This window comes from Pezoporus wallicus, unplaced genomic scaffold (assembly GCF_028554395.1).
Source record: "Pezoporus wallicus isolate ANWC-B61680 ecotype Strahan unplaced genomic scaffold, APGP_CSIRO_Pwel_v1 scaffold_6446, whole genome shotgun sequence".
Taxonomy (NCBI): domain Eukaryota; kingdom Metazoa; phylum Chordata; class Aves; order Psittaciformes; family Psittacidae; genus Pezoporus; species Pezoporus wallicus.
In genome coordinates, this window is record NW_026636264.1 from 3,852,376 (window position 1) to 3,996,554 (window position 144,179).

General features: G+C 43.6%; 2 protein-coding genes across 2 annotated transcripts; both read right to left on the reverse strand.

Annotated features, from left to right (window-relative positions):
* Positions 1-5,493: 5,493 nt before the first annotated feature.
* LOC130594048 (E3 ubiquitin-protein ligase rnf213-alpha-like) lies at positions 5,494-51,767 on the reverse strand. Its single transcript, XM_057399695.1, has 50 exons — positions 51,652-51,767; positions 50,648-50,828; positions 48,958-49,089; positions 47,516-48,090; positions 46,450-46,615; positions 46,066-46,283; positions 45,342-45,479; positions 44,650-44,826; positions 42,255-43,722; positions 41,249-41,442; positions 40,445-40,600; positions 35,921-39,478; positions 34,798-34,931; positions 34,586-34,681; positions 32,951-33,066; positions 29,520-29,648; positions 28,757-28,821; positions 28,185-28,326; positions 26,805-26,946; positions 26,401-26,574; positions 25,609-25,742; positions 25,245-25,402; positions 24,844-25,047; positions 23,719-23,909; positions 22,697-22,817; positions 22,182-22,282; positions 21,386-21,559; positions 20,688-20,863; positions 20,514-20,610; positions 20,307-20,421; positions 19,558-19,741; positions 18,272-18,483; positions 17,563-17,664; positions 17,133-17,354; positions 16,200-16,278; positions 15,820-15,854; positions 15,628-15,722; positions 15,133-15,283; positions 14,799-14,970; positions 14,547-14,638; positions 14,051-14,305; positions 13,702-13,837; positions 12,688-12,771; positions 12,255-12,423; positions 11,936-12,131; positions 9,144-9,221; positions 8,400-8,600; positions 8,106-8,195; positions 7,547-7,707; positions 5,494-6,620 (listed from the first exon to the last, which is right to left on the reverse strand). The coding sequence occupies exons 1-50, from the start codon at positions 51,670-51,672 to the stop codon at positions 6,446-6,448; spliced, it is 12,342 nt and encodes a 4,113-aa protein (XP_057255678.1). The 5' UTR covers positions 51,673-51,767; the 3' UTR covers positions 5,494-6,445.
* Positions 51,768-51,940: 173 nt separating this feature from the next.
* Positions 51,941-62,308, reverse strand: LOC130594130 (uncharacterized). The gene is made up of 11 exons (XM_057399857.1): positions 62,252-62,308; positions 61,647-61,686; positions 61,248-61,316; positions 60,958-61,134; positions 60,129-60,337; positions 59,168-59,451; positions 56,641-56,846; positions 55,611-55,784; positions 54,787-54,985; positions 52,439-52,537; positions 51,941-52,213 (listed from the first exon to the last, which is right to left on the reverse strand). Exons 4-11 carry the CDS (start codon positions 61,056-61,058, stop codon positions 51,941-51,943), a joined length of 1,545 nt encoding a protein of 514 aa, XP_057255840.1. The 5' UTR covers positions 61,059-61,134; positions 61,248-61,316; positions 61,647-61,686; positions 62,252-62,308.
* Positions 62,309-144,179: the final 81,871 nt, after the last annotated feature.

Here is a 144,179-nt window from a genome sequence, read left to right on the forward strand (position 1 = left end):
CCTGTGCAATATCAATTGCAAATGGAGAAGAGAGGAGTAAGAGTATATGAGAGAAATAACTCTGGAGACACCCAGGTCTGTGCAGAAGGAGGGGAGGAGGTGCTCTGGGCACTGGAGCAGAGATTCCTCTGCAGCCTGTGGTACAGACTATGGTGAGGCAGGCTGTGCCCCTGCAGCACATGGAGGTCCATGGTGGAGGACCTGGCAGGACTTGTGCCCCAGTGGAGAGAGGAGCCCACACTGGAACAAGTTTGCTGCAGGACTTCTGACCCCATGGCGGACCCATGATGGAGCAGCCTGAAGGACTGCACCCTGTGGAAGGGACCAAGTTGAGTTTGTTTTGCCAGTGATGATAACTGCTGAGTGATCTCTCCCTGTCCTTACCTTGACCCACAAGCCTTTGGCTGTATTTTCTCTCTCCTGTCCAGCTAAGGACGGCAGTGACAGAGCTGATTTGGTGGACACCTGGTGTCCAGCCAGGGTCAACCCACCACAGTGTCCTTCCCTGGCTCTGCTCTGCAGATGTCTTGCAGCTTCTATGATGCTGTGCAACAACAAAGGCTGTATCAGAGCTGGGCTTTGGGGCCATGGGTACAGGCAGTTTGCCCTGGCCACAGATGTGGAGGTGAAAGCTGGGGTTGTGAACAGAGGTTGGAGCTCCTGGCATCCATAGCCTGATACTATTTGATTGTGGATGCCATCCCCACACGTTGTATTAGGGCTTGGTACTGGGCTGAGCCTCCCCTGGCAGTTCTGCCTAATGGGCTGCAGCCACCAGCCAGGATAAGGGTCTCCACAAGTCCTGAGGAGTCAGCCTTGCTCCACTCTGTCATCCATGTGGGACATGATGCTGCTCTTCTCCCAGGCCTGGAGTTGCCCTGTTATGTCATGCTCTACACAGCAAGAGGGTGAGGAGCAGTCAGAGGGGAGGGGAGCAACCTGGTGGGTCCACATGAGCTGGCCTGGGATCAGCCCTGTCCCTGGCCCAGGGGTCAATATCTCCCCCAGGAATCCCTTTGGCAGGGCTGCAGCCACAGCCTGCTGCTGCATGGCTCTTCCAAAGACTCAGTCCTCTGGCAAACCAAAGCATCAGATCCAGGATGCTGAGTCTGTCTTGCAATTGTGCTCACAGGTGCTTGTTGCTGATCTGGATCCTTATTTCAGGTTTCTGCTGTATCAGCTCTTCTAAGCTGTCTGTTACATCCTGCCTGGGCTCACTCCCAGACTGATGCGGGTGGTAGGATCTCTGCTTCAGCAGCACACGTTTCTGCCTCAGTTCCTTCATCAACCTTTTATTTTAAATCTGTCTTTCCCTTTTCTCTCCAACCCCTCCCTCTACCACTTTTAGTATACTTGTTAATGTAGCTGCAACTTTCCACAAAGCCCAAAGCAACCTTGATAAATCGTCTTGACTTTAGTGCTGTCCTGGCAGACTGTAAATGCTTTCCCTGTGTCCTCCGGAGCACTTTTGCTCATGAGTTCACCAGCTGCCATGGCTGGGCTCATACCGCAAGACCCAAATCCTAAACCTTGCTGTGGAGTCTATCTTTCCCCCTGTGAGCAGTCTTGTTTGCATCTGGGTTGTGGTGCAGTGAGATCTGAGCCTCCCACTGGGGTCACAGTGTTTGGGCACCCTTCAGCCCATGCAAGGATGTGTCTCAAGCAGGACTCACACAGCTCCAAAGGCCAAAGCTAGTTTTTGCTAGCTAACACACGCAGTGTAGCTGGGGCTTAAGGAGCACAGGGACCTCATCAGCCCTATACACAACCCCAGTGCCTTGCTGGCTGCACAGGCACCACCTCACAGAGTGAAGAGTTGGTCTCTGCGGCCCCAGCACATCCTCAATGGTGTTTCCTTATTTCACCTCCCTGTTTGCTTCTTGATGGTTCCTTCCCACAGTGGGGTTTTTCTCATGAACCGTTGAGCTATGGTAGCAATGCCATCTCAACCACCCTACCTGTTCCTGTAGTGTCATCTTGTGTCCTTTGCTTCTGCTCTACAGATGCCCTGTGGTTCCTTCTGATGACTGTGCAATGCCTGCAGCAGCCTAAGCCATGGCCATGCAGCCATGAGATGGGCTTTGGGTCCTTGGGCACAGGCTGTTGGCCTCAAGAGAATTAAGGGGGTAATGGCTGGGATTGCAGACAGAGGTTTACATTCCCAGCTGCTGCTGGAAATGGTGGAACAGCCATTTGAAAGAGGGAAGGGGACTCAGGTGGTTCTCTGCACTGCTCATGTGAAGAAATGGGTGCTGCTGGTACCAGGTCTCCAGGACCATGACATGTCTCTCCTGATTTGAGTAAGGTCAGTCTGAGTCCACCATGCAGGCTGTAGCACACCAAGCAGAGACCTACATTGGTGGGCACTAGGAACTTCATTGAGATTTTCCACTCCTGAGCAGAACAAAAGGTTTCTTCTAAGCAAAAGAACTGGCAGTAATTGGAGTGTATCAGCAGGATGTTTGAACAGCATGGTAATAATAGTGCTGAGTTGCAGTGGTCTGGAGAGAACTGTAAGTTGTATGTTTTGTCTGTGTACATAGGCTGGCACATCACATTTTTAACCACAAATCAAGCCTATCTGTATGATTTACTTTCTCCTCCTACCATGTCCCTTTATTAAGTTAAATCAGTCATCCCACTGCTCTGTGATTTATGGCTTTATGTTTTGCTGGGAATGTGTCACAAAGCAAAAAGCAGAAGTTTTGATGTATTTTGATGTATTAGTAAAATCAAACTCGTATGCCTAGGGTGAGATTGGAAGAATTTAGTTTCCTCTTGGGTGAACTCTGACAGATGATACAAGTTTCCATCCTTCCCTCTTTACATCCTGGCTGTAAAGAAAAGCCTTGAAATAGGTGGTGGCCAAGGCTCAAGCATTTCCCAATCTCTGGACCTGTTCTGGTAAACCTTGACTTGCTCCTGTGGCACTTGAGGGCTCTATGGCACCTCTGCATGAAGCCGTGGATGGATGGATGGATGGATGGATGGATGGATGGATGGATGGATGGATGGGTGAAGCTGAAGAACTCAAGAAGCCCAGCCCAGGTTGCCCTGATGGCCTCCAACAGCTGCGTGTGGCTGACATCAGCCATGGCCAAGTGAGTGTTCAATGACTCCAAGGATGAAGATGCCACCAGCTGACTGCCTGGGCAACAATATGTGGTATGGTCAGTCTTTGTCTTCACCAAGGTTCAAACAAGGAATATCTGACCAATGTGGGAGACCTTGTGCTGGGAGGGAATGAAAAAGAAGTTTCTCATTCAAGTGGAGAGGGAAATGCCTGGTCAAATTCCAAGGCCACTGTCTGGGGAGTGCTGTAGTCCAAACATGTTGGCTTACCCACCACTCCATGTGCTTTTCACTCTAAACCTGGACATAGTTGTACTTTTGTGTTGGAGGAAAATGCAGAGAGGCAATCATGGCCTACCATGGCACTGTTCCCTCTTTCAAAAATGGAGTCATCATCTATCCCCCATCACACCCCTTTAAGTGTGCTAAGCAGCTCCAATCACCCCTGATCTCTCCACTATGCCAATAGGGTATGTGGCCACAGGTACTAGAAAGGTCTGTAAAGGATTTACACCTCCTTAGAGAGTTTAAAGTGCTATTTAAAAGCACTCTTTTTTTTTTTTTTTTAAATTTGCTGAGAGAAGGTCCAACTGTGTGTCAAATTGCCTCTTTTTGTCTCCTGTTCTTCCCAGGGGTAGAAAGCAGTTACTCCCCAAGTCCAGCTCTTCTCCATTTGATTGGAGGCTTGAGAACTAGTGAACTAGGATGCTAATGATGTTTATTAACTAAGCAAAACACACATCTAAAAAGCTTGTGACATCTTAACTACGTTATAAACACAGCACTGTTAGGTAGCTTAATTCACAATTGTGCCACTGCAAGTAATATGGAGCGATGATTCTGTTGCTTATTACTAGTATTAGTACTGATACATAATTATATTACTACAAAGAAATCTTATAAATCAAGCACTTATTAAGATGCAATTCTGTTGTCTTTCTTCCTGCACATAGTATTAAGGTATGAAGTCTATCCTTCCTTATGAGTTTGTGCATCTTTACAGCGTCATCCCACACCAAGTCTTGTGAACCAGCTGGTCTTCTCTGGTGGAGAGACCAGTGTATTCTCCAAGGGGGTTCCTTCCAGCATCGCTAGTAGTGTTGGGTCCACAGCACAGCTTTGGCATCTGCAGTCCTTCCGTCAGAAGCTTCTCGCCCTTCTTTGCTCTCCACCTGATCTTACACCTCACTGCCCATTCTTTTCCTTTTTCTGCACCCACATTTTTGCCTTCATTGTGGCTCTTTTTTTCCCCAAGTAAGCAATCCTTAATTATTCATTGGTTACAATTCTGTTTGTTACATTCATACCCAAATTCAGTGTTTCTGACACTGTTACCTTGGGTGTTTTAGTCCCATTATGGTGTTACTGATACAATTCTTTAGATGAAGGATGCCATAAATCCTGACTGTATGGTCCACACTGGTAGCATTTGATTTACATTTTCTGCTTTTTTGGGCAGAACTACCTTACTTTAACCTTACTCACCTACTTCAGTATATGTGTAAATCTAAATATATGCATGTATATATACATAAATATACACACACACGCAGAGATACATAGTGACTAATGCTAGTAACAAGTACTTACTATATGCATTATAAAGTGTGTATGATCTTAGAATAAAAATGCAAAGAGGAGTACAGGCATGGAATGAAAGTGACAGCCTTGAAGATATAGGTACAAGATGATACTTGAAGCCACAAAGATCTAACCTACTCACCAACTGTCAATCACTTGTCACCAGAGGAATTCAATCTTGGGAAATGGGATTGATTTTGGGGATACAGACCACTCTAAACCTGGTCTATGAAAGGTGTCCCTGCCCATGGCAGGGGTTTGGAACTAGATGAGCTTTAAAGTGCCTTCCAACTTAAATCTTTTTATGATTCTATGTTATCAAAGAAACAAAAGTTGGGACCAATAAGAACAGAACATACTTCTAGGTCAGGATGACCCAAACTGAAGTTTTGTTGTGGGTCAGCTGAAAGACTGATGTACAATCTCTCTCAAGGTGCAGTCTTCAAGTATGGGTGTGTCAGTGACACTAGGTAATGGTCTGTGGTGAAACACACAAAGATAGAAAAGTACTGTTTGTCCGCTTTGGCTCCTCCCCGGAAGGTCCCGCTTGGGCTGCTCCCGCAAAGTCCAGCTTTGGTTCCTCCTCAGAAAGTTCCGCTTTAGAACTCCCTGGAAAAGTCCTGACCCTTGGAGACCTTTCCTAGAAAGGTCTGGCCACTATTGCTGGCCACTTCTTCTGATGTAGGCTGGCCCCCTGTGCCAGAATGAGCGTGCATTTTTATTAGTATAAAAGCCCAAGCCTCATGCGATGTGGAGAGGCAGACCCTCATACCACCCAGGTCAATGTTGCCTCCTCGGGGACTCCCGCTAAGGGAGCCTGCCACCTCACAATGTGATGATGTTTCTCAGAGCTGGTTTCCTGATCATCATCACATGGTCTCTGGGGTTGGTAAGACAACCAAACATCAGAGATATCCTTTACAGTATCTTTTGTTACCTCTATATTTTCCCCGTATTAATAAATCAGTTATGATTATTCATTGTGTTGCGTTTCTCTCAACCCAGAATCCTCGAACTCTGGAACAATGAGTATAAAATGGGTCTTCACTGCAGTTGTGAAGTGTATCTTTATTGTGATTGTACCACTGCTGATCTATGCTGCAGTGCTGCAGCTGCTGTAAGCTTCTTGCTTTTGCTTTTATTTCTAGGTGTGTTTTTGCTTACACTGCTTTTGCTGCCTTGAATATGATATCACAGCTATTAGAAAAAAGCACAAATATATTACTAAGCATTAAAATGAGGTTCCCTTTCCCAACCTCTTTACATCTATTTTTTTTTTTTTTTGGTAACCTGCTCTGAAACTTGGATACATTAAATTGGCAACAAGCTGAATGGTTGGTGGGTACATTTTTTGTCATAGAATGGCAGTTGTGGGGCTGTTCCATACAGGAAAATGATCTGGAAGCAGAGGGTGACCCCAGCAGAGGCAGGACAGTGTAACCACTGACCAGGTACAGTCTCACAGAACCTGGGCAGAACCAGATTCTATTTTCTGGCCAGTGATCATCAAACAAAGTGAGGTGATGACAGTGGTTCAAGGTCAGTGCAGGAAAGCTAGTGAACAAATCAGGACTGCCAGGGCACAGGGCTGGACATCAATACACTTACAGCATAGCTCAAGCAGGGAGAGAGGCCCAAGCTGAGTTTAAGTGGAACTTCAGGACCAGTAGACAGTGGGTGCACGGAAAGAAATTCTGGGTGAGGTTGATCAGGACAATTAAGGCACTCAGGGCATTGATAACTGGATTGGGGAAGCTGCTGGTGAGTTAATTCCTGGGGGACTTAGCAAAGGTTAGGTTGGTCCCTTCTGAATAGTAGAGCTAAGAGGCTTGCTGGTCCTCAGAGCTGTCTTCCAGATAAAAACAACATTCTTCAGTAGAAGGTCTGGACTCAAACAGCCTGTCAGGTTTACAATGGAGGCATCATCTTGCCTGTCTCCCAGGAAATCTTTGAAAGTTTCCTTTAGCCTGTGGGTGAGACAAGATCACAATTTTAAGTGTCTGGAGGACTGCTGGGTTTCCAAATCCCATGGCCTTTGGCAGGCAATGCTGGCACTCTGCACTGGTTCCCCTGAGATGGCCTTGCAGCTGGAAGCCAGGCAGTATCTCTGGGGTATCTCTGGTGGTATCAGACAACAATGTGGGCAACTGTTGCTCAGCATTGTCAACAATACCCAAATACTGGTTGTGGCCTTCTCAAAGCTAAACAGCATCACCAACCACCTCTCCCATCTCGGGTGCAACAGCACACTGAAACTATCTGTACTCAACTCAATATATCCCCTGCCCCCTCCTTCATGGGGTCTGTGATGCTGTCACTGTGGCATTAGGAGATGTTTCTTATGCAAGAAACAGGGAAAGGAGGTGGTGTGGCCATATCCTCACACTGGGTTTTCTCACTAGTCCCGTATAAGGGGCACCTTTTTTGTTCCCTTACATGATCCCTTTTATTCTCCCCTAAGGCCAGACACATACTGAGCTGTTTAACAAGAATATAGCCAGCTGGAAAGTAATTTTTCTACTCTGCTGGCACTTGTGAAATCACATCTGGAGGACTGTGTCTGATTTTGTGCTCCCAGCACAAGAAAAACATTGAACCTAAATCTCCATGATGATATTATTTGTACTGGCTGTCTTGCTTCCCCATGACATGCAAGATGAATTGAAGGTGCTGGGGTTTCTGCTGTATTTTACTCCCACTCCTTTTAGCTGGGCATCACAAAAGGATTCAATGATGCTCATCACAGATGAGGTAACTCCCACTTTTGGAAGAGATGGCCCTTCTCTCTAGCAAGCTTCAAGAGCCCACCTTAAAAGAGATTCCAAGACCCCTTCCACCTGGGTCTAGAGTTTGTATCTACCCCTGGAATAAACCAGGAAAAATCTGCTCATACCCCCACTGTGGATCAAAGCTGTCCAGGTGCACAATGATCATCTCATGGAGCTCAATAAGGAACAAATGCAGGTTAACTGCAGAAAGCGCAGTAGTCAGAGCCGCCGCCTTCTCTTCACTCAATTCCTCATGATACTGCTCAGAAACCAGGCAGAAAGGATTCTATAACAACAAAGAACATCAGCAAGAGGATGGCCTGGGACTTGCTGCAAAGACCATCTGGGGCTACATCTGATAGAAGAGGAAGAACTGGAAACCTCTTTGTTCCTAGCTCTTATGCCAGGCCGCCATTAGAGACCACAGCACCAGCTTATGTGACCCATGCCAGAAAGCACCACTGCTTCTAGCACAAAATCTTGTGGATGGCCCTTTTCCAAAAGTATTACATGACTTAAGCAGGTGAATAATGCTTGGCTTTTGCTGAGTGGTAAGATACTAAAATCACATATTTTTTTCCTAAAAATTTCCAAAACTTTCCACACAAAATCAGCTTTGTCAAAAAGTTTCTGTCTTCCCCTAGCTCTTTTAGACAGTTTTGTGAACTGGGCTGTCTCCCTCACCTGATTCATCTGCACCAACAGTATAGATCTCTTTGCTGACAATGTTTGCCACAGAGACAGGATGTGCTTCAGCTGGCTGTTTGCTACCCCCTGGAAGAGATAAAAACAGATAGGCAATCAGTCAGCCAATTCCTGCTTTTCAGAAAGGCTGTGGCTGAGTTAGCAATGTTCTAGGTTAGGTCACAAAAAAGTGTGTGACCTAAAAGGTGATGTCTTAATCCTTAGGGAAGGGCATGAGGGATGGTAACGCTTAGCCATTTTCCTATTTAGTACAAAAAAAAGTGCCTTGCTTACCAATATGTCTCTGAACTGTTGTGCACTTGCATCCATCTTCAGCTCATTTTTTACATATTCAGACAACTGGCGCTCTGGGTTCCCACCAGTCACAGCCAGGAATTCAGCAGCCAGTTTCAAGGTGTCAAGTGTTTGGGAAATAGCATTCACTGATCGTGCTTCTTCCATGACCCATTTCAGCGTGTTCACATTTATTGATTCCTATCGATAGGAGAAATATAGACATGCTGTGACTTTGACACATAAGATCTGGGTCCTGCGAGTGTGTGCTCACAGCAAAGGAACTGTATAACCTCTGGCATCAATTCTGCCCTCTAATCAGAGGCAGACTTTGAGATACCTGGCTGATATCCAGGGTTTTCATGGGAAAGACACAGACTCTACAAGGACATGGGCTTCCCAGCCTAGTTGCAAGCAGGAACAATAACCCTACAGTTGACACTTGTGTTGATCTACCATGCCAGTGCATGGCATGCTGTGGTCACCATGTCCTGTTGGTTTAGGCACTTGTACAGATGAGTCCACCTGAGTGAGTTGACTCTATTCCCTTTACAGCCAGCAAAGAAAATTGGCTCCTTGTGAGGCCCCAGCCATCTGCCTGATGCGGACTTGGACCTTTTTACACCTCCTGCAGGTGCCATATTCTCTGCTGAGCTCTCTGTTTCCTAATATAGCTTATTAATAAGCATTACAAGACATAAGAAAGCTTGGGTGGAAAAAAAAGATGGTAAGCTTTTTATGTACCTGAGGCACATGTTCTCTCACTTTTGTTTTTGTGTACTTCAGGGTCTTCATTCTGTCCAGCTCAAAGAATGGAGCCGTCTGGAAAGCAAGTAAATGGATATGAAAACACAAAGTATCACTTGGCACAGGCCAACTGGAAAACCCATGACCATGGATTAAGACACAGCTACCAATGTCTTGGCTGCAGGGGTGGCAGCAGTGACAGCTTAGCGTAAGACGTATAGGGGAGGCGGAAGCAGGGACAGGCTACGCAAGTGGAACATAAGAGACATTGCTTGGAAATGCAAGGATGGAGTTAAGAAAGACAAAACTCATTTGCAGGTGAAACTGCTGAGACATGTGAAGGCCAACTAGAAGAGCTTCTACATCAGTACATCAGTAGCAAAAGGAAGACCAGATGAAAACTGGGCTCACTGCTCAACAGGGAAGGGGACCTACTGAAAAAGGATATAGAAAAGGTTCTCATTGTGATACTTGGTTCTTTCTTTGACCCACTTTTTACTGTAAAGGTCCGCTTTCAACCCCCTCTGTTTATGGACAAAATTTAACGGCATGTCACAAAAAAAAAAAAAAAAAAAAAAAAAAGGACCAAATTAGGCACTACTGTACCATCGAGCTGATTACTCTCTTCCCTCCCCTTACCTCCAGTGGGATGGTGAAAGAAGAAAAGGAGAAAAAAAGTGAGAAAACAAAACAAGTGATGCAAAGGTAATGCAACTCACCACCTCCAATGGGTACACTGACACCCAGCCACTTCTGAGCAAAAGATGGCCAACCATCCTAAAATCCCTCTTATCCATTTTATTCCTGAGCATATTACACAACATGGAATACTTCTTCAGTTAGTTTAGGTCATCTGTCTCGCTGTGCCCCCTCCCAGTCTCTTGCGCATCCCCAATCTATTCACTAGGAGGGGCGAGCAGAATGAGAAATGGAGGCAGCCTTTAATGCTGTACAAACACTGTTCAACATTAGTGTGTTATCAGTGCTATTTTGGTCACAAATCTAAACCACAGCACTGTACAAGCTGCTATGATGAAAATTACCTCCATCTCGGCCAGACCAAAAACAGCTGGATATACATAGGTCCATGGGACCAGATAGAATGTATTAAGTGATGCTGAGGAAGCTGTTGATGTTAAGATATTTCAGCAACAACTGACATGACATCTGAGGAAGTTGGTTGATGATACCGAACTGGGGAAAGGAGCTGATGTGCTGAAGGGCAAGGCTGCCACTCAGAGGGCTCTCAACATGCTGAAGAAATGGACTAATAGAAACCTCATGAACTTCAGCAAGGACAAATGCAAATCCTGCATCTGGGATGGACAATCATAGGAAACTGGTTCTGAAGCAGCTTTGCAGGAAAGATCTGTGTGCCTGGGTGGACAGGTTGAACCAGAGTCAGCAGTGATTATGGTGAAAAAGACCATGTGCACAAAGGGCTGTAGTAGCAGGAGTGTAGCCAGCAGAACAAGGGAAATGACTCTTTCCGTCTAGTCAGCATTCATGAGATTACATTTGAGCACTGTATCCAATACAGGGTTCCTCGGTACATGAGATATTGACAAATTGAAGTGAGTCCAGCAGAGCCCAACAAGATGATTGAGTGTCTGCAGAACAGGATGCAAGGAATTGTTCACCCTGTAAAACAGAACTCTATGGGGAGAGCTTTTGCACTTCTAATTGTACTTCCACTACTAAAAGGGGGGTATCAGTGAAGGCAATAAGGACAAGGAGTAACATGGGACCTCCTACTTAAGCACACAGGAAACATTTTCCCAGTAAGGGTGCTAAAACACCAGAACAGAGCGGCAGAGAGGTGGTGAATCTCTATCCCTGGAGATTTCCAAAATTCATCCATACACTGTACATCACCCCAAACAATCTGCTCTCATTTTGAAGTTAGTTTTACTTGAAGAAAATGGCTGGACCAGAAACAAACACCCAGAGGCTCCTCCAGCCAAACTCTTTCAAGTTCCTCTGTGACTGTGTGTCAATTTCTCTGCCTATTCTACTCTACTACTGGACAAGCATGTAAGCCAGAATCACTATGTGAATGTTATAATCCTTGAACCCCTTATTCCTACTCCCTCGAAGCCAGATTTTCACATTTCACAAATCCTACCTAGTAGACTTTACCTCTGACATAAGAAATACCTGGGGCAACCAGTGGTTGTAGGAGAACCTCACATGAAGTCTACATAACCACCTGAGAGTTTTAAAGGGGCCGAAGGGATTTAGGTACTTAAATTCATTGCTGTCCCACAAGCCGTACATTTTGAGATGTATATCTCTGGCCTGCCTTTTCAGATGAGAATAACCATTTGCAAATCTGGTCCCCCAAGAGCTTGTGGAGAAAAGCCAAAGGCTGATGTGAAGATGTCTGCCACAGCAGAAGTCTGACTTCTCCAGTATGATTTAGAGGTCCAGCCCTATAGTATGCCCAGGGACTCAGCTCTCTTGAGTCTTTTTAGATAGCGTCTGACTCTTCCTTGGTTTTAAGATAATTCAGGCCAACCTCCCCTGCAGGCTTTGAAGAGAAAGGCTCACATTGCCTGTCACAGCACCAAGGTTTGCTGAGCACAGTGTGGTTTTTGACCGCACAGTCCAAGTAATGCAGATAGATGCAGAGTGGTGGGTGGGCTGCCAAACATACAGGTACCTTCACCTGTGTTTGCTCCAGCTCTGGAGAGGTGGATACCAGCTGCTGGAAGAAAAATCATATACTATCTGCTGGCCTGGAGCACTGCAACTTGGCTTGTGCTGAAAGTGCATTGTGCTAAGCTCACCTGAGCTCTGATGATAGGTTTCCCACTGATAAAACGTTGGATTATTTGCCGCTGTAGTGTCTGGAAGTCAAAATGGGTTGTCTTGGTGCCATCTTCATGTATCTCATACTGAGAGTTGACCAGTGTTGCAGTGATCAGATCATTCTCAGTTATCTTCAACATGGAGTATGGTTTCACTTCTTCTGCAGAGATGATCCTGGAAAAGAAGTTACCTGTTAAGGATAGCAGCTTGCTTCTTACCTCATCCCACTTTGCAGTCAGTGACACTGCAGTTCTAGATGAGTTCTGATTTTCTCCAGAGGGATGATTTGAAATTTACTGTTGCTTTTCCTTTGTGATCTGTGTAGCTGTGTCCACACAACTGTTCTGGAGCTGTATGAGGAGCTTTGTCACAAGGTAACCAATAGAAAGCGGAGTTGGGAGGAGTTTCAGGACCAGAGTGTTGGCACTGATGTCCTTTGGCAACTTGTCTGGGATGACTCTCACATCTGTAACAAAATGGAGGGTTTCTCTTCTGATGCATGTGGTGTTACGAAGAATTCTCCTAAGGGAGAAACTCTGGATAGACTTTGTTGAAATATTTTTTATTTTTTATTTTTTTATATTAGGTTTTGTAGTTTTTGAAGGTTTTGGTTTTTTTGTTTTTCTCAGCTAGGAAGTCAAACCAAGGCAAGTGCAGCAACTGGCATGAGTTCCATAGTTCATCAAGGGCTTAGGAAAAGAAGGTAACAGTATCTGAGAAGTTTAAATACCTGAACACAGTGGTTTCATTCTGATATTGCTCCAGACTTTCTGGATGGTCTCTATAGCTCGGCAGAAAGCTGAATGTTGGTCCTCTTCAGGCACAGAGAAGGGAGTAAAACAGAAATGTCAATGAATGCTTCCAAAAGGAAGGAACTGAAAAAGATTTATTTTTGTCTGCTCGAAAAACAGTAAGCTATGTTAGACTGGGCCTTGGCTGCCATTCACAGCTGTGGCTCCAAGCTTAATTAGAGTTAATTTGTTTCTACCCCATATTATATCATATCTGGCATTAAGGGGTGCTGAGTCCCAGCTCATGTGCACCATGCTAATACCCCATCTTCCGGTCTTAAAACTCTGTCTTGTATATGTATGTTGACCATAGAAGCAGTCTCTACAAGTTTCTCAAGTCCTGCTGGCTATACCTACTCTGAGGGTGGGAAGACAAACTGCCCAAGACCCATTCTAATGTTTCAGAGATCATTCCAGTGTCTTGGAGTTCTCTGCCCTCTCCTTCAAACATCAAAGGTGGCCATAAAGATGATCACTGTGAGCATGCATCATGGCCCTGAGGGCAGTAACAGACCTTAATAGCCCTGATCAGCCTGACCCGAAGACTCCACCCCTTGCCCATGGGCCCAGGAGACACATGTAAGCTCAGGACAGTGCCTGAGTTGTAAGCAGCCCTGTCTCCTGCTCTCATAACTTATTGACTGGACCTCCTAGTCTCCTCCTGGACTTAATACCTTGCCTTGTATTATGATCACTGGATCTTGAAGGAACCCTGTTGTCACTGCCCTGGCCTTGCCCTGATCTTATGGGACTTCACCTTTGTCTCTACCTGGTCTGTACTTTGGTCACCCTTAGCTTGTGGTTTATCTTCCCTTATGGAGCAGTCTTGTGTTTGCTGCTCCCTCACAGCTTGCAACAGAAATTACAGGTCTTGCCATAACATAATAGCAGAGTATATGGGTATTGAGTTGTAGAAGCCAGTTTACTGGGATCAGAATAGGTCCATGTCATACCTGAAAGTTCGTGTTGGTCTAGAAACTGTTGTACTGAGTATATTTCCCCTCCATGGCAGTTCTGGAAGAAATGGATCAGAGCTTTCTGCAGACTCAAAATATCAGGCAGGTGTTGGACATGCTGGATGTTTTTTATCTGGAAGGGAAAATTCTTGCATGACTTTGCAATCTACACATTTATCTGAGAAACCAGGATTGTGTCTGGCATTATGTGGTATTTGTGAGAAGGGCATTGTACTAGGAAAGAGAGGGAAATAAATTAACTTAGTGCCCCACTGATACCAACAATAGTGAATTGCCATAGTGCCTGTCTCTGCTTTGAAGGAGGAGGAAATTTTCCACAGCAAACCTTAGACATGAGCTCCAGAAGAACAGGATAGCGACTCCCTTCACTTTCTTTGTGTTCTTGCTGAAGGAGATGCATCAGGGTCTGAATGGACACCTTCTGTTCATATCGCCACATGTAGGAGAGGCCAATCAGTCCAAAGTTTGGCTGGTCTTCGAAAGGGGTCATCTGGTCACAAGCTATTTGTGGGAGCAAGCTGGAGCCCTGAAGATCTCTCATTCTCTGCTGCTTGATGTAAGTAAGGTTCTGCTCCAAGTCCTGTGGAATTTGAAGGGTTGTTAGGTGATGCCTTTTGTTACAAAGGGGTTTGGAAGGACTTACAAGTCTTTTCATGAGTGAAAACAATGGTGGCTCTGAAGAAAGGGAGGAGATAGTAAAATTTTCCTGTTGAAGAATGAAGCAGGGTCAGGAGGAAGGAGGGGTTGAGCAGGTGGCTGTGTGGTGCCAAGTTACTGGCTGGGTTTAAACCACAACATGCAGCAACGAGTCCCTTGTGTACCTTGAAGAATGGCCGAGTCAGGGTTTTAAAGCAGGTTTCCCACTGCCTTCTGTCTTCTTGGCTAAGCAAAATATTCCAGTCCATGTTTTGTCCTGTAGGAAATTCAAAGCATTGTAAGGACCCTCACCCAGTAGACAGTGGAGTCTGTGCAGAACAGCTGTAGCTGTGGGATGAGAGCCACCAGGTCCAGTGGCTGTGTGAAAACAAACTTCTTGTAAGCCTGCTGGTACCCTCCCAGGGGGTGGAATATACCTTTACTGTTTGCACTGCTGCTCAGGTGCTGGAGGAACAGATGGACTGTCACTGTGGCATCCTCCATGTTCTTGCTACATGCCTCTGCCAGGCATTCAATGTCTTTCTCAAGGTGGCCCCAGAAGAATTTTGCCACATCCTCTGGCTTCTCTGTCATCAGATTCAGAATTGCCTGTAAGACAGGGTGGTTTCTTAATTTAGCTCTCAAGAAAGGTTCTGCCCTATTCATGCTCTGAATAGGGAAGAAGCTATTCATCATGTAGAAACTGCAGGCTGAGTGGCGTGGGCAGACAGACAGGAGGCAAGGGAGAGAAAAGAACATGGGCTGTCTCACCCCTTCGTCTGTATAGATGCCCAGCAGCATGGATGAATGCAGCAGAACTCTTGCAAGACAGACAGAGGCAGGCGACAGGTCCCTCTCCAGTTCAGTTCTCCGTATGGAAGGGCTTCCAAGGATGTATCCTTTTCCTGTTCTGTCCTGTGTGCTGTGATAAGGAAATGTAGTTCAGTTTACATTCTCAGTGACTAGGCTCCTCTCGTGTAAGTTAACATTGACAGAGGCTTGGTCATCCTTGGGTCAGAATAAGTCTGAACATGGGGTGAGATGAAACTTTTGGAAGGGAAGAAATGCTGCTGAAGAAATGCTCTTTCCATCTGTTTCCACTCAAGCTTTTTCTTCTCTCTGTTCCCCCTAGTATGTATTTCTGAGATTTAGACCTTGCTTTGCTCAGCTACAGTGTTTCTCCTGTACCAGAGAACGGAAAGAGGGTCAAGTGGCCACATGTGTGTCCATCTTTCTTCAGCTGTAGGGCAGGGAGCATCAACTTACATTTTTATCCTCACAAAACCTTTCTCAGGTTTGTCTTTATGTCCTCCAATTTTGGCACCACATAGGCATCGTTTGACTTCCCAGGGACACACGAACTATAGGTAAAGATATGACAGCAGTGTGAGACCTAGCAGAAAACATAACAGCAGACAGAAGATCCCCAGCATCACAAAAAAGCCAAAAGGCACTCACATCATTGATGGTCCAGTATGATCCACACTGACAAACTGTGTAGGAAAGGAAATTAGATTAATCTGTTAATTATCTCCTAATTACAAAATCCTTCATAATGTAAGCACAACCAGAAATTCACTGGATGGGCTTTTCTTAAGCAAGACATTCTTCCCATCTATTGGGATCTGGTGTCACAACATTTTTCTTACAGAGTTTAGCATAAACGGCCTGAAGGTGCTGAAGCCGAAAGCAGACCAGTGAATACTCAACAGGAGCACTCCATCTACCTGTTCTTCCTTTCCCTCCATCCCCTGGAACATTTATAGCAAGTTCCCTGTGTCTGCCATCCATATAGGAGCAGCTGGGCTGGACTAAGGTAAAATTTTCCTACCACTTACTCCAAAGCGTATCATTTTGACCAGTTTTCCAGTTCTCATCAAAAGGCAGGTCTCCAGGCATGGTGGGAAGGTAGGACCTCTTAGAAAGGAAACAGATGTGTAAAGGAGAATTTGAGGAATTCTGTAACCATTTTCCTAGTTTTCTTCTCACCTACTGGAGAAATAACTGTTCTGCAAATAAATACATTAGGTGTAAATGGGTGCATGAAAAAGCTTGTCTGAGACATGGACCAAGGAACACGTCATTATATCAACTGGGGATACACTGGGGATTGGCTGGGTTTACAACAGCAGTGATGCCAAAGGTACCATGTTCATAAATTCTTTGGTATCTGCCTACCAAACTGAGGATTCACAGGGAAAGAGCAGGATCTGGACACTGCCATTGTCTTCACAGCCATGTGAAGACATACAGATATGGGCAATGCATGTTTCAAATACTTTCTGCATTCCTCAAATAACAGGAACAATTTATGCATCATTAGGTGCAAAAGGCGGGGGGGGGGGGGGGGGTCTAATCTAGTAAAAAAAAGTAATCTTTACTTACAGATGGCATATTTGTGGTCAGAATGAAGAAGCTTGGGCTAGGATTTGAGTCATGTAAGCTCAGTTGACAGCTAACATTTGACAAGGCCCCTTAGACCCACTGGAGAGATATGGGCACCTCCAGCAGGCTGTCTCCCACTTTCAATACAGATAGTGATGGACTATCAATACAGATAATCCATCACTATCCACTGATGGTCCCAGTTTCCTTTTAGTGGACTGTCCAGAAGAGAGCATAACTAGAAGGCTCCATTTGGTGTCTGCAACAAACCAGAAAGCTGCAAACTGACCCAAACCAAATCTGACAGAGCTGGTAGTGTAAAAGCAGGTCCCACCCCAACAGCCTTATCATGAAGGAAGAAACCATATCCCCACAACTTGACTTACCTTCACCTCACAAGGCTTAAAGCAGATAATTCTGAAAAGTTGAGCAAGGGGACTTTGAGATAGTGCCAGAGTAAATGCAGTGTGAAACACCACCTCCATCAAGACCTTGTTTTTGTGTTTGCACAGAGCAAACTTAGCCCAGATCTTCTCCATCCTGTTTTCCAGAGACTCTCCTGGGAGCACTGGTGTTTGGAGGATGATTTCCATTTGTTTTATGACAGGCTAGAAAAGAAATTGAACAAACCAGGTGGAATTTAAGAAGACCCATAAGGCACCTTTTGATGAGGTGACCACTGTTAGGCCACAAAAGTGGTGTTTTATATAAATGTGATCCTTTTGTCTCCAACTCAGGAGAAAATTCCTATATCTTTCTACAAACACCCCATAACACCCACAGAAATCTTATGTAGAAGATACAATGGATACTCACTATCAGCCTTTGGACTTCCAGGGGATTTCCAGTTTTTATTTGTTTTTTTGCTCTGTCCACCACTGGAAGCACCAGCATTATATCTGACCAGTCACCCGTATGCTGTGAAACACAGATATAAAATATGTTACCACAATGAAGATACCTCCAGCATGTGGAAGGCTGTATCAAGCTCACTGAAGCACTGAGATAAATCCCTCACAAATGATAATGTTATTTTTGTGTTGTGACCATAGCAAACTTTTTGCATTGTTTAAAATTTGTGCTTGTATCATGGGGGAAAGGTTGGGGTGCTGTAGAGATATGAGGTCTGTTCTGCCTGGATTTTGCTGTGCAATGGTTCTAGATTCTACAGTCTTACACACACACACCTAGGTCCCTTCAGGGGAACACTCACATGCCTAGCAGAAGTGATGGAGGTAAAATGATCCTCTAGAGGGCTTATAACTCTCTCCAGAACAGAAGAAAGCCCCAGGAAGAATTTTTCATTACTTAAGATGGGTGTTTCCTATCCCATCAGTAAGGCACACAGCCTTACCATCCCAGGTAAGGCACACAGCCTACAATACGACATGTAAATTCACCAGGCAGGGCTCAAGTCAGCCACCTGTAAACTCTCAGAGCTAGCAGCAAAGAAAAGCCTGGGTGCACCTGTGTGGTTGGGTGGCCCAGCTTCAGTGACATGTAGAAGATTTTGGAAGACACTCACCTGTGAAATTTCAAACCCTCTGGGTAAAATCCATTTTTCTGCCTGAAGGATCTTCTGTGCTGGGATGAACCCGTAGTTGTTACAGAGATTTTTAATGAGGAAGATTTGAGGCCACGGTGTCTCTGCATTTGCCACCAGCTCCTTCATTGCATTCACCAAGTCTTGCTCCTCTTGCCTGTTCCCCTGAGGAGACGGTTTGTTTTGTTCTGCAGCTACAAGTGAGATTTTTCATTAGGCTTACTCCCATACAGTTGTGTATTGTAGATTTTTTTTGTAAACACACCACCTGCTTAGGTTGCAGCAACACTTTTTATCCAAGAGTAGAAATGTGGCCTGCAACCATAGTATCCTGGGCTGCTTAATACCTGCAGTATGCAGGGAAGTAGAATACTGGGCAGTGGTTATGAGGACTTAATGGTCCACTGTTATCCCATTTTTAGTCTTTATAGGATCTCGGCCAGGTAATCTTCTCTAGCATATTTTAGGTCAGAAAGGAAAGCTCTCAAAGGCTATCCAGAAGGTAAAGAGCAATCTCATGGCTCTCTTCTAGGTAGCTGAGTGGGAATCTTCTGAACTATTCATATCTTGGCCTTAAAAGGGGTCTCCTGTATCTCCGTTTGTTATATGTGTTGAGATAAGACTCTGTTGGTCTCTTCACTCAGACTTTACTTGGACACCCTTTAAAGCTAACAAAGATGTAAGGAAGTGATTCAACAGAATTTAAAGTGCACTACATTCGCTTCTAAACCGAGAGGCTCACACATGTTCATTGTGAACTCCATTGACTGATACCCTGCTGCACACCACCCCTTAATTCTGGTGAACTATTTTTTGAGGGGAAATGCCAGTATTCATATAAGTCTCTTTTAATCCTAAACAAAACCTGGATGTTCAGTTTTTCTCATGCTGAAAAAATAATCCAGAAAAAAAAAAAAATGGCTTCAGGGGAAATCCACAAGTTCTAGGTAATATATACATTTTGAATGCAACATACACATCTTTGGATGCAACCCATTCATGTATAAAATTTAGCTACTTTAGCACCATTCAGTTTAAATATTGCCAAAAAATAGTTTTATAGTGTCAGAATAAGAGGGTTAAAAAATCATCTAGATTTAAAAGAAATAAATTAGCCCTGCTGATCCTGAATCACTTCTTGAAAATTCCTCTGTTAAACCTCTTAAATTTAGACACAACTTTGTCTTTTTGTTGTTTTAATCCTCTCAGAAGAAACCTCAAATGCTAGTGAATGTTTGGCTTCACAGATCTCATGTTCTCTGACTCACCGCAGAGCACCTGTCTGCCAAGCACAGTGGCCACATGGCTGATAGAGAACCGGAGACGGGCTATGAACTGGAGGGTGTCAATTTTTGAGGCCTCTTGTGAGCAGAAAGCAGAAAGGTCTGCAGTAGAGAGGCAACCTTCAGCAAGCTGGTTGACACTGTCTTGTGAAGAAGGATACATAAAATCCTGTTAAATGGGAAGAGAGAGGGAAAGGTAAGAGTCCAAAGCTGCCATAGGTTCTGTATAGTCCCTTCTTTCCTAAGCTTTTTCACCAGGTGCAGAACTTATTTCTGCTGCGATGTTGTACCCTGTAAATCTCAAGTCCCCTCAATGACTGCTTTAAAGGTGTACCATTGAGACTAGTCCTAACTCTGTTTCTCTGGCAGAAGAGGACTGCCTCCTTTCTGGGTTCACTTGGTGGAGAATCATGTGTTGGACTGATATGCTTGTGCATATCTGCAGTGCACCAGCTCAAAGTGGAGCAGGGACCACAGACAGTTCTGTTCAGATTATCAGCTATGGGAGGCTCTTGTGGCTTACAAATCAGGCCATAGGCAGCCATGGACTCCAGGAGCTAGAGCTCCAAAATCCAGATTGTACAATGGATATTACTAACTCAGGTCTGGATTCTTCTAGACTACGCTTAGGAAGGGAGATCAGCAGCCTGTTACAGACAGCCTCAGGAGCCAGTGGGGGGAAAGAGAGAGGAAGAGTTTGATCTGCAAAGGGAAGCATAGGTATTTGCACTTACCTCCAGACAATGCACCACCATGAAGCATAAATGTTCCCAGTTACTTTTGTTGAAGTTTATCTTTTTCTCCATCTCCGAAAGGTATTTTTCTAGGTGAAACTTTATGTTGTTGAACCTATGATAAAAAAACAAACAAAATCATTAAATGTGAGCATCCATGTAGCCTGAGTGGCTCAGTGATCAGGCTAAGAGCTAGCTCACACTAACCCATATCTCAGGAGCAGTTTCAAGAGGGAGGACTTGATTGTTGCACTGGTGTCCATGCACTCTTGAAAGGGTGACAGCTCACTTTCTGATTTGCACACTAAAAATGAAGGATGGCATTCATTATTTTTCTTCAGTGTAAATCAGGTCAGGGTCCCAGTGAAGTTAGACTCTTACCCCTTTTTACTGACTGGTGCTCAGGGCTGGATGGCTTGCAAGCCACAAATTGGATCAGCTGAGTGATCACTTTTGGGGATGGTGTTCCTTTGTTTCCCAAGACAAAGGTGGTGACAAACTCCATAAAGAAGGAGTTACATTTTCTCCTGAATTTGTTATGATTTTCAACAGCTTCTCTGTAGGAAGGAATAAAGTCAAGATCTACCATCAAAACTCAGTAAAGCCAAGAAGCAACTTGTCTTTTCTGCTTCTCGGAATGTGACCAGAATACCAGGTATAACTTGACTGTGGAAAAGAAATACACATTTTAAATAGAGAAGGTGATTAACCCCTAGAAAACCCACTAAAGCATTTTTTCTTGAATCCTGAAGACAAACTTTCTTCTTCCCTGTATTCTTCCTCTCCTATCTCCAGTCAAGTTAGCTAGAGAACAAAGACAAATGGATTCTTATGTGTTATGTATGCCTGGATAGACTGCCTGTTCAGATGGAGGTAAAAGGGCTGAAACTGACCCCAGATCACTTCATGTGAATCCTTTCACCACCAAAGGTTTGCTACATATGGTAGATACTGACATTTCCATGGAGCTCACATGTTAATGACACTTGTGTGGCCCCTGCTCTGGTAACTATTCCAGTATTTTATACAAAGTGATAGAGACTGAAACAACAAAACTAGTTCTACTAGTTACAGGATACCTCGTGGCCACTGTAGCTTTGGGTGTGTAATCCTCTGGGAAGTTTTCCTTGCAGATCTTGCACTGCTTGCTTGTCCATTCACAGATGCAATCTGAACAGAAAATGTGGCCACAGGGCAGCTCTGCTGGGTCATTGATTTCCAGCTGACAGCTCTTGCAGTCCTTCACACCTTTCCTGAAAGATGCCACCAAAGGAAGATGCATTTCAGGGCTGATTTTACACCAGTGCCAGACTTGAGGAGTGGGCAGGAGATTCTCACGCCCAACATTTGACCATCCAAAACTGTATGGTAATTTGTAACTAGCCTTACTGGTGAGCAGAATATAAGAGAAACTCCTGCTAGTTTAATAAGGGGGTGGCTCCACCAAGGACCATCTCATCTAAGAGATGTGCCTCATCAAGCTGAGTGAGGCTGGACTGGGGGGTGGGCCTTATCCACAGTCTTACTACGCCTATGAGTAGCTACACTGACTGCACCACATTCAGTACCAGGCTTGTCTCTGTCACCAGCCAGGCACAACACTGCATGGGAAAGACTTTGCTCCATGGTCTTCTGAGCTTGGGCATTCCATGCCCTAGCATTAGTAGCCTCCAGGGGATACCCTTTGGCTGGAGGAGATTCATCCCCATTTAAGTGGTGACAGCCTTACCCCACCCCTTACAAAAACCAGCCTTGACATAAAATGTCCCTAGAACTGGGATTATTTTTTTTGGTGTTGGTTTAATTGTTGTTTGTTTGTTTTGTTTTGTTTGGTTGGTTGTTTGTTTTGGTTTTTTTTTTTTGTCTTGGACTTACACAAGATACACATTTTCAGCATTCTCGTTGCATTTCCTCAGCACTTTTGTCACCAATTCAAAAATTTCTGCTGGCTCAAAATTCTGTGCTTCAGTCAGGCGCTGTGGGAAAGAAAGGATGGTGAAAGCTCAATGGCAATACCTTCTTGGCATATGAAAAAAGAACAATAATGGAGGTTAGCATCACAAAACTACATAACAAACCACTAAAATCAAATGAACCCACCAAGCACTTTTCCTTATGTAATGCCAGGGATAACTGGCCTGAAATAAATCTTCTTTTAAGGAAAAATTCCTTTAAACAAAATTCTGATCTGGGGGGGTTTCATGATGTTTCTGAAATCTCAGTGCTTTTTGCACTAGGTGGTGTTTCCACCTTCTTCCCACCCTCTTCCCATTTCCATGCCTTCCCTCAAACCAATATCAGAGGAATCTGTGGAAGATAAGGCTGCTTCAAAACTCTGACAGTCTCTAATGCTATAAATTGTCCAGGAAAGCACTACACTGAGCACATACTTTATAGATGAACATGAACTGCTTCACAAGAAGTCTCAGAAGCTTCTCATCTATTTGTGTCTCATTGTACAGCAGGTGGTCAAAGAACATGTAGAAAATGTTGGTGCAGGTCCACTGGCATCTGGAAAAAACACAGATGTTGAACAAAGCTTCAAGACTTGCCAGAGAAAGCCACAGATGATCTACTCTACTGTTGGCAATGGTGCAATTTTAAGTGGGAGGCTGGCCTACAGACCTCTGAGGTCCTTTCCAACCAAGATTTCTATGACAGGTCCCAGGTACTGAGATGATTTGAGGACACAAGAACTCCTGGGGTAGCTTCGAAGGACTAGACTGAGCAAGGAGTGAAAAATATGGCATAGTCCTGTCTACCTTGCTTGCTGGCGTGTCCCCAGACTAAACTGAGTTATGGAATCATTACTGGGTTTTGTCTATGGAGATATCTACTTTACTACTTGCTGTAAAGTAAGTATCCTGGGCATGATCAAGCAAGCATTCAGTCAGATGTTTAGGAAATCAGATCTTATTGTCAAGGAATGATGGGTGCTTGACCATGACCAAAATATGTAGTTCTTAACACAGCTTTTTGGAGTAATTTTGCCTATGTTTTTGTGATAATCAGAAAACAAAATGAGCAAAGGATTAGGAAGGAGCCAACAGGTTCAGGGATCAAGATTCTTGGACTAAATACTACAGGTTTCCAAGGAAAGGATTGATTAAACGCACTCACAGTGTAGACACGTAACTCATGGAAGAGGTGACATAATGCCCTATATGTTTGCCTGAAGTCTTTCAATTCACCGAAACACTGGATTAGGAACTCCAAGGAAAAAGTGTAGGCTATGAGCAATCCTTCTCCACAGACTACATTTTTAAGCTCCAAGTATTTTAATATTCAAACCTTTTGGTGAGGGCTGGCAGAATCTTTCAGCAAACACATGCTAGCAGTTTGAAGGAAAACAATATTGGCTTGTCTGAAAGAGGACCTGTTACTTGAAAGATGAAAATGAGGCTGGACTTACAACACACTCCTTAGGAGTTCACTTTTCTTCTGGTAAAGATGAATCTGGTGATCACCCATATCAATCCACCCCATCCAGGGCTTAAAGGACTTGACCCTTCTAAGCCATTCTGTAAAGGCCTCAAATGACAGAAGTTTATCTGTGGGCTTCACCTTTTTCAGGATAATGTTCAAGGTGTCGAGAGTGATAAACTGAAATTATATTTAAAAAGAGAGAAGGAAAAAAATTGCTTTTATAGTTGGCATAGCCCCATTGCACCTTGGTGAAAAAAAAAAAGGCTTTGAAGGCTATGATGGGGAATTCTCTGAAAACCTTAGGTTGGTGCACACAGCAAGAAATGCCGTAGTAGGAATTTATTAGGTAGGAAAGTGAGAACTGTACAGAAACCATAATTGTACCATAGTGTAACTCTGTGTTGCACTTGTATCTTGTATACTGTTTGAATACTTGAACCAGGGCACTGGTTTCCCTCCACAGGGAAACTCTGAGCTCTAAGCTTCTAAGCTTGTTGCCTTCAGTCCCCTTGATGTCCAGGAGAGAGAAACAGGTATTTCCAAAGAACAATTCTTCCATTTCACAGAGAGATGTTTAAGGTTGTTGAATGAATTGTTCTTTGGAAAGACTTAGATACTTAGGTGGGATCCAGTTGCTATATTGTAGGTCTCTGCTGTCAGCTGAAATGCCTTTGGATGTCTGAGACATCTATACAGAACTGGCATATAGGGCACACAACCTACAGGAGACAAATGCCCTATGGCAGCAGGAGCTGGAGGCCAATCAGCATCTGAAATGTCAGTAGATGCCTGCTTATGGGCAACTGAACGGCACCTCCCCCTTCAGTCATGAGTCACTCTCCACTGTCTCTGTAGCCCATGTTTTCACTGTCAGATCAGAGAGAGATCAGACAGTAGATCAGACGACCACTGCAGATACAGGCACATCCCTGTAGACATGTAGGCTACAGTATCTGAATCCAGACTTGGACCCTTACCCCAGAAATTAAATTCTATGATCACCACCTAAAAGGTCTGAATGTCTAAGAATGGATGAATGTCATACCCAGGATAACACAAGAAAAAGGATGTATAATATTTTTCTACACAGTGTAGATTCCCTTTAGCTTACCATTTCTGGTGGATCCTTCTCATACATGTTTTGTAGCTCTCTTATTACAGACTCATCAATTTTTACCAACTGAACAAAGAGTTGATACTCCTCTCGTAGGTAGAAATATTCCATATGAAGCCAAATGGGGGAAAAGCTTATCTCCTCCTGCCCCACAGAGGAGCAGAGCTGTTTTGCATTGACTAGGAGAGCTTTTGACAGAACCTGCAGATGAAACAAAAAGTGTTATTTCTGCTCCAAAACAACAGCAGGGCACTGAGGATGTCATTCAGCATTGCTGAAGCAGTCTAGTCGAATTTCTCCATCAAAATTTCCCCCAGTTCTTGGAACCCTAGGTATCCGTAGCCCTATGACTCAAGCCGGTGCCATTTAAAGCTTGTACTCCATGAAACCCCATTTACCTCATAGACAGAAAGATCTTGCCCAGGAAAAGTCATCCTTAGAAAATCATTAGTGTAACACTGCATCATCTCTGGATTACTTCCATCTGGTATCAACACATTCTTGATCAGCTCTTGGAACAATTTAGCTGGTTCTTTCATAGGCACTTTTGGATGACCTAGAGGAAAGGACAGATATCAGGTAATCAGAAAACAGAAGCTGACAGGAAAACAAGAGTGAAAATAAGATATTCTAGGCCAATATGGTTGTGTGGGGAACAGAACTGCTATGGTTGCTCCTACCACAACCTTTGACTACTGTGGGAAACTTTGGAGATCAGCTTCCCTGGGTTAAACAATACCTGCTTGAAAAGTCTGATGTTACCTTTCATATTATAGACTCTCTCCCATAGCTCCTCCAGGTAGGCCTTCAAAACCCAACTGAATGGGAACTGGCAAAACACAGATGTGTTGGGATCTTCAGTCGTTGACAACACAGAAATCTTAGCATCTTGTTTCCTTAAACAAGACAGAATGAAGCAATCATCATGTCATACGCTGTGTGTACAGAACTGAAGCATCACAGAAAAAAATTCTGACTGCCACTGACATATGTTCTGCTTAAAAGCTTAAAAAGCACATAAAGATGGTTTGTAAAAAACTCAGCAGTACTGAAAACAATGCACGAACAGAAGATGTTCCTGCCACTTGGAGCTGAAGGTAGAAAAAAAGACTGCAGCAGAGGAAAGGCAAGTGAGTCAGACAACAACTCTCTTGTCTCTGACAGCAGCTGCTGTTCAGAGTAAGTTAAAATGTGATAGTTGTATACCAAACACATTTTGTGCTGGGGAGGAGATTCATCTGCTCTGACCTGAAGGAGCTAAGATTCAAGTTTTAAAATTCTGGACTTATTGTTTCAAAGTTTACACTGGGTCAATCACTGTTCCAAGGGTTCCTTACTAATGTTCCTGAGTTGCTGAAGGTTTAAGACAACTGGAAGGTTCTGATTCCAATGTCATGACACAGAGGACTTATCACAGATAAGTTATGAGCTGTGTGAGTTTATCTATCTTAACTTCAGCCTTGTTTTACCATTTCCTTCTCCAGAGGGTGCATTATGAAAGCATGTTCTTTTTCTCCTAATGTACATACTGTATTTTTCCACCAAGTCTCTTACTTGCTGGTATATTTAATTCTCAAGAATGATTCTTCTTTGAACATCTGAAGCCACATTTCTGAGAATGGAGACAGTGGAGAGAGGTGATCCAGGTTATTGTTTGCATCCACCACTGCGAGAATTTGAGCAAATAGATTGGCCACGATGTCTTCTAAATGCATCCAGAGAGCATGCCTAGAAATGATAACATGGCCTGTCAAGTGTTTTCCTCATACCTTACTAATCCTCTACTCATCAGAAACTCACATCTACTCCTGTATACCAGATAGCAATATTCATCCTGGTTGTCATGTCTGAGCCCCATTAAGTATTGTGCTTTACACAACACAGCTCTTTTAACACTCTCGGAAACAGATCGGTTAGAATTTGGAAAGGGTTGCACAGGTAAAATGTGCGAACACTACCTGAATGAAGTGTCTTCAAGGATGAACTCGCTGGAGACAGCTCTGTGGAAAACCCACTCCCTTGGCTCAAGACTTATTTTCTCACGTTCTTGTAGGAGGAGGCAGATTCTCCTTTTCAGCACTCTCATGAAATGACTAGAAACTAATTATAAAACAATGCTTATTGAAACATTTAAATGAGTTTCCATTCAAAGTTTTCAGTCAAAGTAAAGCCAGTCATAGGAAATGACCTCTATAAAAGTTCTTGCTTTTCCTCCACAATAAAATCCAGGGACTTTATATTCTACCCTAATCTCCTCTCTTTATTTCTCTCTTTATATCTAACAAGTTAATTTTGGGACAGCACTTATTAAAGACTCCATTTTTGATTGAGGAAAGAAAATCCCCTTCTCCCTGTCTCAGTCTTTTAAATATTGCATGAATTAGGTTCTTTGGTGTATAAATACTCTGATATTCAAATCGATATGGAGAAATATTTAGTATTGTATGCCAGAAGAATAGTCACAGTGCTGCAGAAAAGCTGACATCCTGTTCTTATCTGTATAGCACTGGTATCAATATAAAATAAAATTGATGGGATTGTTTCCATTTCCATACTGATAAAGCCACAAGCTAAATTCATCCTGCATTGCATGAGGAATGGTGTCACTTTGCAATCAGAAGAAAATGTATTTTCATGAGGGACATTTTATTATAGTCCAAATTTAGTACAGTATTCTGGTTTTGCCATATGACCACAAGGACTTCCCAGACCCACAACATTGTTAAAATGGCGACATAGTCTCTTTTATTTTTTTCAGTCATTAATAAACATCCTAGGCACCTGACAGGAACCTGTTGCTCAAAGAAGAGCAAGTCATGGACCACAGTGAAAAAGTCTTTTCATATGCTGGAAAGAATAATTTCCAAATGCACATGTAAGGATTTTGATATTGGAAAACCAGACCCTTTCCATTTTGCTGTAGCCACAGTTTTCTATCAAGACACCATATCACCTGCACAAATAATTTGTATCAATTCTATGTAGAAATTAGTTGTGTAGCACTGGACTCCAAAATAATCATGGGAGTATAAAGTGACCTCTGCCTCGGATTTTTCTGTCAAGATCTCCATCAAAGGTCACGCAAAAATCTGGATGTTTCAATATAGATTCTGAGAACACACAACATGGGGTGCATGGAAAGCAGAACTGGCTCTGACCAAACCTAGTCCTCTCTCTTTTGGGACCTCCCTCCCTGATGGCCTAGACAGGCACCAGAACAGATCATTAAAACACTCATTTTGTTTCCCCTGTTCCATAGTTTGCAATGTGCATGTGCAAGATGAAGCGATGCACAAATAAAAAACCCCAACCTACTCTAGGCCTTGGTTTGTACTCACATGTGGTTCTACTGTCGTGGAAAAGCAAGTTGTGAATGATCATGATTCTTTCAGTGGCACGCCGACTGTTGTCTGTCTTGTCTTCCAGCTGGATTACAGCTTTCTGGATGCTCTGTTTGATCATAGAATCCATGCTGAGGAGCTGTGAATGGAGAAGACTGGAGCTCAGTATATTGCCTAACACTTTGTTGCAATTCCTACTTGCCCTGACAAAATGGAACCCCAGGCATATATCTATTTTTCCATCCCATCTATAGTAAGTAAGTCCCAACATTGTAGAGAAGTGCTAAAAGCCCTGGCAAAGGAATGAGAAGTAGGGAAGGATTTAATGCTTTGCCAAATTTCACAAAAGCCTTATATGTGTCTACTCTTGCCTTGTGCTGGTCTGTCATAGGATGGGGAGAACTTCACTCACAAAGACCTGCAACTACATTTTCATGTGGCAAATGTACTATCCAAACCAGAGACCAGCATAACTTGCATCCCTATATCCCTATGAAAACCATTGTTTCCTAAACCACCTCCTGTATAATGCCAGGCAGCTGAAATTAGAAAAAAGAAATAAATCATACATTTCCTTCTGGGTAAAGATTGGATTTGGCTGGATCTTCAAGTGCAGCAGATTCCTCTTGAGAACCTGAAATCACAGTAACTTATAAGAATCCGTTGCAAAAAATATAGAAACCTGAAAAATAGATAACTCCATCCAAAGCAAGCATCTGGAGTCTCTCAGCAATCAACAAAAGGTTGAAAAGCTGTCTCTCTCTCAGATTTCAGCCTGGGCTTTGATCCCTCTGGGGTGAATTACCCAGTAACCAGATCTTTGTTTTAATTGGCACCCCAGAGGAAATACAGATGTGTCAGGACAGGAAGTGGAGTTCACCCCAACTGCTCCTGTCTCCCTTTACCCATACATCCTGAAAACAATAGCAGGGATGTATTGAGTTGGCTTTGAACTCATCAAATCAGGAATATTTAGAGGGTTTTTTTGGGCAAGGCTAGCACAAAGACTTGATGGGAATCAAAGAGGGTAAGCGTATGTCCACTGTATGCTAAATGCGACAGCACTTCAGCCAATTTGCTATTGCAACTGAAGAACTGACTTCGGTACCCTGCTACCTTATAGTCACAGCTTTCAGACCAGAAAGAAAAAATAATGCAATGCTGTGAGGACTTCAGAAACAGCAAGTACAGTAAGTCCTGTTGAGACCCAGAGACAATGTCTCCATGGACCACTTGATGTAGCTATACGTAAAGCTGTAGATGGAGTAAATGGGACACAAAGGAAGGGACAGAGCTGTGAAGGTAGTGGGTAAAAAGCAAATGGCAGGTTACCTGTTGGGAGATGCTCATGTAAAGTGGTCATGAAAATCTCAGCAATAGTCATTTTGCTGAGATGGCCTAGGTTGGCTGTAAAGTTGTCTGATGGCATCAGATCATCCAAGTGGACTGACATCCATTCACCTGGGGAAGCAGTAAGCATGACAGAAATAGTAGTGTTGGACTTAACTGCTGTGAACAATTGACCTACTCTTCTTGGTGCACCACACCCATCCAGAAAAATCAACAAACTTTGGCTGCCCTGACCAACCAGCAACCTTGATAAGATATTGAGAGATGGAAGGTTTACTACCTCCTGCTTCTTTTTGCTCTAAATTATTCTGTTGCCCCCTCTCTATTTTCTTAGTGCTAATGGGCACAAATGCCCTAACTGTCATTCTCATCCATTAATTAGGGAAGAAAATGATTCTATAATCCAAAAGATGTTTGCCACCTTCAACATTCTCTTTGAATGGAATTTCTTGTGTTTCAATTTGTGCCCATTGCCTCTTGTCTTGTCATGGGACACCACTGAAGTGTGGCGTCTCCATTTTCTTCATGCCCTCTCATCATATATGTATACATAGCACTACGATCCCACAAGCCTTCTCTTCTCCAGTCTGAACTGTCTCGGATCTCTCAGTCTCATATCAAAGATGCTCCAGTACCTTAATCAGGACCTCAAAGAAGAGCAAGTCATGGACCACAGTGAAAAAGTCTTTTCATATGCTGGAAAGAATAATTTCCAAATGCACATGTAAGGATTTTGATATTGGAAAACCAGACCCTTTCCATTTTGCTGTAGCCACAGTTTTCTATCAAGACACCATATCACCTGCACAAATAATTTGTATCAATTCTATGTAGAAATTAGTTGTGTGGCACTGGACTCCAAAATAATCATGGGAGTATAAAGTGACCTCTGCCTCGGATTTTTCTGTCAAGATCTCCATCAAAGGTCACGCAAAAATCTGGATGTTTCAATATAGATTCTGAGAACACACAACATGGGGTGCATGGAAAGCAGAACTGGCTCTGACCAAACCTAGTCCTCTCTCTTTTGGGACCTCCCTCCCTGATGGCCTAGACAGGCACCAGAACAGATCATTAAAACACTCATTTTGTTTCCCCTGTTCCATGGTTTGCAATGTGCAAGATGAAGCGATGCATAAATAAAAAACCCCAACCTACTCTAGGCCTTGGTTTGTACTCACATGTGGTTCTACTGTCCTTGGCTTTACCAAGGGGAAGTCATGTTTGACCAACCTTATAGCCTTCTATGAGCAAGTAACTAGGTGGATGGATGATGGTAGAGCGGTAGATGTGGTTTTTCTTGATTTCAGTAAGGCATTTGATACTGTCTCCCACAGCATCCTCATAGATAAGCTAAGGAAGTGTGGGCTTGATGATCAGGTAGTGAGGTGGATCAAGAACTGGTTGGAAGGAAGAAGGCAGAGAGTTGTGGTTAATGAGGCAGAATCTAGCTGGAGGTCTGTGGCTAGTGCAGTCCCTCAGGGGTCGGTGCTGGGACCAGTGCTGTTTAATATTTTCATCAACGACCTGGATGAGGGAACTGAATATACCCTCAGCAAGTTTGATGATGATACTAAACTGGGAGGAGTGGCTGACACACCAGAGGGCTGTGTTGCCATTCAGGGAGACCTGGACAGGCTGGAGAGTTGGGTGGGGAGAAACTTGATGAAATTCAACAAGGGCAAGTGTAGAGTCCTGCATCTGGGGAAGAACAACCCCATGTACCAGTACAGGTTGGGGGCTGACCTGCTGGACAGTAGTGAAGGGGAAAGGCACCTGGGGATCCTGGTGGATAGGAGGATGACCATGAGCCAACACTGTGCCCTTGTGGCCAAGAAGGCCAATGGCATCCTAGGATGCATTAGAAAGGGTGTGGTTAGTAGGTCAAGAGAGGTTCTCCTCCCCTTCTACTCTGCCTTGGTGAGGCCGCATCTGGAATATTGTGTCCGGTTCTGGGCCCCACAGTTCAAGAAGGACAGGGAGCTGCTGGAGAGAGTCCAGTGCAGAGCTACAAAGATGATTAAGGGAATGGAACATCTCTCTTATGAGGAGAGGCTGAGGTAGCTGGGACTCTTTAGCTTGGAGAAGACTGAGGGGTGACCTCATCAATATCTACAAATATGTAAAGGGTGAGTGTCAGGATGATGGAGCTAGGTTTTTTTCAGTGATGTCCAGTGATAGGACAAGGGGCAATGGGTGTAAACTGGAGCATAGGAGGTTCCATGTGAACATCAGGAAAAATTTCTTTACTGTGAGAGTGACAGATCACTGGAACAGGTTGCCCAGGGGGGTTGTGGAGTCTCCTATGTTGGAGATATTCAAGGCCCGCCTGGACAAGTTCCTGTGTGATGTACTCTAGGTTACCCTGCTCTTGCAGGGGGGTTGGACTAGATGATCTTTTGAGGTCCCTTCCAACCCTTAGGATTCTGTGATTCTGTGATTCATGGCCCTTTACTGAGCTTGCTCCAATATGTCCATGTCTCTTCGATACTGCGAAGCACAGAAATGAACATCACAGTCCAGGTATGGCCTCACCAGTGCTGAGTACTGAGGAATAATCACCTTCCTTGACCTTCTAATGGTACTCTGCCTAACAAAGGCTATGTTGTCCTTCTTTGCCACAAGGACACATTGCTAGCTTGTGTCAAACTTGATGTCCACCAGGACCACCAGGTCCTTCTCTACAAAGCCTCTTTCCAGCTGTTCAGCTACCAGCCTATACTGGTGCCTGGGGCTATTTCTCAACAAATGCAGGACTTCACACTTCATGAGGTTCCTGTCAACCCATTAGTCCAGCCTGTACAGGTCCCTTTGCAGCAGGACCTTCTGGTGTATTAGCCTCTCCTCCCAGTTTTGTATCATCATCATACTTACTGAAGGTATACTCTGTCCCATCATCTGCGTCATTAATTAAGACGTTAAACAGTACTGGCCCCAGTATTGATCCTTGAGGTAACACCACTAGTGACTGGCCTCCGGCTGGACTTTGTGCTGTTGAGCAAAGGCTCTTAAGTGCAGTGGTTCACCTACTTGTCAGTCTAACTCACTGTCCATTTATCTAGTCCATAATTCACTAGTTTGTCAGTGAGAATGTTATGGGAGATAGAGTCAAAAGCCTTTCTGAAGTCAAGATAAACACCATTCACCATTCTCTCTTCATCCACCAAGCCACTCATCTCATCACAGGATATCAGGTTGGTCGGACTTGATTTGCAATTCATAAATCCATGTTGGCTTACTGTTTTTCATGTGTTTGGAAAGGGTTTCCAGGATTATTTGATGTATCATCTTTCTAGGGATCAGTGCAAAGCTATTTGGTCTATAGCTTCCTCAAATCCTTCTTCTCGCCCTTGCACAACCTCTCCCACCCACTTTCTCTCTGGTCCAAAATATTAAAAAAATTTCAACCTTACCACTGCCAAATGCCAGGTAGCTGCAGCCTCCCAGGACTCGTGGGACTTTAGTGGCCAGCACAACATGTGATGGGCCTGTGCCTGTTGATTTCCTTTTCTCATCTATGATACAGTACCTAGAATCAGGACAGAAAGGCTAAAAAACCCATTATCTCTGTCAGTTCGGCAAAGAGTCTCCCAAAGCCATGCTCTGCCTTTCCAGGGCTCAGGCAGAGCTTTTAGAAAGACTAACAGCTTGAAGCATGGTGGTACTGCAGTGGTGGAAAGAGGAGAGAGAAGCTCAGCTCAGTCCAGTGCAGACCTGCTCTGGCAAGGCCAAGATCCAAGATGGTTCTGGCTACCTCAAGATCCATGCTCATATATCTCTCCTACACCCTCTCCAAGCAATGACTCAGTCACATACCTCATCAAGCTTTTTCACAATAATTTTCCCTTCCTGCTAAATATGGAATCTTTATTTTAATCTGAATTTGTTTTGTTGTATGTATGGGTCTCTACCCAATCATGTTATTTCTGGCAATCATGAGAATGCCAGGAGCATGATCTGCTACAAACACAGACAAATTAGACAACAAAAGCCATGATACAGACCAATGCAGGACTTGCTGGGAAACAGGCCAAAACCCAGCATAGCTTTCCTAGAAACAGAACCAGAAAAGTTCAAGCTTCTCTCTAGAGAAGCACAAATCCACCCAAGACTTCAGCATTTCAGAAGCCAACATACACAGTAGCTGAGATGGTGAAAAAAACATGTGAACAGGAAATGTGAGAGAGTGGCAAAGGTGGTAAGTGGGATCATATTGCAAGAGGATGTGTTTGGCTGGGAGAGGATGTCACTAACATACTTCAAGGGCTGGAGACCAACCTCATATAATGCTATTGTCAATTACTTCAGCCCTCACTGGTGCCCAGAAGGGCTTAAGTCTCCTGAAAGCCCTATCAGTGAAGTCTTATCAGACAGCTCTGAGAGGTATCTTGGGTCTCTAGGATGTCTTAAATGGCACTAGATGTCAATTTAAGTCCTTTGGTTTGATGACTAAAGGGAAAAAAGTAATCTGGTGCTTGCCCTATTTGGAGTAGCTTGTGCTGTGTGAGTCAACCCTGCTGGCAGGTGGTTTTAATGTGGGAAGCATGTGAAACAGTGTCAAAGGCTTGATTAAAGTCCAGGTAGACAACATCCACAGCCTTCCCTCATCCACTAAGCAGGTTGCCTTGTTGTAGAAGATCAGATTGGTCAAGCAGGACCTGCCTTTCACAAACGCATGCTGACTGGGCCTGATCACCTGGTTGTCCTGTACATGCTATGTGATGCACTCAAGGTGATCTGTTTCATATGAATCATGCTGCCAGAATGAAGGCGATGTTCTTTTGGACAAATGAAAGCTGAGATGTTAGGAATGTTTTATCTTAATATCTTAACAGACATGGGCTTGAAGATTTCAGCTACAGAACTTAGGCATGAGCGCACAGACACAGGTATGTGCATAAAGATGTATGAGAACATTTGCAATAACTTCACTGAACAGGTCACTAAAACCAGTGTTATATCCCATGGCTATCTGGCCTCTACATCTTTCTTTTTGCACCTGATGAAAGAAATACAGAAGAAAAGAAGAAATAAGGAAGGATGTTTACTTGGCACAAGCTAGAAGTCTTTTGCTGCTCTGTGGCTCATCAAAGTGAAACTGGATGAGGAGTAGTTTCTCTTCTGATGATTGTTCAAAAAAATCCCTGCAGACAATGAAATGGTCTGTTATTGCTCTATTCATAAAACACCTTTGTTCTTCACTCCCACTGCTCCCCCTCTATAAAATTAACAAACAAGCAGGAAGGAAATCTCTCCTCACCTGAGTTCCTGGCGGAAAGTGTATTCAGTATCAAATTGGCTTAGGAAAAGGCAATGGATTTTATTTTGAAGGTTAAGTTTCTTCCTTAACTCTTCTAAATCTCTCTCATTTAGAAGTCTTGCATGTGTAGAAACCTGCAATGAAAGGGAAACAAATTACAGGTAATTATTTTGTAGTTGCATTACCATCCCTAACGGGTGAGAAAATTGAAGTGATCCCTTATGGAAGTTTTCAAGTGCTTCCTAAAGGCAAGACTCGGAAATGTGCCCACTTATAGGGAAAAAGGGTGGAAGCATTGTTAAGAACCAGAAAAAAAAGTGTTTCTTGTGCTACAAGAGACTCAGAATTGAGCTGCATCTTTAGGAATTACTCAGATGCTGTGAGGCAGTGACTCCAAAGGAATCCTGCTGGGAGGCATGCATGAACACCTTGAGGGCTGGAAGAGCCTTTCCATGCAATGTTATGGGCCTAGCATGAGGGTCTCCCTGTATGATTCTACTGGGCTGACTCTTTCCCAAGGATGGGGGCTCCCAGTACTGTAGATTCTGTTTGGGGATTCGGCTGCTACCTTTTTAGGTGTCTCTATGCAACACAGGTTCCTAAACCTCTGTTACAGTCACTGGAAAACTGATCAGGATGCTTTCTTTGGCATGGACAACAGCTCCTGAAAATAGATGTCAGGAGGCAATAAGCATGATCCAGGACTTCCAGAATGGCCAAAACCAATTAAAGCCCTGGTGGATGCTTGGTGAGATCCCCACAGTACCATCAGTGGTGCTTGTCACTTGTCTGCAGGCAATGAATGATGCCCTGAGCATCTTAGCCTTGAATCTCCAGAACATTCAGAGTTAGGACCTGGCACCTCACTGCCTGTCTGTTAGCAGATCCACCACATCTGGGCCAAGAGGAGAAGCAGAGTCCAACCTTGATGCAGAGGACCGCAAGGCAAAAGCCAGGCCCATATGTGATACAACTGATAGGGCAGGACCCAAAGAGGACATGTAGAAGCCCATCACTATTCAACAGTGGAATTTATCCAGTAGCTTAATGGAGGTTGCATGGTAACCTCCCTCATCTGAAAAATAAAGACCACTCTCACTGCTTTACAGTGAATCACACCTACCTGCAGGCAGAGCCCAGTAGTCCTCTCCTTCCCTGGCTGCTGGTTAAATGCCTCTCCCAAAACACTAACAAGGCTGTTGTGCTTCTGCTTGTGGAAGTACAAGTCTTGTATTTGCTCAGCATCATCCAGAAGGGAGTATTTAAGGCGCAGGATGGAGTCAGGGGTTGCACACTGAACAAGTTTCCTTTTGGCAATAGAGGCCTCTCGCTCTTCATAGGGCAAAAGGGCTCCCCGGGAGCTGTTCTGAGTGCTCTCCAAAGCAACAGCTGCAGAGGTATCACTGCTGAAACCGATGAAGACATCTGGTTCCTTGGGGCTGAGCTTGGTGGACCAAACATTGGAGACCTTGCTGCTGTCAATGGAGACAAACAGCCTGGCCCAGTTCTGCAGCTCCTTCTTCAGTTCTTGCTGCTGCCAGTTCAGAATGGTGTTCATGTCTAAGCAGTGCTTCTCTAGCCGGTTCAGCAGCGGGGTAGCGAATTGGGTGTAGACTACATTCTTTTCCTCTATCACAATGAGTCTGAACTCATCCTTCACACGGCTCTTCACTCTATGAGTGCCAAGACCCAGGTCCACATAGTAATTTCCTCCAAGGCTAATAAAGCACTGGTTGAGAGCATCATAAAGGCTTTCGTAAAGGTTGTGTATATTTAAAAGAACAACAGTCCTGCCTGTCTCCATGCAGACCTTCACTCTGCTGACAGACTGGCATATGTGGGCATAATCTTGGTCCTGTGGAAAACCAGAGCCAAATATAATTTCACAGTTCTCAGTATCTATAAGCTGTGTCATCTGGATGATGTAGAAAGCTGCATAGTTAGTTGTCAGCAGCAGAAGGTATCGAGACATGAGCCCTGCCTGTTTGCTCATATTTTCCCTCAGCAAATGAAGTGTGTGTCTGGTTTCCAAGTGCAGGGAACAATCAAACTCATTGGTGCAGTTTTGCAAGAGCTCAACAGGATTAATATCACTGGAGCCTCCAAAGTTTCTCTGAATGGCCTTTATAATGTTCTCATATTGAGAGATGTTCTTTTCCTGGAAGTAGTGCAGTAACGTCTTGATCAAGCTGTAGAAATCACGGAGCCCAAAGAACTCATTTTTTTGTGCTTTTAGCACATTGCAGTAGAATTCTGCCAGCAAAGGGAACAAATGCTTCATGTTTTTAAAGTGTGTGTGTGCAGCACAAATGCCCTCTGCAGTTTTAACTAGCTCTTCTTTGCTAGGGTCAGTCCGAATTACAAAAAGGCCCCTGTTCATTTTGGCAGGATCTAGGGCCCAGTTTGAAATGCCCAAAAAGCCAACTTTTTGGTAAGGCTCTGGGTTTTCATCATCAACACATCCGCTTTCAAGAAGAGGGTGCAGTGTCTTCAGTGGCATCTCTGGTGAGTCTTCTGCTAGGCCGACTTCATCCAGGACGACAACGGATGCAAACTCATCCAGATTCTTCCCCCTCTGGAACTGTGCACATTGTCGAAAAGTGGAGACGATCCCTTCTGGTTTTGAATGGGGACTGCACTGAAAAGACACCAGCTGGATCTCCTTGCATCTTTTGAACAACTGTCTTTTAGACAGCCTGCCCTGCATGGCATCCACAGCAATGGTTTTAGACAGGGATTTTGAGCTTCCTGGCTTCCCAACCAGAAAGAGTGGAACTCGTAGGTCCATGCATAAAACTATCATGAAGATGTTTTCCCTCAGAGCATCATTGCAGGCTGTTGTCTGAGGAACAGAGACGTTATCAAGAAATACCTCTTGGCAAAACTCAATCTCTTGCTGTAGCAGGGATGCAGGGACAGAAAAGCACTTTGCAACCTCCTCCAGGTAATCTTTGCGATTCTCCAGAGACACATAATAGCAAGCTCCCAATGAAAGCACCAAGGCCCGTTGTTCATCATTTAAGATTGTCTCCTTTTCCTTTTTGTACTTTTTATCAATCATAGGAAATAGCAGGTCTCTGAATTTGTAAAACCAGAGCACAATGATTATGCACCGCTCTATATCCCGGAGACTGGCAATTCTGCATTCATGTTTCTTTTTCCTGAGGAAGTTCTGGGAGGCTGAAATGGCACTGGTAAAGATGTCCAGATTTTCAATATTGATTTTATTCTTCATGGTGGACTTTACAATCTCTCTGATGTACAGGCTCTGTGTCTTTTCATTCAGCTCTCCAAAATCCCAGACAAGAGGCAATAAGCTAGGTGGAAGTGGCTTGACCCGATACACCAGCTGCCGCAATGGAATGTAACCCAGTTTCTCTAGCGTGTCTTCACTCTGGACTCGGTACCCCAAGCCAGGTTTTTCAAGTTTCTGTATAGTTTCTTTGGAGTGCCTTCTGTAAGGGTTGCAAGCAGCTACTACTTTTAAACGGTCAGTGAGTATCTTCTCTCCATTTACACTGCGATCACACAGCACCTCTTTGATTGCAAAGATAGCTTCTGATGTGTTTGCTTCATCAAAAAAGAGTACAGTGTCCACGTTATGCCTTTCTTCATTGTAACGTGCCAGCTCGATTGCCTGCCTAACTTTCTTGTGGATGGTCTTGGAGGTAGTGCCACCATGGACACACACCACCACCATGTTCTGAATGTTCTTGCCTGCCCTTTGCAGGCTGCACATGAACTGCACAAGCTTTGTCTTCCCACAGCCTGTTTCACCCATTATGATTACAGGAATCCCACACTGGAACCGCAGATGAATGGCAAGCATCTTCATGGTGTTGTCCAGTGTCAGCTGATATGACTCATCTGGATCTTGGGTGTAGCTCACACCAAAAACTCTGCAGAGAGCTTCCAGCTGCATTGTTCTCGGCAAGTCTTCAAACTTCTTATTGAAAGGAACACACTGGGTTTTCAAAATCCAGTATAATTTACCTTTGATAACATTCCTTTCCAAAATAGCTTGAGAATAGGCATCAATAGCATTCAAGCTCTTGCTGATGTGAAAACCCAAAAACTCCATGGAGTTATTGTCTGCATGGAAGACTATATAGGGGTGGGACTCTTGTTCCCATTTTCGTCTTAGTCGGTACTGATCCATAATGCTATTTTCCTCATCATCATTTTCTGCACTTGGCACACTTTCATCAGAGGTATCAAGAGAGGGCATGGCAAAGTCCTTGGACATGGTGATCATGAATTTTACCACAAATGTTTTAAAACCTTGGAAATCATCTCCAACTGCTGGGCTACAGAAAACTGATTTCTCACACTTGCTTAGCTGGAAGTTTAGGAAATGAACGAAGTTGCTAAGCTCAGTCCAAGAAGGGTTGTGACAAGAACAGAATTCCAGTAAGATCTCCAGCCACTCTTTCTCTGTCCCTTCAGTCATCTTAGGGGTGAAAAGGAAATGATCAAGATCTTCCTTGTTCTTATATCTACGGAGGTACTGGTAGGACCTTTGGAAAGCTTCACTCCTTAACTTTTCTAGATCAAACTGCTCCTGTTTCATTTCAAAACAACCAGAGCTGGGTTTGTTTAACAACTCAAGTACCCGCATTGGTGATACACATTTCACTGCAGGAAAAAGATCCAGGAACATTTCTTCTGTCTCACTGGACACCTAAAAGAAAGTCAATAAGGAGTGCACAGATTACAGTGAAGACAGTTGCCCAACCTCCTTCATTTATGCATTTGCCTACAGTTCAAGCGATTTTCTTTTTTTTTTTTTTTTTTTAAACCCAAATAGGTCAGGAAGCTGGGAAAATCATATGTAGATCAAATTTGGCTAAGGCTGCATACATGTTCGTGGACATATACTGACATGCCCATAACCTGTAAGGTCCTGGTGCCAAGTGAATGTCCAGTGAAAAGCTAGAATAGAGCAAGCATGATTATTTCCACCCACCAAATAATCTGCCAGACAGGTTTAAGCACAGAGAACTTTCCATCTTCACCTGCTTTCCCTAGTTAGTAAGCCACCATCGCTTTCCCTTCCAAATACTCACCCAGACTCACCTTGTACCTGTGTCAGTCTGCCAAAGCGGGCACCCACAGCCCCGCTTGGAAAGAACCCGTATAGGTTTTATGACCCATACCATGAAGAATCAATCCCTTTCCATTTCTTCTAAGCTGTCTTGTTAACATTGTGTGATACTCCTGGTTCTTGTGCTGGAGCAGATGGTGGATGCTTGATACCTCCTTACCCTCTCCAGGCTACTCAGGATGTTCTAACTCTCCATCACATCCCTAATTTCCTCTTTTAGAGTGTCCTCCCTCATTTGTCATATATGAGACTTCTATCATTTTTTGAACACATGGGATTTCTGTGTTACACTAGGAATGAACTGAAAAGAACTCCAAACCCTGCACAGTGCCTAATATTTCCTTTTGAGAGTAAACACATGCTGGGACTGCTTGTTTCTGTGTAGATGAGCCATCATTCCACTAGGGACATGGACCTTAAATTATGCACAGCTTTAAAAGAGACTTTGGATTTTAGCAGACTGACTGCAGGTGCAGATCTAGTTATGCTAGCATCCTTCATTACTATTCCTCTGACCTGAGCACACCATTCCCAGAACAATACCTCTTGTTTTCTTGTTCTGCTAAAACATTTCCCTTTTGCCAGGTACTCGATTAAGTAAAGATGAGAGGATTTGCACTTCCAGATAGAGCCAGTGGGACTCTGGATGTGTCTTAGGACGCACAGCTCAATCAGCAGCCGGTAGAGACCTGATGACACCTGAAAGGGAAGAAACATTTTAAAACTGGTGAAAGAGATGTCTATCAAAACACACTTCACTACTCACAGCACATAGCAGTACCTGAAGCCAAGCTACAGCTTTTCTCCCATTTTTGTGCAGGATTGCTATTCTAGCACACACTGAGACAGCTGTAACTTAATATGATTGGATACTCGGTGCTCTGCAGCCTTCCAAGGAAAGACTAGGCTGTCCAAATCTACCCTCTGCTTAAGCCAACTCACTACCTTTCTTTAAATAAAGTCCCTTCCAGAGAAGTACCAGACTGGATGTGAGGTGGAGAATGCACTCCTTCCTGTGAATGGGGGCTTCTATGATCATTTGGTTTGAATTCAGTGAATCTCCTCTACCTTACACTCTGATGAATATCACTGTAAGAGAAAGATTGCTTTATAAAATGGGACCCATTTCACACAGATTCCCTACCTTAGGCATGGAACAAGCCAAATGAAAGCACCTGAGCTTCTAAACTGTATGCAGAACTCCTTTTGTTCACTTTAACTTTTAAGCACCTGCTGCTACTACTGTAGGTAAGAATAAGCCAGCACAAGAGGCTGTGCAAATACCCTCCTCTAAAAAGCCTGTGAGGTCTTTGGCACTATGTTTAATGCTAAGACAAAGGCTCTCACCACTGGTGACACATCAATATGGAAGACGGTGGGCTGAGTTTCAGTTGGGAATTCCTCAACAGAGAGTAGCTCCTCCAGAAGGAACTGGAAATCAATCTCTGACTCCATCAGCCTAATAGTTTTGTGAACCACTGGTAAATCATGGAGCTGGACACGGATCTTCTGGAGGATATTGTTCACAAAGAGAGACTTCCCTATGGAAGAGAAGAGACAGCCAATATTCACCTTCAGCGTCAGTCTGCACTTTCACATGCATGTGACTGTGTTTCTCCAGACATCCAAACTCCCTCCAAACTGAGTGGCTGTCTTTCAACAGCCTCTTTAGAACAATACCTGAGACCAGATCCCAGTCACATGAGGGACATCCTCCAAGTCTGTACTCACAGTTTTAGCAATATAGCCCACTGGAAGGCAGAACTCATGCCCCCACTCCAGCCCCACTGAGGTTACCGATATAGACATAGCCAGAAGGCCTGGATCCTGAACAACTTGCCTCAGATGTGACCTAAAAAACCTCAAGATAACTTTACTGTCTGAAGAGACATGTCTTGAACAGTTTCAGAAATGGTAAGAAGCATGAGACATCCTGCTGAATATTGCAAAGGAGCCACAGAACACTTGTTCGACAGAATGGCAGGTAGAGGCAATTTGGGCTAGTCTGTGGTCTTTCAGAGAACATCTGAGCTTATTTAGGCAACTGACTCCCATCCCTATGATCTAGTTTATCCCATGGAGATAGTCTTATTTCTTGTTCTTTCCAGAATCTCACTGCATTATTTATTTTTCTTTAGATTGGACAATTGTAGCTCCCTTGAAGCTCATGTTTTCTAGACTGCATTATCATTCCCCTTTGGACTCTTTCCAAGTGGCCTAAAATCCCTCTTGAAATTCACTACCCAAAGCTAAACACGTGTGGAGAGTGGAGGGCATGCCGTGTTGCATGCCATGTTCTTTTCAAGGCCTCCTGGATTGAGACATGACTCACAGTAGGAGTTCTAATACCTACCCATTCCTGCTTGGTTGGAATATATGAACTTCACGTTCTGCTGATAGGGCTCTTTGAAGGCCTGAGCGACAGGGGCTGTCCCATGAGGCACTTTAAGATGTGTGCTCAGGTATGCCTGGATGTCTGTTTTAGAGTAGCATGGGATAGTAACTTTGTAGGTGTGAAAGGCTGTGAAAACATAAGAATTCTGAGCTTTTGCACTGCAAAAAATAATGAGCCTATAGTCAAGGACTATAGAAGACTGCAGCAAGCGAAAAAAGTGGTACTCCAGTTGCCTGGAAACTTTGTACGCTAATTTATCAGCACCCAGCAAGCAGTAGATTTTCTGGTTTTGAGAATCAGATGAAAGAGCTCTCCTAACTATCAGTTCCACTTCTTCCTCCTCTGTGTTGCGTGTACACACCAGGACCTCATCATATGTTGGTAGAGGTGCTGTCTTAGTGTGTCCATAAACAGAGAGCATGTAGAGTAACATTTCCTCTTCTTTACACATGATGAGAGAAGGTTTCCTGGCTTCAAGGGCTACTGGTAGACTTCTCTTGATACATGTGGTTTCCAGAGTGGCTAATTGCTTCAGTGTTTCACCAAAGACATCCAGGCTGATGTATTTGTCTGACACAAGGCCAGTGTATTTCTTACAGTAAGCATCCCAGAGCAGAGTTACCTTGTCACAGATGGATGGCAAACTCTCAAAGGAGGTGGCCAGTTCATCTTCTGTAAGGGTGCTGAAAGTTGCCTGGTTAACATTTCTGTTCTTTTTAAACTTCCTTGAGTTTTCCAAAAAGGCTTCTCGTTGCTCATCATATAATTTGCTCAGATTCTCAACCTCTTCCTTGTCATCACTTCGATCGAGGGCAAAATCCATGAGCTTCTGCTCTGTAATGTTGGAGTATGGAAGGCAGCTTTGCAGGGCTGCCTTTGCCACTGACGTACTGTAGCCAGATTCAGCCAGGCTTTTGATGAGCTGGGGAAACCGAATGACGTAGTCATGCCAGGTAACAGATTCCTTGTCTCCTGTTAATGTGTTGACAGAGTCAAGTGGAGTCATGAGGGCTTCATCCAGGGCTTTTCTAATATCTTCTTCTTTAATGTCATGCTTTATGACAGAAAGCATATTAAGAATCTGTGGCTCTATTGCACTACTGTGGGCTTTGGCCAGTTGGCTACATAGATAGAAGAGCTGCTGTGCAGTGAACAGATTGAGGTGATAGTAGGTGTCTCTTTGAGTCTCCAGATATTTCTTCCACTCTACCAGGCAGTGCTCCATTGCTTTGCAAAGCCCATTCAGCTCCTCCAGGACGGGTCTGGTGCTCTGAACAAGGATGCCAGCAATTCCAAATTCTGCGTAAACTTTTATCCTGTGTTGGGGATTGCAGTAGATGTCAGCCTTCCAGTCTGTGAAGAGGACATTGCCAACACTGAGAAGTTGCAGATACAACTTTCCAACCATTTGAACTTTTTCCAGGATCTATAACATGCAACAGACAAAACAGGGAAAAGGATTATCCTGTGTTTTCAGCTACTCAATACTTCCTGCATTACATTTTCTTCCACAGATCAGTTAAAACCTGTTAAAAAAAAAAAAAAGGATTTGACTCAATATTTATATACAGCTTTTCAGGATACATTCCTTGCTCTTGACATGCTCTAGAATTGCATGTTTTCCTGGAAGACTTCTATTACTCTTCAAAAATACCGGTTCCATGATAACTAGCATATGTCTGCTGGAGAAAGGAGTCCCATAGAGGAAGGACAACTCCATTGTCACAGGTAGCAAGCAAATTTGACTTTTGAAGATTATGATGAGCTGTATCCCACCCTCAGAATCACCACCTTTTTGATATTTGGCCCTTGTGAGGTTTCTTCATCTCTGACTGAAGCACTGCACTGCCTACAATTGATCAGACAGCAGTTAAGGTAGTTCCTCAGGTATGTAAAAGAACACCTCACTTGAAACACCTTCTGAATAACCAACTTACTGGAAATAAGGAAAAGGCATTTTTGGTATGTGAAGCATCTGGTTTGCAGTGGGTACCCACACTGGAGTGACCTCCATCACACCCCTGAATTTTCCTGTTTCTCTTTAAAGTGGAAGCTTAGATGGCTTGCTCGAGTGAAGATTTCCACATCATTGACATGAAAGTAAGGACAAGACCTCAGACAGCTGGACTTCTACACACTCCATTATCACCTTGCAAGGGTGATTTATAATTTTTGTTACAGGCAAGATCTGGGAGTCTGCTACTTCTGTTCCTGAAAAGTCAGAGCTGAAGATCAAGGATAAGTCTCCATGAAAGAATTTTAGCAAAAAACACCCCAACCCTTACGGACACTGTTTTTCAAGCACACAATGATCTTGCACTTACCTGGTAAGTAACCTGGTAACCTTTCTTACCTCCAGGAAGCGATTTGCCTCCTTTCTGCCCTGCTCAGCTTTTGTGGTGATCAACATAAGCTTGTTCTGGAGCTCTGTGAGCTCAGCCAGGCTGTATTTAGACTTCTGATGTGTCTGAAACACTCCTTCTGTGGTGTCCTTCAGCAGTAGCACTGAAATACAGTCCTCAAGGGCAGCCTGAAAAGCAGGTAAGAGGATCAGACCCACTCTGTCTCTTGTCTGGCTTTCAAGAATAGTAATAGTACCCCCTTGCATATCACAGCCAAACATCAAGTTTTCCTACATCTTAGGATGTGGACCATTCCTTCCCTCTTCTATCGTGCAGGGCTCACTCTTTCAGGGTACACTGCAAGCACCACTCTCCTTGAATAATGGAGTGGCAGTTCTCATTTTAAATCTTTCCCTTCTCTTTTTATACTTTCTCAGTGAGCAGGTGGTTTTTTTTTGTATTAAATACTGCTTCCTCTCCTGCCTGGGGACAAAAAGAAAAAAGCCTGTTTTGCCTCAAAAATGACGAAGACTTAATGGAAAATGTGACATGAGGTTGTGCTGCTTCTGTGCTTCTTTCAAATCTGAGTAGAGATCTATTTGTTATCTGACATAATCCTTTGAAATGGATTTCAAGGATGTTAATTAATTTGGGCAGAAACAACACCCTGAAAAGAATTCTTCAAAATGTGGAGAACAGTTACCTTGAAGTTTTGAGGTGCTGAGATGATAAACATCCCTCTGCTTATGATGTCTCTGGCTTGAGAGATGGAGGAACACTCTACAGAGCCATGAGAGTCATGAACCATCTTTATCCATTCTCTCATATCACAAGAATCTTTCTGTTAAAGAAAAATATCAACACAACAGAATGAAACCTAATAGCCAGGTGGCAGCTCCGTGAGTATGATTTGGTAAGAATGGAGTTTCTTGTGCCTGCCATGCCTGGAGAGACAATGCATAGCTGTTGCACCCACACCTGCATCTATTTTATAGGCTTTGTGAAAGCCAAAGTGGGTGAATAAATATTTTGTGAAGCTGCTGGTCTTTGACAGTCCTTGGCAATTTGCAGGAAGGGTATCAGTTATATGGTACCCTGAGTAGGATGTTATAGTTTCTGTGGAGAGGATTATTCAAGACAGTGCTAGACTAGGTTTTCTGAAAACACATAGCATTGGAATCACTTTCTTCTGTACATGGCACCTAATAGGTCTCCTCCATTTGCTCTCACATAGGCTTGTGAGGTCTTTTAAGGTGCCCCAACTGGTCTTCAGTCCAAAACAGCACAGATTTCTCGTAGGTTTTATGTCATATCTGCTACATCCAGTTGGATGTCTTAACTCCCCTCCATCAATGCACTAAACTTTGCCAGTTCATTCTTCTAGTACGAGTTCAAGTAACTTTGGAACATAGGATTTCCAGACTCACCAACTTTTTGGGCAGATTTTTGTCTTTTACAGTGGCTTCACTGATGAATGACAGGGCTTCAGAGAACTGTTCAAATCCAGATGTGGGTCTCAGGTCAAATATAATGGGTGCTGAAGCAGTCATAGCATCACGGAAGAACTGCAATTTGTCAATATCAATGTCTTTTTCACCTGCAGAAATTGATGCCAGCTCCACAAATACAGGAATTTCTGTTTTGTCTAGGGGGAAAAGATCCAAAAATAAGACACCTGGTTGAGGAGTTTCATGGTCAGCTCAGAGTTGGAGTTCACACAGTTGTTTCATGCAATGCTGTTGTCACAACGTCTGATCCCCCTATTTTGTTTCTCTTACCTGATGACTCTATTACATCCCAGTACAACTCACCTTTTATTATGGTTTTGATCCAGGAGACAAAGCCTTTCCTTGTGCATTCAAGAAGTTCCCTCAGAAATTCCAGCATCTCTTCTGGAAGGTTGCTCAAACTGTTTTTCACCTTCATTAAGTCCTGAGTCATATAATCAAGTCTTTTATTCTTGAATTCCAGCTCTTCCTGAAAAGAAAAAAAAAAAACAATCCAAGACATACTAGTGTGTGTCCCTTGGTAAGAGAAGAAGGAAGGTTAGTTCTGCCTCTGCCCCATCCATGAGCCACTCAGGGCTTTTTCCAAAGTGCCACATTCCCAGAGACTTCTATTCCTCACATCCAATCTGTTTCATAAACTCAGTCTGGTATTTCAGCACAAGTCTCTGCAGAGGCACACAGTCATGATATAAAACTTGTCTGACATCTGCCTTGAAGTCTTGATCACTAAGAGACCTTTCCACAAAATTTACAAGGTCTGTTCCCATTTCAAAATTTCTGGGGAAACTGGTCCAAAACTTGGAAAGCTATTCAAGGTACAAAGAACATCCAGCTGCTCTGTGGGGGCTACATGTGCAGTTTCCCATCATTGCTACCATAATAGAAAGGTTATGACAAGACAACATTTTAGTTTTTGCAGGAATGGGGCAATGAGGCTTGGAGATCTGCAAAAGAAGAACATGTGGAAGCCAAATGAAGAATTGCTGGAGTTTCTGTCTATTCCAAATCACTTGATGCAGAATTTGGTTGCTGACACACAGAGATGCCTGCATCCATTGGTCTCACATAGTTTCCTCAGATGCCCTTAGGCATCTCTAGTGGCACTGGAAGCTCATTTGCAGACAACCAGTTTGATTAAGGATAAACTGCATCACATTCCTGACTCCACTTACGCCATTATAAAGTACCAGGCTAAAAGAGAGATTGCTACAACAGTGAAATTTATATTCCAAAAGGAAAAAAAAGATCATTCACTGTGTCCAATATGATTTAGTTAAAAGTTAAGACAGACAAAAACAAAGGCTCCCCATTCAGACCTGCCAACAAGAAGACACAAGAGCAGTCAAATATCAATGTGTGGCCTACATACGTATTTTGTTATGTCGCTGATAATCTGAAAATTCCCATTAAGATCAAGTGTCTTCCGCAGTTCGTCAATCATCTTGGCAGTGTTCACCACTGTAGACAGGGTCAAGTAGTTTTTAATCTTCCCCACTGCAGCATCTACCCAGGCAGCTTTTCCATCCCCTTTCTCTTCGCTCATCTCCATAATTGTAAACTCCTTTCTGAGTTGACTCTCATCTGCTAATTGTATCTCAAAATGGCTCTGCACAGTTCCAATGGTGATGGATAAGTCTTTGAGGGACAGATAGGTACTCTGAAAGTCATCAATGGCTGGTTTATAAATGTTTTCTTGTACATCTTCTATCAAAATTTTCTCTTCAGGGATTATGGCTTTGATTTGCTTTGCTTTTTCCTTCCATAAAGTCTGAAAATAATTGCTCTCCTCTAAGATATGAATTTTTTTCATCATGTCACTGTACTTAGTAAGGAAGTGGGATTCAGAAGTTTTCTTCTGGCTATTCACATCAAAAACGCTTACAGATATCTGATCCTTAAAATGTCCTCTCTTAGAGATGCATTCGTCCACAGGACTTTTATTCACTAAGAAAGGTGGAAACAATAAAATCAGTACATTTCTCCAGCTAGAAAGACACTTAACCTTTAAGCATGGAAATATTCTGACTCTGACTGCAACACGCAAGTGGTAGGAGTGTATGTGTGTGTGTGTGTGTGTTTATGGCAAAGTTCTTTGGGAAAAACTGAATCCAAGATCAACACCAAAAGAAAGGGTTTGGCAGGCAAAACCCATTGTTCCATGATGAGATACAGAGCCTTCAAACCATGGTACTGTCTGGTACTTCAAACCATGGTACTGTCTGTAGTGTTAGAAAACAACTTGGCCCTGAAGCAGATGTTGAGGAGATCTACACCACCATTTGGCCCACCTCAGCTGCAGAATCAGTTCTATTGATTCTTACACCCAATCCAAGAACTTCAATGCTGGCACATGTATGTTCCACTGTCTACCAGGAAGAATTCACTGGGTGAATCTTCCCAACTAAACACACATTTCTGCTCTCTTCTGTTAGCTCTGTCCTTCTCTTTTCAGGTTCTAGATCTTGTCTGAAATTGTTTGCCCTGACTGAAATGCACTTTGCCCCTACAAACATTTGTCAAATTAAGTAATTCAGCCTTATATATATCTCAGAGAAATTAAATACCTTGCACTGTTTAATCTTTCCCCATGAGACAGATTCTCCCACTATTCTGAATTCCTTCCATATGTGAACCCCTACCAGACTTCCTTTTTTTTTTTCCCCTTTCCTGCTTGCTCTCTCCTCAGAGCTGCTGTTTGCCACTAGATGGTCATGCAGCACCATTTCCTGGAGGATTTGTTACCAGCTCTTTATTTTAGGAATCAAGAACTACATAGGCAATCCCATAATCTCAAATAGAATGGGATGGTACCTCTTATCACATCCTCTATGCTTCTGCATAGACGCAGAAATGAGCGTCTCTGCTCCACCTCCTTCTGCAATTGCTCATATTCCTCTTTTCTGACTCTCAGCACCTCTGCTATACAGCTAAAGACAGAGAGACCTGGGGGAAGAAAGAAAAAAAAACAACAAACCACACACCTATGCCAAGACCTCACATATAAAGGATTTTTGAGAAAATCATCTGGAGAAAGAGGGAAGCTACTGGAAATGTAACAACCGCCATTAAAAAAATGCACGCTTGAGTTTGCACAAAGGCTGTTTCACTTGATCTAAAAGCAGCATTATCAATCAAGAGCCCTTCTGATGTGATCACTGCCGAAGTCCAAAACACTCACATGAACAAAGTTAATTACAGCAGAAGAATTTGAAAGAAATTTCTTCCATGTTTTTGTAAAATTTAGGTGGATTTTGAAACTGGCCGATGACCTTGAAGGTTATTTTGTAACCAGCATAAAGAGCAACAGAAAAACAAACCCTAGACCCACTAAACTGAGCGGTGCAGTTGACATGCCTGAGGGGCAGGATGCCATTCAGAAGGATATGGACAAGCTTCAGAAGTGGGCCCATCTGAACCTCATGAGGTTTAAAAAGGCCAAGTACAAGGTCCTGCACCTTGGTTGGAGCAACCCCTGGTATCAATACAGGGATTGAGAGCAGCCTTGTGGAGGACCTGGCTGTACTGGTGGGTGAAAACCTGGACATGAGCTGGCAACGTGTGCTCACAGCCCAGAAACCCATCATGTTCAGGGCTGCATCAAAAGGAGTGTGACCAGCAGGTTAAGGGAGGTGATTCTGCCCCTCTACTCCACTCTGATGAGACCCCATCTGGAGTACTGCATCCAGCTTTGGAGCCCTGCAGCCAACTCTGGAGCCCTCAGCATGGGAAAGACATGGACATGTTGAAGAGGGTCCAGAGGATTGCCACAGGAATAATCAGAGGCTGGAACACCTCTCCAATGAGGAAAGGCTGAGAGAGTTGGGCTTGTTCAGCCTGGGGAAGAGGAGGCTCTGAGGAGAACTTATTGTGGCCTTTCAATATTTAAAGGAGTCTCATAAGAAAGATGGTGACAGACTTTTTAGCAGGGCCTATTGCCATGGAACAAGGGGTAATGGTTTTAAACTAAAAAAGTAGATTTGGACTAGATATGAGGAATATACTTTTTACAGTGGGGGTGGTGAAACACTAGAATGGGTTGCCCAGAGAGGTTGTAGATGCCCCAGTTCCTGGAAACATTCAAGGTCAGGTTGATGGGGACTCTGAGCAACTTGACCTAGTTGAAGATGCCCCTGCTTATTGCAGGAGGGTTGGACTAGATGACATTTAGAGGTCTCGTCCAATCCAAACCATTCTGTGATTGTGTTTCTAACAACACAAACAGTTCTGTAGATGCATCATAGGAATACTATTTAATTGCTATCCATTGCACAGTAGAAGAATGTTGTTTTCTGTCCATAGTGTTAAAACAGCTTAAAAATTGCCAATATTCAATTTTTCTATTTTTTGCCTTTGTGTTTCTTCTCTTGCAGAGCTTTGTTTGTTTTGTTTGCTTTGTATTTTAGAGACCTTTCCAATATAGATATATTTTCTATTTGCCCTGTTAAACAGGAAAACACACCACATGGAACTACTGTTTTGGGAAATAAATTTGGAAACTTACGACGGAGGCACAGTATATTCTGAAATTCCTCTTGATGCTGGAAGATGATGGACAGCAGGTTGCAGTGAATGTTTCCTGAGAAAACTTGCTGGCCCATAATGTGGAAGAAATTAGAAAAAATGGAGACCAGTTTTTTTTGCATTTTTACTGATCTTATTTTGAAGTTTGTCCTCTGTTTCTTCTATTAAAAAAAAAGAAAACTAGTGATAGAGCAGTGCTTTCAAAATAAGTTGTTTCCCCACTGGATTTCATTTTAACATACATCCTCAGGAAGAGTTAGCAGCTTTGGAGACCCTGTCTCTAAGCCGTGAATAGCAAGGGGACCTGTTAAAGCCACTTCTGTGGACAGCACAGATTTGATTGTGTGACTGACAATTAAGTGACTCACACCAGCGTATGGGAAAAAATGTTGCTTTTCTCCCGATCAATGTAAGACAGCATTTTTCATTTGTTTTAGGTACACTAACCCCCAGATGTATCTTTAGAGGACCCTGGCTTAGCTTTGGTTATAATTCTCCTTCCAGACAGAAACAAACCTCTGGGCTGCTTCACAGTTAGCATTTCGGTTTGGTTTTTTGGGGGGGTGGGGGTTGTTTTTCTGGTGGTTTGGTTTGTTTGGTTTTTTTTTCAGAGAGTAATTTTTTTTCTTTAATATTCTTCATTTAAAAAATTCAACACCTCCCACGAATGTGAAACAAAATACCATTTCAACTGGAAAAAAGAAATCGAAACTGCTTCACAGTTTCTGAAATTAAACATCTTTTTCCAGGATATGTGAATATTTTGTCTTCTCCATTTTGTGTTGGCAACAAATTTCGCAGATCTTTGAACAGAGGTGATGAAACCTCATATTCCTTTCTAGCAAAAGAAAGGACTTAATTTCAAACTTCACCCAGTGCTATGGCTGAACTGTTTAGTGTGAGATTTTAGTGACATGCACATCAGCTGTTGCTTGGATACAGAGCCCAAAGCTCACAAGAATCTTAAAAAGGAGGGAAACTTACCAACAGCAGAGATGAGATCATAGATCACAGAAGAGCTGAGCACCTCTTTGAGAAATAGTTCCGCACTATCAGCATGTCTTTCTCCCTTTTTTAAGGAGAAAGGGAAGTTGTTCATCTTGTCTAAGAATATTTTCTCAACAACAGCAGAAAGGACTTTCCCAGCATATGACCTGTCTGTCTTGATGACTTTGGAAACCATTTTTACTAACATAGATTCCTGTAAAGATGAAAAATAAGGACAAGAGTTTTTTCCTCCTAGTTGTAAATAAGTTTTGTAGAACTCTTACCTTTACACTAAATTCGTCTCCCACTCTATTAACCCACCATAGGCCAAATAAGCACAGCTAGCAAAGTGGGTCAGCTCAGTGTGGCAGGAGGTGGAAACTCCCAGCTTGCAAGAAGTGATGGTGGCATTCAGACAGAAGCTGTGTACCTCACTTTTAGGTAAGTGTTTAATCCTTTGAATGACACAGTCCGTGAAGCAGATCTCGAGACCTGTATTCCAATACTTGTCCTTCTCTATGAATTCTGAGTAGAAGTCCAGAAGTTCTCTGCCATTTACCTGCAGGAAGGAAATGCTTAAGCTGCAATTGCTTTCTGGAGCCTTGCCAAATTATCATTAATTTCTCATAGCAGTAGGGGAGGAGTTATGCTCCTCTACATCAGCAAGGAGCTGGCTGCTGATGGAGCCATCATCCAAACACTGACTGGGACAAAACAGCATCCTGGGGTCAGGAGAAATCTGAGCATCAACTCACCTGCCTGGAGTTAAGTAACCATTACTTACTTTCTCCAGCCACCTTTCAACCATGTTGTGTATCAGGCTTTGCCATTTCTTGGTCCATTTCGCACAGAGGATGTTGAGCAAGGACAGCTCGTGCCACACCTGTGGCAGAAAAGCAAAGCTAGTGAACTGGGCCTCAGAGTATTGACAGACCTTCTAGGGTGGGAGGTTATTCCTTATGTGGGTTCTTGTTACTCACATCGATGTTTTCAAAGAACCGTGTATTTTTCATGGGTGGCCAGGGCAAGGATTTCTCCAGCCACTCTGTCATATAACCTTCAAACTGATGCCATCTTTCTGAGATAAAATGCTGAAATTCCTTGGGAAATAATAAAAAGGAGGCAATTGGCAAGGAAAACCAGATTTTCACTCTGGCTTTTGATACTTAACTGCTGTGTAGAGAGTGAAAATAAAGGCCTTCCCCACCACTATCAAGGGCCTCTGAGAAGAGAAATGGCTGGCACACTCTAAGACACTGCCAGCTGTGTTTGCAGCTCTCTGTCCATACAAAGCCTCCTCATCTGTCCCGGCACAAATTCTGACAAGGTTAGAATAAGTAACTGAGAAAGGTAGCTACATGGTCTGCTGTGACTCCTATAGCTGGCCATGTCTGAACGAAGCAAACTTGAACTCCTGGCCCTTCTCAGCTAAAAAGACATGGGTATATGTCTTTATGAAAGCTGTGGGTGTTATTTTTACCTGATTTGCTTGCAACACCTCTGATTCTGCATCAAACACCTGAAGTATCCGTAGCAGTGACATTATCGAGCTAAATGGCACTGCATAACAGTGTTTTAAGGAAAATGAAAGCAATGCATATGTTAAATTCAGACAGAATATGGCATCCTCCTCATCTGTGGGCTTCGTCGGCTGCTCAGTACCCTGCTTGGTACCCTCTGATTGGTGCCTGTGGACACAGAAAAACACTGTACACCTCATGTGCTAATTATAACAATAGCATTTAAAAAACAGTCAACACAATCTTGAGCTTAAGTATCCTTCATTTGCTGAAAAACACTATGCAGTGTAAGCCAACCAGAGCCACTTAAACGTCTGAATTTGTAGCTGAACCCCACAACATGAGATGGAGGTAGATTGTCTGTCAGGACAGATTCCCCTGTGGATGCATTCATCCTTCATCAGCACCAGAAGGGTTTAAAAGACTGACGTACATCTAACAAAGAAAATGACTACAACCTCCCTTATTCAGCTCAAACACAAATCTAGCCATTCTTTCCCACCTCCTCCACAGAGTTGTCCTAGTATCTATCCTCTCAGAAGGTCAGTACTTACAAGTCCTTGAACCAGGATGTCATCCTTTCAGCAATATTGTTCAAAAGGCCGTTCAAATCCTTTTCCTGAATAGAGGGTAAAAACATACACTGAAAACAACTGTGAAAACATATCAATTCCCAGAGCTGAGGTAGTCCCCTACGAAAACTGACAAATGTGAAACCTTCAGAGATTTTTTTTCTGCCAGTGCTTGAATTAAAAAAAAAAACCCTCAGCACTTCAGATGGAAAGGCAGATCTAGCTCCTGTTAAAAAAATAATTTCAAATCCCACAGAAACCAGCTGTCTCCAAGATCTCTGGAGTTCAGAGGATGGTGTGAGAGGTCTTAGCTCAGATTTTTTAAAGTACAAATCAGTGTATTGTGTATAATCCTATAATATACACCAAGAAGTAGATTTTAAGTGGTATTCCTCTTCAGAGCCTCAGAGTCTATTACAACAGTGTAGGTGAAACATAAGTGAGAATGACACAAAGTATGTTCCCATCCCTGGCAGTGTTCAAGACCAGGTTGGACAAGGCCTTGGGTGACATGATTTAGTGTGAGGTGTCCCTGCCCATGGCAGGGGGGTTGGAACTAGATGATCTTAAGGTCCTTTCCAACCCTAACTATTCTATGATTTATAAACAAGTCAAATTTTGATTAAAAAATAATCACTCTTTCAAAAATGCAAGCTAGAACTTTAACTTCTTTCATCTTTTCCCAATTGTTTGATCCCCACAGTGTTCATTTTGGCTACTGCATTTGAGGACAGGATGCTCAAATATTCTGATTAAAATTCATTTGATACAGCATTTGTTAGCAATTTTCCAACCAGGCCAAAAAAAAAAAAAAAGAGATTCCTTTGCTCTTTCTCTTTTGCCACTTCTCTCAAAAGATGGGTATTGAGCTCTCACTCCAGGTTCCTAGGATTCAGCCTCTTTGGATTTGTTGAAAATTTCTTCAGGAACCAGGAAGACTCTGGCTTACCTGTATAAAACTGCTGAACTTTTCATGACCTAAAGAAAAAACACTAACAATAAGTTGATCTATTACTGTGTGTGTTGTCTGATCACCTTACATGCACTTGGGCTGGTTCAAGGGCGATTTTTATGATGCGATTGTACACAGTGTCCAGGAGGACCACAGGTGGAAGCTTGATTTGGAGCAGGGACTCTGTGGTGAAATTCTTCAGGGCCAGCATCTCCAGGACCGTCTTTGCCAATGGAGAGCAGCTTTCAATGAATGACTTGTGAATCTTTATCATCTCCAGGACTTTCCTAGGAAAATGGACCATTAACAGCAGACGCCCTTTGGAGCATCAGGATGTACTTTGTGCAATCTTACATGCTCCTGTGGCTGGCAAATATGGCACTGGACTTAAAGAAGAAGTAACTGAACACCTGGGGTTTTATAGCAAGTAAATTTACACAATAAGACCCTTTCTTTTTTTTTTTTTTTCCTTTTGAGCCTTTTAAAGAATAAATTCTGTGTTTGAGAATTTCAGTCCATAAGACACTATCTTGTGTGAGTGCACATATATGCTTTTACTCCCTGCCCAATTTGCCTGATGTGAGCCCACCTTCCTCCCTGTGAGACAATGCCCAAATGAGGATCTAGGGGTAGTTTCCTCCCTAAGACCACTCCCAACAGGCTATCTGCAGTGAGACTGCACAGTCTTCAGCTCAGTCTTTCCCTTCCTCCAATTTGCCTTCAAACACCCTCCCCTTCTTTTAGGGCAGAAGTAGGATGTAGGTGAACGGCAATGACTTGCATCCCAGGGAAGAAACACAAAGTTTCTGGTGTTTGGAAGTCCACAAGCAAAAGCACTGCAAAAATTATTCTAACAGTACAACAGCTTATTTCCCTGACCCAGCCTTGATGTTGTAACCCTTTCAAACCTACTTCTGTTTCTTTTCATCATCTCTCAGCTGCAACAAGCGTTGTGAAGGAACGGTTTGTATTGAAAAAGGACCCTCCATCTTCTCTGTAATTGCATACAGTAATGGAATCAGCCAAATGCACAAGACGTCATCTTCATTATCTAAGCAGATTTTCTTCAGAGCTGAAATGTAATCGCTGAAAAGAAAGAGAACCACCAAAAATCTCCATCACTGGTCAGATCTCCCATAACCACCCTCCTAAGATGGCAATGGGAGCTGTGAACTTGCACCTCAACCCAATGGCATTCATCTTGCCAACATGTAGATGCATGAAGGTGTGTGAGAGCAAGCAAGAGCTTAGTTCTAGAGACCTTATCAGCAGACATTCATGTACAACAAATGAATCCCAAACCAGCTTTCCCAAAACAGTCTTCCTCCGTAAGTGTTACGCCGCAAAGGAAAATCAAAAGAAAAATAACGTAGACGGTATACCAGCATGACAAAATACAGTATAATCTGACTTTGTGGCCTAATACATCCGCTTTTGTAGGGCTAAATTCAGCTGTCTTCATAAAAATGTCTAATTCTCTTTGAGATGTCTGGGACATCCAAGACAGACCTCCAAGGTTTTCAGATATGAACCAGAACTCTGGGGAGATGTTAATCCTTTAAAATTGGTCAGGAGGTTTGGTAAGATAGCACATGGCATCTAAAATGACACTGATGACCAGTTGAATCTTTGATTATAACAGACAACCAGACACCTACAGATGTGCATATATTTAAGGTTCAGAATCTCAAGCCAATCCCTGCCAAAAATAGGACCTGTGGCTCTCCTTCTATCGGAGACCTGTCAGAGGGGACAGGCTGCAGAGGTTATGGCAGCCAGTGGCATAAACACAGGTAGGAAGCATTGAAGTGAAGCGGAAAGGGATCTGGAGGACCACATTCTACCTCCATTTTCACATAATTGCTCCACAGAGAAAATGGCCCAATGAATGCAATGACTACAGAAGGATCTTTAACTCAAGTAAGATGACACTTTTAATTACCTCCTTCCTCTCAGATGCTGGAATTTGTCTTGAAATGGGCCAATGTCCTGGAAGAGTTTTTCAGCCTTGACGATTACCTCTTTGCTTAGTTGAATGTTATAACAAAATGAGGTGTGTAAGGCAAAAAGCAGCCCATTATCTTTCTGCTCCTCTGTCTCCAGGTGTCCAACGATCTTGTCCATGAACTTTATCATGTTAGTTTTTAACTGAACAATGAAAGTAAAGAAGGGGAGTTTCACTAAGACAATACAATCTTACTTGAGGAGCTGGGAAGGGTTCAGGAAGGAGGATGGAAGATGGAAGTTGCTTACTTGGAGGCAAAAGCCTTGCAGTTACACCACTTACTTAAAGACAGGTTCCTGTCTTTGCAACAGCTAGCAAATATTTTAGCTTCCATTGTATCTCACTGCCCTGGCACTACTCCAGGGAGAATGTTTTCCTGGCTGTCAGAAATTTACCAAGCAGTCCTTATCTGCTGAATACTCACTGGCATCAGGACCCTGCTAGCCACCATTCTAGAATGCTCAAGCCCTACCACAGGTGAAGTACAGGCAAACAGATCTTCAGTCTCCCAGCTGAGCTGGGAAATCAAAGGGAATCAAAAGGAATAGTGGAGATTCTCCCAGAGACGTAGCTTACTATAGGAGTATGACTCCATGAAACCCAAAGGACAGGTAAACAACTTCTACCTAAACAGAGATGCAGCACCCATCACTCAATTCCTCCCATTGGGATTTGCCTACAGATCACCTGCAACACATTGCTTTGCATCCTGTGTAACCCAGGTTTACTTCAGGCTTTCCACTTTATGTGACCTTTTAGGACACCCTCACAATGTAAGACAGCATCCCCACCTAACTGTTTGTAGCCTAGGTACTTAGCCCTTTTCCGGGTATACCCTAATGCCTCTCTCTGAGTCAAGCCCCAGATGATGCCAGGTGAATGTGGCACCTCAGCTCAAATAGGACTTCCATTAAACAATGCTGGTGGTTTGAGCTGGGCCAACAACTAAATACTCACCAGGCTTCTCACTTTGCCTTTTCTCCTGTGGTTCAGGATGAAAACAGAAAGAGGGTGAGAAGATTCATGAACTGAGATGATGATGGTTAAATAGGGAAAGCGAAAGCTGTCCATGTAAACAAAGCAAAAAAGAAGAATTCATACACTACTACTTATTGGCAGGCAGATGTCCAGCCCCTTCCTGGGTGGCTGGGCCTCAGCATGTGTAACACTTGCTTGGAGAGACAAATGCCATAACTGCGAACAACCCTCCTTCCTGCTCATTTGTCTGAGCTATAATTGCAGAGGACAACATCGTACGGTATGGAATACTCCTTTGGTCGCTTTGGATCAGCTGTCTTGGCTATGTTCCCTCCCAACCTCTTGTCTACCACCAGCATACTCACTGTGGGGAGCAGTGGGAGAGAGCAAGCGTTGATGGTATACAAGGACTGTTCAGCAATAGCCAAAACATTCATGTTATCAACACTGTTTCAGCCACAAATGCAAGACACAGCACCATATGCTATGAAGAACATTAACTCAGTCCAAGCCAGACCTGGTACCATCTCAGACAGTATCCATGCTGGGATGGGGGTGGACATCAGTGCTCTCCTGTAGCCATGGAGATCTTGCCTTTTTACTGCAACTGCTCACTTCTATGAGCAATGAGAATATTGATTTCCACCTTTCTTCCAAGACCCCTACTCAATCCGTGTAAAGAGATGGATGTGTCCAGGGCAAAAATCCATCTTTCCACCTTAGGATAAGACAAACATCCTTTCTTTTGTCCCTTGCAGATAATAAAATTTGGTCCCTCTGCTGGTAATAAAAGGAGCTGGGGAGGGGGTCTTGCTCAGGCAAGCCTGTTCACTCTGGATGTAGTACTCAGCTCAAGAAAGCAAACACCCAAAAGAATCAATTTTAGCCCAGAGAGGATCCATCACTGCAGTTGGTAAGGACTGGTAAGTCATTCCTCTGACTAAAAATCAGCGCCTACTGAATGGCTGACTCTCTAATCTTTCTAACTCTGTACTTCTCAGCACCTACATCAGGAGCTAAGCATGTATGCACCCAGTTATTTTCCAGTATGCCAATTTTATTTTAAGTGTCTGCAACCTTAAACTGCATCCTGACTTTGGTGTATACCCCTGAGAAATAAGTCAATGGCAATTTAATTTCAGACTTTAAAATGAGGCATTGAAGCCAGAACATAATTGAGTGTGAAATTCTTCTTTTTTCAATGCAAGATTCTCAAAACCAGAGTAATCTTTCCATGACCCAGCCTCAAAGCTAGTTCTACAAATGACACATTTCAGGTCTGATTCCAATAGACACCCTTGAACCTCATCAGGCTTTGGGTCCAACCCAGAAACCAGAAAAAGCAACGAAAATAAGGTCCAGCTTTTTGATGTTTTCTGGCTGTGGTTCACAACCCTACATGGAATTAGACATAGCTGCAGAAATATCTCTTCAGGGGTCTGTCTACCTGGTTGCTGCTAGCTACTTTAGGTTGGTGTATACTTACTTGGTGATCTTCAAGATCAGTTGGAGAATAGGTTTTGCCATTTGCAGCATCCCCAAGATAAATTTTGAAGCTCTCCGTGTAGATCTTCAGTTTCCTTTCTAAATTGTTAAAGCTCTTCTTGAGCTTGATAGTCTTGGAGAATTCATCTGTGAGGTATTCTATGATACCACAGTTGACTGTGTTTTGGGGCATTTTTTTTGGAGACTGCAATTTGAACAATTCAAGGATATTTGTTTTTTTTTCATTAAAATAGCACTTCATGTTTTCAAAAATAGTCCATGTTCCTGGGGAGGAATCAGGGATTTGTTAATGAACCTTCAAACCTATAATGACGAGTCTTAGGCTGGCCCTGAGCTAACAATACCAACTGCTTTGTATGAATGCCAAGCCCAGCTGAGTCATAACTGAGCCTTTAATGCACAAAACTCACCATGCGTATTTAAATTCAGCCCTAGGTACCTCACCTGCACTTTAGAAGGGACTGGTATGCATAGCCCATAGCTGATACAATTACCCCAACAATAGGAGTCTACTACTTTTTGAGACATCCTGGCATATTCAGATCATCTATACAGGGTCACAGATCTGACACTGGCCCATCAGCTCACCTGCACCCTTCTGGAATGGCAACTAAAGGCCTGATGGCAGATACAAAAATGATTCAAGGCTTCATTACACACCCTCTCTTGCCTCAAAATGAGAAGACTGAGTTTATTCCGGGAAAAAGCAAAATAACTTGAACACTCCTTCCAAAATAGTTTGTTATATAAAGAATTTGCTTGTGATAAATAAATAGTCCATAAAACTACATGTAAAAAAATCCCCACAACAGCAATGTTTCTGTTGCAGAAAGCAGGTGCTGCCCCACTGTGAAGCAAAACAAGGGAGTTTGTGTTCATCTGCTGTGCGCAAGGGTTTGTCAGTCATACTTCATGCCAGTTGAGTAAAGTAAAATACATACCACTTGCTTTGATCTCTTCCTTGGGAATGTTCAAGACTCGATGTAGCTGACCTGTATTCTTGGAGTCCATTCCACAAATATACTCTAAATCACATGATCTTTCATGGTCAGTTGAGAGCATACTTTTTAAGATAGCATATTTATAAAAAATTGTTTCTCCCTGTACATGGGAAATGGGGATTGTTGCTTGACCCTGTAAATACTTTTTTCTAGAACAGAATAAAGAAGAAGAATTAGTCACTACAGCATAAGAAGCTTCCTTCTTGTTCAACTCCAGAAGGACTTCAGCTGTACAAATTGGTTCATGCAGCAAGAATGAGCAATCAACATTCACATTCAAAATGCAGAGTTCAGCAAAATGCTTCAGGATTTTAGAATGGCAGAAAATACTTGATAATCTGACCTCAGCTTTAAGGTTTATCAGACAGGAGAGAAATAAAAATAACTGGTGGCAAGTCTTGACGTGAACAACTCTGGTCCTAGCCAAAGTTGCAGCTGCCTTGTAAAAAGAATGGGAAATACATCTAGATATTCCTGATGAGTGCTGCAACTGTACCAGAACTGAGGTGATTGTTCACTGCGTTTTCCCCCATGCAAGTCATCTGGTCACATTTGGGAAGCTTCATAATGTTTTAGACCTCTGTGAGAATCTGACAGATCTGATGCAAGACCTACAGAAGTTAGACTTAACACTGCAACTCATTTCTACAGATACCTACATGTAGATGTCTTTGTCTGGAGCTGAAGCCCAGGCTGGGATCCTAAAGTTTAGCAAGCTATATGCTTTCCAAAAATTTTACATCAGAATACATTTATATATAATTTTTACCTTTCTTTTAGAACAGCAAATTCCTGGTATTGTCCAGGTTTCTTGTAAAAAGCAACACAGATCTTGGATGACTCTTTAGGAAACTTGAATTTTTTTGACATCACAACAACAAACTCTAGGGTTATTGTTGGTTCCGTCTTAAGTATTTTATCAGACAGGTATGGGTTCTCCAGGCAGCTATTGGAAGGGAAAGAAATACTGTGAGGCCTACATCAAGACACCTTCCACCAGTACGTTGCCATCTTCACCTGATTCACTTCAGGGCTCCAGGGCAGAATTCAGACACTCACATGCATTTCTCCAAAACTCTGGCTGCAGCTCCTGGAAAAGAAGGATCTTCTGCATCATTTCTTCCAGTCCTGTACAAATATCCTGGTTACCATAAAGCATTTAGACTGGTCCCAGCTGCCTAGATGCAAGTATCAAGCTGCTGTGTGAATAACTCAGACACAGATGGCATGCTATAGACCAAGCAACATTGGAAAGAGACCAACTCCTGTCTTTGAAGGCCTCTACTTGTGTCCATCTCTATCTGCTGGTGGAGGAAGGACTTTAAGGGTGGAGTAGCCTTACAGTAGTAAAGCTATACCTCCTACCAAAGATAGCTCTTTTCCCTGCAAGCTCCCAGATCTCAAGCTCCTTGAGGTCTGATGGGAAATCCCACAGCACTGAAATCCACATCAACAAACCTGCCACTGGGTCCTAGGTTTTCTTTGCTTTCACCATCACCTGCAAATGAGGAGAATGCTTGGATTAACATCAGCAGAAGATGCACTAAGACAAGAAAAACTTGCAAACTGGGACTGGGAGAGAAGCTCTTGAAATTAAAATCCTCATAGCTTGAGTACAGACCTCTGGGTCTTTGAACCAAGAATCCCAGACCACCTGTTGTGTGACCTCCCATCTAGCCAAGCTCCACCATTGCTTGGTACAGCTTTTTGGGGATAGGAAAATGGAGCAATCTGTGCTGCTGGAGGTAAGGGTGGGGCTTATCCTTACCCTTAGTGGTTAGCATACCCTACATTGGTGGAGTTACAGGTGGGGCAATAGGTGGAACACTGACATACAATTACACTGAATGATCAACTTTTAGGCTTCTCTTACCAGTTGTCTTTGTCCTCCATGAGCAGTTCAGAAAAGTACCTCTAGGCACTCAATCAGTTTACATGTGGCATTGCCAGGAGCCTCTGACTCTCAGCCTAGCCCTGCATACTCAGACCTGATCTTCACAATAGTCAGCATCATATTTGCATTAGAGCAGAGATGGGAATGCTAAAATATGCTCATCAGTTACCTCTTCTGTTAGAGATTCTTTGCTCCACTGGCTCCTCTCTCCCCTGGGGATCCAGGATCTTTTTTTTGGAAAAATAAAGGTTTAAAGTTAAAACCAAAGAAACTCATAGCAATGATTCAAACTACACAGGGCCAGGGAGGGTTCAGAGCTGAAGAAGCCATTCAGCCTTTCTTCCAACATATTTTTCCATGGCTTCTCATTTGCACACAGGAAATTACGAATGCAAAGAGCAGAGCTGCATCTCAGCACAACTGCAAGTGAACGCAGGGCATCACCTTGCAACTTCCATGCGAGTAACCCGCTATATCCAAAAGAACAATGCTATCCTGCATGCTATAAGGGTGGAAAATACAGCCTTCATCAATTGTCTCTGGGGGTCCCCAAGGAGTTTAGTTATGACTAAGTTTGCTCTTTGATAGGCACCATGTGATTCCTGCTCAGAAAGCATTCTGGCTTCCTTGAATACTGGGGTTCCTGGGTTTCTGATAGTCCCACTTGATTGGAACCAGCACTCATGATAACACTCCCTCTCCAGTGACACAGCAGACTGCTGCTGGTATGCTGGGACTTGCTGAGCATGGGTGTCCTCCTGGGGTGGGACTGCTGTGCCATGGAAAGGACAAGCATATGTGCACCAATGGCCATAATTAGAGTTTCCCTGTTACGTGCTGCATCAGCCCATGTCTCTATCAATGATGGCTTTTGGAGGAACCCTGGCATTTGAGACCATTTCACAGCAAAGCTGTGGCCAGGCAAATGAAGTAATTCCTACGGGAGCAGGAAAAAAGAGAGATAAACAGTGTACAGCCTAATACGGTTTACCTTAAAGTAAGGGTACTGACAACACAGAAATCCAAGGCTCTTAGGCTGTTTTAGCCCAGTCCAGTAATGCCCAAATGTTCTTAAGAAATTTGAAGGCAGTTTTTACCCTGCTCCTCGACTGTAATACAGCAAACAGCACAGTTTGTTGGACCAGAAATTTTATAGATTGGTAGTGCGGTTGATCAGCAGCAGAAGGAAGACAAATTCAGTGGGAAACCCTGAATTTTCAAGCAAAGATTTTACTTTTTATGTGAAATAAAGTGAATGGTCTTTTAGCATAAATTGGCCTTCTCCAAACTGATTTCTTACACAGGAAAGAAACAGGTCATACCTCAACTTTCACATATTTGTTTATTTGGATGAAGAAAAAGAAGCAATACATCTCATTTCATTTGCCATGATGATGGCGATAAAGAAGACAAAGTAAAAGAAAAAGTTCCCAGAACTATCCTGAAGCAGCAAAATGACTGGATATTGAGTGGACATAGCCAGATGGAATCTCTTCAGAATAAAAGCTGCACTGTGGTATTGTCAGAGCCACCCTTTTATTTCTGCCTCTTCCATACAGAAACATTCCCACACCGCAGTGATGGGGCATAGCATCCCTTCGGTATCACCAGCTTGCAAGAGCAAGCAAGGACCACACACAGGCTTCTTAATGGGCTTTCTGAGTGACAGAAGAGGCAAATCTCTTCTTTGCCATTAAATATCAGTTTAAGGATTTCAATCACCAGTAATAGGGAAGCACCCTAGGTAAAGCCTGATTTTCCCTCTGTGTGACTTCTGTCACAAGAGTTTTGCCCTGCATATGCTCATTTGGCATCAGTGATAATAAACTAAAAACTCTCACCTCGTTATCTCTGGCAGAGGTGTCATCTCCAGACTTGGAGGATGATTTCTGTCCAGCATGGTAAACTTCCACGAGTTTTGCACTTATCACATGTGCCTGGAGTTTCTCTTCCTCTACAGCATTTGGAGCTGAGAACAAACGGAGATCAAGGTTTTCACCTGATCCCAAAAGGGATGCTCATGCTCCCCTTTGTGATCCGAAGCTACCAGCTGGCCAGCAGAGAGACACAGGGGAAGCCTTTGGGCTTATCACACTGATTGCAGGGAGCTGCAGACTAACTTGTCAGAGAACTGGGTAGAGCAAAGGTCACACAAGAGCAGTCTTAACCAGGCCATGTTTTAGGGGTGCTCCTCTGAAAGGAAAAATCCCAGGGCTAGGATCTTCTGTCTCACAGGCTCACTTCTTAGCAGCCAGGAAGGAAATTGATGATGCTGTAACATGGGCAGTGAGGGGAGCTGCAGCAAGGTAATATATAGGAGGGAGCAGAAATGCCCTTCTGCCCCTCAAGAATGGATAGGCCTTCTTTTTTGCCTGGGTTTTCCTAGCCATTTCTGCTTCATCAAGGTATTCCTCATTCACACTGTACCTGAATTTGTGGACAGTACATTTTTCCGTACTTGTAACGGAAGAAGTTGCTAGCTTAGAGCTGAGGAGTGGGTTGGTGGCTGTTTGCATTGCCTCCACCCACAATATTTCCTGTTACCTCCTTTACCATGTAAAAGTTTGCTGCTGCCTTCCTGGACAGATGGAGGCACAGGATGCGATTTCTCTCTGCTTTCACCCTCTCTGTCGCCCTCTGCACCTTCCATCGTGGCAGCTCAGACGTGGGCAGCCAAGAAGAAAACTTCAGCAGCTCAACTTGCAGCTTCAAAGTTAACAGTCTAAAGGAAACGTTAAAAGATTGCAGTGATCAAAAGATTGAGAAGCCCAGGTCTGGTAATTTTACCTTCTTGTACACCCTCCTCCTCCACCCCCCTCTCCCCACACAATGAGGAGGAGAACTTCATTTAGGGGTTACAACCTCACTGGTTTCAAACCCCTCTGCAAGCCATGGAGGGATTTGCCAGCACCTCCGCTAATGCCCAGGAGAGTGGAAAATTAAGGGGGCTTTTATACCTTTTCCTGGAAATGTGACTTCATGGGCGGAGTTCTACAGACTGGGACTTTCCAAATGAGTGCAGTTCCAGGCACTCCAGCTCTGCTTTGTGAAAGTGAAAGGAAAAGGGGTGTAGTTTCTGTTCTGGGATCTCTCTCTGTTCATTGCTTCATTATGGTGACCCCTTCCTCCTCCCTCATACTGCTCTCAGCCGTATTTGTGTGTTGCTCATCTCTCTCACTCTGCAGTGTGGTCTTTAAAAGTTTTAAACCTGCTCAATCCCTTTCCCGTGCTTGCAGTTATGTTTTTCCTCTGAAACAGTGAAATTAGAAGGCAGTTGAAATGAAAATTAACTTTTCCCCTTTCTGCTAACTTTTTTTCCTGCGATGTGGGAAGGGGTAAGAGCAGCACATCTTGGACAGCCCTGTAAACCCTCCTAGGTTCACAGGGAGACCCTATCCTCTCCTGGTCAGGAATTGGGACAGGTGAAACTGAGGCAGGGATGGCCTCCCACTGCCCTCACCCTGAAGGAGAGTCTCCCTCAGCCCCGCTGGGTGCCCAAGCAGCCTGCAGCCTGGAGGTGGCAGCTTGGCACAGCTCTGTGGGCAAAGCCCCAGGGTCAAGCTGGGTGGCAGACAGCAAGCGAAGCCCTGGGAGAGATCAGAGCTCCCTGAAGACACTGCAGGGGAAAAGCACCCACAGAAACATACCCCAAAGCCTCCCCCTCCCTTGGGTTTAAAGCTTGAGAAGGCCCGAGCAAAGCCTGGGGGACTCTGCCCCAGTCCCTACCTTGTGCTGTGACTACCTCCGCTGCATCTCCCCGCTGGGCTGGGCTGTCGCAAGCTCTTGTATCTGCCGGCTGCCGCTTCTGGGAAATCGGTGCAAAGCAAGAAATGGGCGGGCGACGGTGGAGTGCTGTTTGTTTCCTATTGCACGGGTCACGGAGGAAATTCCTCAGCAGGGACAAAGGGCACCATGCACCGGCCCGGGCTGGGTGGCCACCCTGCAACGCCATAGGGCAGCCCTCGGCTTCAGCAAAGCTACCCTGTGGGGTGCCTTGTCCCCACAGGTCTTCCCCTACCCGAGAGCTCCTGGGGAGTGTCAGCCCCACAAATCCCATCTCCTCCCATGTTCCCCTGGGTTTCCCAAAGATCTCACTGGTGTCTCTACACCACAGATCCTCCAGTAGTCCCAGGGATCCTTACCCCATAGATATTACCCTTACCCACATGCATATCCCTCTGTGCCCCAGGGATGCTTGGGGTGTCTCAGCCCTGCAAATATCCACAGGGACTCGGGGGCTTTCTCCCCCTCACCCAGCTCTGGCTGCCCCCAGGATCATGAGGTCCCTGACACGTGTCCTGTATGGTCCTTCTGTATAAGTCCCCAGATATCTTTGATATGTCTTAGTCCAATAGGCTCCCTCATGGCCCAGGAGGGTCCCTCAGCTTTCCATGGTTGTCCTGGTTTCGGCTGTAAATTATTTTTCTCCTTCCTAGTAGCTGGTGCAGTGCTGGATTTTGGCTTTAGTGATACCAGGAAATAAAGGGTTAACATTGTGCCTGCTTGCTTAAGCAGTTGCTGGGCTTGGTGAAGGAGAACCATAGGAGTCAAGGTTGCTAGAATGGTGAAGCAGAATTTTAGGAGTTACAGCTGCTAGGCAGAATTGTAGTAGATAAGATTCATAGCTTAATATTTAAGACATTCTTGTTCAAATAGTATCTTTAGAAAGAAAAGGAACAAAAGACAGCCAGAGTAACAAAATTTACAAACTTGACAAGTTTCTGCTTTAAGATACATAAAACCGGCTTGTACCGAACCTGAGGTTTGGACAGGAGCCAAAACCCTATTGAGTCTGCGTGAAAGCAAGAGGTTACTCGCGGTGATGAAGAGGAACTACAGGCCTTCATCCTCACGACCCCCTAACGACCACCACCAGGAGGCACTGTGCAGGCGCACCAATGGGATGAATGCCAGAAAACTAATTATAATGCTAGATGGGAATACGTTTTGCATATGTATTAGGCGTGAAGCAATCTCATGTTTAGGTAATCATTATATGTAATATAAATGAACTGAGTGGCAAAGGAAAGGTGCGCATGCTTTTGGAGGAGCAATCCCCGTGCGCCTCAGCGTTGAATAAAAGCATACCTACTTTACAACTCTAACGAGTTGTGGAGTTCTGCGTATCATTAGTCTGAGAACAACACTGATAACACACCAATGCTTTAGTTGTCATTCAGTAGCACTTATTCTGATTAAGGACTTTTCAATTTCATGCTCTGACAGTGAGGAGCGGCACAAGAAAGCTTGTATTTAAGTCCCATTCTTTTTTTCTTTTTTTTTTTTTTTTTCTGTAAAGAAGCCAACCAACCAACTCATCAAAAAAAAAAAAAAACCTGGAAAAGCAAAATTCCCCTGTAGAGTTTTCAGTGTTCAAACCCCTAAATCCTGCTGAGAACCACAGAAATCAGCATCACAATACATCGTTTTAAACAAGATTTTCACAACAAGGGATACTGTAAACGGAGCAACACATATTACAGGATACATTTTGCCTGTTTCCGTATGGAAAAATAAAGATAAACCCTGGTTCTGTAACATAAACTATACTATCTATAGAAGTATCGTCCCTATTAACTTTAAATTGGTATTTGCCTTATCACATTGATGATCTTTCATCACTGTACCAAATCTGAAGCATAGGAAAATATCCCAAGTTATCATGTTAAAATCCATACTTCTATTCCAAGTATCATGTCTGGTAGCCTATAGGCACATCATCTGAATGACCTGTCATTTTTATTTACTGAAATCATTCTTGTTTGTGTGCATGTATGTGGTAATGGTCAGGTAGGAAGAGCTCTTCTGCTGGGGTTTTCAAACTGCAAGTTATTTAGTCCTGGTGATGGACTAAATTAGGTACTTACAAAAATTCTGAGCTCTTTGAGCTAAAAGTGATTATATAGTTTGATATCTCCTGACATTGTTAGGAGTTGCTACTTTATCTTACCACCAAAAGCAATATTGTGGGAACATTGTGCAAGCCACATTTGTTTTAAATAGAAGTAAATCCTGCCATTGCAATACTGTGATTAAAATGCCATGAAAAGACTTTATTAAACATCAGAGACATCATAGGTATCTTTTGCTTTAATAGCCACTAATTAATTATCATAGGGAGCTTATGCTGGATGTTATTTAGACAAGTTAGAAATTCTGCCTCAGGCCATCAGACTGGTGCTGCACAAAAAGTTTGTGCTGAACAATGGCAGGATCTGATTCAAAATGCTGAAGCCAAAGCAATTGCAGTTGCTTACTCTGTAAATTGTCCCAGGGGCTTCATCTGCAGGAGGAAATTTCAGGTTTGCAACTGCCCCACAGCACAGCTGTACCAGCAGATTGTGTCAGAGTTATGTGCTAGGCACAGAAGACACATTTAAATTCTAGTGTCTCTTGCCTTCTTTGAGTAAGGTTAGAAGATGGAGCTAAACATCCCTGCATCTGGTTTGCGGCACATTGCTTTTGAGAGACTGGCAGTGCATGCAGGTTTGTGTGCACTAGGGCACCTCTTAAGCAGTACAACAGCTTAAACAGAGCTCTTACACACTGTTTGTGAAAGATCTTGTGCAGCCTGTGCTATGCAATTTGTGTAGCTTGTTCTGAACCTTATTTAATTGTACGTATTTTCTCTTCTAATTCTTCACTGACATCATGCTTTACAATGCCACCTAAAGTTTTGCAAAATGTTCCTGATCCTGACCAATCCAGCATCTACTAGGCTTCTAGTGCCATTGAGAAGATAATGGTGCATCCCCTTTAGCGATTTGCACCCAATGGTTTCAGACTGGGCAAGTGGAATAGCTTGTTAGCCCAAAGGCTCAGTGAGTTTTTCTGCAGGGAGGCATTAACTAGCACATATACTGATAGTGTTTTCTTTCCTGCAGGTTGCCAGGAACAAGCAAGTGCTTGCTGATAAATGACAGCAAGAAACTTATCAGTTACTCGATGAGGATCAAGGCTTTCCTTGTATGAAGGCTTCAGAAGCTTTACACAAGCACCTTATTCAAATGTCATCAGCACTTCAGTGAGCACTGCTGAAAATGCTTCTGTTGTCTGTGCCTCAGTCCGACCTACAGTCACAAGCCAGCAGGCTAAGAACCTCATTGTCACAAGCAACTGCTACAGTCCAGCCTACCACTCTCTTGTGCCGGTGGTACATGGTCACTTCCATTAACTTCATATGTCTCTGTGAAGGTTGTCACTTAGTGCAAGTTATCCTCAGGTGCATTGCAGGTGTACTCCTGTAATTTGCAGTTAACTACTTGTTTGCTTATATAATCTTGCTAATAAAGGGAAGGAGGGGTGGGGGAAATGCCACTTAGGTACCTAAATAAAATCCATGTGTTTGATCATCTTTATTCTCACTAACTCCTATTTCCACAGATATCAAATCATTAAAGGCTTTAGCTGTTGCTACCACAAGCCCTTCACTAAACCCCAGATCATAGAATAGTTTATATTAGAAAGGACCTTAAGACCACTTAGTTCCAACCCCATTTGCCATGGGCAGCAATGCCTCGCACTAAACCATGTCACCCAAGGCTCTGTCCAACCTGGCCTTGAACACTGCCAGGGGTGGAGCATTCACAGCTTCCTTGGGCAACCCATTCCAGTGCCTCACCACCCTCTCAGTAAAGAACTTCTTCCTTATTTCTAACTTGAATTTTCCTGAATGTTTAACAATATTTAAAAAATCCCTCCTGAGCACTCCTGGTATGTTGGTTTTGGCTGGGGTAGAGTTATATTTCTTCATAGTAGCTTATATGGTGATGGAGCCCAAAGACATGGACTAAATGAACTGAGTGGAGATTTTGTGGGCATTTGTGGACATTTTACAGGGATGGTCCATGGACTAAGGGAGTGATATGGTCAATTGCTGAGGTGAATAAATTCTTCCTAATACCCAGTCTAAACCTCCACTGGTGCATCTTGAGGCCGTTGTCTCCTGTCCTATCACTTGCTACTTGGGAGAAGAGACCAGCACCCACCTGACTATGACCTCCTTTCAGGTAGTTGTAGAGAGTTATAAGGTGCCCCTGAGCCTTCTCCAAACTAGACAACCCCAGTTTCCTCAGGTGTTCCTCACATGACTTATTCTGCAGAAGAAAGGAGGGGAAGTTTGCAGATATGGTGTTACACATCCCTGCTTCCCTGGAGATGGCTGAACACCTGCCTGCCAATAGGAAGTAGTGAATGGATTCACTATTTTGCTTTGCTTGTGTGCATGGCTTTTGATTACCTGCTAAACTGTCTTTATCTCAATCCATGTGTTTTCTCAGTTTACCATTCCAATTCCCTTTCCCATCCTACCAGGGACTGGGGAGTGAGTAAGTAGCTGCATGGTGCTGAGCTGCTGGCTTAGGTTAAATCATGACACGTATTCATCTAGTGTACTGTCCTGGATTCAGCAGTAGCAGTCATTTTTCTATTTCTTAGTAGCTGGTGCAGTGCTGTGTTTTTGACTTTCAGCCTGGGAACAGCACTGATAACATCGATGTTTTTAGTTGTTGCTAAGTCATATTTACTCTGATCAAGGACTTTCTGAGTCTCATGCTCTGCCAGGGAGGAGGGGAAGCCAGGAGGAAGCAAAGACAGGGCACCTGACCCAAACTAACCAGAGGTATTCCATACCACAGCATGTCATGCCCAGTATATAAACTGGGGGCAGTTACCTAGAAGGCCCACATCACTGCTCGGGTCAGGCTGGGTATTGGTCAGCTGGTGGTGAGCGGTTGTATTCTCTCCCCTTGTTATTTCCCTTATCATTATTATTATTGGTGGCAGCAGTAGTGATTTGTGTTATACCTTAGTTACTGGACTGTTCTTATCTCAGCCTGTGGGAGTTAACATTCTTTCAATTCTCTCCATTCCTCTGGGAGTGGGGGAAGAAAAAGGAGGGGGGAGTGAGAGAGGGGCTGCGTGGTTCTGAGTTACTGGCTGGTCTTAAACCACAGCACTCAGGGTGGTTTTCCCTCAGATTTTCATGAAGGTTCCATATTGCCATTTTTTTTGTTGCTGGTGTCAACAGAGAGAGATGGAGCAGGTGGCATAATTGTTTTATTCCAAGTACACAGATACACCTATCTACTGTTGACTCAGCACACTGAATGGGCAGGGCTGATTGCTGACCTGGTCGTCGCACGTTTGTGAACATAAAGTAACTGGACACCCTATCTATAGCTGTCATCAAACCTCTGAGTCTAATGTACAATCACTGCAGCTTGTAGCAGTGCAGATGGACATAGAGCTGGTGGCTACTGCCAAACACCCAAGCAGTGGTTGGGCTCTGCAGGAGGATGCTTGGAAGATGATGATCATACAGCAGCATCTGCTGCCATGCTGCAGGCCCTAGGGTCGCCCATGCAGATCATAGTTATATGGATCTTTCCATAAAGCTGTAGATTTTCTGGACTGTGGTTTTACCATAACACACAGCAGGGAAATAAATGTTCCTTGCTTTGGATTGGCATGGAGCATCAGACAACATCAATGGCAGACAGTGGGTTAAGATCAGCAATGAATGGTTAACACCTGAAGCTTGTACCTTTTCAAGCACACAGGCTGGCAAGGATCAGCTTCCTTAGCATTTTTGTTAATGTTAGTTTTCCCAAGTGCATCCACCGTAAGTGACTGCATGGCCAGTGTAATGGGTGGGGTTTGTTCATCAAGAAGTTTGGGGGGAGGGAGGCTCTCTGTGGCTGTCCTTATGTGAAACAATACTCCTTTTGACTCTGTAACTGTTGTACTCTGTAGGTAATGGGGGAAGTCAGTTGTATTGTTGCACGGGATTGTGAGACAGAAAAGGGGGCTGGGTGGCTTCGAAGTGGTGTCTTGTTGCAACGCTTGAGGGGAGGGGGCTGCGACGGTGAGGAGGCTCCAGTGGACGCTTCTCGAAACTTCCCGAAACTTCTCGGTAATGAGACCCCTGCAACAAAGGGAACCAATGGGGAAGAACCATGTCAACATCCGAGTGAGGAGGGGCGACAGGATTGGCCGGGGCCTTGAACCGGAGAAGATAAAGGACCGCCTCCCAGGGACCGCGTGTGCGCGTCTTGGGCGGAGCGGAGGACTCCCCGGCGCACCCAGCGCACCCAGCGCTGTTTTATCTGCTATCGCTTACTCAGTTTAATAAAATTTATACTTTAAACCAAAATTGGCTACAATATTGGTAACAGCCAGCATCACCGTCTCTGGACAGGAAATAAGTGTTCAGCCAAACTTTCTTAAGCACTGGGCAGAAGACTGGGTTCAGTAATACTTCATTCCTGAGGGATTTGCTTCAGTGAAGGTGACTTTCGTGACTTCAAAATCTGTCCTGAGATGGCTTAAAGCCAGAAATTGACCTACATAAGAACATGCTCATCTGGGCAGTATCTTTAGAGTTCAAAAAGTATTCAGGTGTGTTTGTTTAACTAAGAAGCTCTACAGAACATAGAAATATATGGAAAGCTATTACTTTACAAGTGCATCTATCAGGTTAGCTTAGCAAGTATTTTCCTCCAAGACTCCACTTCCATGTGTCAAAAAGGAATAGAGAACTCTGTAGCTGTAAGAAGCCAAGGAAAAAGATCCATGCTTTGAATATCCTACTTTTCTACATTTCCATAGTCTGTAGTGTTTATGCTGTAATGTTTCTCCTCTGCCAGTTTGTAATCTCGGGTTTATTCTGTTAAAGGCCATGCCTTTCTCTTCTCAGGTGGAGCTACTGCTGTTTGGCCATTGTTTTTTTTTTTCATGAGATTTATTCTATCAGTCAGTGACCTTTCCCACTTTCTCTATTGATCTTCTGTAATGGCTTAGCCTGCCAAGGTGAAAATAGCTAGTGTTTTATTGTTTCTAGTACTTGTTTATTTACCCGGTTATGCAATGCACTTACAGGTTGGCTGGCTGATTGATTTATTGCTGCTTTGTACTGCTTCCGGCTTCCTTCTGGAAAAAGGGACTGGAAAAGGTCTTTATGCAGCTGAGAGTGTAAGCCTGTGTCTGTGCATTAACTAACTTCATGTAAGGCATTTCAGTCAAAACCATCCCTTGTAACCCATGACTGTCCATTTGCCCAGGGTTTGTGATTGCAGATCTAGGCTTATACATTCTGTCAGACTGCCAGCTGGCAATGCAGCAAATTACTGCTAATACATGCTTGGGTCAAAACCAGTATAAATTTAAAAAGAAAAAGTAATTGTAAAACGTAGTAAAGGAGCCACTCTAATTTCTGTCCCCTCTATGTAACAACCTCTGAAAGAGCAAAATGGACATAGGACAAAATCATGTCTTCCTCCAGCAATTCTTGTTTCTGGGATTATTCTCTGAGGGCCTAGGAAAGAGATCTTGGCTAACAGGGCAAAGTAGGCATCTATGGCCAAAGTGTGAACAAGTGTGTAAAATGCAAGTGCAAAGTGTGACTGAACAGGGGAGACCTTCTGTTGCCCTGGCAATCCAAGAATAAACCAGTTATGATGATCCAGAAGCCACAACATGGTTTTTCACCTCTGCAGCTAACTTGGAAGAGTGATCCATATAACCTTAGTTATTAGTGACAAGTGGACAATACAGCCCTTCTTAACAAAGACGTATAGTGCATTTGCCTTGTGGCCATATTTCAGTAGCTTTGGTTTCCAGTACTGTTGACAGTGCACTTGCCTCCTTTCTGTGATGGGTGAAATGCAGAGTTGTTGCACCAGACAAAAGTACCACTGGGAAAGCACACAGCCTTTCAGTGCCCTCTTTGACAGTTCTTCCCTAAGACATCTGTGTACTCATTGCTGTAAGAGTGACTTTACAGCTGTCTTTCAAGGTTAAAACAACACTAAGCCAGTAAATGCCACACTTTCTCTCGGGATATAAATCTGAAGCCCAACTAACTTCCCGAGGGGTACGTTTCATGGGGGGCAACTCAGTGTGATTCATAGAGAAGTGAATTAGCACAACAACATGCACAATGCTGCTAACATCAGAAAGGAGACAAACCCCTCAGGTACCTACCAAACCCAGATACAATCCATTTAAGATAGGAATATGTGTTGTGTGGGGGCAGGTTCACATTTAGGGAGGATTGGTTCTTTTTGGACTGTTGTTGCTGTCATCAGTACCTGATTCAGCAGCAAAATACAGGTTATTTCTAGGACATCTTTCTCTTCCTTTTCTTACAGAGAGGTTTTATTTTTTCATAACCTGGGTTATTAGGCTTTACCCAATAACAGTTCTTGTATAAAGAAGTGATAATGTATTTTTCACACCATTTTGTTTTGCAACCAGTATTTGTACTATTACACTTGATATCTGCAGCACCACACTCTGCCTGCTCAGTGAACTGAATGCCTCCCAAAAAGTGAAATATGCTGCTTGCACTTCTAAAAAAATGAAGGTAGGAGTCTTACTCTGCATTGCTGAGGTGATCCTCTAAATTTTCCTTCAACCTGGATCTGTACAGTGCATGCTGGGTTTAAAGATAAGTTGTCAAAATGAGCATGACTTACAGAGCAGAAGCCTGAGCCCATCAGCTACACATGGAAATGGGAAGACCTAGGAGAGGAGCCACAGGGCTTGGCCAAAGACTGTGCCAGGTGTCAAGGACCTGCAAACAGGGAGCCCCTATGATGAGACGTCCTTAACATGGAGACCTTCACCTAAGACATAGGACCAGGCACATGTGTGAATTCATCACATGTCACTATGTTTTTGTGTGTAGTGGGTGTTTTCCAGCCAGACATTCCAATACACAGTTTCACATTGAGAAACTAACTACAGAGACTTCCCATTCCTAAACACCTAGATGACCACCCATATGCATTTTCATGCCAGTTGATCTCCATCAGCATCAAAAATTCAGAGAAAACTCCAAATCCTGGTTCTTCTTCACACTTGGGTGTTCAGACGCGACATGGCCACGGCTGCGGAATATGCGTCAGGGGTGGTGGCCTGTGACTTTCATGCATGTGGCTTTACAGTGCACTTCCAGGCTTTGAACACTGGGTGGCACCAACAACCCAAAGAATCAGAGCCACGTCTCGTCTCCAGCCTTTCCTTGCTCAAAGGGAGTTGAAGTGAGGTGCTGTATCAGTTTGCTTGTTTACAGTCTTGACACAGTGAATGTAAGAAAAACATTATTCTAGCGAGAGACTTCAGGTAGTGGTAGGATTAGGAGCGGGTGAGGATATAAGATAGGAAAAGTGTCTGTAAACTTTGATTACTTCCACTGTGGAACTATTTCAGCTTAAAAAACAAGCCAGCTGTGATTAAAGGTTTGTTGTTTTTTGTTTTGTTATTTTTTTTTTTTTTTATTCCTTTTTTTTTTCCCATCTTGTTGTCATAAATAAACCCTCCCCTCAGGCACAGAAAAAGAAAAGAAATATAAAAGCAGTGAAGAGGTAGAGCAGTACCAGGCTCTGTGCCAGTGCCATCCATGGCTCAGAAATTGTTGGAGCCAGGAATGGCCCTTGCAGCTCCCCTATTCTCTCCATCTATCTTCAGCTGCATTGCCCTGTGCACCAGCCAGCAAAGCAGAACTCGAGTCTGAGGCAGAGTATCTCCATCAGCAAGCTGTTCTTTCTCACATCACATCTAACATGGGATTCTAATGCCAACCCTATATCAGATAAGGCTTAGTTCTTCAGGAAAAATACTCAGCATGCAATTATTTTTTCATGTGGGAGCTTAGAGACGGAAGTTTCTAGGTGCCGAACTGGAGGAATGTCATGTGCTCCTTGTTGATTTCTAATTGCTGGCTAATGATAAATTCCAAGAGTGTAGCAACACAGAGCAGAAAGTCATGGAGGAGCTGCTGTCTTTCAGAGTACTTTGTATGCCTTCCTTAACATCTGTCACTTGTGACTGACGCCACAATGCAGTTATCCAGTAGAGATGCTGATCTGTCAGCAATTCATTAAAATATGTTGCAGGGAGTAGTTAAGTAAACTACTTAGCATGCCAAATGCATAGTATATGCCAATGTGTTTATTGTATAATGCTGTTAAGAGCTGCACACCTCTGTTCATTGGGAGTAATCAATTCCATTTTCATATGCAGTGGACCTTGAACCATGCTCTGCTCTCACATTGCAACAATTTAATTTTTTCAAGGGATGATCAGAATAAGTAGATGCAGTACTGGGAGCTTTGGCAGTAAGCTTTATTGATATTCTGGGCTGAAAAAACCCACAGATCTCTGCACACTGTGGGAAGGATCCAAAAATGCATAATAAAAGCATGATTAGTACAGCATGCAACAAGGTGAGGAGTACATGCTGCTGAACAGAAATGAAGTCTTGACAAGGTAAAAATAACAAAGCCAAATAAAGTAGGTCAGCAACAAGAGTATTAAGCTCAGCCTTATTGCGATATGAAACTAAAGACAGTTATGGTTTTAATGGAGCTGAAAGAATCTACTCCAGTGACTGGTAATTAATAGTTCAAGGAGACCTTCAGCCCCCTGTTCAGCCATTGGATTACCTCATTAGGCATTGTCAGTTTCTGGGACATGCAAATCCCATGTGCCAAAACACACCGGTTTTCATACACTCGGTGACCTTTCTCATCTCTTGTATCCGTTCTTTCCTTTCTGACTAACTGCACCAAGTTCTTACACAGGCTCTGTTCCCTGGCAATTACTTGTTGGGCAGCATTACCACAGCTGAAATAGGCTCTCTCTGATACTGAAAGACAGGCAGCACTTTGTTAAACCAGGACGTGCGTTCAACAACCCTCCACGACCTCTCTCCTGAGAGCCTAGCTTCTGAACCTTTGGGTTTTCGTCTTTACTCTGTACAAGGTGCTGCCAAATAGCTGTAGTCAAACCCCCAAATCAGCAAAGGGGCATCAGCATGTTCCTAAGCCTTGTGCCCCTAACTCCACCCATTGCTGGCAATGGGCTCCTGTGCCCTGTTGCCTGTATTTCTTGCTAGGGCAGACAGAAAATGTCTGTGATATCATATATCTCTTTAAATCCTAAAATGATACTCTGGCTCTATAGCAACACTAACAGGCATCATCTGTTTTTATATAGCTGGGAGGCTCGCAGAGGCCCTGCTGCAGTGTTTTGCAGCTACAGTTAAACAATTCAAATCTAGAAATGAGTCTGAGGTAAAATATCATCTGTTACACCTCTGCTGAGCATTGTGGCCTGTATCAGAAATAGTGTGGCCACCAGGACTAGGGCAGTGATCATATCCCTGTACTCAGCACTGGTGAGTCTGCACCTCGAATATTGTGTTCAGTTCTGGGCCCCTCACTACAAGAAAGACACGGAGGTGCTGGGGAGGATCCAGAGAAGGGCAGTGAAGCTGGTGAAGGGTCTAAAGCACAAGTCTTACAATGTTCTGTTTTTGTTCTGTTCCAGTCCATTTTCTTGGACTGTGCTTCTGGAGGCTTTATTTCAGATCTCAGCAAGATCTATAGAGAGCTTTACAACCTTGAAACTCAGAGTGCATATTAGGATTCCAAAAGCGGATGTGGAAACCCAGCTGTAAAAAATCAATAAAATAGGACATGTAGAAGGCATTGACACACTGAGACTTGGGAAAACTGTGTAAACATACAAATATCCTCATAAAATCGGACAAGGGTTTTTCCTCAAAATGAGTGTCTCCTCAGGACAAGCTTGCTGAAGTGGAATGTGTTGGGAGGGGTAGAAGGAAAGAAGGGAGGAAGCACAGGAATAAATTAAATTTAAGTGTGCACAGAAGGAGCAAGGAAACCCATAAACATATCCAGGGTGATAGAAGATAACTGAAGCAAAAGGCTTTTCAAGATGTGAAACCCACCTACTCTGTCAAGCAGCGCTGAAGACAGATAAAGACTTACGATTTGGATGAGAGAGTCTGCTGTGTGCACGTCCCTCCCAGCACTGCTGCTTGTTCTCCTGAGGCAAACAGGCATGTTTGCTGCTGTAGAAAAGACAGTGGCCTGGAGTGCTACCTGGAAAGCAGCTCCTGTGCTGCTGCATAGCCCTGGTGTATATGGAATAAAAAGTGTTCTTTAATTACGTACAGGGCTTAGACTGGCCAGACTGCATGCAGTAGGCAAGAAGCTCACTATGATTAATGCTTTGCCCATATTTACAACATCCAAGCCCAAATTGCAGGTATTTATTGTGGCCTTTCTCCCTTTCCTGACTCTACATTTTGGCCTGGTCCTGCAGCCAGAGAATGGTACCTTGTGGGGCAGCAGGCACTATGTCCCCTTCCCCGAGCTAAGAGCAAAGCCTCAGACCTTGATTGTCTGAGGGGTGAATATTTGACTGGTCAGATAATACTACAGTCTTAATTGCAGCAGAAACATAATGAATAAATGCTTCTCCTTCTGCATTATGTAAATAATTTTCTGGGTTGTGTCAGCCCTTCTGCATGTGAGAGCTTGTTTTAATCACTTGAGAGAGGATCTGACTGACACAGAGACAGATCTACTGAATACAGGAGTGTGTAGTCTGGTAGAGTTGCTTTTCAGATCAAAGTTTTCAGACTTTTATTTCCAGCTATTTCCTTCCTCCCTTCCTTTCTTCTTTCTGTCTTTCCTCCCTCCTTCTCTCCCTCCCTTTTCCCTCCCTCCATTGGGGAGGAACTGCTTTCCCCAGTGGCAGTGACTACAGTTGACAGTGGGCTATGCTGCCGTCAGAAGGGGAAGAGCTATACTGGTACAGTTGGGGAAGTCTCCATTTCACACTTGCATAAGCATTAGTCCCAGAAGAGAAGACAGGCTTTATCAACTTGTTTGAGTTTGTCACCTACAGCTTCTGATGGACAGGACTTGAAAATGTATAAAAATTTTGGCAAAAAAAGGGCCATGCTTTTGCAGCAAGATTTTGTGGTACCCCCCTTCTCCTGCTGCATTCAACATGCTTTCTTTTTTTTTTTTTCCCCTTTGTAGCTTTCCCCAATTTCCCAGGCTCTGGCTTTTTCCCAGTGGGTCAGCGGTATTTTTCATGTGGCCAGGGGAAGAGAGGCATGAAGAACACAACTGTCCCTGGTGGAGCTTGTGGTGGCATGGGTAGTGTGTAGTGGGGGGCAGTCTCTGAAACTTTGTGGCTCCCTCCTCTGGTCCAACCAGCCAGCCCTGCATGTCATTTGTTCTTCACCTAGCAATGTTTCAATAGCTTGCACTGACTTTATTTACTAGTGGGTGTCCCAGGAAGGCAGACACAGCTTTTATCATGTGCCAGTTAACAAACTCCGCTACCTTTGCCAGTGGATTGAAGAGCCACTGCTGTATTAGGAAAAAGGTATTATATACAGAGCACCTATTAATAGTTTAATCTGTCTACAGTGAATTCGTATGAAATGCTCAGGCTTCTACCCAAACTAAAATGATATCAGTTCAAAATGCTGTTTGGGCAGACTATAGGGCAGAAAACCAGTTTCATGCAAGCCTCTAATGCAATGTAATTCTGCGGCTATCCACACTGAAGCTCCAGGTGCTAAAGATTGCTTCTGAACATATCCATCAGACTCTGCACTGCCTGACATTGTTGTCCTTGTCCAAGTAATGGCTGTTCTCTTTCCACTGGTTTTCTCCCCTGTCTCGCAGTTTGGAGGAGACGGCTGTTCCCTAGGAGGTGGGTTTTGCACTCCTGCTGACAGACACTGCCTGTGCCCTTCTCTGACTGAAACCTCCTTCCTACCTGCTTTGTATTCCAGTTCAATCACAAGTATTAGTGGCACTAAATGCTGTCTAGCCATCCATCACAAGACATTCAGGGCATCCATTTTGATATGATTCATTTGAGCAATCCATGTTCATTATTAATCTTCCCTTACTGCAGGCTAAAGTAACCCTGGCTTGTAAGGTTCTTTTCAAAGCTGGTTTTACCATAATTGCATTTTCTGCTGTATCTATTTGCTTGCTTGCTTCTTAGTGCATTGCAGGGTGTTGTCCCCCTTCATAACTTCTGAACTGTGCCATTTTTCCTAGACAATGCTTACTGGGGGTTAGTATGCAGTCAATCACTGTCGTGCTCTTAGCTTTTGAAGTCTGTTTTGGAATACAACTCATCCCTTCAATGGGAATTCATTTCAATAACTGTAAGATTTGTTTTGTTTATTGGGAGCTAGGTTGTCTTCTCTGTGAAATGCAGAATCAGTGATGTGACCTTTTTACCCACTCAGGAATGTTATCTCCCTATTTCCTTCATTGCATAGAAGGTTACTGCATTTTACACTACAGAGAAGAGGTGCAAGCTGCAACAGCAGAACTGAAAGCAAAGGAGCTAGGAATGAAAAGCAGGTACCTTTCAGGAGAAATCACAGAGGGAATACACAGAAAACTTCTTCTTGGCTGCTGTAATGCTCCGCTCCCCACCACTGCCCTTTCTAATCACAGCACACTGCATGCTCACTGCATGCTCACACTGGTTTCCTCACTGACGGTTTCACTCAGGCCATCAAGTTAGCCAGGAAAGGCAACATGAGTAAATGAATAGCAATAAGACTCTTGGTAAGTCTTGGCTCTGCCACAAACTGACTGCTCATCTCCTGTCTGCTTGTTTTCCCACCTTTGTTGTCTTTGTTCCTGAGATATGCCTTGGGTTCAGATGTTTCGTTAGGCATTTGTAACTCACATCCTTAAGATTGCCACCACAAGGTACGTTTTTTCATACAACATAGCTGTGTCTAGACATAGTGCCATTCAGGTCAGCACTGTTCTCAGCCACCACCCTCTCACACCATGTCTTCATAGAGAACTTGAGAGGTGATCTAGTCCATCCTCTTATGCCTGCCAAGTTTTTTGTTCTTCAATGTCTTGTACTATGTACGTGCAGGGTTTAATATAAGCCGGTCTGGACCAGACCCTAAGGATGATGCCCCCTGGAAGTGGTAAATAATAATAATGAGAGCATGGGCCATGAGGTTAAATAAACAGATGAGAATTTTTGGTTTCTTTTACTGTTGTAGGTCAAGTTGTAGATTTAAGTTTATAAACTTGGGTACTCTTGGAATGTTGTGTTCCTGAAAGACAAGAATGAGCACACCAGCTGCCCCTTTTCAGTCACTGCAACTTCCATCTCTTGAGAAGAAAACTGAAATTTAAGAAAAAAACACAAAAAGAAGAAAAATTGCAGCTTCAATATGATACAGCATCCAGAGGTTTTCTTTCCCTTTTCAGTTGATTAAGTGGCCTCCTCTATTAAAAACCTCTTGATAAAACAATGAGAGCTATTATCAACTCATCAGAATCTGTGGATGGTAAATAGAATTACAATTCTGAGAAGAAATACTGCAGATACCATACTGGGAGTAAGTGGCATGGGAGTAGAAGAAGGTTAAAATACTGTGTTATTTTAGTAGATGAATTCCTAGATGATTGGGAAGCTGACACAACCTGATTAAGGTTATCACTGAGTGATATTTGCAGAAAGACAGTAATATATGACCTGTACAGGTGTAAAATCTGTAAACAACTTTCTTGCATTTAATATGGTCTGACCTGAGCTCCAGCAGTGTTCTGTTAAGGGTAAGCAGAATGTACCCTCTGTCTCTGACTGGAGTCCGAGCCTGGAAAGGTTCCCCTTTTCTTCCATGGATGACAACCATCATAAAAAAATTACAAAGCTGACAGTGATCTCCCCTTATTCTAGTGCCTGCTCCCTTGCATGCTAAAATCCTCTTTTGCCTGGTTCATGTGGCGATGAGAGCACATCTTCCAGATGACAGTATCTGTAACACACACACAGCCCTCTCTGCCGTGAGAATGCTAAAAACAACCCAAAAGGCAGAGCTCCTCTTTAAAATATTAAATACACAAATATTTTACAAATAGTATTTTAGCTGTGAATGCTAACCTGGTAGTGCCTGGGAGAGGCAGATAATTTACCTGCTCCCTTTCTATCTGAGCAGTTTTGTTGTGACTTCCAGATGCGAAATAAATTATTAATCAAGTTTGGAAAATACACTGCAGCCTTCCTTCCTGAGAGGAAGTCTGATGTTAAGCACCAGATGGAGTTGGCATGTAAGTTGCATTGCCACTAAATAACTGATCAGCATCTTTCACCACCATTTTATTGTATTACCAGTCTAACTTGGAATATGTTGCAGGTGTGCACTAATTCCTCCTTTTTCAATGCCACCACTGGTGATGTACGTTTGTCTGGGCATGAGCACAGTCATGCATGTGGACACAAGCTGTAGGGCAGATGGCAGAGCTGCATGGTGTACTAGTGAGACATGAGAAAGCACAGGAGAAAAATCCTGTGGATCTTTTGGTTTTGGATTGTTTTTTTTTTTTTTTTTTGTTTTTTTTTTTGAGCTGATTAGTGGCTGGTCAGAAATCACAAATGCGTTTTGTGGACATGCTTGCATTGACTTCAGGACAAGATGTTAGAGAAAATGGAGCATTTCTGGTACTTTCATTACTTTTTACCAGCTTATTTTTGTGGTGTCACAGGAACTTGATCAATATATTTCTTTCTTAGCACAGGGCAGAGAACACAGGAGACAACAGAGAATAGACACATCAATTGTACTGTTAAAGTAGGTTGTGCGTTAGCTGATGGCTCTCATTTTCAAAAGAAATGGACTCTGAGATACACACCATGTAAGCAAATCTATTAGGAAAGTCTTGAAGACAGTGGTCAACTGCTGTCAGCTGCTCACAAGTGTTACCACTGACCATGGTCAACCACTGGTCAACCAATAAAAGTCTCTCCTACCACAAAGATAATTCACATGCCTTGCCTAGCTAGAGGCTAATACAGAAACACTCCAACATTACTGTGTTTCAGGTGCTATTGTGTTTGGGGCCATATCTGGTGCCCTAACATTTTCATTCAAAGCCTGACTGAGCCATAGCTGTAGAGTTAGATGCTCCCATCTCCATGATCCTGGTCTCTACTCTGAAAGCCCAGGCATTTAAAGCACAGCTTAAAGAACTGATGAGAAGTACTGCTAAACACAAACTGGTCTTTGGTGGTCCCCAGAAACACCCCAGAGTTCCTCTGATGCTAGTCAGAGCAAAGGCTAAGACAGCTGTGCACAAATCACTCTTCTGTGGTAGAGAGAGGGTGAGAAGAAGAAACTAAGTGCTTTCCTTGTTGCTTTCTTTTAAAACACATTTAGATGAATCTTTTAAGTGTCCAGTTCTACCCTGAGTATTTTATGTCGACAGAAATATATTGCTGCAACCAGAATGTATACCAGACAGCTCAAAAATACATTCTCACACAATGTATCTCAAGATGTATAATATTATTTCTTCACTCTTCTGAATGTCCACAGCTCCCAGTATGTCAGAATCACCTTTTGGCACCCTGCTTAATGATAATAAACCAGGCTCAGCTGCCATGATTCAGACCAGTGAGGACCCTTGGTACATACCTAGCAGATAACCAGTTCTCTATTAATCCAAGGGTTCACATGTGCGTGTGTATTTGTAGTGCCTCATTTCCTATTGAAGTGAGTCACTAGGAAGTCAGACACATGAAATCCCAGCAAAATAGTGCCTACTAATTTGCCTGCCCCCTTTTCCAATTAGAGCATGGTACAGTGCATCTTCTTCCAGTTTGACCATCACCTCCTTGTGTTAGGTATTGTATAAAAGCAAGTATGAAAAGCTTCTGTCTCAAGCATAAAACAACCTTTGTATAAATTAAGAGGCAACACATGGAAGAGTGAAACAGCAATATCAGGCTGTTGGGAAGGGGTCCGTGCATGGCTGCCTGCTCATTGTCAAGATTTCTGTGGCATAACATCAAAAGAGACATACAATTTATTGTTTACAGCATAAATATAAATAGTTGGTGATGATGAAAGAACCCCAGAGACCTTGTAAACTAAATCATCCCATGAAGACCATAAGCTGCAAAAGGTTATACCGTGTATTCTGATTCCTTTCTTTAAACAGAAAAATATTTTCCTAATTAATGTCTGATAGTATTACTATAATGACTTTTATATCTTCAAATGCAATTCTGCCCACAAGGCTTTGATAAATAGGAGTATGTATTCAGACCAACACATACCTTTACAGTGAGTAAAAACACTAAATCTCTCTCTTCTACAAGAATGTCTGATGGCTTGATTATTACTTCCATGAAATAGGCAAGCAGTTAGAGCCAGTTCCTAGCAATGGAAGAACTATTAGAAACAAGGCAACATAAATTGCTAGAAGACACATGAAAATGGAAAGTTTGGGTTTTCCCTTTGTCTTTTCTTAGCTGGACCGAACCTTGATCAACCTGGTCTAGTGGAAGGTGTTCCTGCCCATGGCAGGGGGGCTGGAGTTATATGATCTTAAGTTCCTTTCCAACCCAAACCATTCCATGATTCTATGATTCTGACTCCTCTCCTTTTATTCTTTCACCCACTTTATTTCAGGGAAGTGAGAAAAAGATTTCTTCAGCCAAACAGCAACTGGTGAGCCATCCCCTTCAGGATATACAAGCTGAATACTGGTAAGGCTCTTCATCCTGTATTCATGTTTGCTGTACACCATGCTTGCTATGGGTATATTATCATGTTCTGTATAATCCTCAGTGACCTTTCTAGAGATACTGTCCTTTATCATAAAAGACATAAAGGGCATCCATTTTTCATGTTATCAGAAGCACAAAAAACATCATCCAAAATGGATTATGAGACACCTATTTGTGAAATTAATGCTAGCATGTCATTCAAAGTTTTGTTCTGTTTAGGGGATTAATTTGCCTATGTTACACTATAAAAAGGTATGATATTCTAAGAAGTCTATAGATAAGCACATATAACATAAATGTGCATCTGGAGATAGAGGGAGAGACTGCCTGAACAGAAAGTTCTTGGCCATTCCTATTTCATGGAATATGATGCTCCAAAAAGCTGATCCTTGGACCTGATTAATAATGCTAAAGTAAAAATAAGAAAAGAGAAACAGACATATTAAAGTTTTTAAACATCTCAAAGGCCATGGAACTCAGTTTAAAGGATAGGACATGATGCAAACTTTCAGTGGCTCTCAGTGCACATGATAAATGGGCTTTGGCCCACTGAAGCAAGTGGAACAATTCTCATTTCAAGGTGATTTGGACACATTTTCTTGTCTATCTTTGCAACAGATTTATTCTGGAAGATGCTCACAAGGAAATGTAGATCTCGTTGCTCTGTTCTTATCTGCCTGTTGAACTAAATTCCAATAATGCAAAGACATAGAATCATAGAATAGTTAGAGTTGGAAAGGACCTTAAGATCATCCAGTGCCAACCCCCCCTCCCATGGGCAGGGACACCTCACACTAAACCGTATCACCCAAGGCCTTGTCCAACCTGGTCTTGAACACCACCAGGGATGGAGCATTCACAACCTCCCTGGGCAACCCATTCCAGTGCCTCACCACCCTAACAGGAAAGAATTTCCTCCTTACATCCAATCTAAACTTCCCATGTTTAAGTTTTAACCCGTCACCACTTGTCCTATCACTACAGTCCCTTATGAAGAGTCCCTCCCCAGCATCCCTATAGGCCCCCTTCAGATACTGGAAGGCTGCTATGAGGTCTCCATGCAGCCTTCTCTTCTCCAGGCTGAACAGCCCCAACTTCCTCAGCCTGTCTTCATATGGGAGGTGCTTCAGTCCTCTGATCATCCTTGTGGCCCTTCTCTGGACTTGTTCCAACAGTTCCATGTCCTTTTTATGTTGAGGACACCAGAACTGCACACAATACTCCAAGTGAGGTCTCAGGAGAGCAGAGTAGAGGGGCAGGATCACCTCCTTCAACCTGCTGGTCACGCTCCTTTTGATGCAGCCCAGGATATAGTTGGCTTTCTGGGCTGCAAGTGCACACTGAAGCCGACTCATGTTCATTTTCTCATCAGCCAACACCCCCAAGTCCTTCTCTGCAGGGCTGCTCTGAATCTCTTCTCTGCCCAACCTGGAGCTGTGCCTGGGATTGCTCTGACCCAGGTGTAGGACCTTGCACTTGTCATGGTTAAACTTCATAAGGTTCGCATCAGCCCACCTTACAAGCGTGTCAAGGTCCCTCTGGATGGCATTCCTTCCCTCCAGCCTATCAACTGAACCACACAACTTGGAAGCCTCCACATGCAAGCTGTGCAAGAAAATGCAGTCCTGTGTGCTCCACAGGCTTGCCTACTTGCCTACAGATTCTGAGCAGAATTGATTCAGATCTAGACTGAAGGCTCTCCCTGTGCCTATTAACCACCAATCCTCACACAGCATTTTTGAAGCTGCCACCACATACACTCCTTGGGCACTGTTTCACACCTCCCAAAGTTGTGCCATAATGACTGTTACTGATTTTTTATACTACATAGTAAGGCAGCTACAAATGATACCTAAGTTATGTAATTATTTTGACATTTCAGTGCACTCAGTCAGTTGACTACTGATTTAATTATAATGATACTTTGTTAATATTAAGATCAATCAACTTTCTGCCCAAAATATTATTTATAACTTTTCATAGACAACAAAATGAGGAGGAGCCACTATGATCATCTATTATGACCCCTGCAGAAGACTCTGGGTCAAGACGTGAGCCATGAAAGCACTACACCGTATCTTGTACAAAATGTTCCTGTGCTTGCAGAGATGGGTAACGTATCTGCAACCCGTGTTGGGAAGCTGCTCCAGGATTACTTAGGAAAAGGCTTAATATGAGATGGCTTTGTGGGAAAAAAAATAATAATCCTTTTGAATTTGTAATTACTATGTAATTTGAAACATCTGCAAAAAGAAAGATGAAAGAGAAGCATTCACATGCATGGGGAGTAGCATATAAAGAATTCAGGTTTTCTTTTATATCCCTATTACTGACTTTGATCCTCTCCAGCTTCTATAGTTGTCCTCAGTGTGATTATCTTCAGCACCATACGATGATTTTTAAGTCAGTGCAGACTGAAATAGTCTGGTAATGCAGTGCCTGCTTTGTCTCCAGTAGATCTTTAGTAACTTTGAGGTCAGCTGCAGTGCTATTTGGTAAATAATATAAACCCATGACAGGTTTGCTGAAAACACAAAAAGCTTCAGGGTGACTGATGTGGAAGAAGCAGCTTTGAATGAGCAGTTTTTATTGGGAGAACTGGCTACCCTGGATTTGGAGAAGGCTGAGGTTCTTAATGACTTCTTTGCTTTGGTCTTCACTGGCAAAGGCTCTGACCACACCACCCAAGTCTTGGAAGGTAGATGCAGGGACTGTGAGAATGACGACCCTAGGTCCACTGTAGGAGAGGATCTGGTTTGAGACCATCTTAAGAACCTGAACATGCACAAGTCCATGGGACCTGATGAAATCCATCCGCAGGTCCTGAAGGAGCTGGCAAATGAAGTTGCTAAGCCACTGTCCATCATATTTGAGAAATCATGGCAGTCAGGTGAAGTTCCCGACAACTGGAAAAAGGGAAATATAACCTCCATTTTCAAGAAGGGGAAATGGATGACCCAGGGAACTACAGACCAGTCAGTCTCACCTCTGTGTCTGGCAAAATCATGGAGCACATTCTCCTGGAAGGCATGCTAAGGCACATGAAAATCAACAAGGTGCTTGGTGACAGGCAGCACGATTTCACTAATGGGAAATCCTGCCTGACCAATTTGGTGGCCTTCTATGCTGGGGCTACGGAACTGATGGACAGGGGTAGAGCAGTTGATGTCATCTACCTGGACTTGTGCAAAGCGTTCGACACTGTCCCACACAACATCCTTGTCTCTAAATTGGAGAGACATCAATTTGATGGATGGACCACTCGATGGATGAAGAAGTGGCTGGATGGCCACATGCAAAGAGTTGTGGTCAATGGCTCAGTGTCCAGCTGGAGACCAGTAACGAGTGGTGTCCCTCAGGGATCGGTGTTGGGACCGATCTTGATCAACATCTTTGTTGGTGACATGGACAGTGGGATTGAGTGCGCCCTCATCAAGTCTGCTGATGATACCAAGCTGTTTGGTTCGGTTGATACACTGGAGGGAAGGAATGCCATCCAGAGGGACCTTGACACGCTTGTGAGGTGGGCTGATGCCAACCTTGTGTAGTTTAACCATGACAAGTGCACGGTCCTACACCTGGGTTGGAGCAATCCCAGGCACAGCTACAGGTTGGGCAGAGAAGAGATTCAGAGCAGCCCTGCAGAGAAGGACTTGGGGGTGTTGGTCAGTGGGGAAATGAACATGAGCTGGCTTCAGTGTGTGCTTGCAGCCCAGAAAGCCAACCGTATCCTGGGCTGCATCAAAAGGAGCATGACCATCAGGTTGAAGGAGGTGATCCTGCCCCTCTACTCTGCTCTTGTGAGATCTCACTTGGAGTATTGTGTGCAGTTCTGGTGTCCTCAACATAAAAAGGACATGGAACTGTTGGAACAAGTCCAGAGAAGGGCCATGAGGATGATCAGGGGACTGGAGCACCTTCTGTGTGAAGACAGGCTGAGAAAGTTGGGGCTGTTCAGCCTGGAGAAGAGAAGGCTGCATGGAGACCTCATAGCAGCCTTCCAGTATCTGAAGGGGGCCTATAGGGATGCTGGGGAGGGACTCTTCATAAGGGACTGTAGTGATAGGACAAGTGGTGACGGGTTAAAACTTAAACATGGGAAGTTTAGATTGGATGTAAGGAGGAAATTCTTTCCTGTTAGGGTGGTGGGGCACTGGAATGGGTTGCCCAAGGAAGTTGTGAATGCTCCATCCCTGGTGGTGTTCAAGTCCAGGTTGGATGAGGCCTTGGGTGCCATGGTTTAGCGTGAGGTGTCCCTGCCCATGGCAGGGGGGTTGAAACTAGATGAACTTAAGGTCCTTTCCAACTCTAACTATTCTATGATTTTATGATTCTAATTTAAATGGAGGAGGCATTTAAATAACTAACTTCCTTTTGATAGTTTTTTCCTGCTGCACTGTAAGAAAGGATAAACAATTAACAGCTTAAATGCTCTTTCTTGCCTGAGCTGTCCCTGACTGTATGGAGTAATGGTCTTTACTCCAGGAGGGGAATAGGACTTGGAAAATTCTCATAGCTGAAGAAGACTTTCCTTTATACAGAAGGAAGAAACGGAGGTAAAGGGGCCATAGGCTCTGAAGACAGGTGGGTGTGGGGTAAGTTGAGCTGTTTTCATGCTGCTCCTTGGTGCTGGTCCAGAAGTGGCAGTGAAGTGTGAGGCTGTACCCTGTGAGAATGCTCAAGGCAGAGAGAACACATGCAGGCAGGTACTGCCACTGAGGATGGGGTGATACTTTTCACTGGGTAAAATATTGGGTGGATGGCCAAGTTTTGATGAACGCAGTTAAGTCCAGTTGGCAGCTGGTCACAAGTGGTGTTCCACAAGGCTCAGTCTTGGGGCCAGGTCTCCTTAATATCTTTATTATTGATCTGGACAAGGGGATTGAGTGCATCCTCAGTAAGTTTGCAGATGACACGAAGCTGGGCGGGAGTGTTAATCTGCTGGAAGGTCGAAAGGGTTTTCAAAGGTTCTGGACACGCTGGATTGATGGACTGAGGACAAGTATATGTGGCTCAACAAGGCTCAGTGCCATGTTCTGCATTTGGGCCACAACAGCCCCATGGGATGCTACAGGCTTGGGGAAGAGTGGCTGGAAAGCTGCCCAGAGGAAAAAGACCTGGGGGTGTCAGTCAACAGCAGCTGAACGTGATCCAGCTTGTGCCCAGATGGCCAAGAAGGCCAATGGCATCCTGGCCTGTATCAGAAATAGTATGTCCAGCAGGGTCAGGGAAGTGATCATCACCTGTACTTTGCACTGGTGAGACTGCACCTTGTATCCTGTGCTCAGTTCTGGGTCCCTCACTAACAAGAAAGACATTGAGGTGCTGGAGTGGTTCCAAAGAGGAGCAACAAAGCTGGTGAAGGGTCTGGAGAACAAGTCTGATGAGGAGTGGCTGAGGGAACTGGGGTTGTCCAGTCTGGACAAAAGGACGTTCAGGGAAGACCTTATCACTCTCTACAGCTACCTAAAAGTAGGTTGTAGGGAGGTGGGGATTCAGTCTCCCAAGTAAAAAGCAACAAGAAACAGCCTCAAGTTGCACCAGGAGAGGTTTAGATTGGATATTAAGAAAAATTTCTTCACCCAATGGTTTGGCAAACATTGGAACAGGCTGTCCAAGGAAGTGGTGGAGTGACCATCCCTGGAGGTATTTAAAAGACTTGTAGAAGTTGCCCTTAGGGACATAGTTTAGTGGTGGAATTGCCAGTGTTAGGTTTATGCTTCAGGTAGGTGATCTTAAAGTTCTTTTCCAACCTAAACAATTCTATGATTCTGTGACACCATGGGACCTTTACCACCTCTGTTGTGCTGCTTCCAGACCAACCCTGGGCAATTTATACCTTCCAGGAGCGAGGCTGGGGTGATGGCTGGATGGAGATGAAAAGAGAGGGAGATGTAGCTGTATGGCTCAGATGCAGCAGGAACATGCTTTACAAAACTTACACAGTGCAACTGATAGTAAGAGGCAGCATCAGCAGTCTCCAGTTCCAGCCTGCCAACCTAGTTGGTAGCAGTGCACATGAGAGTTAGTCACTGCGGTCTGCTGCAGAGTTAGTCTGCTGCAGAAGGTCACATACAATAGATGGCACCCACTTAGCAAATAGGAGATATCCATCCAGTTTAAATGCAAATTGTGTGAAACTGCATGATATCATGCAAAAATAGGATGAGCCCCAAAATGGCTTTTGAATTGTCTTCTGCTTGATTTGAAACTGGGGGAGGAGCAGTAGGCTGTGTAGCAAATGCTTTGTGCTGCAGACACCTACAGAAAAAACACTGCATGTTTGGTTTTTTTTTCCCCATTTTTACAAATCAAGCCACATGGCAATACCCAGCATTTTCTCTCAGCACTGTTAATTAAGAAACTTTTGACCATTCACTGGGTACTATTTAAAAAAATAATCCTCATCTCTCATAAAAGCCAAGCTGTGGACTATTAATATCTTCAGTTCAGTGTTGCTACCCAACTCAATTTCATCCTTGTCATTTGTTCGTGGGGTTTTGCTGAAAAAAATCAGGAAAAGAACAAAGTACATTAAGGTATATAATTGGGAATAAGGCTAACAAAACTTAATAGAAAGTGTTGTTGAGAAGTGCAGGCCACATATGTGTTTGCAGGCAGATGCCTGGCAGTACATAACTGAATGGTAGTCCTGGGCTCTTCAATGCTGAATTTGCAGCAGTTATTAGAGAAAAGCAAACACTTGCACACATGTGCAAACATACACAACATACACACATACATACACTACAAAACCACCCTCTGAAAATCAGCCCAGTCTGAAGGAACTCAAGGTAAGAATGGGGGGAGGACAAGAGAAGAGTCAGAACTGACTGAGACTGCTGAATCTTGATGGTGCCTTGAGACCCTGGCTTCTGTCTAACTATGACAGAATACTTTTTTAACAGTGTTTCTAATTTCGTCCACAACTTCAAAGAGGGTGTTCTGGGCAGAACAGGACAGAACGCTACCTTGTTTTCTGTGAAATCTAGAAGGCAGTAAGTCTGGAAGCGGAAAGTGGTTTTGGGCATCTTCCACAAGAAGGACATATTTAGTTCAGCCCTTGCCAAGAGGCCTTTGTATTGTTATGATTGAATCTTTCCCCCAAAAGGGAGAGAATAAGCAGGACCAGGGTCTAAAGACCCAGGAAGGATTGCAATGGCACATGTAGCTATGGGTAAGGAGGGGATGATGGGTAGCTCAGGACTGGTGATGAGGAATAACACGGGGAGAAGGTAGGTCTACATTGCAGGGAGAAGAGATGGAGGAAAGGGAGGAGATAGATATGTCAAGTGGGACCCAATGAAGTCACACAGTCTCCTTTGCACAGCAAAGAAGAGAACAGATGTCAGCAGTCAGTGAACAGGCAAAACATTTTTATTGCACAGGGTAGGACAGGGTTTCACTGCAATGGGTGGCATGGGAAAATCCACACAGCTCCCCCCCCCCCCCCCCCCCCCGTCAAGATTATGGGTGTGCTCACAAAGCCCAGTGTTGGCAGAATTGCCTAAGTTAAAAACAGCTGTTATGATAGAAATGTGAGTGCATACAGCATATGGGAACAGAATACCCAAAACTGCCTTTACTTGCCCCAAAATAAGCATATTAAAGAAAACAGCAGCAACTAGCTGGATTGAACAGTGATCAGGGAGCTACAGAGAGAATCCAAAACAATGAAGGAGTCAGCTTAAGAAGGCTTATGAATAAAGTGTGAACATTTGTAACAGCAGACACATTCAGTAGGAACAGACACAGTCAAAAGCTGGTGTGACAGTGCCAGAAGTACCACCAGCATCCCAACCTCTGCCAAGGTTGGGTAAAGCAGCCACCCCGTTGGACACCGTAAGGATCCAGCATCTGGCAAGTGTTATGAACATGGTTCACAAAGGGAGAGTCCTTTTTAGCTACTTTGATACTATTCTATGATAAGGTCCCCTGCCTAGTGGGTGAAGTGAAGGCAGTGGATGTAGTTTTTCTGGATTTTAGTAAGGCTTTTGATACTGTCCCTCACAGCACCCTTCTGGACAAGTTGTCCACCTGTGGGATGAGTGGGTTCATGGTGCACTGAGTGTAGAACTGGATGAACAGCAGTACCTAAAAGGATGTAGCGAATGGGGCTACACCTGCCTGGTGACTGGTCTGCCGCAGTGTTCCCCAGGGTTCAGTTCTAGGGCCAGTTCTGTTCAATAGGTTTACCAGTGATCTGGATTTTCCTCTCCTCTCCTCTCCTCTCCTCTCTCCTCTCCTCTCCTCTCCTCTCTCCTCTCCTCTCCTCTCTCCTCTCCCCTCCTCTCCTCTCCTCTCCTCTCCTCTCCTCTCCTCTCCTCTCCTCTCCTCTCCTCTCCTCTCCTCTCCTCTCCTCTCCTCTCCTCTCCTCTCCTCTCCTCTCCTTTCTGACTGCATGGGGTGTCACAGTGGAGACACATACCTGGAGTTCCTCTGTATGATCCTGCAGGGTCCTTCATCACTGGTGTGTGCATGGGAATCACCCATATCTCAGAGGAGGGGTGTGAGAATAGGGGAGCACCCATTCCCAGGGGAGGACTGAGTGCTCATGGCCCCTGTGGCCTCTGAGGAGGTGATGTGCATACAACTGTGCACACTGTGGGATTAGAGCTTTGGAGGATTAGTTGAGAAGGCTATTTTGAAATCTGTGTTTATTAACATTTCATAGGCATCTGGTGCTGTGTTTTGCCTGTTGTATTACTGATATTGGTCCTGCATGTACAGTTCACTGATTGCCAGTTAATTATGTCATTAAAAAATATAAAAATTGCTTTGATCCTGATTAGATTTAAGCTGCTTGACCTGAGCAGTTTTTCCCTGTGACAGAGGACAGAAGAGCTCTTACAGAAAAAGAAAGGGTACAAGCTGTCCCGGTGCTGCCTTGAGGACTTGGCAGGGGCAGGAAAGCTGAGCTCCTTGGGCCACAGATGATCTACAAGCAGTGTGAAAGCAGGTTCCAGGCACAACTTGGGGTGAGGCTACACGAGGGAGAGAGCCAACATGGCTCACTGTGGATAGATGGGACCAGCTGCACAACTGCAGCTTCCTCCCAGGAACCATTCTGAGAGTCCCCTTAGAGGACCGTAGTGTGACCCTTGGGGCACTAGTGCTGAAATCTGTGTCTCAAACACACAGCTTGCAACACATGCTGAGCCTGCACAACAGCAGGAAAGACAGCCATGCTGGCGGAAACACTTCTTTCACTGTACCCTGTGCTGTGCTTCAGTGAAGATGTGGGTGAGAAGATGCTTGCTTTGCTTTCATACACATGGTCGAGATGATGGATCTATTCACATCAGCCAGGGGATTTTATCTCCTCCTTAGGTCCGGATGCAGCTATCTGGTCCAGATGCAGCCCTCTAGTCCAGATGGCAACCCTAGAAATGATAAATCCCTTCTCATGAAGGAAGAAGCACCTGTAATGTGCTTGAACTGGCTTCCTGGTAGATTTTAGTCAGAGCATGAAGGGAGCTTGCAGGCACACACTGAAGCATGCAGAGTTTCAATAAGATAAAAAGGTGGGAGCTTTTCCAGGGGTTTTGGTTGCAGCCCCCTTTGCAGATATTCATCACTGAAAGCATCCCCAGACAAGTTGTCTCCTTTCTTTGGCTGAAATGAGTGAATATGATGAGCACTGCTGCCCAGGCTGTGCCTGAGAGAAACATTTTAGTAAACTGTACCCTGTGCTGACAGGACATGACTGAAGAGACCCGTCGGTGAGCAGGCGCTGCTCATCATGTGCACCTTTTGCAAGCAGTTGCAGGGTTCACTGTGAAGTGAGCAGTCATCTAAAAAGGAGGTAAGAAACATGTTTCCCCCTGGTTGCTGCAGGTTCCCTGAGTCCTTGAGCTAGGAGCATTATGCAGCTGGCAAACAAGGTACTGCTGGCCATAGGGTCCTCATGAGCTGCTCTGACAGAAAGGGCATGGACAGATATACGTCAAAGCCACCTAAAGCTCTTTGATAACTTGCAGTGACTGGGATGTTTCCATCTCAAAAGAGTTTGGGCCTATTGAGTGTTTTCTGCCCATTTCGTTTTAGTCTGTCCAAGCTTGAAGGGCAAAGTCTGTGCTTTGGTTCACTTTTCCTCTGGAACAAATCTCTTGTCAGGGCAAAACAATAGCACATTACAGCAGACCTGGGTTGCTTCATGATCTCTATAGCCTTGTAACTCACACTTCACCTTGCTTTTGTCCTACAGCTTTATTTCTGCAAAGCAATTACATGCAGATTACAAGCTGACATTTATAAGACTACAAGTTAAAGACATGCCTATGCATCTTTGAATGTGAACACTGCTTCACCCCGCCCGCACTGACCTGAACCAGTGCTTGGTATTAGAAATGATGGGAGTTTCCAACGCATCCTGCAAGAATCAAAAACTGAGGAAGAGAGAAAGACAATGAGACAAAAGCCTAAGAACAGCCACATGCAGAAGAGCATAATTGGAATGTTTGTGACAGTTGGATAATGAATAACTAAGCCTTTGGGAAAAAAAAAAGGGAAAAAAAAGACATTTTTACAAGTTGGATGGTGACAATGGCCTCAGCAGCATTTTCCCCTCAGATAAATCACTCAGTACCCTGAGGTGAGTAGCAGTCGTGCTCATCTGTTACCACACCAAGAGAAATGGCATAGGAAGGATGTCCTGCTCACTGGGAGAGGTGTGGGGAGTGAACCAGGCTACGGAGAGCCGAGACAAGGTGAACATCACTTGTTATAGACAGACTTCAAGAAGTAAATTGTAAATGATCAGGAGGAGCAATAAAGACAGCATGTTAACTCCTGCAGGTTGGTGCTCCTGTCCACAAATGTGGCTAAGCTTCTGTAAGCCTGACACCTGCAGTGTTGAACAGACACTTGTACCTAATGATGATTACATGGAGATAGAAAAGGCTCTTGCACAGCTGTCATCTATCACATACTTCAGACAGAGAGAAGGAAACACAGAAACTATTATCTGAGCAATAAGGACTTTTCCTGCTAAGACAGTTCCATTTCAGTGGTAATGACTGTGGCAAATACATAAAAAGGTTCATTTGCAAACAGCAAAGCCTGCAGGCTAGATCACCAGTAGCCCTGACTAAATGGAGGTAGTCTCTCAAGAGAGATGCTACAGGCTCTCCTGTAGCTCCCCAGCCCCCTGCAGTGTGGGAATACTCTCACAGACACAGGGCTCAGTGTGGTGTTGGGACCACTGAGGACATACATCCATGTATTTTAATGGGATCAGCAGTAATATCCACAATGCAGTAATGGGTATCTGTGTCTGATCTGATCTCAGCCAATAAAGAGATACAGGGGTGACAGGGATGCAATTTGTCTTGTCTGTACCTTTCAGAAAGGGTGAAACAAGGCCCCATGATCTCCAGTGTCTCTCATCAGGTGAGAACCTCTAAAGGGAGCCTGAGTTGCAGCTGCCTGCCCTGTAGACATACAAGCTTAGGGAAAATTAATCTTTTCCTGCTGTCTTGCCTTCCTCTTAAGCTGTGAGAGGGAGCAGGAGTCAGTGCAACTGTCAGTATGTCACCTTGTGCAAGATACCATGAAGAAGCATCTACCCAAAGCCTCTGACACCTAGACAGACGAAGAGGAGGAGCAGTGTTGGGACCTGCCCATAAACCTGGCCTATGGTAGGCTGGCACTAGGAGTTTCAGGTCAGGGCCCTCTTGATCAGATCCCATACTCTACCCAATAAGTTACACATGGCTCTCAGGCCTTTTCCCACACCTTTTTGGCAGGTACGGACAGGGTATGTGATATTACAAGTATCTTTCTGGTTGCAAACGTAAGCCTGTAACTCCAATATACTTCCACCTGCAGGATGCAGCCCTGTCCTAAAGCTTCCTTCAGTGGAGGGGATGAAGCATTCAAATAACTGCAAATAGTCTAAAAGTAAGCCCTGAGTATATAAAATTATCTGAATAAATACAATTTATTAGAGCAGACGAGCTTCCAGTACTGCCACAACAAAAGCGCAGCTCAGCTGCAGACACCAAGCAGAAGCTGCCACTGCCCCATCCATCACTGGGGAGTGACAAGCTGGGTCGCCTCAAACACTGTCTGCCTCTGAAGAAAGTACATTTATTTAAATACTAATCAGGATGTGATTCAGTCGTCTGTGCCTAGGCATCTGCTGTCATTTTGGGCTTTTGTACAGAAATATCTTTTAGGGTCCCATACATAAAATGAAATGGAGGAGCCACACACACTGTGCATTGCATGTTCATGTCCACCCACCTGCATCAGACAAGACAGTGGCAGCATCTCCACCTTGGGCCAACACCCCCATCTGTGCTTCTTCCTCGTTGTGAGTAGTCATCTGCAAATCCCTGGGGGCAGAGAGGAGGAGTAAGGGGGAAGAGGGAGATAAAAATAGTTTAATAATTTATTCAATGAGATTCATGGAATTTGGGGACTAATACATTCTATGAATAATATTTTCATTATTTTCCAAACTCCAGCGCCAACAGAAGATATGAATAATGATTGAAGCAAACACTTGAATCATATGACAACACTATTGAACTTTGGAAGCACATATTATATGACGTGAAGGGACTCTAGTCAGCCTGTCATCAGTTTGATGCAGACATTCTCAAAAATGGTGAAATACGTATTTGACACTTTGGCCTTTCCTCACAGAAAGTTTGTGCTCAGATTACCTGACAGTAAGAATCAATCAATAACTCACATGCTGTTTCTCTCCCAGAAAATTGCTAACAATTGCTTTCTTTCAGCACTTCAGAAATTACGTCCCTAGAGATGGCAGATCTCTCATGTCTACAGTTCCCACTCACCATGGGGTGGCATGTCCTGGTCTCCAGAGGGGAAACTTGTTCCTGTGGGGTACTGCAACGTGCCACTGCCCTTCACATGCTGACAGCTTCCAGCATTGTGGCAGCTCTCACAGCACAGCTGCAGATGGATCACAGGGGGATGCTGGCAAGGCTCTTCCTATAGCTTATCCTTCCCAACATCTCCTCTCCGTTGGAGGTGCCTGCTGAATGTGGTCTCTAGACATAAGGTCAAAAGGAGGATTAACTGGTCCTTGTGAAGTTTGGCCATGAAATCCAAGCTACAGTCAGATGGACTTCTACAGACTCCTGCTATTGCTGTTTCCTGACCCATGGCATGCAGTGCCACTGCCTTCAGTCCATGGTAGCTAAAGGTCTGTTTTCAGCCTCTGTGCAGAAGTACTTCCTAATAAAATCAGAACAATATAAGACTTCATTTCTTGGTTATATTTTAGCCCTAAATTAATTATTATGTCCTTTTATCTGTGGCTTAATAGTGCAGCTGGAGAGTCAATGGATGTTTCCTGTCCAGCCTAAGAAGTTGTGTGAACAATTACATGTCTGATATGTTACCAGTCAGAGCAGATTTAGTGCCTCCAAACAACATGGGACCTGCTGCATCTCTAGCACTTCTGAAACTGAAAGATAACACAAATTCCTGGCATCAGTTCACTAACATCAGAGGCAGAAGAAGTTCTTTACTGAATTTCAGTGGTGAGACACGGTAATAAATTGCCTGGAGAAGTGGCTGCCCCATCCCTGGCAGTGTTCAAGGCCAGGCTGGATGGGGCTTGGAACAGCCTGCAGTAGTGGAAGGTGTCCCTGCCCACAGCAGGGGGGTTGGAACTGGATGATCTTCAAGGTCTCTCACAATCCAAACCTTTCTATGCTTCTATGGTCAGTGGTTGAAGGTCACAATAAAGAAAAACAAAGCCAGCCAATGATTTCCCAAATTCATAATTTAACTAGTAAATGAGCTTGCTACAAGGGGCTGACTGTCATTCATCAGCCAAATGTCAAATTCATGTTCCTGGAGGGCTTCTACTCAGTCAGAAATGAATATAGTTCATACACATATTTAGTTCCAACTTTGAGAGTAGAGAGGAATTTAACAGAACATTAGAAAGTGATAAATAAATTATAATGGCATTAATGAGGCTGATGCTTATATTTAAAGGGAAAAGTCCCAGAGGGTTCAGGGAGCTCCAAAATTACAATTTATTAATTTTGGAGTTGATATAAGATAACAAATGAAACATGCTAGATACAAGTATGCACTGTGATTTTTGCTGCAGAAGACAACATCTTTCAGCATATTATACTATGGGGTATCGTTTATAAGGCCAGAGAATTAATTATTCTTTCTTATATGTCCTTAGGACAGATTGCAGTTGGATAGCTGCATGCACTCCTAGGCACTTGACTACAGGAGGATACTGATAAACTAGAATAAATTTGAAAGATTTCAACTGTGACCAAAGGAAATGATAAAATGTCCCTGACAAAAAGACTAGGGGACAAATCCTCTTCAGAAAGATGGAGAGATCTAGATATGAGCAGAAAAGAAAGCTGGTGGGAAATTATATGACACTCAGAAGAATTAAAAATTGTAGCAAACATGTCAAGTAAAAGTCATGGGAAAAAAAATTTCTTTACCAAATAAATGTGCAAAATCACCATCACTTCTTACATGAAATACAAAACACTGGGTGATGAATCAAAACAAAGCTCCCAAAGAGCCAGGATATTTTCAGAATCTGTATGTCTTATATTTCATAAGTTGTTTTCTAAAGCTTTCTGCTTTCACTTCCTTAGTAAACTAGGTTTATGACTGCAACTGGCAATATTTACCCAATCAAGTAATGTCCCTTCATGTCCCTGAGGTTTTCAGTTCAGTTCAATAGATTTTGTGCACAAGAATGACCGATTGATCTGCTCAGAGGTGACACAGAAACTTTGCACTTCACTTTCAGGATACTGTCAAACTCAGCCCTGTTCAGCATCACTCTGGCACAATCATCCTGGTGTCAGTGTGATCTCACACACTGAGCAGCAGAACTGGGATAAATTCATATATATTATATGTTTGCTGAGAGGCTTTTGCTGCAAAAAGACTTATGTATAGAAGAGAGAGAATGGTGAAGGAAAAGGAGCAACCTCCTGCCTAATTGAAATAAGAGGTAGTAACTAAAGCTAGAGGAAGCAGATGTAAGGCTAGGCAGCACACTGTGAGCTGCCTTGCACTGCACACTGTCACAATAGGTGAGTTAAAAAACAAAAAAAGAAAAGCTGTAATCTGCCTTTATTCTTCTAAGCCCCTGAGTGTGCTCTGAGCCTTTTGACTTCAGTGAGCATTTCAGCCATCATACTAAAAAACAGCAGCTGAAGAATAAGAATTTCTCCTTACAGAGCTCTCAATATGGGGCTGGGGACTCTGACTCAACTGATGGAGGTGATGGGATCCTTTTAAATAATAGCTAATGTATCTACAGGAGAGAAAGGAAAGCCACAAAGTAGCTAAATGAGATGACTATCTGAGGAGCTCTCTAATATTTGCATTAAGTGGGGATTTTCTGTCACCTGCATGTGTCAGTATAGTGACAGTATATAAAGGAAGTATTAGGGAGGACTGTGAAAGATTCATAGTGACCTGAGTCTAAAAAATGTCCTCAGAAACATTTCCCATGTAAACCCAGCTCCAGAGTGGGGACAGGAGGAACCTGGTTTTGGGGAACCTGGCTTTAGTAAACCTAACTAACGCAGCTATCACAGGTGACATTTGCCTGACTATGGGAGATAGATACGCCTCTTACCACCCCAGCTGCTGACTTGAGTGACTTTAGGGTTGTTTTCCTCAACAGCCCTTCTGCCTTTCATCTGACAATGTTTCTGTCTGGGCTTTAGCCTTACGTAGCATGAAAAAAGTGGAGTCACAGAAAAGAGACAGTCAAAGGTTGTCTCAAGGTCATGCAATGGCAGGATGGTCTGCCTGAAAGGTCTGACAGACCAGTTCAGGGGCTACACGGGCCGATGTTCTGTCTCAGAAGAAGACAGAATGCTCTGTCTCAGTAAGAAGTCACAGGACCACAGGATAGCTCAGACTGGCAGGGACCTCAGGAAGTCTCTGCTCTAACTCCCTGCTCACAGCAGGCTAAGCTCTGAGGTCAGACCATGCTGACCTCAGAGGCATCATCCAGTGAAAACCTCTAGACTTAAACTTGCATATCTGTCTGACTGTCCTCATGAGGAAGAAGTTTCTTGTTATTATCAGGCTTAAGCTTTTCTGCTTCAGCTTCTTCTTTTTGTTTCTCATCCTAGCTCCCTGCACAACTGTGAAAAGCCCATCTCCATCTCCTCAAGGACCTCTCCATAGGCAGTGGGCACTGCTGTTATGTGTCCCCAAAGCTGTGTCCGCTCCAGGCTGAACAAGCCCAGGTTCCCCATCACCCTGGGGGCTTCACCCTAACTGACTCATTTATCAATATCTTTTTTTCTATTTGGTGGGGTACAAAACTAGATGCAGTATCTGTATGTGGTATAACAGACGATGAATAAAGGAGAATAATTACTTCCCTTCATCTCTACTTCTGTTCCTGTTCATGCAACCCAGGCTACTGCTGGGACTTGCTGCTGGCCCAAGACCCACTCACCTGTCCCAACAGGACCTCCAAGGCCTTTCCCACAGAGCTGATCCTTGGGCAGTCTTGAACCTGTGTTGTTGCAAAGGATCCTTCAATCCAGGTGAAGGACTTTGCGTTTATCATTGCTGAATTTCATGATGTCCTTGTCCGCCCATCCCTTCAAGTGCCTTAGGATGGCAGCCTTGCCTTTGAACCTATCAAGTGGTGGCTCAGTTTTATGTCATTGCAAACCTGATGATCAGACACTGTTGTCTCCTCCCACCCACTGGCAAAGATGTTAAACAGGTCCCTGGGCAGCTTCCAGGACAGACCACTATGGTGTTCCACGTGTTCCCAATTTCCAGGTAAATATGAATTATTACCCATTACCCTCTAAACCCAACTAGCTATAGAGATTATAAACCATCTGACTTTCCCATCTCTAGCCTACCATCCCATCTCAGATACAAGAATATGATGGGAAAGAACCTTGAATGCCTTGCTAAATTCAATGAAAATGACATCTACTGCTTTCCCCTCAGAAATGCAGTCCTTTTATCATAGGAGGCAATCAGGTTGGCCAAGCACAAGCAGCCCTTGGAAAATCCATGATGACTGCATGAAAAAAATGTATAAAATCTAGTAATCTGGGAAGTTATAGCAAAGAAATATTAGTCTGATGCAAGCCTGCATTTTTAGAGAGATGTTCTTACGAAGCTGTTGCAGCTTCAGCTTTCTAACATCTTCATTATGAGTAGATTTATCATAGTTTTTTAATCACAGACAAAGAACCTCAAAAGCTTTACAGAAGTTTATGAGTCTCCATGCCCAAACTGCAAGGCATATGGGACAAATTTGCAATTTTACACTAAAAAAGCAAAATTCAAATGTCAAGTGCAGCTATCATATGCTTCTAGGAAGGAAAAGTATCAAATGAAATCATACAATTTCTCCTGGAACAAATTATGCTGGAATTCCTGGAAAACATACTGAAATATATGTAGCTCCATGCACAAATGCTCACCTAACCCAAATGAGAAAAATGTGATTGACATTACAGGGTGCTATAACCACTGCAAGTGCAATATCATCTCTTTTACAGATCAGTCAGCCATATACTGTAACATAGACATGTCCTGCAAAGCCTGAAATAGATGAAGGCCTTCACCATACCTCAGGGTGCAGACTTTGAACATCACCCAGCAGCTGCATGTTAATGAATGCTGTACTAAATGCATGTTACTCAATTGAGACCCACTGATGACTGTGGATAAAAGACTGGAATGAAGATAATTAAACTGAGAACAGGTGCTAAATTTGTGTCACCATAAAAACTATACTAGCAGTTAACTTATCTGAAGCTACTAATAACTTATTAGCCTCCCAAACAAATCTAAGCTGGAGGTTAATACTATAGTGTATTTCTTATAATCACTTTTGTAGTAATTAGTTCCATCCTGAAAATTACTGGAAAAAATGACTATAAATTTCATCTGTTTGCTCCCACCTAGGTGAACATGAGTTCACATTGTTGATTTTATAGTCTATTTTAATTACATTAGATAAGGCTACACCTACATCTTTGCCAAACAGCAACAAGAATTGTTGTACCCAAAAGCCTGTGCAATCAATTTAAGAAATAGCATTTCAGAAATAATCAAATATTGCTTCTAGTAGTGCTATAATCTATTCTATGGCTCAACTATGCTGCTACTTAGTCATAATTATCTGTATTCTATCCCATACTTTACATGTATTACTTTTTGGTGAAATGCATAAAAAACAGTTTGAGATAGTTTTTCTATTCTTTTTTTTTTTGTGAATAAGTAGTAGTGGGTTAAAATTGAGAAAGCATTATGACTTCATCACCATTCAGTCTTCTCCAGTGCTGAGGGAACCAAAAAAAGACTCACAGAAAATGAAAAGAAATCCTGCTGAAGAGTTATTTTGTCCTATAAGAATGAAACAATCCCTCTACAGTGTTATTATTTTGTCTTGTGTAACAGGCTGTTATTTTCTGAAATAATACTAATCTGTGAGGCAGGAGGGAATTCTTTCCACTTGCTTTCATCCTCAAAATGCTAGCAGCCTAGACTATGCCATATAGTATTTCCAGAAGGATCTTTTGCTCCAAACACCAGACATTGCTATTTAAACAGGCTTCTTTCTCTTCTCTGACTGCTGGAAACCCTGGTCAACTCACTTGAACTAGGTGCTTTACTTTCAGACAGCCCAAACTGCATTTGTGGGGATGTAAGACATTCTACTTATACACAGGAAGAGTAGTTTGTAAGAGGAGTAAAGTGTCATTAATAAAATGTGTAAATGTCACAGTAAAAAATATAAGCCACAGCTGAGGCTGAGATCTTACAGATGCTTCTGAAGGTGCGTAACCTGGAAACAGTCTTAACATCAGGGGAACTAATCCTGTGAACAGAAGTACAAATGTAAGTGTACACAGGGTTAGATGGAGTATACGTAGTAAACAGCGGGAAATTTACTTTCCATTTGCCTTTTCCATCAGGAAAGACCTTGGTATGAGAAAATTGTTTAAAGCTCTAAAACTTAATTTTATGATATGAAGACCAGACAATTCAAACTGGAAAAGATGAGTGGAAGGTTGTGCTTTATACATGAGGTGTTGTCTTCCAGTTAACCAAATGAAAAAGAGTGTGTCACCCTATGATTAATAGCTAAACATAACATGCTGCTGCATAAATAACCACTGTAAATATAGCTGTCTTTACAGCAGGGGAAGCCTTAGCACAAATAACAGCAGGCTAGTTGACAGCCAGAGAGATTACAATATTTCATTTTCAGACACAAGTCTCAGTTGGAATGGCTGTGGTCAGCAAGAAAATGTTTCTAATATGTCTGGCTGGACCTTCAACTTAATCTCTTGACTGCTGCCAGATTTACCGGGCAGGGTTTAATGGTCCATCGATTTTAATGGACTCCTCATGAACACAGCAGATTATAATTTGTAAGGCTACCAGGAACAGAAGCAGGAGAGTATAGGCAGTACTGGTTTGGTGTAGACAGCAGTGATGGGAAAGACTTATCTCAGTTGCATGTAAAATATATCTATTCTCTTTCCATATCATCTGAGCATACAGCAAGTATAAAACCAAAATTTATCTTTACAGCTGCCTGCAATGGTAATATTAAGCCCCCTTGCCTACAGCAGAAATAAAACTTCCTCTACAGTTTAAATTGACCAGGAAAATACATACTGAAAAAATGAGTTACAAGCAAAATTCAAGCTTGTCTGCTCAAACTGCTCTGTTTCCCATTCCTGCAGGTGGAATACATGTGGCCAGCTCCCCCAGGGTTAGGCACAACATTTACACGAGTCTCCAGGCTTTGTCCTGAGCCAGCTTCTTCCTCAGAAGAAGTCATACTGTCTATCTGCAACACCCCTTCTCCCAGAGCCCAGTAGGTAAGACCGCTAGACTCTTGAACCACTTTGGTTTTTCAATAGAATCATGGAATCTTCTAGGTTGGAAAAGGAACATAGAATCATAGAATCATAGAATAGCTAGGGTTGGAAAGAACCTTAAGATCATCTAGTTCCAACCTCCCTGCCATGGGCAGGGACACCTCACAATAAACTGTATCACCCAAGGCTCTGTCCAACCTGGCCTTGAACACTGCCAGGGATGGAGCATTCAAAGCTTCCCTGGGCAACCTATTCCAATGCCTCACCACCCTCACAGCAAAGAACTTCTTCCTTATATCCAATCTAAACTTCCCCTGTGTAAGTTTTAATCCGTTACCCCTTGTCCTGTCACTACAGTCCCTAGTGAAGAAAAGACAGTCTCTAGTCTGTCTTTTATTTGCAATGTACCTATAGAATCCCTTCTTGTTATCTTTCACATCCCTAGCCAAGCTTAATTCTAACTGGGCCTTAGCTCTCCTAACCTCCTAACTCCTAATACAGCATCCCTGTATTCTTCCCAGGCTGCCTGTCCTTGCTTCCACCTTTTATAAGCCTCTTTTTTCATTTGAATTTTCCTCAGCAGCTCCTTATCCATCCAAGGAGGTCTCCTGGCCCTCCTGCTGCACTTCCTTCTAGTTGGGATGCAACACTCCTGAGCTTGTAGCAGGTGATCCTTGAATATCAACCAACAGTCTTGGGCTCCCCTGTCCTCTAGGGCTATATCCCATGGAACCTTACTAAGCAGGTTCCTGAAGAGGCCAAATTCTGCTCTCTAACAGACCTTTAAAATCATCTAGTCCAACTGTTAAAGTAACACTGCCAAATCTACCACTAAACTGTGTCCTTAAGCACCATACCTACACATCTTTTAAATACCTCTAAGGAGAAAACATGGGCATGTGAACCTGGTGCGTCACTCTACAGTAGACCTTGACAGTAAGGAAATAAAGGCAAAACCAGGCATGTGGCTGTTTTAAACTCCTCACCATATACACAAATGTGTTGGTGTAACAGGTGCTATTCCTGTACATCACCTTGTAGCACTAAAATATTATCCAGAGGGTCAGTATAGTGTAATTACAAATGACAAATAATTACAGTATTGGAAAAGCCGTATGCACTTACTTTCCTACATGCATATTGGTTTTCATGTTAGAGAAGGATAAATTCAGCCTGGCCCAAGTCCAGGTTATATACTTAGGCAAAGTGGGGAATGCAGAGGTGATCATACAAGAAATGGCATGAAGAATTTGGCTTGTTTAACTCAGGAAAGTAAAAACTTCCTGAGAAAAGAAAGAGTTTCAATTTATATGTAACATCAGGGGGTAGACATTTACCAAGAGAAAAACTGCAGGAGGGTGCTAGCAGAAGAACAAATGTGAATAGCCATGAATAGATTTCAGCAGAAAATCCCATAAGAATGATGTCCTGGCAACAGCTTTTCAACAAGAATAATGTGAGCAAAAGGCAAAGTTACTTTTAAGATGCAATTCGGTATTTTTAAGAAAAGGATTATATAATGCAGTGGGGGGTATCAAGGGATGGAGCCTGATAAATCCGGCAGTCCCTTCCCATGTCATGTTTCCAATAGCCAGCATATTGTGATGCTGGTTTGACGATGTGGAGAGGTTACAGGATCTGCTTTTCATGAAAGTCCAGTCCTTCTTAGACATAGCCTGGTTATAGGATGCAGAAAACAGAGACAGTGAGTCCTCCAGAAGCAAGATGTCCTTGGGAAAGCTGGGGAAACTACTAAGTTTTGGGGGGTTTAATTAAAAATGTTTCCCAAGAGTCCCTGTTTTTGAAAGCTGATACATGCTGAGATTAAATTCAGCAGTTCTGCATTCATGTGAATAGTGTTCACCTGGAGATGAAAGCAAACACAGTCATTTCACGGAGGTGATGAATCAAACCAATGCAAACTTAGACCAAGGAAGCCATTTTTGAGGATGCCAGTAGACAAAACTAAAAGGTTCAAGATGTGGGCTCATTAAGCTACTCAATACCCTCAGTGCAGTCTGCAAAACCCTGGGCTTCACAGCTTTAGAAAACTTGTGGGAACAAGCTCCTCTGGGTCCTGTCTCCCTTGGACTACCACTGCTGGATGGGGTAGAAACAGTAGCCAAAAATGCTATTACAGTTTCTTCTAAATGGTTGCTGCTATCCCGAGAGTTTCCCAGGGCTGCAGACCTTCCACATTTCTCCTGGATTTGGCTGGGAAAAAGGTGATTTGCTTCCTAGTAGCTAGTTACAGTGCTGTACTTTGGACTTAGTGTGAGGATAATGTTGATAACACACAGATGTTTTAGTTGTTGCTGAGTATTCCTTGCTCTAATTCAAGGACTTTTCAGTCTCTCGAGCTCTGCCAGTGACAAGAGGCACAAGAAGCCAGTAGGTAGTACGGCCAGGACAAGTTCCATATCATAGAAGATCGTTCCCCCATTGTATAAACTGGGAGGAGTTGGCCAGGAGAGGATGAAAGCTGCTTGGGAACAGGCTGGGTATTGATCAGTGGGTGGTGAGCAATTGTATTGCACATCACTTTTGTTTCTTGAGTGTTGTTCATTTTCTCTCTCTTGATTTCCTTTTATTATTATTTTTGTTATTGTTGCTATATTTTACTTAATTTCAGTTATAAACCATTCTTACCTTAACCCATTGATTCTTACCTTTTTTTCTGATTCTTCCCTCCATCCCACCATGGGGTTGGGGAGGGTGAGCAAGTGGCTGCATGGAACTTAGCTGATGGCTGGGACTGAACCATGACAATGCTGTTTCAGACCAGGATTAGGGTGACCAGCTGGTATAGACAGGGGGAATCTTTAAGCAATTTACAGGGCAGATGTAGTCCTGTTTGGTTAGATCCTGCAAAAAACCCTCTTTAGTACATCTCTGTCATCCCTGGGCTTGTTGTTGCTTTTTATTTTTACAGATCTTCATCAGTGCATGAAGTGATTTTTAAGAATACATATATTTTCACTCTCTCAGATGCTTTACAGATTGCAGGTATACTGTGATCTACTGCTGCTATGGTTTGCACAACCTATTCCTTCTGCAATGCTTGCAGACACCTTGCCATAGTCCCAAGGGCAGCATCTACCCAACCACTTGAAAAACAAACTTCAGATGTGGTAGAAGGCACAAAAACTTTGTGACATTTGATCTTCTTTTTAGTCTCCCAGAAGAAAGAGCAGAATGTTTCCCATGGGTTCTGTCAAGTGTTCTTGGTGCATCTGAACAGATACATTATTTTTTTCTCCAGCTAGTGCATTAGATCTACACTGAGAGTAGCCTGACCTTGTTTCTGGGGTGGACTGAATAAGCAGGTTGCTTCTGGACTTTGTCTCAAAAGCAGTTCAGGACAGAACAGCTGATGAAAACCTGGCTCTAGTCTGATATGAACTCTAGCTCTGGGGCAGGGCTTCATGCAGGTCTGCAGGTCGGGCAGAGACCAAAGGCAGAACCATGCTGTGGGACATTTATTTGCTCTTAAAAGAGGTTTTTGTTTATTCCTTCAGGCTGAACAGGTCTTTATCTTAGAGCTGTTACAGGTCTGTAGAAGTCACTGGAGATGAGCCCAGTCGGGGGGAGACTTATCAGTGTCTCTTGTCACATCCTGCTCACATCTCTTTTCCAGGGAACTAGCCCAGGTATCCATACATAGATAGCAAAGTTTGGCTCAGAACACAGATGTTCAGGAAGCTGATGTGAGCAGCCAGCATCTGAGGAGTAAGTTTATTACCAAGGGACAGGGAGATCTTACTCATGAAGGGGTATCAGAGAAATTCTTGAAGGAAGGAAGTTCTGCTCATGGCTGACCCTTCGTGTGTATGTGGTCATGGTGTCCCTGAAGTTTTGGCTATTGGGTGGCTTCTAAGTCTCACTCGTCGTAGTACCCAAAGTGTGGCATAGAGGCTGTGTCTTCCCACAGCCACAGGTAGACTTTGGCCATGAGAAGTATGCTATCCCTGAAGGCCCCTGGGCCACAGCCTGCAGGTGTTCATGCTGAATGGTCCAAGCAAGCACAGGGGAGATTGCTTAGTACTGAGCAAAGCAGCTGCTCCAGCCAACCTCTTTCAGCTCCAGTTTTTGATGTGGGACTGACTATCTCCTTTCAAAGGCTCCCAACATCTTCACCAGCTGTCCCACTATCCAAACCATTCTGCAGATATATTCTTTTGTTTCTCTTATTTTCTGTTCTGCCTTTCTTGTTTCTGTCCCTCATGCCCTTCTGCACTGTCATAAGAGGAGCAGATCCAGATGTGAGGAGTCCCTATGGCCCTGTTAATATAAGACACTAAGGAAATCCTTAATTCCAGGTCCAACACCATCAAAATAACCTTTAAAACTTTTTATTAAAGATGCAGAGAATGTCATGCAAGGCCAGGATTACCCAGTTATATTAATCAAAGATATCATGTTTGGGTATGCATGTAGCAGAAATGGTACCAAGTGGGGAAAGGTCTTCATAAACAGGTTAAGTGGGAGGAGGCTGGGGTCTAGGGAGGGACAAGCATTAAAAAGGAGAGCCAAGGACCAGGAAAGGAATGACAAGATGTGCAAATGCCATGATGGATGCTGTCTGGGAGATGTGATGGGCAGTCCCTTGTTTGCTGATGGTGGATGGAGCATGGCAGCTGCCTAAACCTGCTGTCCTGACCATGCCACATGGTGTCACAGCAGACACAACAGAATGGAAGCAGTTCGGGGCTTTCCCTGACCGTCAAGGGAACAGACAGACATGGACAGACAAACTGAGCACCCTGATATCACCATGTCAGTGCTCATTTCAGGCCTGATGGCATTGGCAACTCCCACAGCTTGTAATAAAAACTGCTATATGGGTAAAATATCTTCTATTACACAGAGCAGTATAATTTTCCCAAGCCTAGTAGTTCATTTAATAAAAGGATAAAACCTCTAACCTCAAGTCTTACAATACTTTGATGGCATTTATAAGCATTTAAGGCAGTATACAGGTTTTACTTGGTTTTGCTTTCCTTTTTTAACCTTGGACAGCTTGGAGTGTGGGCTTACCCACAACTATTCCTCCACTGCAGAATGGTCTTAGAAAATTGAACAAAACTTTAAAAAAGTTTATTCCAACTCCACAAGGTAATAAAGTACATATATAAAAAGGACATTGTAACAATGTAAATAGTGAAAACTGTGACCAGATGTAAAGGATGACAAACAAGTAACAGACTGAGTATTGTGAAGCATCGGTCAAATTATGTATGATTTGTACATAATAGGCCCATCTCTAAAATGAAAAATAACAATGGTTCAAATATTGCTGATTGCATCATTCCCTAGGAACATAATATAATCTTAAGGAAGGTTCAATTTTCACTTTAAATTCAACCCAAGGTATCTGCTACAGCAATCTCTGCATTTATCCAGGGTCTATTCCCTACTGATAAGAAACTCAGACAACTTTTCCTGTAAAGTTCATATTTCTTAAGAAACGTGAGAGAGACATAGCTGAAGCTTTGATTCTTCCCTGTAACTCTGCATGACATTTATCTGAAAGAACAGCTCTGATCAGGTACTGAATTCATTTGGGGTCTCTGGATTCTGAGTCCTGGAAGAGACCAGAAAGAAATTGATTTTCCAGTTTGTTTACTTTGAATTTTTGGTGGCATATTTTTTAATGACTGACACTGCTCCGCAGTAGTTTATGCAACTTTTGTACATAAGGAAGAAAAAACATTTTAAAAATCACAGTACATAACTGCAAAGTTGTAATTGGAAGAAGGAGAAGAGCAACAGCTTTTAATTATCTTTTTAAAAAGTCTGGATTTCAATTTGACAGCATCTCTTTAAATTAATGAGACCAAATAAGAGGTGGAAAACATGCAAATACACAAAGAGAAAGTTAAGATGGTACTGTTGACAATTAACTAATGATTATTAATTCCCCTGATACACATGGTAATGATGATAATTATGATTAACTCATTTTGTTTTATTGTGGAGGCTGTTAACATTTGATTTCCTGGGTTTTTCCTTGCAATTTACATTAATTACTGTCCACCTCCTGTCTAGTTTTCCTACTGAAACTTAAAAAAATCAACAGTCTTTAATACTCTCCACAAGTCTTTCAGTCTAATTGGCATTGAGATACTTTTTCTGGCTATCTGTAATCAAACCAGAATAAGAGTTTTGTTGAAAGAGGTTTATTTCTCTCTTTTCTTACCCTGACTTGCAGACATGCTTTTTTCATTTGCTAACTTCAGTAACTGACTTATTTTCCAGCCCAGATCCTTAACATTATACATGGCTCCATTCACACACATATTTCATGAGGTCCAGCACCCAAGCTAATTCCTATTTGTTTTTTGTTCCTTTCTGCCAAGAGTCGCTTGGTACCGCCTTGTCGACCTCTATCTGCTAGATGCCCCTGCCCCTTGCACAATTAACCTTCCTCATCAAGTCTTCCTAATAAAGTCAATAAAGACTGCTCAGTTGGAGATCGAGACCACTGTCACAATGATGCATAATCTGCATAATCAGGATACAGGAAAAAGAGGTCTAAACTTGACATTACTTGATTTTGTACAGTAAGCAAACCTGTTTTCTTTCTAAAGCCTAGCAATGGCTACTTCTTATGGAGCTCATACCCACACTAACTTTCACTTGCTCTGGACAATTCATACCATGTGGGAATTTCCAGGTTTATCTGGAAACGTTGCAGGAGAAATCCCCTCTGAGTCCTCATATTGCTAATACTGACAGAGCCTGGGGAAGCTTCAGTGATCCCTGATGCTGACTTGAGACTTTTGAAATTCAATTTCTGGATTTTTTTTTAAAACCATCCACATATTCCAGAAACTGAAGGAGACCTACGATTCATATTGATGTCCACTGGATCCATAATTTTTGCCAAAATCTAGCTCAGATTTTGGACAGGTATCTCAGTGAATGCTGTGTATGTGCTGTATGCAACACATCTATTCTACACATTCTGAGAAGCATGTTCATACCCATAACTAATGTAACTACCCCTTCTGAATGCTGCATATCTACATAGTTGAATGCTTCTGGAAAATTCTCTTCCTAATTCACATACCACATTGCAGTGTCCCTAACATGGCAGGCTGTGTGCATGCACTGCGGGGGGTACAGGAGCAGCTGTTGATAAAGCTGCCAGACACTTTCTGTTATCTGTTGATAAACAAAAAAAATATGTTTATCAGTTGTTTATAAAATTTACACTTTACTGGATGTTCGTATCAGTTTATGAGAAAGCCTCCATCTCTCAGGAGAGCAAACAGCATTGTTAGTGAAAGCTGCTTGAGTAGAGAGCCCAAATGCTTCTGATGAAGCCTTTATCCTCCTCCTCGAACAACTGCTTGATTAAGCTGTCTCAGCCTTGGGACTGATGTAAGGCCTCCAGTACAGCTCAGCTCCACATGAACCTTGGCAACTGTAATGCTGTGCACCATGCCACTCTGGCATCTGGGAGATGAAGGTAAATTACTACATGAAACTACTTTTAGGAAGGCTGGCTTCACCTGATGGCCTTCCCATTGGTGCAGCCATGCCTTGAGAGTCTGTCCTGTGCAGCAAAGTAGCTGAGCAGATAGTGGCTAAGTGACAAACTACATTGGATCTGCCAATTTTGAGAGCCACAGGAACTCAAGTTTGCAGAGCTGTAGAGACCAGGAAGTCGAATTTGAAGAGCTCTGGGCCAAGGACCATGTAACCATTTGGCCCCAATGCTGGACAGTCAAACCAAGTCAGCCTGGGAGCTGCCAGAGGGCTCTGCAAAGCCAGTGTGCTGACAGAGATCCTTTGCAGGCACAATAGTTTTATTTTACTTAATTAGATTCCCCTTGCTCTCTACTGGCAGATCAACTGCCCGTGTCTTCAGTATCCTTCTACAAACAGGCTCATCAGTCATTTCAGGACTAAAACTAGTAAGCTTGTGATAATACAAGCCCAGCGCATGAATACATTTGCATACTACATGGTTATTTTATCAGAAAACAAGTTTTCCCAGGCCTCATATAGATGGAAAGGATAATTGTTGTTGCAATAATACTGTTTATCTACTGTTTATTTACTTTTTGCAAGTAGGCATTTTATTTGCAGGAAATTATTACAGCCACTGAATCAATCTGACCTTTACCAGTGAGAGTATGTTACTGCAGCTCTTTGTACTGGGAGGAGCTCCAGCAATGTCATTGATTTTACTCTCTCCGAAACAAAACCCCACTTGCTCTCTTAGACCAAACACCTGCCCCACCGATGTGGAATCGCTTGTATCTCCACTGCTTCGTTAATCACATGGATGTTCTGATATTTTACCTTTCTAATCAAACCACTACCTGCCATACCAATACTAAATTGATTGATTATGTTTACAGACCCAGTGAAAGCTTTGCAAGAATACTGATAAACTTCACCCTTAAGAAGTAAAATTGCATCCCCTATACCTAATAAAAAGATAAAATCTAGAGCTTCAGCATTAAAACCAGGCAAAACACTGACCACAAAATTTTAGTCAAGTTATCTCTGTGCTGAGTCTGATTTAGACAAACTTTTTAAAGGCATTTGAACACATCAAGAGATGCAGACCAACCATTTTCTTCTGTAGTTTCCTTCAATAGCTTATAACCTCCCTAAAACATATTTGCACCTTATTTATCACTTAAATTTGTCTAGGCTTGCTTTGAACCATCATTGTCCATAATTGTAATTACGGACATGTAATAAGTGAATTGCTGAGGTGAGTAGCTCGACAGAGGACTCCTTCGACACCGGAGCGGAGAGAAGCTCAGCGTCCAGGAGCCTCAACTCAGAGCGGCGAGAGCCACCCAGGGAGCCTCAAGTCCTCGACAGGACCTGCCCAGGAGCCGGCAGCTCCGCTGAGGCGAGCGGGGACTCGCAGGGGGCGGTGCCAGGAGGGACGGCACCAGCCATGAGCGGGTAAAAACTTACGACCAGGGCCCGGTTCGGGAGCTCTGCTCTGGCTGCCCCGGCGGTGGCAGCGTCGGCACCAGACAGAGCCGATGAGAGGGGAGGCTGCAGCGCAGAGCTCGGGGTGTAGGGAGTGCCTGCACTGGTCTGGTGAGGGGAGGGTGCGCAATGGGCAGGGCTGCACTCGGTGCTCCCTGGTGGAGGTCCTGCTGCAGCAGGGGCTGAGCTGCGGGACGCTGTCAATAGGCTGAAAGGTGTCAGGGAAGCTGAGAGGAAGCAGCACTGCTTGCTCCAGGCCCGAACTGTGCAGGGGCCTCAAGAGTCCATCGTAGCTCATGGAGGAAAGAAAGAGGCCGTTAACCCAGAAAGCTGGGAAACAGTAACAAAAAACAAACAAACAAAACCCAAATAAACAAACAAACAACAACAACAACAACAAAAAAAAACACAAACTAAAACAACCCAAAACAAACAAACAAACAAACAAAAAAAAAACAAAACAACAAAAAAAGGAGGAAGAGGACAATTAAAAGCAAGGGGCTTCCTCCTATATCTGTTGTCCCCACCCAGAACCGCTTTGCTGTCCTCCAGGGGGCTGATGAGGAAACACCCTCGCACCATGAACAACCAGCTGATGCACTGGTAAAGAAGATCTCTACCGGTGCTCCCAGGAAAAAGCAGCGAGTCATAGTAGTAGGGGACTCTACTTTGAAAGGGACAGAGGCACCCATCTGTCGGCCTGACCCAGTCTCAAGGGAGGTGTGTTGCCTACCAGGGGCTCGGATCAGGGATGTTGCTGAGAGGCTGCCTGGCCTAGTAAGTCCCATGGACTATTACCCACTTCTGGTGATACATGTGGGTGCTAGTGATATAGATAACAGTAGCCCAGAGAACATAAAGGACTACAGAGCCCTGGGGGAGATGGTTAGGGGCTCTGGAGCTCAGATAGCCTTTTCATCAATTTTCCAGGATAAATGGGAGGACCTTAAAAAGGCTAGGTGGATTGGCCAGGTTAATAAATGGTTAGAACAGTAGTGCCATAGTCAGGGGTTTGGGTATCTAGAACATGGGACTCAGTTTAGGAGGCCACTGGAGGCTGGTGGAGCTGGTCTTGACAAGGGGAAGAGTGGTTTTGGTAGGAGGCTTGCCAGACTGGTCAAGGAAGCTTTAAACTAGATGTGTTGGGGGAGGGGGGCATCATTCCATCCCAACACACCCAGTCAGTTGCCAGCACCTATAATAAATGCTCACAGCGATGGAGAGATATCCCAGTCGCTCCAGCCAATGAGCTGGCTTCATTTGGAGCTCAGCTCTAATGCCCCTATACAAACGCCCATAGCATGGGGAACAAACAAGAGGAATTAGAGATGTGTGCATGTCTACGGGGGTATGATATAATAGGCATCACAGAAACATGGTGGGATGGCTCCCATGACTGGAGTGTTGGAATGGAAGGTTACAGGCTCTTTAGAAAAGACAGGCCCGGAAGGCAGGGAGGGGGAGTTGCCCTTTATGTTAGGGATAGGCTGGAGAGGATGGAACTCTGTCTGGGGACAGGTGAGCAGTCCACGGAGAGTTTGTGGGTCAGGGTTAAAGGGAATATAGCTATGGGAGACATTACTGTGGGGATCTGTTACAGACCACCTGATCAAGAGGACTCCGTGGACGAATCACTCTACAGACAGATAGGAAAAGCCTCACGCTCATAGGCCCTTGTTCTCGTGGGAGACTTCAACCACCCTGATATCAGTTGGAGTGACAGTACGGCCCGGCACAAGCAATCCAGGAGGTTCCTTGGTTGTGTGGAAGACAACTTCCTTCTGCAAGTAATAGAGGAGCCGACAAGGAGAGGTGCCATGCTTGACCTCATACTCATCAACAGGGAAGGGCTGGTTGGAAATGTGACGCTCCAGGGCAGCCTTGGTTGCAGCAATCATGAGATGGTCGATTTTGAGATCCTCAGGATAGCGACAAGAGCGTGCAGCAAGTTCACTGCTTTGGATTTCGAGAGCAGACTTTGGCCTCTTCAGGAACCTGCTTAGTAAGATTCCATGGGATATAGCCTTAGAGGCAGGGGGAGCCAAGGCTGTTGGATGATATTCAAGAACCACCTGCTACAAGCTCAGTAGTGTTGCAACCCGACTAGAAGGAAGTGCAGCAGGAGAGCCAGGAGACCTCCTTGGATGGATAAGGGGCTGCTGAGGAAACTTCGGGGGAAACAAGAGGCTTATGAAAAGTGGAAGCAAGGACAGGCGGCCTGGGAAGAACAAGGATGTTGTCCAGGAAGCTAGAGGACCAGGTTAGGAAAGCTAAGGCTCAGTTAGAATTAAACTTGGCTAGGGATGTGAAAGATAACAGGGAGGGATTCTATAGGTGCATTGCAAATAAAAGACAGACTAGGGACAATGTGGGCCCTCTCCAGAAGCTATTGGGAGAACTGGCTACCCTGGATTTGGAGAAGGCTGAGATTCTTAATGACTTCTTTGCCTCATTCTTCACTGGCAAATGCTCTGACCACACCACCCAAGTCTTCTGCAACAGGTGTAGGGACTGTGAGAATGATGACCCTAGGCCCACTGTAGGAGAGGATCTGGTTTGAGACCATCTTAAGAACCTGAACACACACAAGTCCATGGGACCTGATGAAATCCATCTGCAGGTCCTGAAGGAGCTGGAAAATGAAGTTGCTAAGCCACTGTCCATCATATTTGAGAAATCATGGCAGTCAGGTGAAGTTCCCGACAACTGGAAAAAGGGAAATATAACCCCCATTTTCAAGAAGGGGAAAATGGATGACCCGGGGAATTACAGACCAGTCAGTCTCACCTCTGTGCCTGGCAAAATCTTGGAGCAGATTCTCCTGGAAGACATGCTAAGGCACATGAAAAACAACAAGGTGCTTGGTGACAGCCAGCATGGCTTCACTAAGGGGAAATCCTGCCTGACCAATTTGGTGGCCTTCTATGCTGGGGCTACGGAACCGACGGACAGGGGCAGAGCAGTTGATGTCATCTACCTGGACTTGTGCAAAGCATTCGACACTGTCCCACATGACATCCTTGCCTCTAAATTGGAGAGACATCAATTTGATGGATGGACCACTCAGTGGATAAAGAACTGGCTGGATGGCTGCACACAAAGACTTGTGGTCAGTGGTTCAAAGTCCGGCTGGAGACCAGTAATGAGTGGTGTCCCTCAGGGATTGGTGTTGGGACCGGTCTTGTTCAACATCTTCATTGCTGACATGGACAGTGGGATTGAGTGCGTCCTCAGCAAGTTTGCCGATGACACCAAACTGTGTGGTTCGGTTGATACCCTGGAGGGAAGGAATGCCATCCAGAGGGACCTTGACACGCTTGTGAGGTGGGGTGATGCCAACCTTATGAAGTTTAGCCATGCCAAGTGCAAGGTCCTACACCTGGGTTGGAGCAATCCCAGGCACAGCTACAGGTTGGGCAGAGAAGAGATTCAGAGCAGCCCTGCGAAGAAAGACTTGGGGGTGTTGGTCGATGAGAAAATGAACATGATTAGGCAGTGTGCGCTCGCAGCCCAGAAAGCCAACCGTATCCTGGGCTGCATTAAAAGGAGCGTGACCAGCAGGTCAAAGGAGGTGATCCTGCCCCTCTACTCTGCTCTTGTGAGACCTCACTTGGAGTATTGTGTGCAGTTCTGGTGTCCTCAACATATTTCTGAACATGGAACTTTTGGAACAAGTCCAGAGGAGGGCCACAAGGATGATCAGGGGACTGGAGCACCTCCCGTATGAAGACAGGCTGAGAAATTTGGGGCTGTTTAGCCTGGAGAAGAGAAGGCTGCGTGGAGACCTCATAGCAGCCTTCCAGTGTCTGAAGGGGGGCTATAGGGATGCTGGGGAGGGACTCTTCATAAGGGACTGTAGTGACAGGACAAGGGGTTGTGGTTTAAAACTTAAACAGGGGAAGTTTAGATTGGATATATGGAAGAAGTTCTTTCCTGTTAGGGTGGTGAGGCACTGGAATGTTTTGCCCAAGGAAGTTGTGAATGCTCCATCCCTGGTCGTGTTCAAGGCCAGGTTGGACGAAGCCTTGGGTGACGTGGTTTAGTGTGAGGTGTCCCTGCCCATGGCAGGGGGTTCGAACTAGATGATCTTAAGGTCATTTCCAACCTTAACTATTCTATGATTCTATGATTCTATGAGTGAATTAAAGAACACTTCCTTTCCCGGCTGATTTTCCTCTTGAGGTCACCTTGAACTTCTCTCTGCTATGCTGAAGTGACGGTGTTCTTTTTACCTCCCAAGGAATTATATTGCCTCCTATCTCCACAAATTTTTAGAGTATTTTTGCACTCTCAGCAACTGTTCATGATTCCTTTAATATAGGTATGCCAAACTTCCCTATTACCTTAGTCTTAGAATAGCCAATTTTGTACAAAAAAGTAAAAGCCACCTTTCCACCCTTACTCATTACTTCCCTCTTTACAACGCCAAAGGTTTAATTAACTCCGTCTATCACAAAATACTGAGATGTTCATGCATTCTGGTTTGTCTGAATGCTTTCTCGAATTACTTTCCAGACCCTCAAACCCCCATCTGGGTTTAAAACCAATATGATGCACAGACACAAACACCACACATGCCATGGCCTTGCATGTCAGGTCTTTGAATTTTTTCAGATAAAAATAAATTTAGGCATATCAGTCTTCAGACAGCATAGCAAGGGACAGATATGATCAATGCAATGATAATTTTGTTCATATAGTAATAACAGGTCTTCATAAAATCATGGAATAGTTTGGGTTGAAAGGCACTGTAAAGGTTATCCAGTTCCAACCCCCCTGACATAGTTAGGAGCTCCTTCCACTAGGTCAGGTTGGTGAAATCCCCATCCAACCTGGCTTTAAATACTTCCATGGGTAGGGCATCCACTGCCTCTTTGGTATTCTTGGTTTCAGAAAAGCCTAAGAACACTGTATGGACTCCATCATCTGAAAGCCAGAGTCCGTTGTAAGTTTTGCTGTATTTATTCAGAAAACATACCTGGATATATTCAGGTTTTCACACAGATGAGAAAGAAAAAACAGTCAGTGATGCATAGGAAAGGGTTTGTGATGAAGACCCTGAAGCCTCCCCCATCCTTGGCAAGGAGAGTGCATAAGCTGCCGCAGCATGGGCTAACCAGGCAGCAAGGTGACCCTCCAGTTCTTCAGCTAAATTTACCCTGCACTTCAGAGAGGAATAAGGGATTTACTAATCTAAAATCTAGTATTTTGTCTGGGCATTTGGCACTTGATTGTACAGGAAGAGACCTGAGGTCCAGTCCCTGCTTTGTGGGCAATATACACATCAGACTGGAAAGGATTCTTTAAAATGCTGAACTGCTTCTTGGAGCAGGACTAGGAATCCTGACCATGAAGCAGAGAGATTACCCCAAACAGATCCCTGGAATGTGCTTAGATTAATTTATGACAACAAAGTTTCTGCTCTGTGCAGTAATCACTTCAGTTTAAATGAGTAACAATAAAAAATTAATGAAACGTAGCTTTATCTAGGGTGGAATTATTTGCCATAAACTTTGATTAAATTTTCATAGAGTCCTAATTGATTCTGGCACATACATTTCATTGTCTGCCTACAGGACTTTGTCTAGTAAACTGTACTGTGAGCTCTAGAACAATTTTTCTAGTAATAGTTCAGTTACACACCATATCACCTTTTCTCCACTGCAGTCCTACGTTCCTCAAGCAATTGATTTATCTTCAACCTAGCAGCAGCCACCTTACAAAGCTTTTTGCCTGTGTGCTGGATGGTGGATAGTTATGGCCTGTACAAGAGCATTCTACATTACACAGATAAATAAATATATTTGCTGGGACTTTCCACTGCTGCAGCTAAGTTGGTGTACTGAATATATACACTCAAAAAACCTCCACAGACCTCCTAACTGCTCTGTGCTAGTGATTAGACAAGATTAACATTTCACTGAGGCTGTATCAGCACAAATGTGAATATGGAAAAATTGAGCACAGCAATGATGCTTTGTGGTGAACAAGTTTTCAATCGATTCAAAATTATAGCATGTTATCTTCCCTCAGCTAAAACTGCAGAGGGCTGCAGATAAAATGTTGACTTTATTTCCCATATTTGACTGGAGAGTCTATATTTTCCTGTACTGAAAGATCAGAATTCTCAGTACAGAGAGGCCTTATTCACATCACTGCAAAGTATAAAAAAAGGAAATTCCTAGTCAATTTTTTTTTCTCTTTAGGAACGGGCAAAGGACATGGCTTTCTCCTTTACCCATTGCTGCTGGATTTGGGTGGTGAGAGGGATGAGCAGTGCAGAGGAATGCTTGTGGTTATCAGCAGGTGACACCCCCTCTCTGTGCCTGGGTGTGGAAGGCATGGAATCAGTGTCAGGTCCCCAACCTTTCTCCAATAAAACAGTCACGTTGACGCCTCTTCCCTCAAAGCCAGGTCTCAATGCCATCATGTCCCTAAACTGTCCTGGCTTCTTGTGATCCTTGCCCTTTTGCTGTTAATTCTCCTCAAGAGAGAGAAATGCTTCACCTCACCAAGAGAAGAGATGGAGCACAGGGCTGAGCATATTAATAACCTCTTCACTCACAAGTCCAGCATGTGAAAATGAGGTCCTAGTATGAGAAAATGAGGTTTTTGGACACATCACACAGAGTGAAAATGTGGAGTTTCTTCCTTAAGAACTGTCCTTTCTGGAGATGTTGGATACTATACTATTCATTTTGTCTCCAGTGGCAAGGCATCACCTGAAAACATGATTTCTTTGACACATACCAGATAGGAAACTCTCATCTAGCTCAGATGTGGCTCAACTTTTCCAGCTGATGTGGCTGAATGCAGCCCACAGGACTTCAGCAGTACGTCCATCTTCAATCAGCCTGCAAAAAGGCCTGATAACCACTGGATCTCCCAGCTTGCTGTTGATGGAAACACCTTGCTCAGAAGATTTTAGAACACTGCCAGAGAGTACAGCTGAAAAACGCTTGCTGCACATTTTATGTTGATAGAGATGACTGAAATATTACCAAGAGTAGCAGAGGCTGCTGTTTCTGAAAGAGAACTGATGTTAGTCCAGGTCACCTAAGGAAAAGGATAGTGCTGGAGGATATGAGGATGCCCCAGCTCCCCCTTTGCAAGCAGTGATTGCTGTGACTTACAGCTGCAGTCGCTCTGCCTACATCAGCTGCTGGAAAGGCTGAAAGCAGCTACAAAATCTTAAGACCCCTTCATGACGGAACTTCGTGGGAAACACCCCCTGGCACTCAGCTGGCTTCAGCTGATATCAAGCAAAGACAGGTACCACTCTCTAGCTCACCCAGGGAAGTGAAACCCCTGCCCATGGCAGAGTAGATGATCTTAAGGTCCTTTCCAACCTGAACTATTATGTGATTTGATGATTCTAAATCAAATCCTCAGCCCCTCCACTACCGTTGGGTACATTTTTAACCAGGCAGCTTCAGGAAGCAGGTCATGACCACAACCCAAAGCCTTGCTGTGCCTCTGCTAATGTCACAAAGGCTTTTGATACGGCCATAAATTATAAATAACCTCTGATAATGAAATGCTTTGGACCTGGGAGTTCACAGGATTGCCACTAGAGATAAATGAAGCTTTTGCAATAGGAGAAGAGCTGAGTTCTTGTTTCTGAGGCTCAGGATGTTTCTTCCCTATAGGGACAAGCCCCATTTCTCTGTGATGCTTGTACTGCAATATGCTGATGACAGTGCCCTTCTTCAGGATTTATTATAGCTCTAGATGGCACAAGTGAAGCTAAATACTAATGACAGATCCGTGCCCCAGAGAGCATCCAGAGTGAGAAAAACACACTGGAAGAGATGGCAAGACAAGAAGCATGTAGAAAGAAGATTGAGATATCCAGAGAAGGAGATGCTTCTGTAGAGCTTTACACTTGCTGTCTGTGCCCTTTATCACTGTCAGAATCAGGGATAACATCTCTGATGATGAGTGAGTAGGAGCCAAGGTCACATAGCCCTAAGCCAGAGGTCTGAGCTCCTGCTACCAAGCCACATGGCAACATGCAGATGTGTCAGTGTCCCTGATGGAGGAGCAGGCGGAGCAGTGTCACAGATGGCCGAGTGTCTGTTGCTACAGCACTTTGGTATGACAGATGAGCAATGGATCTAATTATATCACTGGAAGAAGAAAGCCGTCTTGCACTCTCCTGTGATCTGTGCTACTCATTGCAGAGCTGCTGTGTAGTACAAGGTGCAGTGGAACATTAGCTGCTCTACAGCACTGCAATATATCACACATGTACCCATTCTCTGGCCACCCTAATATATAGCACTGCTTTTGTTTGCCAGTCCATCATTTGAAAAAGGGACAGGAAGTGTAAAAAGCCTCAGTCAGGTAACTGCATTGAGAGTGTAAGTTTCACACAACTCATGCAGAAGGCAATTGACTGTATCAAGGGCTTAAATTCACTTTCCCCTGACTGCTCAGCAGCTACTCATAAAAGAGCATGAAGGAACAATTCCAGCTGACTGCATGTCTTAATGCACTTATGTTCCTGTAATCATTCTGTTTCATCTCGATTATAACCAGAACACATGGTGCAACCAGAGAGGGAGAATGGTAGCAGGAAAGAAGAGGTACAATAGTTACCTGTTGATGTATGTACCTGATGTTATAACATGTCAGGGCTGAGTTGAAAATATTACTGCAGACCATTGCCCTGGCCCCCAGGACCTGAGTGAAGAAGGTGGTATGTCAGGGATCACATGCATTTGTACATCTCCAAGAGGTACTCTCCATGCCCCCTCTCTGCAGTATACCTAACCCCTTTCCTGGAGGTACCAGAGCCACTCTGCACAATTGTACGAATCATCCATTTGTAGGCTTTTTTGATGTAAAGAAGTGAGAAAAGTGAGAAAAACTAGTTCTTCTGAAGCTGTAAGTGCTTGCAAAAACTAAAGGCATAGCAACTAAGGTAGTAAGAGATAACTTACTGAGAATTCTCACCTTCTGTGGAAATCCTCTACCACCAGTATTGCATAATCCCTCAGATCAGTCATCTTCCAAAGGCTGAATTAATGCCATAATTTAGCATATTAACATGTAAGGGGATGCAATAGAATCTAGCACTTTTGTTTATATAAATTTGACACTGGCAATTCATAAAACACAATGTGCAGTGGAGTGATGGGCATGCAGAAGTATGCATTCTTCTAGTTTCACTGTGGAAGAAAAACCTGGTAATGAAATTGGATTATCCAGTATAGTCCGTTAACTATGCTACCTTTGGACTGCAGAGGCATTTGAGGTTTTGCAAATCCACAGACTTCTTTTTAAAGAATGATCATATGGATTAGGCAGAAAAACAAGCTATACTGGTGATTCTTATAAAAAAGTGGTTTTAAGAAGTTTGTTTTAAGGAAGCTATCTACAGATTTTTACTAATGCCTTCTCAAAGTTAGCTGAGAGACTCCCTGCAACTTCAGTGGTGGATGTATATACTCTAGGGCGTACGGCATTGCATTGTTAGTCAGTATATAACGATCTTCTGACTTGAATGACTTCTTTTTTTCTATCTGAATCCCCAAAGAGCATCCCTGCCATTTGGTGCTGGGTGTAATCAGATCATAGCAGCGGTGTGTTGAAGGAGCAGCTGTGTAAATCATAGAATCATAGAACGGTTTGAGTTGGAAGGGACCTTAAAGATCATCTACTTCTAACACCCACGCCATGGGCAGGGACACATTGCTCAAAGCCCCATCCAACCTGGCCTTGAACACTTCCAGGTATGGGGCATCCACAGCTTCTCTGGGCAACCTGTTCCGCTGTCTCACCGCCCCCATAGTGAAGAATTTTTTTGTTCATATCTAAATTTCCCCTCTGTCAGTTTAAAGCCATTCCCCCTTGTCCCATCCCTAGACACCCTTGTGAATGTCCCTTTCCAGATCTGTAGATCCCCCTTTAGGTACTGGAAGGTTGCTCTAAGGTCTCCTCTAAGCCTTCTTTTCTCAAGGCTGAACAACCCCAACTCTCTCAGCTTGTCTTCATAAGAGAGATGCTGAGCTTTCTAATCATCTTTATAGCCCTCCTCTGGACATGCTTGAGCAGGTCCATAGAATCATAGAATCACAGAAGAGTTAGGGTTGGAAAGGACCTTAAGATCAACTTCCAACCCCCCTGCCATGGGCAGGGACACCTCACACTAAACCTTATCACCCAAGGCCTTGTCCAACCTGGTCTTGAACACTGCCAGGGATGGAGCATTCACAACCTCCCTGGGCAACATATTCCAGTGCCTCACCACCCTAACAGGAAAGAATTTCCTCCTTATATCTAATCTAAACTTCCCCTGTTTAAGTTTTAACCCATTACCCCTTGTCCTATCACTACAGTCCCTAATGAAGAGTGCCTCCCCAGCATCCCTATAGGCCCCCTTCAGATACTGGAAGGCTGCTATGAGGTCTCCACGCAGCCTTCTCTTCTCCAGGCTGAACAGCCCCAACTTTCTCACCCTATCTTCATACGGGAGGTGCTCCAGTCCCCTGATCATCCTTGTGGCCCTCCTCTGGACTTGTTCCAACAGTTCCATGTCCTTTTGATGTTGAGGACCATGCTCTTCTTACGTTGATGGCCACAGAGCTGGACACAGGACAGCAAGTGGTGTCTTATGAGAGCAGAGCAGAGGGGAAAATTACATCCCTTGATCTGCTAGCTATGCTCCTTTTGATACAGGCCAGCATGAGGTTGGCTTTCTGGGCTGCAGACGCACACTGCTGGCTAATACTCAGTTTTCTATCCCCCAAGACCCTCAATTCCTGCTCTCAATCCACTTATCTCTCGGAGTTTATCCATATATAAGTCATAGTTTTGGTTATTGTCCAGAGACCTCCCTAAAGCACAAAAATATATGGATTTCCTACCTTTCTCATTCCAATAGAAATCACTTGCATGTTTGTTACAAGCTGCATAGTTCAGCAGTAGTATCAGCAGGGGAAAGAAATTTCCTTTGAAATTCAGCTTAGTTTGACCACTTAAATCAGTTCACAAAGAGTACATTACAGAATGTTTTCTAAAATAATAAAATACCCTTATGTCATCCCTTCTCTGCTAGGAAATATTCAGAAGTTCTAGAAGTTTAAAGTACCCAAATGATTGTCGACTATATCATGATTATATTCTTGCCACAGCCATGCCATATTCAAAAATGTAGGACTAAAGTCAATGGGAAAATTTGGCTTCATGGAAAAGAACAGAAGAGTGGTTTAACTGGCCTGTCAAACAGGCATTATGGTTTATTTCTGCCCCTATAGTTCAGTATCACATTTAGCCTATCATATGTGAGTATGCAGTGAGTAAGTAAAGTGTTCAGATTCCCAGAGTGTTTTAAATTGTTATTTTATTTAGCAGTTGTGGTAGAGTTCCACGAGACTCACAGGTCCTTAACATCAGGTATTTAAGATCACTGAGTATGGAAGCTTTGTTTTGACATAAAAGCCTCATGCACATTGATATTCCACATTAAAAAAAATAAAACCAACCTGTGAAAGAGTAATAAGTTTGTTTTTTTTTCATTCTCAACTTGAAGGAAATCCCAGTTCCATGGGACAAGATCCTACTATTTGTTTCCAAATCAGAGAATGTACCTTGTATTCTTTCTTACATGGTCATCATTAAGTAATAGGTAAAAATGGATATTGCCTTCCATTCTAAATCTTATTTCCATCTTTTTTTTTTTTCTGTGTTAGGGTCAGATTTGTAAGGGTTTAAGAAGTTAGGTATCAAGTGCTTTGAGAAACCTCCACTTCTGTGTCCTGTTCTAAATACTTTGGGTCACAGGAGACTCTGTTGACTTTCAGTCAGGGCTATACAACTGAAACCACAAAAATGATGGAGATTCATCTAATCAAAATCATTGAGAAACTAAAAGATACAGCTAAATTCTAGGTGTTACAACTGTAATTAAAATAAGCACTTAGTGCAAAGACAGATGCCTTTGTGTATTGTTCCTGCCTGATCTCAAGAGGCATGTATTTTTCCCAGGTCCCGTCTCCTGTCTGCCAGTTTCATGTATATCCATGGGATGCTGGTATGTAAAAGAGCCCAGGTGGCACTAGGCCAGGATGTCAAACACCTGAACTGCTCCTGGTGTTTAGACATCACATTTAGCTGTCTGCACCCTCATGCTGAGCTCCATCTTGCTCTGCCCCAGCCCTGCCAGCAAGCAGGAGGCCCAGGGGAACTGGGAGTGAACAGTACAGTGAGGACCTGTGAGGTGACATAGTCCTAGATCAAGAGGCTGTGTCCGAGCATACACAGGAGTGACAGCGGGCTCTCTGTGTTGGCTGTTTTCCTCAGGGGCCTGAGTTGTGGGGTTTGTCCATCCCACTGAGTATAACAAGGCCAAAGAGTGATAGGCTTTTCCCCGTGGCAGCAGAGGGCCCCATTGATGGGGTGGCCATGATAGCTGATAGAATGTTGGTGGTGACTGTATCCCAGGTGATGGAACGTTGGTGGTGGCCATTCCGTTCCACAGGGGTTGGTAGCACAGATACCAGGACGGGCGTGTAAAGGGCTGCGGGGTGACAAGGGCCAGACCCGCCTGGAGGAGAGCAGGTGGGTGAGCCAGGGCTGAGGTGAGAGGGCAGAAGGAAGGCAGGGAGGGGAGGGCCGGGCTGCTGGGCCCGGGCAGGGAGGCAGCGGCTGCCCCATGGGCGGCAGATGGTGGCTGCTCCTCCTTTCACTTCCAGAGCCAGAAGCTCACACAAGGACGGGACCGGAAGAGGGCGCACTCCTGACCCCGGCCACACAGCCAGACACTCGCCTCCTGCTGCACGGACACAAAGTTAAGTCTTGGCGTGTGGCAGGACCCTGCGCAGGGGTTGCGCGTGGTGAGCAGTGGCGGTTGCTCTGCAGTTCTCCTCTCTTCTGCAGCCACAGGCACGCAACGGGACAGGATCAGACTGTGGCGAACTCCGGTCCTCAGCCACTCGGGTGGAGAGATTCACTACCAGCCGTAAGGATGCTGAGGCAAAGTTAAGTGATGGAGTTTGGCAGAGCCCTGGGCAGCAGTTGCCCATGGTGAGAAGGGCAGCTGCTGTGTGGTTTGCTCTCCCGTCTTCTGCAGATGCAGGCCCAGGCAAGGACAGGACAAGACCATGGTGTGCTCACTCCTGTCTCTCCACAGCTGCTCAACCAGAGATTTCTGTAGCTTTCAGTAAAGACCTAACACAAGGAAGCACAACCAGCATCATGCTGCACCACACCATCTTCCCACAGGCAGCTGAAGGCTACCCACAGTCATGGACCAGGGGAACTCCGAGCCACTCACCCTCCCTGTGTGAAACTGACCTGGAATAAAATGTTCTGATTCATGAACCATTGACTGATTCTTCTGCCTTGCATGGTCTTTGGGGTCAAATCTCCTGGGCCCTTCCCTTGTTATCATAAAATTGTAGAATGGTTTAGGTTGGAAGGGACCTTCTAGTTCAACCCCCCTGGCACAGGCAGGGACACATTCTACTAGAACAGGTTGCTCCAAGCCCCTTCAACCTGGCCTTGAACACTGCTGTGGATGGGGCAGCCACACCTTCTTTGAGCAGCCTGTTCCAAAGGCCACTTTAGGTATTGGAAGGCTGCTGCAAGGTCTTCCTTGAGTCAACTTTCTGTTGACTTTCAGTCAAGGCTATACACTTGAAATTTGGGACAACTTCTTTTGGTAACTTGTTGCAGGTGTCTTACCACCCGTACAATGAAGAATTTCTTCCTAATATCTAAATGTACTGCCTTGCAGTTTAAACTTGTTTGCTGTTATCTTATCACTACTTGCTCTTATGAAAAGTCCCTCTCCAGATTTCTTGTATGCTCCTTTAGTTATTGGAAGTCTGCTCCAAGTTCTCATCTGAACCTTCTTTTCTCCAGGCTGAATAACCCCAACTCTCAGCCTTTCTTCATAGGAAAAATGCTCTAGCCCTGTGACAATATATGGATCTGCAGGTAAAGATATGTAGCTGAAAAGACAATGAACAGCCTCCAATATGAAGGGTGCCTAGAATGCTGGGATTTGGTCTAGCATCCCTAGTTATGGTAGGTATTTCAGGGTTATACATTCATTATATACATTTCCATTCACAGCAAATCAATGTATTTGCCCATAATCACTTTGCTGTGTCCAAGAAAGCAAGCAACTCATCACTGCAGTCTCCTTGAGGCTACTTGCTCTTCTGCTGTTTGGACTGTCTATTCAGGTGTATTTCCATATGCCAGCTCTCTCACCAGGGCAGAACTGAGACATAAACACAGTCTGCTTGTGGAGTGGGTAAGATATCTGTCATGGGTTTCTTGTTTCCCTGTTTTCACACTGATGCTACTTTCTTCTACTTCAGCTGCTGATAACTATTTTTAGAAGGCTGAAGCCCTTAGGCTGTTGGTGTAATCAGGCAGGAATGATGTCTCACTACTGATTTTTGTTGCTCTGGTGGATAATTACTAACTGCAGCACCTACTGAAGTCTGCTGGCTTTTTGTGCCTTGCTGAATTTCTGAATAAATGGCTTGGGAAAAGTTTTGGAGACAGGACTCTAGACAAAATTGAGTGTACAAATAGGCTTCAAAAGTCTTCATCTACATTTTATATATTGTGGCAATTCCCAGATTCTTAATCTTAGGCTGCTTATGTGCTAGGTACAAATGCAGAACAAACCCAGATACTCTTCCCTGATTTATTTGCCACGCAGGCACATAGATCTTGCTTCTTCATTTCTGCATCACTTTAATTAAGAATTTTAAGAAAAAAGTAAAGGATGTACCTTTAAAATTATTGCACAGACTGAAATTGTGCTAAAATCACCCAGGCAAATCTGGTGGCACTTAACTATATATATATATTTATCTTCCAAGGGACAACTGCCTTAGTTTAAAGCTATTAAATTCTAATAGATCTTGTATGACTTATATCTGCTACAAGTCTTGCCCTGTCTTTTCAAATGCATCTAATTTGTGCATGATGTTTGGGATTTAAAAGGAGCCTATGCATATTAGTTTCCAAAATCCCATTACATTTTAATAAGATTTCTACCTCTAATAGACTGAGGTCTTCCAAAAAAACTCAGCTTGAAATCCCAGTTTCCACACTGTTACCACTAAACAAACTCTGTGGCAATCCCTTCCAGAAAGCTTAGTGTTATTTTTACATTATTTGATTTGATTTGATTTGATTTGATTTTAATTTTGTCAGCTCCTCTTCAGCATTTCAGTGGTTTAGGAGTTTCTTCTTGCTTGACTTGTTTTTGTGTTTTTTATATCATCCTTGCTAAGGATATCTCTGAATATAGAGTGACACTCATACCTGACACCATGAACAGGGAAATTGATGATTCACAGCAGCCCCAATTTTCCGTCTGCAGCAGCGATGAGAAATATCTTGCTAGGAATAACCACACACTTTATAGTTAGCTTCCCCCAATCCCATGACACTGAGTTGCAGAGTTTTTCTAAACTGCACATTTAGAAATGCACAAAAAAAAAAAAAAGCCTCAAGTTCTAAATAATGAAAAGACAATACTGTCTCATTATTATTTCAAGGCATGATGTCCGTCAGCAATTGCTGGAGCTGTCCCTCCACCCAGCCTTTTCCAATCAGCCTGAATCCTATTTCCTTTTGATCACTAACACATGTTTTCTAGGTGAGATGCAGCCATGAGATGGGGTTGAGAAGTGGTGTCACAAAATCCTACAGGGCTATTGTATCCATGAATGCTCCAGGTAGTAATACTACTGGGGAAAGGAACTCCTATACCTCCTTTACACTCCCCTTACACCCCTGCCTGCTTGCCAGGGAAGTTGTTTCCAAATGTTTTGGGCCAACGGTGGTCAGCCTGTAATGTATTTCTCACAGGCTCTCCAGCATTTGATAACCAGGCTTACAGCGAAAGCCCAGTGCAGGAGACGGGAGCTGGGGAGCTCCATGTACCTTGGGAGCCGCAGGGTTTCTGGTAGCCTTTCACTGCTAGGTTCACTGGTACTTTTCAAGCATTAATTCCTGGGAGGTCAAGAAGGGAATGTTTGGTTGGAGTGGCTTCCACTGCAGAAGGGGAGTGAGGCTGGATTTCACAGTGCTTAGGATGGCAGATCTGCTCATCTCTTTAGAAGTAAATTATAGGTGTGAAAATCCTCCCTAAGTGTATAGTCAACATCATCCTCTTCTAGGGAATCTCTCTTACTTCTAAAAGATAGTTGTCTTTTGCAGTTATTTGTGCCTAACTGTGAGAGAGTCTTCACATGTATTCCTGCTTGTAAACACTGTAAGAAAATATATGGGCAGCTTACGTGATGTAATGCTTGCAGCATCTCTGACGAGTGCACATATAGATACATGCTTCCTTCATTCATTCTGAAATATTTCAGAGACCTTATCACAGCAGGAGACACTGGTTTCCTCAGAAACACTCTGCTGAGCACTTCTTGCTCTGATCTTGTTAATGTTTAAAGTTACGATCCTCGGCTCAGGACTCTGCTCAGCATCATGTAACATCTCACTGACAACAGTTCTGCTGGTGTTTCACCAACATTTCTTTTGTACTAAGTGCCTTGCAACGAGGGAGGGGAGAGAGGGGTTGGTGCAGTTCAGAGTCTGTGCCCTTGCACAGACTGTAAGGAACAGCTTTGAAAAGATGTGCAACCTGGTCCCAGGAGGTGCCCTCCTTGGCCATTAGCTTTCACAGCTCATCCTGGGGACAGGCACTGTTACAGCTGCACACATGAGGCCATCTGGATGAGCCTCACTGCCAGAGGGACGTGTTTTGTGTCATTTCTGACACTTTCTTTGTATATAGCCATAAGCACGTTGCCAAGATTTGAATCCATAGTGTTATGGAATGCTTCATGTGCCCAGAGCACCTTCTAGGCTCAAGGAGCAAGCCTGACCCTTGCTAAAGCATAAGGATTGGCATGACAGTGGGGACTCGGGATGAAAAATTCTGCTCGAAGCCATCTTCAGTGTGTACTAAAGAAAGTAAAAATGGTGAAGGGTGACTGCACTCACATTTGCAGCAAAGAAGGGTGACCAAACTCACATGTGCAGCAAGGAGAGATTAAAGTATCACTTCAGTGCAGAGCTGTTAAAAATCACAATAGTTTCTGCCTCTGTGCAATAACCTGTGGCGTGTTCTCAAGGTGAAATGAGCTGTGGTGACTGCTCTTCTGCCTTTACTGTGCCATTTTCATCCAGTAAGTAACCCAGAGAATACTCTCCAGTTATGTGTTTTAAAACGTTTTTTTACATTTCTTCCTGCAGTGGGGATAATAAAAAGTGAACAGAAAATTAATGTGATTGTGTATGTTTCATTAAAAATGAACAGCAAGATGTAAACACCAGCTCTCACGTGCAGGTTTAGCTTGGAACTATGGAACTGAAAGACTAATCCAGCAGCAGCAAGTAAAATCTATTGCATTTTATTTGATTTTTCTTCCTGACTGGGTAGACTGCTGAAAATGACTCATTAAAAAAAAAAATTCACGAATCTAACATGCTTCTTTTGTCTGGATATTGGTCTCTGCATTCACTGGGCTAATCATACACACATTATTTTCAGCGTACCCTAACATACCTGAGACTGTGCATAAAACTTGCTGTAAAACATGAATTAGGGTTTTTTATGTGAACGTTAAGGATCGGAAGAGAAACAATAAATAAAAAAAAAAAATAGAGTGTGAGCTTCTAAAAAAATGTTGAAGTATAATATTTAGGAAAAAAATGTGGTGTTTTTTTATGCCTGCAGATAGCATCTCTTACCCAGAAGCTATTGATCAGCTCCTGTAAGCTTTCATGGCTGTGATCATGAGAGAGCAGTGTAACAGCGAGGCTTTTTTGAGTTTGATCTATAACACTGCCATCATCTCTAGCTCTCTGCTTTCCTCTTTGTGGTTTTCCTGCCTCCTTGCTTTAAAGCACAAGATTTAGACCGGACTTGCTTGGTTACTGTCAGACATTGTGCCCCACCCAAAAAAGCCTTACTTTTTCGGCTTCTATTTTAAATAGTTGTATTAATATTTTTACCATCAGCTGTGGTTGCAGATAGCCATCTGATTGTCAACAATTTCTTACTGCACTGATTCATCTTCCAGTGTCTTTTCAGTTTTCCACCAAAAAGTGTTTGCAAGAAAAAAATGTTGACCAGTTCTATCATGCTCTCCAAAACAGTAAAAGGACAGGAGGTATGAAGTCTTATGATGAGCTGCCACATTTTCCCTTTTTCAGTGAGTTTCTTTGACTATAGCTGGCCTCACTGTTTAGAATACAGGATTTTTACTATTAGATTAATAGAGAAAATTTGGAATGCCTGCTGCTATCCTATCTTATCATACAGTGGCCCATCATCATCCCTGTAAAATCTCAGTGTCTTCCAGTAGTGCATTAAGCAATATCAGTAACATTCGTCAACATTTACACAAAGGTTAATCAAGACCTCATTGTTTCTAGTCTCTCCAAAGCCAAACAAGAGGCTGTAATAATGAAATTCTCTTATAGATTCAACTGATCAAATCATATTTGCAGTAGCAGAACAGGATAATTGGGGGACATTATAACAAAACAACTGATTGGCAATGTAATGCTGTTCTGAATATGAATACATTATTCTTTTATGCATTTAATATTTCCATTAATCACTAACTTGGTGCCATCTTCCATTTTGCTGAGCAGCCTTCAAGCTGGGAAGCTTGAAGCTCTTTAAATGTACTTTTATATTTACAGACTTTCTCAGACTGCCTGACAATATGAATCTTTAATATTAAATCAGACTGAAAACTGGCATGAGACGATGCTTACATTGGTATTCTTCCCTTTCTTCCTTAGGGCATGCTTATTATTTGTTTCCTTAGCAGAGGAGACAGACGGGACTTGGCAAATGTAGAACTGTAGCTTTTTCCTTCTGCAACTTACATGGCTGCTATAATCCTGAATCACTAATATGTCCAGGCTTAACTCATCTGCCTCATGAAGATTTCTGATGCAGGAAGTCCCACAGAACAGCAGCAAACACAAAAGACAAGGTGCAATCAGCTGCTTCTCTGTCACAAATTTCAGCTGCTACTAGCTACTGAAAGGAGAGAATGTATTTTTCTTTCTTCAGTATCTGATCTCCAAGAGGACATACTTCTAACAAACAAGACAAAAATAGTATGAGTCAATGTGATACTCCTAGTCCAGCATTTTGAAATCAGGCACATTTGTACTGTCGGAAGAACAGATGTTGACATCAGGTCAGCTGGACATATACAGCATGTGAAGTATGGTGTACAGTCAATAGGCATCAGTAAGGTTAATAGGAATGCAAATGCAAATACGTGGCCCTCCAAGGACCAGCATAGTTCTGCTCAGAGCCTGCTGAAGGTAATCAGAGTTGAAGTCTTTCTGAATATTTCAGAAGATCTAAAACATTTAGCTTTGGACCAGATCCTTTTTGCTAAATGAAACTCCCTCTTTTCTTAGTAACTTTTCTCTTTTGTCAGAGATTTCCTCCCTCCTCACTTAAATCTCTTGGAGACGGGTTTGCACATTTTTCTGAATCAGTGAGCAAGATCAGGACAAAGAATGGCACATCAGACCATATGTCAAAAATCTATCTGATAGTCATTGCTATAAAAATGCACCTATAGCTTTTTGGCTGATACTTCATAACCATCTTTTTCAAGGTTACAGCTGGGATAGAGTTAATTTTCTTCCTAGTAGCTAGTGCAGTGCTGCATTTTGGCTTTAGTCTGAGAACAATGCTGATAACACACCAGTGTTTTAGTTGTTGCTCAGTAGCACTTACTTACTCTGATCAAGGACTTTTCAGTCTCTCATGCTCTGCCAGTGAGGAGAGGCACAAGAAGCCAGAGGAAGCAGACAGGACACCTGACCCAAACTAGCCAAAGGGGTATTCCATAACACAGCACATCACGTATATGAACAGAGGGGCGTCACCCAGAAGTGGTGAGCAATTGTATTGTGCATCATTTGTCTTGTTTTGTTTTTTCTTTTGTCTTATAATAAATTTTATTTCAATTATTAAACTGTTCTTATTTCAACCTATGGATTTTACCTTTTTTATCCCAATTCTCCAATGCTCTGTGTGTGTGTGTGTGTGTATGTGAACAAGCAGCTGTGTGGTACTTAGCTGCTGGCTGGGGTTAAACCACAACAGCTGTAATTTAGTTTTCAAAAGCAGCAATCACATATTCTATCTTAAAATGCCACTTACGTATTCACAGATACAACCAGATTCCAGATTATATTAGACCACTGAGTTAATAACTAACATAAGGGTCTGCATAACTAACATAAGGGTCTGCTGACATTGTTGAAATGCATTGTAAATTCTTTCAATATGAGAAAGATCAAGAGTAAACACAGCTCCAACACTAGGAAATGGCTGAAAATTCTGTGAAAACAAATTGATTTTGTCTCTGCTCTGGAAATATGTCCCTAGTGCACCCATTACAGAAGAAGCAAGCCCTGCCAAAGAAGCACTAAATGCTGCAAAGAGCCATCCATAATGTCCAGTCCAGCTTCCTCTGGTACTTGATGCCACAGGCAATTATGATTGAAGAAGCAAATTTCTCTCAGATTATACGCAGCATGGGATAAGGTCCTATATTTGTACAACTTTACTTGTTTGGAGGAATGTCCCTGAAGTGTGACAGAATGTTATGCATTAGGTTATTTTCCTTTGTTTTTTTATTTACTCAATAATTGCCATATGTAAGGAACATAGATATTTTTATACTTCCTGGAAAATTACCAGTGTTATCAAATAAACATGACATGCTTGGCTTTGGTAATGGTAGAGACCAGTTTTCTGCTTCTGCAAACACCCCAGGTAGAAAACAAATACCTGCACAATTTTGTGAAATAAATGATTCCCTGTAGTTTTCCTGTTTAATGTCATAGTTTCTGTTGTTTGACTACAGGAATTAACTTCTTTCCAGAGACACAAGGAACAGGGAAAGATAACTCGGTATTTTAGACTGATGAAGGCACACTGAAGAAGAGAGGCCAAACGTGATCCTGCTAGGGCCTGATGATGAAGCACAGGGTTACTGTGGTGCGTACTGGTCAGAAAGATGAAGGCTGAATAGCCATAAATAAATATAACGGTCATAAATGAAATCATTAAAGGAAAGGCCATTCTCCAGAGAGAGGACAAGGGCTGTGGAGCATCCATCAAAAAAACACACAGCCCAGTGGGTCCTGCAGATGTGAATGTGGAGACACCATTCTTCTTATAAAGACTTAGTTACATGACAGGTCACCAGGATTTTGGACAGGAACAGCCAGAAGCATGACTGACTCCTCTCAAATGACTCTGCAAGTGTCTCAGGTTGCTGAATATACAGTTTACATCATTGTCTATTTGCATCCATGAACAGATCTAGTGTCCAGCTTCAGTGAGTTGAGGCAAATGTCAGAGAGACAAATCTCAGTTTCCATAGAAATGTGTGTTGTCACCACATCTTATTAGTCATGGAGCTGCAGTTTACAAAGGTGAATTACAACATTAAAATAGTGTAGTTTCTTGAATAGGTCATGAATAAAGAAATTTCCATATGGAAGATTAGAGAGTGCTGTGTTAAGAAATTCTGTTTCTCTGATATGGAAAGTTTTATTTCTGCTTTCTGCATGGATCACTGAGCTCCTGCCAGTCTTCCTGTGTCTGTGCTCAAAGTTCTTACCTGGTTTTGCTACACTCAGACAGAATTTGTTACCAGTTGTCAAAACACAAAGTGTATGTGGAGGTCAAAGGAACCCCCCCCACATTATCTTGTCTTTTGTGAGAAGCACCACAGCTTTTACTTATGAGAAAGTCAGTGTATACCCCTGTTCTTCTCAGTATGTGGCTTACTGCTCAGAAACAGAGAAGAAAATCTTTTTTGCTGTTGTAGAGGGTTTGCTTCTTTTAGGTCACCTGCAAATGGGCAAAAATGTGTCATTTGCGCTCCCGTATGTCATTCAGACAAGCTCTAGATGAGCCTCTTTTTTCATCCTGTTGCTTGTTTTTACCTTAGTAACATGAAAAAATGTTGATCTGAGGCTGTCCTTCCTTGTTTGAGAACTTTTATGTTCTCAGGGGTGAGCCAGCTCTGTAATTCTTGTACTTGCCTGCCTTGATTTCCCAGTTTATCTCTTTCATATTCGATCAGACTGTGGTCCCAATCACACAGTGAGCTGCCCATGAGTAGATGACAGCTCCCATATGCAATTCAGGTGGGGAAAGGTCCTGAGCATTGTTTGCTTCTTACCATGTCCGATCAGATTTGGTGGGTTCCTGTTTCTTTCTCTAGAAGAATGGCACAGTTACTAGCAATATGTGTGGTGTATTTTATCTTACTTACAGATATTCACCACTTCTGTAACAGAAAGTGTTCAAACAAGCAGCTTTTCCAGTAATTAAGCCGGGAGCCTACTCTCATATCTGCAGTGTAACTGCTTTCAGAACTGGCTCTGGTCAGAACAAGTAGAATCTCCATGGCTAAAATCATGGTAAAGAAAAGGCTTCCAAGAGTGTAATATGGGCATCTGATTATTTCAGTCTTGATAACATACATGTCATTTTACATTTCCTCTCAGAGAGTGTAATAAAGGTTCAACAACTCTGGATGCATACAAACCCAAAATGATCTATTGAGCAACACCAACCCATCACCTGGCATTTCAACCCTGAGCAAAACAGAGGAAAGGCAGAGCTGCTAACAAAGACTTCTTCCCTCAATAGAGTTAATAATTCCAATTAAATGGATGACAACAATGGTAGAACAAAAGATCGTCTTGAATAGAAATAATCAGAAGGTATTTCTGTCCAAATCAGGTTTAATTTCAAGGAGTACTGTTTGTGATAAGTTCTGGTTTGTTTCCAGACATCTATTGTCATTCATGAAGCATAAAACAAACAAATTTGAATTTGTCACCTGAGAAAAAAACAAACAAAAAACCCCAAAACGAAACAAAAAACAACCAACCAACCAAAAACAACCAAAACACACACACGCGAAAGATAAAAAGGAAACAGAAAAAATCACTTTAGTTTTCCACATATCACAGATAAACAAAACAGGGCACGTTTTCTACTTTCCCTTCTAACACCTCTCCAGGTGTGTCAACACTGATGGGCACAGACTCTCAAGCTCCAGATCAGCCAAATGCAGACCCACAGCTCCAGGTAGGCAGGCAGCTGGACTAACAGGGTCCCAGTCTCAGCCAACTGGTTGCTGTTGCTAGCTCTAGGTAAGCAGTTACGAAGCTATGCTACATAACTGTTAATAATGACTTTTCAGTCTGCATCAGGTGCTTACCATCTGGTCTCTTGCCTTTGTGAGGTCTGTAATTTGGAAGAAGAAAGTGAAAAAAACAGCTCTGGGGAGATGGAGATTGTGGCTGAAATTCAGTGAAGCAATTCTGAACATGCCTAAATTGAAGTGCACAGCTTAACCCAGTATGCTTCAGGAAAGCATGAGCTTACTCTCTTGACTGAGTTGCACTTACGTGTTCAGCAGGCAAAATAGAAGTGTGCTGTGCTCCAGAAGCTTATGGTGAAGAAGGATCATAATGTAGCTTAAAGAAAGATAATTTTCTTACAATGAAGAGGAATGGCAAGACAGTCTTCTTGCTCTGATGTATGTACTTCAATCTGTTAAGGTTTAGAAAAAAAAAGGCCACCTGCTTCCAGGGTGAAGTTTTAGTGAAATTCTCCTCCAATATTTTGACAGCTTGTTATTTGCATTTCTCTTGTCCTTTAAAAAAAACACAACTCCATGTACTGGAGCAAGCTAGCAGCAAAATTCTTATGGCTTTTAGCAGCTTGTATTCCGGATGGCCTGGACAAAACTGTAACATATAATATAAAAGATCCAATTCTACAAGTCAACACATGGAGGTATTTCAGGTGATGACATTAAGTTGTTTACCAGGGCATGTGTAGTGTCTCCCAAAGCTGATATCATCAAATGCTAAACTTCTGGTGGTTTTAATCCACATTCATCAACTTTACTGTAATACTTAGAGCAGCCGTCTCACCCTCTTAATACATGCTGTTAACCAGATGGCCATATGGCCATATGAAGTCTGATCCCACTTAATTCTTAATCTCTTCATGTGTTGCACTTTCTTGATTTTGCATCAAAAAGAGGTATAATCTAGTAGCAGGAGACTGTCAGTTGATTCAGTCCATGGTACTGCCCTTGATGTATGTTATGGAGACAAGGCAATGATGTCTTTCTAATACATAGCTTTAAAAACCTGATTGAAAATGAGTTCAGCTGTGCCAATATTTTGAAGTATTACAAGGTTCTCTGTGTCATCAGAGCGTGAGAATCCATGATGAAGGCTTCTGAGGATCAGACAACATAAAAGCACTGATAAGCTTTTAAAGACTGTGATATGATCCTTTTAAAAGGAATTCTACATGGTTAAAGCCACCTACTCATTGTCATGTCCTTTGCAGATGAAAACAATTACTTTTCTTACCTTCTTTTTCCAAGGGATTTCCCATAGCTGGGTAAGGAGGAGTTATGAAAATGAGCCCATGTGGCTTCAGTCCCCATGAACCTTTTTATACAAGGAACCAATTAAAAAAGACACAGTTCTGTTCAATACTTAGAGCACAAACCCGGTCTCAGGCCAAAGCACTGCCTGGTCTCAGGACTGAGAGCACCCCTTCAATGGGATGATTCAGGAGATTCGTTATTCTACAGTTGATAGGACAAACCAGGCACTTGCCTGTAACTTGTCAAAAAGCCTTGACACATACATGTGTAGTTAGAGGTGATTACAAGCAGTAATTAGAAATTCTGCCCTACTTCCCTCCATTGTTGTGCAACGTCTTAAGTCCAGGAGGCATCTTCTGTCAGTTTGCAGGTGGATATCACCTACAGACATGAAACTAATCAAGCTTAAGAAACACTTCTAGGGTTTGTGTTTTTCCCCCACCTTGGAGACCCTGAGAAGTATTTAAAAATTAAAATGTGATTTGACAACTTATTGAGAGAAATAGGACCCGTTTGGGTTTTTCCTACTGCTGATCTGTGATGTGTGTAGTGATTCACCACAGGCTTAGAAGCATACACTGTTTATCCAGCATACAGCACACACTTCTTATCCTACTTTAAAAAACTGGAATCATAGACAATGTTGGCCATGTCCCTGAAGGATTTGTTGTGGAGTAACCTCATTTGAACCAACAAAGATATTCTTGATTTATGCCTGCAAATGCGATTATAGAATGAGATCCTTTTGCATTTAGCATCCTTCCTTCTGGGGCATCAGTTCTGCCACTGATGTTTTACCCATCCTGGGTTAGATGTGCGGTGATTAACTGTCCCACTGGTGCCCTAGCAAGTAGCTTGTGTGGAAATCCAATCTCTCCCACATGAGTTGGTGTCGTGGTTTAAGCCCAGCTGGTAATTCAGTACCATGCAGCCATTTGCTCACTCCCCCCCTTTCCTCCCCCCGCTTCCAGAGGGATGGAGAGAAGAATCAAAAGAATGTAACTCCCACGGGTTGAGATAAGAACACTCCAGTAACTAAGGTATAACACAAATCACTGCTGCTGCCACCAATAATAATAACGATAAGGGAAATAACAGCAGAAGAGAATACAACCGCTCACCACCAGCCAACTGATACCCAGCCAGCCCTGAGCAGTGATCTGGGCCTTCCAGGTAACTGCCCCCAGTTTATATACTGGGCATGATGTGCTGTGGTATGGAATACCCCTTTGGCTAGTTTGGGTCAGGTGTCCTGTCTCTGCTTCCTCCTGGCTTCCCCTCCTCCCTGGCAGAGCAACAGACTCAGAAAACTCCTTGGTCAGAGTAAACATTACTGAGCAACAACTTAAAACATCAGTGTTATCAGTGCTGTTCCCAGGCTGAAAGTCAAAACCACAGCACTGCACCAGCTACTAAGAAGGAGAAAAATGACTGCTACTGCTGAACCCAGGACAGGTGGACACTGCTGAAAGGAGATTGAACCCTTGAAGTTCAGTTCACCAGCCATTTGTGAGGGGATGCTGTGATACAGGATCGTATCATTCGGTCACTTGAAATGGCTGTTCCTAAGGAACTTGGGCTCCTCAAGTTCGTCTTTAGAGCATGGATTTAGAAGGAGCAACTGACACATACATTTTCTTGTCTCATGCATATATTCAGTCATTCTTTATGATTTCTTTGTATAAGGGCTCTGTTTTTCTTGTGAGACCAGGTTGACTTTTGGGCATGCTGTAATCATTGAGCACCTCACAGACACTTTGTTGAACATCTTCCTAATTTTATAACACAAGTGTCAGAAAGCCTTGGCTGCCTGCTTACCCAGTGAGGAAAACAAAGACACTTGTGAGCATTTGACATTTCAGTCTAATCCAATCTACATAAGGATGCCTCATACCCTGTCACAGGGCAGTGAATTCACTAGAGATGCTCCTTTGGGAGTGCAGAGCTGCCTTGTGCAGTGGGAAGAGTGTATGGGCAGCCTCAGGGGAGAAATATCCAGCACAAATCTCAAGTGCAGAGAAATGTGGAGAGTTCCTCTCTCAGACTCATGTGGGTTGCATCAGGATAGCTCTATAAGAAATTATAAAAGACAATTGCAAAGTGGGTCCACTGGATGTCCTTTTTACCTCATTGCCACTCACTAAAATCACTGAGCCATACATACAGAGGCCAGTGGAAGGACAGACATAACCCTTAACAAGCTTTTATCCAACCTGCTCTCACTCTTACCAGGTCTGACCTTCTCCTTGACTTTATTAAAAGTGCCTGACTTTAGGCAGCTCTCCCTCTACTAATAAACCAGATGAGACAGGGACCAAGCTCTGGCCCAGAGGCCAGCTGGCACATCACAGCTCCCGTCCATGCAATTGACCTTTCCTACCACCACCTGTTATGCCACATCCAGTTCACCCAGGGCACTTCCTGGCCCACACTAACCCTAGGTTTTGCTCAGGGCCAACTCCCCCAGGGAGAGTGAGACAGTGCAGCAGCATGGCTGGTTGTGAGCTGGAGCTTAGTTCCATCTCCTGGCCTGGTTAGCCTGCAAGCAGCACAGGAGGAGGTAAGAAATAGAACCTCAGAGATGGGGTGCTGTTGTGAAAATCCTGATTTAAGATCCTGCCTACTATGCCCATTTCTTGTGAAAATCAGTGTTTTAGGGTCACTTGAAGAATGACCATCAAAGATTCTAATAAGAGTAGCTTTAACATGAATTGATGAAAGTGTGACTTAACTGAATTCCATGGCAAGGTTCACTTCACCACTTATTGCATTGATTAAGCATATGAAGGAAATTTGAGATAAAATCAAGCTAAAAATCATTGATACAGAGGCTGAAGGCACAAAGGGTAAGGTAACTCAACATTAGAATAGACTCCCTGATTTCTAAGCTCCTGGCAGAGCTTCTCCAGGTGCAGCTGAGTCCAATCTTAGTCTCAGACCTGGACAATGGTTTATGTCTAATGGAAGAAATAAAGGGAATAAAGACATCATCCCCTTGAGACACAATTCTCAGAGTAGACCCCTTGCTTTCTAAATACTGATGAATCTTAGGTGTGGCTAGGTCTAATCTTAGTCTCAGACTTGGTCAGCGTTGATATCTGAAGGGATTGCAAGTGTATCAAATTACCACAGAGGAGATTTTGACATGGCTTTTACCTAGCAGCAGTCTGCAGTTTTAAGGTGGATCTTCACATTTGTGAAGTGAATCAATACAATTTACTCTTTGTCCTTATGGAGGACTTACTTTGACCCGGCGAATTACAGACCAGTCAGTCTCACCTCTGTGCCTGGCAAAATCTTGGAGCACATTCTCCTGGAAGGCATACTAAGGCACATGAAAATCAACAAGGTGCTTGGTGACAGCCAGCATGGCTTCACTAAGGGGAAATCCTGCCTGGCCAATTTAGTGGCCTTCTGTGATGAGGCTACAGAACTGATGGACAGGGGTACAGCAGTCGATGTCATCTACCTGGACTTGTGCAAAGTGTTCAACACTGTCCCACACGACATCCTTGTCTCTAAATTGCAGAGACATCAATTTGATGGATGGACCACTCGGTGGATAAAGAACTGGCTGGATGGCCGCATGCAAAGAGTTGTGGTCAATGCCTCAGTGTCCAGCTGGAGACCAGTAACGAGTGGTGTCCCTCAGGGATTGGTGTTGGGACCGGTCTTGTTCAACATCTTTGTTGCTGACATGGGCAGTGGGGTTGAGTGCGCCCTCAGCAAGTTTGCCGATGACACCAAGCTGTGTGGTTCGGTTGATACGCTGGAGGGAAGGAATGCCATCCAGAGGGACCTTGACATGCTTGTGAGGTGGGCTGATGCCAACCTTGTGTAGTTTAACCATGACAAGTGCACGGTCCTACACCTGGGTCAGAGCAATCCCAGGCACAGCTACAGGTTGAACAGAGAAGAGATTCAGAGCAGCCCTGTGGAGAAGGACTTGGGGGTGTTGGTCAATGAGAAAATGAACATGAGCCGGATTCAAGTGTCCGCTTGCAGCCCAGAAAGCCAACCATATCCTGGGCTGCCTCAAAAGGAGCATGACCAGCAGTGATCCTGCCCCTCTACTCTGCTTTTGTGAGAACTCACCTGGAGTATTGTGTGCAGTTCTGGTGTCCTCAACATAAAAAGGACATGGAACTGTTGAAACAAGTTCTGAAGAGGGCCATGAGGATGATCAGGGGACTGGAGCACCTCCCATGTGAATGAAGATAGGCTGAGAAAGTTGGGGCTGTTCAGGCTGGAGAAGAGAAGGCTGTGTGGAGACCTCATAGCAGCCTTCCCGTATCTGAAGGGGGCCTATAGGGATGCTGGGGAGGGACTCTTCATTAGGGACTGTAGTGACAGGACAAGGGGTAACGGCTGAAAACTTAAACAGGGGAAGTTTAGATTGTGTATAAGGAAGAAGTTATTTAATGTGAGGGTGGTGAGACACTGGAATAGGTTGCCAGGGAAGTTGTGAATGCTCCATCCCTGGCGGTGTTCAAGGCCAGGTTGGCTGAGGCCTTGGGTAGCATGGTTTAGTGTGAGGTGTCCCTGCCCATGGCAGGGGTGCTGGAACTAGATGATCTTAAGGTCCTTTCCAACCCTAACGATTCTATGATTTTATGATTCTATGACTTCAACCACCCTGATATCTGTTAGAAGGACGGTATGGCCCAGCACAAGCAATCCAGGAGGTTCCTCGATTGTGTGGAAGACAGCTTCCTTCTGCAAGAAATAGAGGAGCCGACAAGGAGAGGTGCCATGCTTGACCTCGTGCTCACCAACTGGGAAGGGATGGTTGGAAATGTGACACTTCAGGGTAGCCTTGGTTGCAGCAATCATGAGATGGTCGATTTCGAGATCCTCAGAACAGTGAGACGAGCATGCATCAAGCTCAGTGCCCTGGACTTCAAGAGAGCAGACTTTGGCCTCTTCAGGAACCTGCTTTGTAAGGTTCCATGGGATAAAGCCCTAGAGGGCAGGGGGGCCCAAGACTGTTGGTTGATATTAAAGGATCACCTGCTACAAGCTCAGGAGTGTTGTATCCCAACTAGAAGGAAGTGCAGCAGGAGGGCCAGGAGACCTCCTTGAATGGATAAGGAGCTGCTGAGGAAACTTTGAGGGAAAAAAGAGGCTTATAAAAGGTGGAAGCAAGGAGAGGCGGCCTGGGAAGAGTACAGGGATATTGTCTGGGAAGCTAGGGACCAGGTTAGGAAAGATAAGGCCCAGTTAGAATTAAATTTGGCTAGGGATGTGAAAGATAACAGGGAGGGATTCTATAGGTGCATTGCAAATAAAAGACAGACTAGGGACAATGTGGGCCCTATCCGGAAGCTATTGGGAGAACTGGCTACCCTGGATTTGGAGAAGGCTGAGGTTCTGAATGACTTCTTTACCTCAGTCTTTACTGGCAAATGCTCTGACCACACCACCCAAGTCTTGGAAGGCAGATGCAGGGACTGTGAAAATGAAGACCTTGGGCCCACTGTAGGAGAGGATCTGGATCGAGACCATCTTAAAAATCTGAACGTGCACAAGTCCATGGGTCCTGATGAAATCCATCCATGGGTCCTGAAGGAGCTGTCAAATGAAGTTGCTAAGCCACTGGCCATCATATTTGAGAAATCATGGCAGTCAGGTGAAGTTCCCGACAACTGGAAAAAGGGAAATATAACCCCCATTTTCAAGAAGGGGAAATGGATGACCCAGGGTACTACGGACCAATCAGTCTCACCTCTGTGTCTGGCAAAATCTTGGAGCAGATTCTCCTGAAGACATTCTAAGGCACATGAAAAACAACAAGGTGCTTGGTGACAGCCAGCATGGCTTCACTAAGAGGAAATCCTGCCTGACCAATTTGGTGGCCTTCTATGCTGGGGCTACAGAACTGATGGACAGGGGTAGAGCAGTTGGTTTCTTGGGGGTGTTGGTTAATGAGAAAATGATCATGAGCCAGCAGTGTGCGCTCCCAACCCAGAAAGCCAACTGTATCCTGGGCTGCATCAAAAGGAGCGTGACCAGCAGGTCAAAGGAGGTGATCCTGCCCCTCTACTCTGCTCTCGTGAGACCTCACTTGGAGTATTGTGTGCAGTTCTGGTGCCCTCAACATAAAAAGGACATGGAACTGTTGGAACAAATCCAGAGGAGGGCCACAAGGATGATCAGGGCACTGGAGCACCTCCTGTATGACGATAGGCTGAGAAAGTTGGGGCTGTTCATGCTGGAGAAGAGAAGGCTGTGTGGAGACCTCATAGCAACCTTCCAGGATCTGAAGGGGGCTATAAGGATGCTGGGGAGGGACTCTTCATAAGGACTGTAGTGATAGGACAAGGGGTAATGGGTTCAAATTTTAACAGGGGAAGTTTAGATTGGATATAAGGAAGAAGTTCTTTACTGTAAGGGTGTTGAGGCACTG

Coding starts and splice junctions, on each gene's coding strand:
- LOC130594048 (XM_057399695.1), bottom strand. CDS start 51,672: ATGATCTCATCTCTGCTGTTG. Junction 13,838..14,050: donor TTCTGGAGCTCATGTCTAAG/GTTTGCTGTGGA, acceptor TTTCCCTTCCAG/ATAAAAAACATCCAGCATGT. Junction 8,601..9,143: donor TGAGAGAACATGTGCCTCAG/GTACATAAAAAG, acceptor TCCTATCGATAG/GAATCAATAAATGTGAACAC.
- LOC130594130 (XM_057399857.1), bottom strand. CDS start 61,058: ATGTCAAAAAAATTCAAGTTTCCTAAAGAGTCATCCAAGATCTGTGTT. Junction 52,538..54,786: donor TTGAACCAGCCCAAGTGCAT/GTAAGGTGATCA, acceptor TTTCTGCCACAG/GTGTGGCACGAGCTGTCCTT. Junction 52,214..52,438: donor TTGAAAGGTGGCTGGAGAAA/GTAAGTAATGGT, acceptor TCCTTCCTGCAG/GTAAATGGCAGAGAACTTCT.